General features: G+C 42.5%; 4 protein-coding genes across 8 annotated transcripts; 3 read left to right on the top strand and 1 right to left on the bottom strand.

Moving 5' to 3' along the window:
• Window positions 1-9,359: 9,359 nt before the first annotated feature.
• FAM118A (family with sequence similarity 118 member A) lies at window positions 9,360-17,322 on the top strand. 3 transcript variants are annotated; one of them, XM_050323328.1, is made up of 8 exons: window positions 9,360-9,522; window positions 10,605-10,658; window positions 11,520-11,772; window positions 12,704-12,925; window positions 13,525-13,653; window positions 14,470-14,755; window positions 16,046-16,078; window positions 17,083-17,322. In XM_050323328.1, the coding sequence occupies exons 2-8, from the start codon at window positions 10,612-10,614 to the stop codon at window positions 17,178-17,180; spliced, it is 1,068 nt and encodes a 355-aa protein (XP_050179285.1). In that variant the 5' UTR covers window positions 9,360-9,522; window positions 10,605-10,611; the 3' UTR covers window positions 17,181-17,322. The 3 variants fall into 3 exon arrangements, with proteins under 3 accessions (XP_050179285.1, XP_050179287.1, XP_050179286.1); XM_050323330.1 differs by lacking the exon at window positions 9,360-9,522 and adding an exon at window positions 9,604-9,693; XM_050323329.1 differs by lacking the exon at window positions 9,360-9,522 and adding an exon at window positions 10,384-10,494.
• A 2,209-nt stretch (window positions 17,323-19,531) lies between these two features.
• Window positions 19,532-42,658, bottom strand: SMC1B (structural maintenance of chromosomes 1B). Of its 2 annotated transcripts, XM_050323294.1 has the most exons (25): window positions 42,550-42,658; window positions 40,599-40,791; window positions 39,971-40,079; window positions 39,106-39,309; window positions 38,471-38,709; window positions 37,711-37,969; window positions 37,258-37,398; window positions 35,512-35,594; window positions 34,802-35,009; window positions 33,660-33,845; window positions 33,049-33,228; window positions 32,622-32,768; window positions 31,892-32,029; window positions 31,299-31,415; window positions 29,952-30,058; window positions 29,060-29,201; window positions 28,172-28,317; window positions 26,221-26,374; window positions 24,744-24,842; window positions 23,724-23,880; window positions 22,835-22,989; window positions 21,558-21,709; window positions 21,007-21,076; window positions 19,939-20,049; window positions 19,532-19,712 (listed from the first exon to the last, which is right to left on the bottom strand). In XM_050323294.1, exons 1-25 carry the CDS (start codon window positions 42,656-42,658, stop codon window positions 19,602-19,604), a joined length of 3,717 nt encoding a protein of 1,238 aa, XP_050179251.1. In that variant the 3' UTR covers window positions 19,532-19,601. The 2 variants fall into 2 exon arrangements, with proteins under 2 accessions (XP_050179251.1, XP_050179252.1); XM_050323295.1 differs by lacking the exons at window positions 21,007-21,076; window positions 21,558-21,709.
• A 395-nt stretch (window positions 42,659-43,053) lies between these two features.
• Window positions 43,054-49,863, top strand: RIBC2 (RIB43A domain with coiled-coils 2). The gene is made up of 7 exons (XM_050323327.1): window positions 43,054-43,202; window positions 44,690-44,771; window positions 46,072-46,413; window positions 47,040-47,158; window positions 47,572-47,796; window positions 48,593-48,759; window positions 49,717-49,863. Exons 1-7 carry the CDS (start codon window positions 43,086-43,088, stop codon window positions 49,796-49,798), a joined length of 1,134 nt encoding a protein of 377 aa, XP_050179284.1. The 5' UTR covers window positions 43,054-43,085; the 3' UTR covers window positions 49,799-49,863.
• A 27,166-nt stretch (window positions 49,864-77,029) lies between these two features.
• On the top strand, window positions 77,030-139,136 carry FBLN1 (fibulin 1). Of its 2 annotated transcripts, XM_050323296.1 has the most exons (17): window positions 77,041-77,481; window positions 89,988-90,087; window positions 95,764-95,899; window positions 99,409-99,580; window positions 100,942-101,001; window positions 102,493-102,594; window positions 103,495-103,632; window positions 105,250-105,387; window positions 106,815-106,958; window positions 107,775-107,903; window positions 108,390-108,515; window positions 108,751-108,870; window positions 109,690-109,821; window positions 110,401-110,524; window positions 119,447-119,589; window positions 121,452-121,583; window positions 137,966-139,136. In XM_050323296.1, the coding sequence occupies exons 1-17, from the start codon at window positions 77,397-77,399 to the stop codon at window positions 138,103-138,105; spliced, it is 2,121 nt and encodes a 706-aa protein (XP_050179253.1). In that variant the 5' UTR covers window positions 77,041-77,396; the 3' UTR covers window positions 138,106-139,136. The 2 variants fall into 2 exon arrangements, with proteins under 2 accessions (XP_050179254.1, XP_050179253.1); XM_050323297.1 differs by lacking the exons at window positions 119,447-119,589; window positions 121,452-121,583; window positions 137,966-139,136 and adding an exon at window positions 114,710-115,150 and having other exon boundaries at window positions 77,030-77,481.
• The last annotated feature ends 684 nt before the right edge of the window (window positions 139,137-139,820 follow it).

Genomic DNA, 139,820 nt, shown 5'->3' with positions numbered 1-139,820 from the left:
TGGATGAATGCACTGGTCACCAGGCACTTCATCTTGCATCCTGAGAGCACGACTACGTATGTCTGTCCTTTACTTTTAGCATTAAAATGCACAGTTAAATTAAGGCAACACTCTGAAGTCTTCAGGGAAAAAAGAGAAGGAACAGATGGATGCTACCAGAGGAAGAGGGACTGTTAGAGCTGCAAGCAGATGACTAAATCACTGATTAGGCCCTGGCCTAAGGTTAAGCTCACTTACCAGGACATGAGAGATAAGGACATGAAAAGCTGACGAACATTACAGAGACTGCTGTGAGGAGTGGCTGGACTTCACATGTGGTTAGAGGGGGAGTTGTGTGAGAACTTTCATAGTATAATATAAATATTTCGTTGTGCTCATCCAGTTGCCCAGTTCACACTTCTTTTCCTGCTACTCTTTGCAAGCTGTGATGGACATGCATCAGACCATATCTTTCCTACTCTACAAATACACTTTTGGGCAGAATTACAGTGTCTTGTGTTACAGGAGCTAAGGATCTTTCTCTAAATGGACATTGATAGGAACTATAAAATGATGACTTGGAAACTATCAGGTGCAATCAGGTCTTCAAGTCATCATCATTTTAAATGTACTGCAACAGCCAAATAAAAGAACATTGTTTTGTTTACTTGTTTAGAAGCTTTTACCTCTTAAAAAAGTATTGCTTATGCTAGAACAGATGATAGGAAGGTACAAGGTTGTTGTGGTGTTTATCTGTCTGCCGTTTTAAACAACTTCCCTGTCTGTATTCAGTTCTTACACAGAACTAGATGCATTACAGGACTACAGGAACAACTAATCCACAGGCAGTAACTTAAAAAATATTACTGCAGAACTGGTAGTTCATTCTTAAAATCAGAGAGACCTTTCTCTTGCTCTAGAGTCACAAATTGGCATGTGAACACTCCGTGCTCACGTGTTACTCTGGGACCAGGATATGTATTTTTTTTCAGGCTGAACCATTCAAGCAAATCCAGATGTTCCCTGGAATGTAATGCATCAGCTTCACCAACCTCTCCCTTATGCCAAACAGCACAAGGAACAGTTCCCAACTTCAAACATGTGAGATTTACAGCCTAATTCCAAACACACTAAATGCTACAGGAGTCTTTCTTAAGACAGATGCCTTTAGACCAGTTTCCTCTAATGTCTTTGCTGGCTGAGTGATGAAAGGGTTCCATTTAAATGGGTACCCTATAAAATGGATTGAGTGACTGCATTTAGGATAAACTCAGAAGCACAGGTACAGATTTAGGGTATATTTGGAAGTAAAAATAAACATTTCTTAACAGGATAAGAAATAGTAACAAATTTAACCCAAATTCTGTTTTCAAAATTCCCTCTGAACAATTGAATCCCAATGAAGACTTTGATTTAGGTTCTTCAAATGTCTAATACCACATGATCCTATAATTTTTCAGTCTTCCTCTATTAAAACTATTACTGTTTTGACTGGAGTGACATAATATTTAGGGGAAAAACCCCTAATGCAGAAGTAAAGGAGTGAAAGAAATAGAGCATGATGATTTCACAGGAATCTACTGCAGTGACTCTTTGTACTCTCTTTAGCCTTTCCCGGGGCTCATTTCCCTATTCTGATGGAAGAGCTGCCCTAAGGGCTCACACAGACTGGGCACAATGTAAAGTTGCAGCTCACTTGGTTCTCTTTCCTTGCTCTGCCCCTGTACCAAGGGACACACAGGTACTGGAACCTTTCTCTGCTCAACAACCTTGAGAGTTTCTGCTGACACCTCACTCAGTGTTCACACGTGTGCTGCACACAAATGGCACTTTTATTTATTTACGTGACTGTGTGTATTGCTTTTGCCTCACAGGGTAAATGTAGCCAGGAACAGAAGAGCTATGGAACAGTGGAGATGCAGCAGGAAGGCAGGAGGTTCCATACATCACTAACATTCTCCCCCAGACCTCTAAAAGCTTACCTGCAGACAGGATGTTACACGGGCTTGATTACATAGGCTTTAAATGGTAAATCCAATGCAATACCCTGATGGAAGTAGTCTTAGGTAAATTCACATTCAATTTTACTAAAATAACACTGCACTGACTGAATCCAATCTTAGTAAACTTAATTTCTGTAGCTGACATAGTTTATCTATAGACATGCCTTCAGGTATTAGTCTGAACGTATGAGTATTTAAACATTTATATAACCTTATCTTTCAATTTTTAAATACGGTTTTACATTCTTGCACTGAGATATAAACTCAAAAAAAGACAGCTTTGAAATCTGCTGCACTGTCTTCAACATCTTGTAGTTTGGGGTTGAGTTATTTTGTGTTTTAGGGCTAAGTTTAATATAGGATGGGTCACTTGAAAGGCAGGAGCCAAGAACATCAGGGAATGCTATTCTGTTGTTTGTTATTACACACTTGCTGCTGTTTGGCTGCGTTGTAGCAACATCTGCTGAATGCAAAAACAAACAAACAAAGAAACCCACAAAAAATCCAACCAAACAAAACCCACCCAAGTATAAAGGAGCCAAATGATAATTTCTTTCCAGATAGTAGGAACTACAAATATAAAATAACTGCTGGTGAAATGGGCTCTGGTTTTGTTTTTGTTTGGGTTTTTTTGTTTTTGTTTTTGGTTTTGGTTTTTTTTGGTTGTTTTTGGTTTTTTTTTTTAATAACAAAAAAGCTTTTGGTTTTTTTCCATAAGGGGGGAAAACCCTGGTACAGGTGCCCAGAGAATCTGTGGATTCTGCACCCTTACCCATTCAAAACTTGACCAGACTATAAGCAATCTGACATAGTTCTACTTAGAACAATGGACTAGATGATCTCCAGAAGCCTCTTCCAGCCTAAGTCGTATGTCATTACACTGTTTATATGCTCACATATATACACCAGGAGCCACATGTGTATTGCTTTTGCAATACACAAACTATTCACAAATGCACCCTTATGCAGCTAAAAGTTAACATGGTATGAATAGAATACATAAGCTATACCCTAGAGTTCCCACACATCTAAACTAATACAAAATGCATCTTCCAAGCAATTATTATCACCACACATGATGGGTTTTACCTTTCTCTGAGGTCATCTGACAGAGGCATCAGCTGCAAGGCACCGTGCCAAGCACTGCTTAAAATGTCCTACAATTCATGAAGCACTTGGCACAGGGTTCATCTCTAAAAGGAGTTGTTTCTGCTTGAGTACACCATTCTAGTTTCCAGGAACTGTTAAGATACACCAGGCATTGCCAGTTAAATCGCTTTTGTATATACTGTTGTCCTTATTTGCACTGTGCAACGTTTCAGAGATCCTCCTTTGTGAAAAAAAGAGCTCCTTGTGTCATCTGTCCTGCAATGAGACAGCAACCCTACCTCAGCCTCTGGAATGGCCCTCTATTTGCTTTGGTACCCCTGAATTTGTTCCACACAACAGGAAAAAAAATCTCCAAATCACATTCCTGGAAAAGACTGGTTTGTTTGCTAACTAACTGCTGCACTTTTATACACCTGATTATTAGTATGGAATTCATTAACATAAATAGAATGCAGGATTCCCCTTACATTATTCAAGATTCTTCACCTCAGGATGAAAAAGATATTTGCTTGAAGGCAAATACTTATACTTTTTAATACTTTAAGCCCACATATTTCTCTCTCTTTTTTTTTTTAAATATTCCTTTACTGTGTTTAAAAACTGGGGTATTGCATATGCCTGGCACATTCCCAGCATTATGCACCATTTTCTCATAAATGGAATATTAACGTCATTATTTCCAGAGACTTATCTACATTGATAGAGCACTGAATCATCATAGCTGAACCAGTGTGCATTGTTTCACTTACAGTATCCCTGGGCACTCATCCCACAAGTCCTGGATTCCCGCCTGGAGGAGGGTTTAAAAACCACTTCTGAGCTGAAAGAAGAAACAGATAAGCCAGCAAAATTTTAAAATGCGTTTAGTTAACAAGTTAAAACTCCAGGAGACACTTTTTTTTTTTTTTTTGTTTGTTTGTTTGTTTGTTTTTACGGGTAGTGATCTAGTTTGATTTGGGTAAGTCATACCCTCCATCAGGGTACTGTGGGGCGCCTCAATCTGCTTCCACTGAAGGAGGAGGGCTCCTTTTTGTGGTGTTTGGGATAAAAGAGAGCTGGATAACGGGATATGTCTTGCAGAAGAGGGGTTGAAGCGGAGCACCTTTCTGCATCAAGCAATAACACTCCGGCTACTTTACTGCTACAGCACTAGTACAGCACTACTACAACACTACAGCAGCAGTACAACCCCAGCTTTGGGAACGACCAGAGGCTGCGCTGGTGTACAGGAGAGCAGGTTTGTTAGTTCTGCTCATCAAGAAGTAACTTACTGCAGTCTATTTTCACTTGGTGAATCAGAAACGCTCTCCTAGCGTTCCCTTGCACTGTCAGGTGCAGGGGTAGCTGCTTTCATTCACCATACTCCCCACTCTACAGCCCAGGGTCTGCTGCCCAGGTTCAATGGGAGGGTTACGCTGTCAAGGTGTCCTAGGGGTGATCTCATCTCAATAGCTGTGATTGCAGAAGAGGAAGGAAAACATTTGGTTTAAGTGTCCCAAGGGGAAAAGTGTATTATGGGGGAGGAAGGAAGAGATAAGGGCAATACAGCCTGCAAAAACCTGGGGTGGATTGATTGATTGATTGATTGATTGATTGATAGATAAAACTATGCTGAAGGGAAGGAGAGAGTGATTGCAAATGGGATTTACAGAGCAAACAGACCTGAATTAGGCAATGGAAAGAAAGGGAGGCTGAATTGTGTTGTGCAGGGTAACTAAAATGGGAAGGAATCATGGACTGGGGTGATGGCAGAGGGAAAGAAGAGGGGAGAGCCAGATGGAGTTGTCTGTATGTAAAGAGAGGGAGAGCTCTGTGACCGAGTGAAATAGATGCCTGTGCTGGGCAGTGAGCCTGGACTTACTCTATTCCTTACTACTAGGCTAAAGTATCCACAGGAAGATCAAATGAGAAGCAATTTGGAATGATTCATATAGAAGGCAGGAATGAAAAAGGGGTCAGGGTGTAAAGGATAGAGATGCAAAAATCAGGGCGCAGAAGGGTTTAGCAGCACCCAGTCACTGAGCACTTCAACATTTACAAAGTGATTCCATGGGGTTTATTACAATTATTTACTCAGGTAAATGGTTTACCAGGGCCACACAGCATAATGGCTTATTCTTGGTTTCTCACCTTGGCTGAGCAGTTGATGGTTCTGATTCTTCCCACCTGCACCAGAGCTCCTGTGGGATCAGGGAGTGCTTCACAGCTCCCCTGGTCTGGTCAAGGGACATCAGGAGCTTCTGAGGATGAGGGGGGTGAGAGTGTGTGTGTGTTTGTGCATGCACCCCCACACCATCACAAGTATCTGTGTATTTAGAGCAGGTTAGCTTTTCTCCTCTCTCTATTATCAGTTCTTTTCTTCACTTGGGTGACAAAGGTCCTTGAATTGCTTCTAAAGTCTCCTGCCCTGAAAACACAGAATGGAATTTTGTCTGTATTTCTTGCACAAATGTTACACTCCCAACAGTGTTAGAAGAATGCTATGGCTGCAAATTCAAGTAGAGAGCTGTGTTTGTAAGGTTGTTAAATACAGAAGAAGTAGCCATTGGAAGATAAAAGCCCACCAAGCAGGAAAAAAACCAACCTTATTATTTAATGCCACATCTGATCCGTTCTGACAGGACAAGTAACACCTCTACTTTTGTCCCTCATTTACACAGATTTTATTTATGAAAATATTTTGGCAAGCATCTGATATTTGACAACCAAGACAGACCTTTTTGCCATTTCACTGACAAGGTCTTAAAATAATAGTCCCAAGGTGAATTTCTCTGACCTAGTTATGTTTTTTAACAGCAGCAACTTACTCAGGCAAAATTTGAGTATTCGCAGTTCCCAGTCTGCCTTTCTCTCTGCCCATTCTTTACAGTAATATGCTTGGTTTAAATCCATTCCTTCCAATCTCTGGAATGCTTTGTGCTTTGTTTCCTTTTACCTTTTCTCTCTCTTTTTTTTTTTTTTTAATTATTTTTCTTTAAGCTGTCTTCTCTTTGGTTTTGTTTTGCTCCTTTTATCCATTACAGTTCTCTGCAATGGTTTTCCTCCCTCTCCCACTGCTGCACATGTTGCTGTCCAGAACAGATAAGGACCTTCTGACAGAGATCCTTTGTTGGCCTTTTTTTTTTTTTTTTTTGGTCAGAAAAGTGCAAAATACAACCTCTTTAATCAAAGGACATTCCAGCCAGTTACACTCCTTAGTTCTTCAAAGCAAACTCATAGACTTTGTTATAAACAAGTTCAAACCAAAGTCAAGGTCAGAAAGATGGCAGTTAACAGAGCTCATTTCCCCCATCATTTACCCTTTTTCACATGTACTGAAATGCTCACACTTTTAGTGTTGCTAAAGAAGGCAGGTTTGAGAGAGGTAGGTGCAGGGGAAGGCAGCAGTGCCTGTCATTATGCTCTGTTAGGTAACATTTGACTGTGCAGAGACCTTGTTGCTGTCTGTCTCTGAAGATGTGCTCGTCACTTGGCAGCTCTAAAAATACATCTGCAGTTACATCCAGAATTATTTTACAGATCCTGTCACTCTGCAGGACACACAGACAGTGCTGGAAGTCAAAACTTCTCTTTTAAAATTAATCTCTACATTCAATCAGTGGTGAACTCTAAGTGAACTGACTCTGGCTTTTGAAACATACTTTGAATTTCTGATACTATCTTCTTTATTCCAAGTATTTTATAAACTCTTCTGTTTACCAAGATGCCAAACTAGTAAGATCCAGTCAGCTCTGAGGTAGAAAAGAGTAATCCCCTCACAGGGAATAACCAGCAGTTCCATTGTGCAAGGAATTTTATCTCAATCAACAGGGGCAGGTTGGCTTCCTGCTATGGAAAAAATTAAGACATGAGTTAGTTGGTGTCTTTAAGATACTTTTCAGCAAGCTCAGTAAACTTTCATGACAAGTTTTACTTGTTTTCTTTCAAACCAGCAGGTTCTGGCATAAGGTGAACTAGGATTTACCTTCTCGTAACTTCTCAGAGAGCAAGATGCCAAAAGCAAATCAAGCATTACATCTCAGTGCATGGAACCACAGCTGAACAATCAGATGCATTGCCTCTCCCAGCCAAAACCCACCAGCTGCACTTCTTAGCCTGATTACATCCTTTCAAGTAATAGCTCCAAAGTCTGCAACAAAGCCCCAGACAAGCAACTGAATTAATGTGTTGTTTGGTACACTTGGATAAACACACAGATTTACTACGAGAAACAGGGATTCATTCTCTCTGAATCAAGTGGTAAGCTGCTGCAGGTATTTTTTGAAGTGTGTGTCTCACCTCTCAGACATCCTTGATTGCCTTTCTTTGTTGCTTCTTGAAAGAAACTCCTTTCTATTTCAAAGTTCACAGGTTTCAGCTCACTCCAAAATCCTCTTCTCACTGTGACTTCTGCTCCTGAATTTTCTGTCATTTTTCTCTTAATGGTGTTGGCCCGTCACTGTCATATTTAATTGTTCACATTTCAGAATACTACCATGGTAATAGATAATGTCACCTCTTGTGCATTTGGAACAGTATTTAAGCCTCCTTTTGATTGTATTTTATTTGGTTACTTTTGTAATGTGTTTAATTGGAAAGTATTGATATTCTTTGTCCTCAGTGACTTTCCCAACTCTTTGCAAGGAAATCCAGAGCTTATGTAAGATGTTACTGTTGGAGTTTTAAAATAATAGGTTAAGGATATAAAAGGAGAAAAACTTACAGGAAAAGATAATAACATTTCTCAGATTAATTGATTCAGACTGAAAAATGGAAACGCTTTCAAAAGCTATTCTTCACAGAAATGTCCTCTCACATTATTTTTAAAATGAACATGAACCAAAGAAGAATATCAGGCATTGTAAATCTACAGGATGGGCCTGACCTTGAGACTCAAGCTCAGGTAAATATTTAGCAAGTCTTTTAACTGCTATCTACAGCTGACAAAATATTCTAAGACACTCAACAAATTCTTTAGCAATACATTCCAATGTTATTACAGTGCAGTGTCAAATAGCATTCCAAGCTGGATTTCATACACTGCTGCTGAGGTTTAGGGAGAAGAATATCACCTGGTTCTTTTAAAACACAATCTTGCCTTTCAGGTTTATTGAACTCTCAATGCTAAAATTCCTTATTGTCTGACTGGCAGCAGGGAGGGGTGAAAGGCAAAGAGCCAGAGGCTCTGCAGAGCTTCCTCAGCTCAATCACACCTCAGTTTTCAGGTGAGATTGGTTGCATTCTTCCTTCTCCCTTCCTGTTCTCCCTGATCCTACCCCCTACCTTCCTTATCACTAGGAATATGATTCTCCACATATTTGCTAAGCCTTCCTAGGGGCTGCAGGACAGTAATACAGGGAAAATGACAAGGTGAGGAGTGATGTTTAGGAAATATTACAGACAGTTCACAAGGACACAGTGTTCTTACACTGATTAAAGTTGGTGGTTTCGGTGTGGTTTAGCCAAAACACTGGATATGGAGTAAAAACTGGCTATCCTTATCAGAGTTCTCCCTAAAACTATATAGATATCCATCCACACTGCCATTTAATGAACAAACCAGAATAGTCAGGTCTGTCAGCATGCAAAACCTGTGAGCCCCAACTGTACCTGAAAACAATGGAAGTGGCTGACTAGAGAAACAAAGGAAACTTTCTAATGACTGTGTTTGGGGAGTTTATGCCAAGAAGTGCTTCAGGTCTTTAAAAGTCTGTGAAATGGTACTATGAGTACAATTACAGAACCACAGAATGGTTTCATTTGGAAGAGACCTTAAAAATTACCTCGTTTCCCCCCTGCCACGGGCAGGGACACCTTCCACTGGCCCAGGGTGCTCAGAGCCCCATCCAACCTGGCCTTGAACACTTCCAGGAATGGGGCAGCCACAGCTTCTCTGGGCACCCTGTGCCAGGGCCCCCCCCTCCTCACAGGGAAGAATTTCTTCCATATATAGCTCTGAAAACTCCAATTTCCACATTAAAACCGAGAATGACGCCTTTCCAACACAAGTTTTGCAACTGGAATTTGGGGGTACAGGTCTGGAACAGCCTCCTTTGGCACAATTCCAGCCTTTTACCCCTCCGACCGCCAGGATCTCACGTGCAGAGCTGCAAAAAGGGAGCCGGGCTGTTCACCAAACGCCAGAACAAACCACACCGGGGGTTAACCGGGAGCTTCAGGCTTTGGCTTTAAGAGATTAGAAGCCAAAAAAAAAAGAAGAGAGGGAGAGGGGCGGAGGCTGCGGCTGTGGGCGGTGGGATGCGCCGAGCCGAGCCCGCGGTGAGCGGTGCCGGCCCGTCCCTGTCCGGTGCCCGTGCCCAGGTGACCCGTGCCCAGGTGACCCGTGCCCAGGTGACCCGTGCCGTGTCACCCGCTGTCCCCGCCTCACAGCATCGCGCCCCAGGATGCCGCGGCCGCCGCCGGCCCCGCCTCGCCGCTAGAGCTGCGGAAGGTAACACTGCCGCCTCCTCCTGCTCCTTCTTCCTTCTAGATTCAGCTTTGCTTTCCTCTCACCACGGTCCTTCTCATCCCTGAGACTCCGCGTTTCCGTGGCACCGACCCCGCTAATCTGCGGGATCCCTTTCTCCTGTCGCTGAGCCCGGACTGTGTCGCAGCCCCGCGGGTCTGTGTTTTTGCCTGGAAGGGTAGTTAAGGGGTTTTAAGTATTTTCCGGGACCCGTGGCCGTTCCCATCCCCGTTCCCGGGGCTCAGATGTGTCTGTGTCCCCCCGCCCACCCACGGGCGGCGGGTTTGGGGCCGGTTTTAACTAAACCCTGTAAGCAAACCCTGCCTTTCGGAGCTGCCGGAACTCGCCGGCATTGCGGCTGTTTCCCGGGCGGCGGGCAAGGCTCGGAATCCCTCCGGGTCATTCCCGCGAGCGGAGGAGCGGCTGTCCTGCCCAGCCTCCTGCTCCTGGCGTGGCTTTTCCCGGCGGAAAGCGGCGGGCGGGTCCGGCGCATCCCTTTGCCCGCGGCTGCCTTTGGGTTGGAGCGTTTGCGGCGGTTTTCAGACATGAAACTGCCTGGAAACACTCATCCCGTTAGACCTTTGATTTCGTAGATAGATCCTTAAATAAAACTTTAGTGCCCTGAGCAGCAAAACAAGCGAAATTAGAAGGTGTGTGGATGTCCCCGCCGTGTGTTTGGAGCGAGGAGCCGGCTCCCATCCCGGCTGTCCGGCGTTCCCGCATCACTGCGTCTCCCCCCGTGCCGCCAGGGAACCCTGTGGAGGAGCAGCTGTCCCCGCCTTTGGGCAGTCCCGGGGGATGTTCCAGAGCAGTTCCCGGTGCTCCCACTGCGGGGAGATTTGGCCCCTTCTCACTTGCAGCTCTTTAGCAGTGAGGGGTGGGGGATCGTTGCTCCCAAGTCCTTGCACAGCTCCTGCTTCCAGGAACCAACTCCGGGGGCTAAAAGGAAAGAGCGAGGTCTGAAATGTTGGTATTGACAGCAGCCTCTGGTGAGGTGATGCTTTATTGAATTTGGGAAGTTGCTACTGTAATTAATAAAGCTTTTTTTTTTTTTTTTTCTTGTTCAGGGCTGAGATGGATTCACCAGAACGAGCCACAATTAGAAGTGAGCAGAAATCCAGGTAACTTGTGTTGGAAAAGTTATATTTATGTCTGTGTGTGTATATACACAAGTAGATATATTTATATAAGTGTCTCTATGACAATCTGAAACCACAGGGGACATAAACTACTGAATATTGGATACAAGAACATCGTGCATGAAAACTTGAAATGATTCCAGTAACTAGTTTCTCCATTGACCAAATGCTTCATGCTCAGTTAAGCTGTTTGTGAGGAATAAATAATAAACTTCCTGAGAGGAAACAATTTGGGCTGAATGTAGCAGGCAGGGGTGGGGCTCATCAGACACATTTTCTTTGTAGGCAGGAGCTGGCAACCCTGTCTACATTTATTAACTGCTTTGCCTGAGGCCATTTCAAGTTAAACACTATAGTCTGAGTTAGTTTCAGGTGATTGTGAAACAAGAGGTGTTAAACATCCATGTTACCAGGAATTGAAAGATCTGTAAAGGTAGTTGGAAAATCAGGGGTATTTTGAGGTTCTGTGTTGCTGAAATCCCTGTTTGTACAGAAGGGATTTTGCTGTATGGTTTAAAAGCATTTTCACTGCTCTGCTGAGTAATCAAGAAAGACTTTCCTGACAGTTCCTTGTACTGCTTTGTGTAGGGAGTGTGGACATAGCACAGATTCAGCTCTGAGAGGGATGTGTGGGTAGTAGTATCTGAGCAGTGGGTTGGATGGACCCTTGGTCTGAACGAGCATGACTGCTGTGTGCACATATCCTACACTGAGCACAAATGAGAATGAAGATGCTGCTTCTGCCCAGGAAAAGAACAAAAAATTGTTTCTTTGAAACATTACGCCTTCAGGATGGGCAGAAAACGCACTGTGACCAAGGAATTTTTGTTTTCTATTTTCCAGAAAATTCCTCAAAAGCCTAGTCCGAAAGCAGCCGCGGGAGCTGCTGGTGGTGATCGGGACAGGGGTGAGCGCCGCGGTGGCCCCAGGAATCCCGGCCCTGTGCTCCTGGAGGAGCTGCATCGAGGCCGTGCTGGGAGCAGCCGAGCAACTGGAGGTGCTGCACCCTGGGGATGTGGCGGAATTCCGCAAGAAGGTCACCAAAGAGAGAGACCTGCTCGTGGTTGCCCATGATCTCATCAGGAAGATGTCCCCAGTGAGTGTCTTTGTGACCTCTGCTTGTTTCTGAAACTACTTCATGCTTCTATTCTGTTACCAACAAAAACCTATTTTCAAAACTTGACATTTTTTTCTGGTGAAAATGGCCATTTTGTGGGTAATCATATAAACACCCTGTATGTTTTGGAGAGCCTCAAACATCCCTGGGTTTTAGTATGAGTCAGCTTTCATCAGAATTAATGCCAGCAGGAGTCCTGACTGTTAAATATTCACTGTGATTCACTTCTAGGAAATGAAAGGGGAATTTGCAGCTCTATGAAAAAACCTAGGGAGACCCTGAAAATACAGGTAGGCCCTGACCCTACTGATGGCCTTGGCCACACAGAGTGCATCACTTCCTTAAGGGCAGTCCATACATGCCCAGGTTCTCAACCATCCACTGAGTTTCCAGAGGTTTTCAGACTCTGTTAAGCCCTTTGCCAAGTCTTCCTTTTAGCTGAAATATTCAGGGTGACAGACATAGCCCCAAGTGAAAGCTGTGGGGAGTGTTTTGCAACACGTGGGGAGCCTCTCTACAGGCCCAGTGTGATGATTACCCCCACTTTTCAGGAAGTCTGTGTGTGTTTGTGGTATATTTAATCATTAATGACAGTTTTCTCAGCCAGGAAGGAAAAAACATTAAAAAAGAAAATGCCACCTTCAGTAGTATAGCCCAGACTCTGAATCCAGGGAATAGTAATTTTAGTGCTGTTTTCTTGGACCTGTATTACAAGCTCTCCTGAGAAACCAAGCCTATTGTTTGGAGATGCATTGAGTGGAGGCAACACCAGAAAATAAATTGGGATTTGTTTTGGATTGGTTTTGCTTGGTGTGCTCTATGCTGTGGCATTAAGTATCCAGGTGAAGCGGGTTCCTGTGGGAGGCCAGGATCATGGAGCTGATGAAGTGTTGCTCTGCTCTCTCCTCAGCGTACAGGGGACACGAAGCCCAACTTCTTCCAGGACTGCCTGATGGAGGTGTTTGATAATTTGGAGCAGCACATCCAGAACCCTGTGGTCCTGCAGTCCATCCTGAGGCTCATGGAGAGAGGCACAATGGTTTTGACCACAAACTATGATAATTTGCTCGAGATATTTGGTCAGCAACAGGGCAAACCTATGGAATCTTTAGACCTTAAAGATAAGGATAAGGTATGATGAGAGCAGTAAAATTAGTAGATTTAATATAAGACAAGGCAGCTCAAAAGCTTCATTGAAAGATGTTTTCCTGTTTAGAGAGTGTCAAGACTAAAACTTGTTAATTGGCAGAGCATGTCTATGAGCTGCAGCAGATGCCCAGACATTTCCTTTACATGCCTCTTTATTCTGAGTAATCTGGTAACAGTTACCAAGGAGAATTTCAGTGACATGTTTATTGACCAGTTCCCCCATTCACTGTGAAAAACCCACAGATTTATTTAACTTCTGTGAAGTCACTGTTAAAATCCCAAGTAGGATTTCACCTGGCTGGTAGGTATTCACTGTTCATACCTTTACTGGCAGTGCTGCTGGAATTTGCTGCTTGGTTGAATGCTCGTTTAGCCCCAAAAGGCAGAGACAGCTCCACTATCAGCCATCACCTCTTTGTTATGATTTCAAGTGAGCTGTGTAATTAGCAATTACAATCTCTTGCTGCAGGGAAGTGCAAAAGGAGTTGTTTCTGCTTTAAGCGTTTCATAAGTCAATCCAGCTGTTTAGTTTTCCAGGATCCTGGTGACTGGGGTACGTTATAACTGCGTGATTTGCTTTAGGTTCTTCAGTGGGCAAGAGGCCACGTAAAATATGGAGTTCTTCATATCCACGGCTTATACACAGATCCCTGTGGAATGGTGCTCGATCCCTCAGGATATAAGGATGTTACTCAAGATCCTGAAGTCATGGTTTGTGTGATCTTTAAATTTTTTACCGTGTTTTGCCAAACTGTTTTAATGTGATCACTGCAGACATGTTACCCAAGACTGGGGCTGTGTGGCGTCATATAAATGAAATACTTGGGGCCCAGAGAAATGATTGAGAATTATTCAGAAAGGCAGCTGTGTTGCCAGGGCAGTGCCCTCATACACTCCTGCTAAATCACAGTCAAACCCCTCAGCTGGATGTCTCAGTTGGAGTTCTTTGTATTTGTCTTAGGAAAGAACAAGAGCCCCAAAATACTGGACATCAGGACAAGGATTCATCACCATATGAATGCTTGGATTCATGATTTAGGGGCTGTGCTGTTACCAGCTCTGAATCCTGACTGTCTGTTACCAGCTCTGGACTGAATGTTGTATCTTAGCTGGTTTAAGAACTCAAACATTTGGTCAAGAATATTAATTCTCCTTATTTACAGACTGACCTAACAGGAGCCCAGTATTCCGTCATCACAATTCTTTCCATTTAAATTCGCTTGCTGGCAACACTTACATGTCTGTTTAAACTTCATAGAATGGCTTGGGTTGGAAGGGACCTTAGAGGTCACCTAGTTCCAACCCCCATGTATTTGTGTAACTTTGGGTTTTTTTCTTTTCTATTTTTGTAGAAACAATAGTTACAAAATGTCGGTTTGGCCTGGTCCTAAAACATTTGCTTCTTTCAGCTCCCTAGTAAAGGTTCTGCTCTGCTGCTCCTTTTCAGCCTGGCTTATTTTAGACATCCTGACCTTGGCTTTGCCTGCTGAAGTAAATGTGGCTTTCATTTGTTTCTGCCCCTCACAGGAAGTTCTTCAGAACTTGTACCGAACCAAGTCCTTCCTGTTTTTGGGCTGTGGGGAGACTCTGCGTGACCAGATATTCCAAGCCCTTTTTCTTTACACAGTGAAGAACAAAGTGGATTTAGAACATTACATGTTGGTGCTTAAAGAAAACGAAGACCACTTTTTTAAGCTCCAGGCAGACATGCTGCTGCATGGGATAAAGGTGGTGTCCTATGGGGACTGCTTCCAGCAATTCCCAGAGTACGTCCAGGATCTCACTGCTCAGATCTGCAAGCAGAGGAGTCCAGGTAAGGAAAATCTAGGGAATGTGGCCTCCTCACCAGCACAGGCTGGATTGAGCAGGTGCCCAGCAGTGCCCTGTGTGAGCCCTGCACGAGGTGCTGACCTCGTGTGCAGCTCCTTGGCTCCTGAGGGACGTGCAGGGTTGGAACACGGGGCCAAACTGTGACCAGATCTCTTTTTGGGAATCTGTGGATTTTGGAGGCCTGTGGATTCTTCCAACTCTAATCTTGAATTCTGAATTTGCCTTTTTGTTATCATTTGGTAAAGATGTTCACTTTGCATAATTCTTCAGCGTGAATTATTCCAGCCTATTGAGTGTTATATTATCTGAGATGTGACATGTCAGGAGAAGAGACTGAAGGAACTGAAGGAATTACCTGGTGGGATAAGCTGGTTGAGCCACAGTATCTGGTCAAGCACAGAATGGGAAATTAAATCAGTGCATCCAATAAATATTTGGCTTATCACAGTCAGGGCTAATGGGGAGAAACAACAGCTCTATCAGAGGAAAAAGATTCCTTTCATGTTTTCCAAACCAGGACAGGTCTGCTATGGTTTCTCCAGAGACCCGAGGAAAATAAGTAAATGACCTTGGGAAGAATTAGTATTTGACAGCTCTTTTATTTATCAACTCAGTGAAACTGTTTTGTCAAAAGTTACTCCAAGTGGTGCATAGCAGGAACCTTCCCCTTGCACCCCTCAAAGAAAACTGCAGGTGCCTGCCCAAAGTATATGCTGCTTTTTGTGACCTGATGAATATTCCAGTTAGACTGCATTATGTTTTTCTTTCCATGAAGGCTAGAAAAAAATATTTAGCACAGCAAAGAGGTTTCAGGAAGTTTATCTGCAGTGTGAACAACTAAAAGTAAGTTGGTGTGCAGTTCCAGACTGAACTCAGGCTGCTGGTTTGGTTTTGATGTACTGGTGTTGATGGATGTACTTTCCATAGTCTGAGCAGCACCTAGAGCCTTTTCAGTATGGAGAATCCAATTTATTGCAGAGCAGCCCTTGATATTAAAACAGGGAGGGAGACAGGTTTGCTTAAGCTCTAAATGGAACCAACTGAATATCAGACTATAATGCTACCCTTTTCCTTGGGAATTCCTGATTGGCATCAGACATGTGAGAAGAGGGACCTTACTCTGACTTGAAAGCCTTGTGATCTCACTTACAAGGTCCCTCCCAACCCAAACCATTTGGGGATTCTAAACACAACCTTGCTGTTTTGGGCTGGTGCCTGAGTTAAAAAAGCTTTCTGGATGGTAACCTGTGCTGCTGCTCTCTCACTTCTCTAGATGCTGACCGGGTGGACAGCACAACACTGCTGGGTAAGTAACCTTTTTAATTGTCACAGGAAGTTCCATAATCCTACCAAAGAGAGAAAAATACATCTCTGGTTTCCAAAGTAACTGCATGATTACTGTGCACTGCTCTACTTTACCTCCCAAGGTCTGCTGCATGCTCTCTTCCCCCCCCCCCCGATTTGCTTTCTGCTTATCAGCAGGTAACTGCTGGGCTTCAGCTGTCAATCAAATGATAAATGATAGAAAGGAAAAGCTCCAGGAAATGTATATAAAAAGCTATTAATGCTGACTAGAGTACTCTAAGGTAATACTAATATCCATGAGGTTTTGACTTACTTAGATTTCCAAGCTCCAAAGCCTTCCTTAAGGAGGTCTGGAAGAGTGAATCCCAAGCATATTGTACTGAAGGCGAAGTTTCAGCTAAGCTGTTCAGGTGGCTTTGTGATACTTCACTGAATAAGCTGAGCAATAATACATTGCAGTTTATGGTGTAAAATAGCAAAACTTCCCTTTGAAAGAACACAGAGAGATTCCATTCCTGAGAGCTCTGTGCTGCTGCAGGGACATCAGAAGTGTATGAAAGTAGTACTTCATTACTGTGCAATCACAGAGCACACAAGGTCCCAGACACTTGTGGGCAGGTGTAAAGTCAGAGATTAGGTTTGTAATTCCAACTGGATTTTAGGCTTACCGGTCTTTCAAGTGACTTAATGAATCCCATTTTCAATAAAGTTAAATTAGGCACCAGTAAAGAAGAAACCAGAAACTTGAGCACAATTTATTCCATTTCCTCTTAACATAAAGCTCCTTATAGGTAATTTTATCTCCTGTTCACTTGTAATTTGGAATACAGACCAAGTAAAACAGACTTTCAGCAGGGTTAGTGTTACATATAACTCAGAATCCATAAACAAGAACCTCAGGGGACCAGGACTGTGTTTATCTTTGTATCTGGTGCTTGTAATAAAAATGACACCAAGCACATGTATGTAGCAACAATTTAGGTTTTTTATCTTCTCCCTCCCCAGGAACTTCATGTGTGGACTGTGCTAAAAGGAAGTTGGGAGAAAGTGGCACTGACTCCCCGAAGAGGATCAAGCAGTCAGATACACCCACTAGTGAATGAAAACACCCCAAACACCCACAGCCCACCCTAAAAGCTTTTTAACAGCAGGTGTTCTACATCTGCTGCATGGAAAGTTTTGAGCTGGTAGTTCCATGGTTTTAAGTGGAATAAAACTGTACATATTTAGCCTTTCCTTTCTAAAGCTGTAAATGTGTGATGCATGTGAAGCTGGAGCCACCAGAGTCACTGCCTGGCACTGCCAGGCTGTACCTGCAGGGTCAGACACAAGCAGGTGCAACTTCTCCCAAGCCCTTTGGACCAGACTCTGCCCAGGTGAAGCCACAACTTTGTAATGTGTCAGAGATACCTTTTGGCACAGCAGCCTTTGAAACCAAGGGGTTTCAGTTCCTTTCCCATCAGCTGACGGGGTGGGCTGCTGGAGGCTGGGCTCCAGGGATCTGTCAGCACAAGGCTGCTTCCAGGCTCCAGATCCATAAACCCTGGGGGAACAGAAAGTGGTGTTCCACAGTTATGGAACCCACAGCACAGTGACCCCCTGCTTTTCACTTTCAGCAGGAGATTTGTTTTCCTGAGTCTGGTGAGGCAGGAGGGCTGTACCAGTGCTGTATTCACAGGGACAGCCCTGAGGGCCACAGGGCTCCCTGACCTCTCTGCTCTGGGTTTCTGTGGACATGTTTTAAATGTTACACCCCAGACTGTGCTGCCCCTTGCCTTGGACAGCAGGTGACAGAGTCCTGCTGCACTGGAATGAAGCCCAGTCAGGATCCAGGACTGGATCTGCAGACAATTCCTGGTGTGTACCTTTGCCTTGGGATGAACTCTAAGGGTGAAGGTGGGGCACTGCAGCACCTCTTTGTCTCAGGGACTGGTACTTCTTCCCCACAGACAGAATTATTACTTGAGTGGCTTGGAAAAGCTGATCCCACAGAGGGTTATGTTCAAGGCTGTTTGCAATTCCATTGCCCAGGGCTCTTTTTCTACTTCATTCATAACCTTTTTTTTTAAAATAGGAGTAAGATACTGAAAACTAACCTGTTGACCATTTATTACCCTGTTTTGCTCAAGCTGTGTAATGAATTTTGAAGGACATCTCTGAAGGTGACAGATACTCTTTCAATAAAATATTTAAAGTAAACTGTTCCTGTGTAGCAGCTGTCCCCGTTCTTCAGGCTGTTCCTTTCTTCACTGCATTCTTCTCAACCCCCTGTTCCCAGCAAACGGTTAAACCCCCCCAAACAAACCAGGACCTGTGCAATAGCAGCACCCAGACTGCTGTTGGTCAGACACCTCTGAACACCACTGAGGCTGCTCCTTCATCCACCCCTCACACTGCCAAAGGTCTCTGCACATCTGTCACTGGATTCTCAATGACGGCACAGACGTAAATTCAGGACTCAATTTATTAACAAAGCGTGGCAGTAACACAAGTGTTTGACACATCTGCCTGCAGGAGCAGTGGACACATGGATGTGGTTGGATGTTCCTGTGTGCCCAGCAGGAAGCACAAGCCCAGGGCTCCCAGCACACAACAAGGCAGGTGTGTGTAGGCAGTCTGGGGGACAAAAGGAACCTGCTCTGTGAACATGAGATACAAGTATTATGAACAACCATAAACCATGGGAACCTTCTTAGCACACACAGAGGGGGAACACAGGCCAAATGAAGTGACTCCATCTCTCTCAAACAGTGTTCTGTACCCCAGCTTCATTAACTTTGCTGCTTAGATGAAGCACAGCCAGCAAAATAAACTTGGCTGTACTGAGACAGCTGCATAATAACCAACCAATATACTTCCTTCTAATGCTGCTGCCTCTATAGCATCTGACTCATATTTTTGACTTCTGTGAGGTAAAACATCTCAGAGGTGAAATGTTTCCAGGTTACACCACAGCTCTAGAGATAGAGGATGAGCTTGTGTAAACTTAACTAACATTTGCATAAAGTTGCAGTGGAACACTGAAGTCTTTCTGGGTGTCACAGAAAGATAGCAGGCACATTCCAGTATTTTATTGTTTTAAACCAAGGAAATGATCCTATCTGGAGGCCAACAGATGCAGCTGCAACATAAACGGTCCTGGCTCGGGTAGGGAGCACCTGAGCACCACACTGGTGCTACAGCTGCACACAGGACTTGCCCTAAGAAAGGCAAGAGGCTTATTCTGTGGGATGATGTGCTTATGAACTTGCACTCTTCGTTTTTACAGCCCAAACACCCCAAAACACGGGGAGAGAACTCTATGTACCAGTGTGCACAACATCAGTAACAACCTTGGGCGCTCTCACCCCTTAACCAAACTGCGTGAAGGAGTAACAGCTCCTTCCATTACTGCTTTCCAAAACTGCTTCACTTGGAAAGTGAACATTCCCCTATCAACCTCTAACAGCCACGTTCCAACTCACGTTTGTAAGAGTCAGCTGTGAACACAGTTCCTGCTGCTGTCCCCTGGTTCTGTCCACGTGCTACCCCAAGACAGAGCTGAGTCTGGGCCTCTCTGCTCTGTCCTGCTCTTCCCGCTCCGGGAACTCGGTGAGATCCAGGGTCAGCACTTTGCTGAACATGATGTCATCATGCTGGGAAGGGGGAGATCACACCATGGAACATGTTTCTCTTACTTGAAAAAAGCATTTCCTAACTGTGAGAGACAACATGGAGCCTGAGCTCCCACAGGATGTTCCCTGGAGCCTGTCGCTGCACAGCAGGGCACACCCAGCCACCAAACACTGCAGGTGTCAACCAGCACTTCCACCCCATCCCACGAGCATCACTTAACAAGACCCGGTCCTAATGGATTGTTACCTCTGGACACACTCCAATCAAGGCGTCTGCCTTGCAGAAGAACTCCTCCTTCAGGGAAATAACTATCATTTGGAACTGCTCATGGGCCTGTTCTCTGATGAAACTCGAGACCTTTGGAAAGAAAGCAAATATGTCATCAGTTAGTTCTGGCAGCCTGAAACCATGCTGTGATCAGGGAATGGTGAGGAGAGAACTGAACTGTGAGAGCTGCAGAATTCCATCATGAAATAAGCTGGGTAAAATTAGAAATAAACCACTCTTAAGTCAGATACTTGCCATGGTCTCAAGACAATCCCTCAGATCTGCTGCTTTTTGAAAACACGTAACAAAATCATTCACTCCAATGAATAAAGTTATAGAAAGAGGCCTGTGCCAACGAAAACCAGTTTTACCGAATATAACTACAAAGGAAAGTGGAAATTCCTGAATACATTAAAAAAAAAAAAAAAAAAAGCTGTGTAAAGTTTGTTACTGGCTATAGAATAAGATCTGAAATATCTATTTGTTCACTGCAGACAGCAGTATGTTTCCCAATGATAATGCAAAATAAAGGTACAAACTAAGTTATGAACTGGTGACTGAGTAAGGCAGTGTCCCTCAATATAAATTAAATGCTGCCTAAAGGAAAACCATTTTTGATGAGCCCTCTGCCTGCACAGTTCTATCTACTTGGCATGGAAATAGTTTTTTAATGGAAGAACTGCCTTTAATAAGTTAGAGAATTCACATTCATTTCACAATATAGTTCCACTTATTGCAGATCTGCTTTAATAAACCCTCAAACTGAAAGAATAGAAAGAAATGGACTTCAGTTACACAGCACAGCTCACAACCTTCACCCTCCTCACCTCTCACATTCACAGCTTGGGCACTGATCAAACATGCTTAGATTGAGGAATTTAAACCTCTCCCGTGTCTGGTATCCCACACAACCCTTCAGCCCTAAACCCAATCTAATTTAAACCAAGCTCAGTCAGGGCAGTCAATCTCTGCATCCCAACACCCTGCAGTCCAAGTAGCCCCCCTTCTACAAAAGGTGTCAGATACTGCTGATAAAGAATAACTTACTTTATCAATGTTTGTGTTGTCAAGGGCAGCATCTATCTCATCCAAAATAAAGAAAGGTGCTGGCCTAAAGCTGCAGGAGGCAAGACAGTATTTTGCACTTGGATGCCAAAATGTTAACAAACATTCTAATTACTTACTCCGTAATAAAATTCTGATAGTATTTTGCAATATTATATTAATATTTATAATTTTAATGAAATAATTAGATATTATTTAACACGGAATATTAAATAGTACACAATAAACCAGTTATTAAATAGTACACTATTACTATTAAATACACTATACTATACACTATTAAATAGTACACAATAACCCAGTTAACAGTTCATACTTATCAAAATTCTACATTTAATATATAATATTAAAGTCATGGCAAAGAATAAGGTAAAGAATAAGAGCTTTGGTAACACCTGAATACTCCATTAGCAGATTTTTTAACTTGTTTGTAAATGGAGCACTGTCTCTCTTCCTGTCACTTCCTCATGCAGATCCTTGGAGACTCCCACAGTACTTTTTTCCCTTGGACAATCCCAGGGCAGTACTTTTACCTGTGTATGGCAAACACAAGGGCCAGGGCTGCCACGGTTTTTTCCCCTCCTGACAAACTGTCCATCGGCATGAAACGCTTGCCGGGGGCCACACAGTTGAAGCCAATGCCTTCCAGATAGGGCTCCTCGGGATTCTCGAGGCTCAGGAATGCCTGGAAATACACACATGGCATTGTTAACAGGGACATTTATCAAATTATTAAGATGGGGATGTTTTAGGTTGAAATACTGCCTGAGCTAATGCGGCAGTCAGGGAGTTGGCTTCATTTGTAGGGAACCTGTTCATCCCTCCTGAGAGCAGCGTTACCAAATTCCCAGGGAATATGGTTTGGTTAAGAAACGAGGAGGCTCATTAACAAAACCAGTTTGGAAATGGCATCACATATTTGTTATTTGCAAACTTTCAACTACTGAACAAACTCGATTTTTAGTTTGCAGTTTAAGTAACTGCAATTTTTGTTATTAAAATTTTAGACTTAAAAAGGAGCTTTGTTTCTTTAGCTTGGAAGACAATATACTGGCAAAATTAGACTTTTTTTGTGGAAGGTTAGCTTTACAGAGCCCACCTTTGAGCTGGAGAAAGACCGCTTTTATTAAAGTCTTTCTCCATACTTTGTATCCTGGTTCCCAGGGCCGAAAACTGAAAGTATTATTTTAAAGGAATTATCATTTTTCCAAACCACTAAGAGGTACAATGGGTAAGATCTTTGCTACGTGGTTTGTTTTTCCCATTAATAAAAGAAACAATAAGAGAATACAGTCTCTTCCCCTCTGCCCAGGGGGAGACAGATAAAAGAGAAATTCCCATACTTAACCCTGACTTCAAATATCTCCTCATGGGTCACAGACACAGCAGAAGAAAACCAAACCAATACACAACATGTTGAGGGAAAACACAGAATCTGATGAGTGTGATGTTTTAAAACAGACAAGAATCCAATCCTGAGCCCTTTAAACACTCCACAGGCTATGGAATTTGATGTAACCAAAGCATTTCACATTTGTGTCCTGATAATTTGTAAGTCTGATAAACACAAAGAGTAAAACTACCCCACACTGAGCAGTTCCCAATTTTATTAAGAGATTACCTTTCTCTGTCTAATGTCCAGTGTGCTTTGCCTTGTCATCTCCCTTCTCTGACCCTCAACTCCTGCATCTTTATTATTTGTGCCATTTCCCTCTCCAGGACTGAGACTGTCTTTGCAAAGCCCAAGTGTTACTTTGGTAACAAAGCATCCAGTGAGGCCTCAGGCCAACGCCTTGAGCCCATGACCCACCTGAGCACTGCTGGTCCTGCACAGCTTCTTGTAGATCCTGTCAATGGCTACAGAGGCGTGTTCAAAGCACCTGCTGAACAGCTCATACCTCCTCCTTTTCACCTCTTCAAACTCCTGCTTGCACGTTCTGGCCTCCTTCCTGCTGCTCTCAAAAGCTGAGGAAAGAAGATCACAGAAATTCCTCTGTAAGAAGCCTCTGAGCAAATACACAGAACAAATCTATGCTTGGTACCAAAAGCAGCATCAAGGAAAACATTTACTGCAGAAAAAATGCACATACAGGGAGCATATCATTACCAGGAGTTTCCTCCCTCTGCAGTCTTTCAAATGGAGGCCCCACAACTTGAGAAGTTGTAGTGTATTCCATCTTCTCTACACCACATTCAATTGGAGCCAAGAACAAAATTCTTCTCCTAATTCCTTCTGAAAGCTGGGCAGCCCTAGGCAGCTCCAGCATTGACCTGGTACAGCTCCAGAACCCTTCCTGTGCTCATGTGTGCAATGCTGAGGATACTCATCAGTTTGAAGAAATGCTCGTTTCTGAGTTCTGGACAACATTCACAGTTCCTTCAATTATGTGAGAAAAATTTAAAGAATTTTAAGATTAAAAATCAGTTATTTTCAGAAAGCAAGTGAAAACACTTTATGATGCCATTCAGGCAACAAAGTCTCTTTCCAATCATTCAAACTGTATTTCAACTGCATACTCACGTGTATGTTAAAAAATTGTTTATGAATAATTAAAACATAACTGAGGATAACACTTGAGCACAAAAGAATACCTTAGTATCTGAAAGAGGCAAAGCCAGCCAGGACCAACCCAGGGAAGAGGAATTTCCATTAAGGTGAAAACTGAGTCATGAAAGAGATGCACATGAAGGAGCGTTACCGTCTATGGATTCCTGGAACTTGCCCCGAGCGATCTGGAGTTTCTCCACTGCCCTGAGGTTTGGAGCAGCTGTCTTCATTAGGGTGCTCTCTTTAGATCTGATCTCCTGCTGCATCTGCTTCAGACGAGCCTCGATATCCTTGTCAGATTCCAAGTCCTGAAGAGAAAGGAATCCTGGAGTGATCTAATCGGTTCATAGGCCAAGACATCTCAACACACATGGCAAGCACTTGTGCTTTCTGAGACAATTACCCCACTCATTAATAGCTTTAACTGGAAACAACCAAAAAATGGCACTCAAGAGTCTTAGTTCTCACAACAATCTATGAGGTCCTCAGTATCGTTCCACAAGGCCTTTAAAAACAGAGGGGCAATTCCCTTCCCTCACTTCACAATACAACACAAGGGCAGGATTAGTGCTTCACTACTTGATCTGTAAAAAAACCCTTTGAACACAGGTTCTCAGGGAATTCTTGGAGACAACTCCAGTGATGACAGATCCATCCTTTGCTCTGTACCTGGCCTCTGACGTTTACTTACTTTGCTTAGGATTCAAGAGGAAAAAAAGTTACAAAACCTGCTGAGAAAACATGACCTAATGGGTTGTTAGAGAAGGAAGGATGGGAAGTCCCAGTCTCTGCAAATACCACAGACAGAAGTGGTAACAACCCCCAGCAGCCACCACTGGGTCCTGGAGTTCTGAGCCATGACATACAGTGCTGGAACTTCAAGGCAGAAGGGAAAGCAGGAAGGAAAAACCAAGGTTATATTGACTCTTTCTCAATTCCATGTTTGTGGTTCAGGGAAGCTTTAAGGTAAAGTTTGACCCATCCAGAAATCCCACACAGCAGTGCTACGTGTGACTGCAAAACCGCAGTACACAGACACATGCACTTGAGCTTAGCAGTGTTTCATTTAAAGACAGGGGTGAAGAACAAATAATTTCAACAAGTAAAATATTTGTTACCAAAATTAAAATCAAACACTCCATCTGCAATAATTTCAAAACAAAAAGATCACCTTCAGGTCTTCCCCTAGGCTGCTGTAGTCCACTTGAATTGCCTCTTCCCTCTCATAGATCCCTGATGCCACCTGGGTGCCTTCTGATTCAGTTCCCAGCTGGAAGATGAGGGACATTCCAGTTCAGAAGTACAAGAGTTAATGAAATGGTGTAACAGTTTAATAATTAAGAGGATTTAAAATGAAGAGACAGTGGTAGCATAGTGCAAGGTAAACTTATTGCATAGCTCCTGCCCTGGCCCAAATGGAGTGAACAGTTAAGATCCCATGAGCCCAATTAAAACAGGCACCTGTTAAACGAAGATAAAAACATCTGCTAATCTCAGTCTGAGTCAAGATGAAAGTAGCAGCAATTTGTTTGTAGCATAGTTACAACCATGTGCATACTGTAAATCTGACTGTAAGGATTTACATTCCCCAGATTCAATCCCCTTCCAAGGGAAGGCTCTGAAGGTGTCAGCTGAGGCATTCCTTCTGCTCACTTGGCCTCAGAAAGAGCTTCAGCTCTGTACAGCATAACCAGAGTATCTTCTAGACCCTGCAGCCTGAGTTTTTAACAGCCACCTTCCCTCAAATGAGACCTGTGCTACCTCTCATTGTCAGTCTCTCTCCTGCCACCAAATCCTGTTGGTCTTCTCAGTGAAATTAATGAATCCAAGCTGGTTTTCCTACTGCTCACCTCCTTGGTTTCAGCTCTTCCTTATCCACAAACAGTGAGAGCTGAGCTCCAGCATCCTCTGATCAGGAGCAGTTCTTGTTCTCTCTCTTCACAGACTGCCCACCCCACCTCACTGCATTTTATGGTGCCCTATTCATACCTATCCTCCAGCAAAAATGCTTTTCTAAGGAAGGGGTTCAACAAGACTCCTTCTAAATTCACACACTCCTCAGAAGTCCTTCAAAACTCACAGCTCTTTTCTTTTGGTACAGTGGAGAAAGTTTATTTCTCCTCACCAAATATATGCTGCAAAAAGAGGTTAAGATGGAGACAAATAATGAGAGTCAAACCTCTGAGAGCAGGAATGTTTCTATCTTAGCCTATCCCTGATTTCTGTGAATATCTGCATCTACTCAAGACTAAAGGATGATTTCCTATACAGCATTTATACTATGGATGATTGACCAAATCTGATCTCAATCCATGCATATGCCATATTTATTTGTATTTCTGAACTGCCCCTCTGTGTCCTCTTACACATCTTCACACCAATTTTCTTGTACCTTGGTGATTTTAGATATTTCACAGGAATGTTTCATGCACAAGCAAAAATACTTGCAAACAATATCTCTGCCTACAAAAAGCAACAAAAATCCTTCCCTTGAAGGAATGAGGCCTGACCACATGAAAACAACACATTTGTTTGAATGTTACTATAGGAGACAAACAATCCTGTAAGGAAAGAATAAAGATCTTTAAATTCATGACTGAATAACTGTTCCCCCAGGATATCTATCTTCTGTAAACATTTTTAAGTACCTCTATTTCACTGATGTCATCCAGTGTTCCAAACAGGAGCTTGATTTTCAAGTCCTGCACCTTGCACTCGAGCAGCAGATTATGTCTCTTTAGCCTCTTCTCTTCCAAAGCAGTTTCTAGAGCTGCAGCTTCCCTCTGCAGTTTTGTGGCTTCCCTACATGCACAAAAGGAACACAACAACTCAAGAGCAGAAGCATCACTGCTAAAAACATCCAGAGGAAACCAGCATGATAAACACAGCATGAAAACTGAACAAGCTGAGCATGAGCCAGCAGTGTGCCCAGGTGGCCAAGAAGGCCAATGGCATCCTGGCCTAGATCAAGAACAATGTGGCAGCAGGAGCAGGGCAGTGATCCTTCCCCTGGACTCAGCGCTGGTGAGGCCACACCTGGAGTGCTGTGTCCAGTTCTGGGCCCCTCAGTTCAGGAAGGATTTTTATTGAGGTGCTGGAGCAGGTCCAGAGAAGAGCAACCAGGCTGGCGAAGGGACTGGAGCACAAGTCCTATGAGGAGAGGCTGAGGGAGCTGGGGTTGTTTAGTTTGGAGAAGAGGAGGCTCAGGGGAGACCTCATCACTCTCTACAACTCCCTGAGAGGAGGTTGTGAGCCAGGTGGGGGCCGGTCTCTTTTCCCAGGCACCTCTCAGTAAGACAAGAGGGCATGGTCTTAAGCTCTGCCAGGGGAGGTTTAGGTTAGATATTAGGAAGAAATTGTTTACAGAGAGGGTAATCAGGCATTGGAATGGGCTGCCCAGGGAGGTGGTGGATTCTCTGTCCCTGGAGGTATTTAAGAAGTGACTGGATGTGGCACTCAGTGCCATGGTCTAGTAACTGTGGTGGTAGTAGATCAAGGGTTGGACTTGATGATCTCAGAGGTCCTTTCCAACCCAGCTGATTCTATGATTCTATGAAAACCAGTCTCCAGGCACCACGAGGGCTCCTTCCCCTGTAATCCCATCAAACTCAGGAAAAAGGTGCTGTACTTGTGCCATCCCCTCCATTCTCCCACAGGACTCCAGAGGGAGCCTGAGCTTCAGAGTATTGACAAGCTCACTCTGCAGCATGTTCAAACCCCACCTTCCCTAATTACAACTGTTCTGTTCAGCTCTGCAGAACAGGGAGGGAGATTTGATCCTTCTGATATTCAGTCAGCTGTCTTCTATCACTACTCTCCTTGAAGCACAGTTTGATTCTCTGCAATAAATTCCTCTGATAGCATCAAGTTTCCAGCAGCATAAATAATATCTTACATTGTTAAATGACACACTCTAACATGAATTCCTAGGTATACAGTCCATGAGTTCATAGAAAATTCCCCAAATTTATCTAACCACACTGTGCCAGCAGGAGCTTTAAATCTATCTTAAACTCCTGATTAAGAGACATTAAACACATCAGTAACCAGCAAGCATAACAAAACTGAAGTCTAACTTGTCCCCAAAGCAGCTGATTTAAAACAACAGTAGGACAAAATAGTGAACCTAAAGTTAGTATCACTTTAAGGTATCCAACACATGAAAAATTTGGAGAAAATAACACTAAAATCAGAAAAAAATTCCAATTAATTGAAGCTGCTGTATAACTCAAAATAAACTGTGAAACTGCCAGGGAACTACACACATCCCCAGTCAAATGTAAACTACTACACACTTAGCCCAAGTCACTCCCTGCTGCTCAGAGATCACAGAGAGACCTAACACAAGGTAGATAATAAGATCATTCTTTACGGTTTATGGGATGGCTCCCATGAAATGATCTCCTTCATACCCCCTTTGGGAACCTCACACTGGATTAGAAACACTGTTAAACTGACACCTACTGTAAATGCAAATCACCAAGTCCCTAATAAACCTTTCACAAGAAAATAAAATGAGAAATCCAAACATCTGAGCACCAAATCTGTTCTAAATATTATCACACTGACCATTTTCCCAGCAGTAGAAGTAGGAATTACCTATTAAGAGTCAACATCTTCCTCCTGGACTCTTCAACTTCAGTTTGGCTTTTTGTAACCTGAGATTTATGAGCACTTAATCCTTCCTTACGTTGTTGCTGCTCCTCCACCATTTCATTCACTTTTATTAGAAGCTTTTGTTCATCCTGCAGAAAAATATTCACATTTTTAACGTCCCATCAAAACTCTTGATGTGGAGCCTTATATAGAAAGAAAGACTTATAAATTTAAACCTGTTACATTCAAATGTGTTACAACACAAAACCTGAAAGGCACTGTGGGATTTTCCCCCCCACTTTGTGGCAGTTTTATACACCTGAGTTTTGTTTTTTATTCAATGCACTATTATCCATCTTTTCTCCTTCCCTCTTCTGGGTACCACAAGCATAGTTTATTTAACAAGCACCATCAGCACAACAAGGAATAAAGAACACTGGGAAGGAAGAATCCATACATATTACACTAACTGAAAATCTAAACTGGTTTCACAGAATTATCTTAAATCTATTAGTGCCTGTAAGGTACTTTAAAGATGTAAAGCACCAGAGCTGTTTAGTCTTACTCATAGACTCTTCTACTGAACCTGAGCCACGTGCTGCTGGTTTTACCTGTAGCAGTATGTTGTCTTTTTGTATCGATTAAACACATATAACTGAACACAGTAATACACAATTTAATTCTGAGTAAGCTTATTTTTAATAATTAACGAGTACCCAAATATGGCAGGTTACTCCAAGGTTAAAATGCATCTGCATTTTTTTTAAACAAAGTCAGCACTGAATGAACCCCTTGCAGAATTACTCAGCATCACATTTGCTAAATATTGTAATTCAGTGCATTCTTTCCTCCCAGAAGAGTCCCAGAGCCAGAGACTGATTGCATAGTTACCTCCCGTAGCTTGACAATCTCAGCTTCATCTTTCTTAACTGTCTCCCTCAGCTTGCTGACTGAGTTTGTTAATTTTTGGAGATGATCCCGGTTATACTCTAGCTGAACGTTCAGCCGTGTCTTCTGGTTCTCAAACTCCAGCCTAAGCAAAGCACAGGCCTTCAAACCTACAGTACAGAGCACTTACTTACATTTACTAACTCTGTCAGTTATGACAAGGCACATTTCCCCTCTGACGAGTCAGATTGCATTTTTGTATCCTCAATGTGAGCACAAAAACCTGCAGACGTTTGGGTCATGGATTCCAGCACACCACATCCTGTGGATATACTGGAAGTCACAAGCATACACTGATAATATGGCCACATCAATATGGGAAGTGACACTGGAGTTAATCATCTAGTTCAACATTCTCCTTCATGAAGACACACATCTGTGGTCCTGGGACATGTGGCTAGGAGATCAATACTAGTTGAGGTTGCCTGGGAGAATTCTAAGAGCCTGTTGTCCTTAAGATCCCTGCATCCTACACCCAGCTCTCCTTAAGATTTTGGATACATGAGTGACCCTTCACGCTGCTTTCAAGCTGGGATAGTGCCATTTTTCAATGTGGGTTTTAGAAAACTATTCTTCAATTTATTTTGCTACAGCAGAGCTACCAAAATAGCAAATGTTACCTTCCAAGTTTGTTGCCAGTTGTCACTGACTCTGAACTGTCTCACAGCCCCAAAGCATTGCAGTGTCACTAATCCCTAACTAATCCCTGCAGTGAGAGGGCAACCTTTCACTGTCTCCTGGGCTTTTGTGCTATCTCCTCTGCTGGAGTTTCCCAAGTACCAACGTGCCCAATCTAATCCCAGCCACTGGTCTACACATCAGTGCCAAACAGCACCTTCTCTTGGCAATCTCCTCTTGCTGCCTCACATGCTCCTGTTCGTACACACGGATATTTTCTATACCAATCTCTTCGCAGAATTCCCGGAAAACAGCATCTTCAACCTTTGAATTCAGAGAAATGGAGCACAAAATGTTTAGTCACTCACAGGTGTAAAACATTTGGACAGTCACTTCATGCTGCAGGCTGGGTTTCTGAAGTACTTTAAGAAGCAGCAAACAAGTATTGAGAAGTAATTTGTACGTGAAAGTTTCCAATAACTCTTTCAGTTCAAATGCCAGACACAAGGCATATGATCTGCAAGCTGTAACTCTCATCTAAGTTCTTCCTGAGAGCAGCTGGTCACTCCAAAGACAATTGAAGTAATCACTATGACCAAGTGCCCTGGTTTTGCCTGTTGTTCCCAGCCAGCTGAAGAAGAGAAAGCTGGGCAGGACACTAATCAGATACACCAGGTCTCTGGGTGCAGTTCAGTTCTTAATTTTAATCCTTTCAAGGGGTTCATAAATATTAATTACCATGTTTCAATTATAGCAAAGTCACAGCAAAAACAGTGCCATGGAATATTTCACTTCCTAATTACACACTGGATACTAACAAAAGCCTCAGGTAAAACCAGTTCTAGGATTTTTATGAAAAATTTAAGCAGGCAAATCTTAGGTAGAGTGTGCAAGATGGGACTGAATGAAGAACAGCAACAGGCTATTTGAAAGGAAACCAAATGGGCTGAACAAAATTTTAAGATAACTTTACAGGTCAAAACCTGCTATTGTTTACACTGGGGCTCTTTCAGCCAGGGATACAATACCACTTCCAGTTACAAGTCACACTGCTCTTTGGAAAGTGAGGACCAGCCTCCCTTTTTTAATATTTTTATTTATTTATTTTTTAATTTTCAGAACAAGCAAAAGCAAAGTTCCCCAGATCTGGAATTCTCAGAGCCTAACCATCAATGACAATGCCACTGCTTGCAGATGACAGACATCTGCACTCCCTTATGCCTGTACCACAGGCAGTTTGGGCTCCTTTTTCCATGTAGAATTCCAGTCAGATTAATCCAAGGCTGACTGATGAGAATGGGGGAGAGGCCAGGAACTAAGCTGTATGTCTGTGATACACCTTGAGTAACTGCAGAGCTATGACATATTAACATCCAAGTACTCCTCTGTTCACAGACAGCTTGGTAAGAAAGGTAGAGGATGATTGCTGGAATAACTTAAAAGTCTCGTTGACAAAGTTGTTTATAAAGTTAAAAGTTGTCCAAGTTCTAGAAATCAGCAGGAACATAAGAAGCTTCTGTAGCATAACAGCATAAGCTGTCACAGCTCTGACAGAAGGCATTACCTCATTGATTTTTGTCTGAAATTCTTCTATTTTTGTTTTCCTTTGTGCTATTCCTTCTTTCAGCATATCATGTTGAGACTCAATATTTAGCAGTTCACTTTCCAGTTTTGATTTTTCCTAGATAGAAAGGAAAAATATGGTAATTTTTCTTAACAGGAGGGTCAACTTTCTGTAAATTAAGAAACAGTTCTGTTCCAGATAAGCTGTGTTTTTCAGACCAAAATCTTTATTTTCTTCTCAAATGCCACTTACCCACTATTACTGCCAATTTGTATGGAATGATTAGTTTGAATGAGCAGAAAAGCAAACTAAGTAGCACAAAAATTGCACTTTGATTTGCAGACTTCTGAAGGTTGCTAAATGATATACCAACCTACCAGAAATCCAAATTTAAAAATTAAAACAGAGAAAGGTTCAAGTAAAGTACTTTCTAGGCTTGCTTTTTATATTCGATTAATCCCTCAGTCGAAACTGCTGTATGTAAAACTTGAACTGAATCAACAAAACTACGCAAGGAAGTAGCATTTACATCACTGGTAATTACAGCTTAAAAAATACAATTATTAAAGGTGAGAATGATGAAGAGCTGGCACCATGTAGAGATTAGCGAGGTGTTTCTTCTTGATGAGCTCCAGCTCACTCTGTGAGTACTTGAGCCGTGTCTGCGTTCCCTGGCTCTGCGCACGCAGCTGCTTCAAGTCGGCCTCCTTACGCTTGGTCTTCATCAGGGTCTGGGAAAGGGTTGGGAGCGGAGAAAAGGCATTGGAAACGACAGGTGACCTACTGGAAAATGAGTCACTGCAGATTTGAGCCTCACTGACACAGGCCTCATTCAAGGCTGACAGCACTGGTCATACTCCACAGGAATTTTCTAGCAGATTTCCTCCTCCACAGAAAGCATCTGCTTGCAGATTCCCAAATTCCTACTCCATCCCTCTCATAGAAACAAGCACTAGAGGTATGACACTGTTTTACACTGGCAGGTTTTGGTCCATGCAGATACTCTCATACTGACAGATCCCATCATTCTTCGCTCACTACAAGTCTCCAGGTACTTTGAACAGCAGCTCTTTTTACTGCAGGTAGCTTGGACCAAGAGTGTTGTCCTGGTTCTCCCCCTGTGAACCACTCCATCAGCTAAGCACAAGATGCACAGCTGATTATTATTAACTGGAGGAGGACAAACAGCTACTGTGTCCTGTCTGCATCTTCTACAAGTTTTGAAAGTCACCTCTTCAGAAAATCCCCTTCTTAGAGCTGAATTAAGTCAAACAACTTTTACACCTTCATGACTCTTGCAGTAAGCGCTTTTAAGAGACTTACCTTTAACTCATTAATCAAGCTATCCCTTCTTTCCTTCATTTTATTCATTTCTTTATCATCCCAACATCTAGCTTTAAATCTTAAATCACTGGATCCTCCAGAAATCACTCCAGATTTCAAAAATAGAGTTCCATCAAGAGCCACTGTCTGGAAGGAAAAAATCAAAAAATTAAACCCAAATAGATCTTCACAAAACCAGCCAAAAGACCCCATGAAGCAGTGCCCGAGATGTGGCAGTTAAACAAGCAACAACCACATTTGAATTGGACTTCAATGTTTTTCGTGTTCCAAACCTGCTAACATGAGATACATGAAACCACATGTGTTTCTATGTAATCCTTCATACCATATGTAGAAAGAATTATTTCAGTGGCATCAAACCCATGGCTGCAACGGGAAACACAGGCAGCAAACTCCAGCTCCTCACCTTGAGCCTCACTGGTCCATCAAATGCAATGTGTTTGGCCTCTTTCACTGTCTCACAGATCAGGCTGTTACCACTCACGAACTGAATCACTCTTTTCAGTGGAGGAAATGGTGTTTGCACAACATCCACCAGCATTTTAGCTCCCTTTATCTCCCTCAGCTTCTCGTTGATTGGTTTAACCTGGAAAGCAAAGAAGCAGTGCCAAGAATTCCTCCTGTCACCACAAAGCATGCCCAAATCAGAGAGGTCTGGGGACAGGACGTGCAGGTAACAGAACGACAGCTGAGAGAGGTGCCTGAGGATTAGGGACACACAAGTGTCACTCCTGTGCTCAGAAAGGGACAAGGAGGAGGACAATCAGCAGTTTGCTGATGACACAAAGCAGGGAGGAATGACTGATATGCCAGACCCTCATCCAGAGGGACCTCAGCAGGTTGGAGAAGTGGGCCAACAAGAGCTCCACCACATTCACTTCCCAAGTCCTGTGCCTTAACACTTAAGCCTACTTTTGTTAAGTTTAAATGATCTAGTATCAAGATTTATAAGTGTATTAACTTGCTGATTAGTTTTCTAAACTTCCTGATTAACAGGAGAAAGAGAAATGTACTCACATCAAGGTAATCCAAAGCAAGAAACGTTTCAGGTTCGGCCCGTTCTTGTTTCAGGAACTGAATACAATCTCTTGCTGTTTTTTGAGTGGCAACAACAATAGCAGTCATATATCTGCTGAACACCTTGGTAACAGCAAGCTGGTATTTTTTATGGATAGGATGACACAGGTCAAGCAATCTTCCAAACTGAGAAAATATTAAAATTAAAATATTGAGAAATAATAATATGTTACTTTAGACATGAATAATATTTCTGCACACAAGACATTGAAGCAGTAAGAGGAAAACGTGTTAGACATCTACCAGCTGCACTCTCACAATGGTTGTGCATCAGAAGAACCAGAAATTGAAGCAGTTATCAACCCAACATGCAAAGTATACCTTCTGAGGGGATCTAATTTTTTCTCTAAGGTTGCAGTTATGTATCTCAATGTTTTACTGAGCATCTCTAGCATACAATTCCAGAAGCATAAGAGAGTGACAAAGTTAGCTAAGCATCTGTTTTGGAGAGAAAGAAAGTATCGAACACTAAGTAAGATCTTAAAATGACAATAAGGTCTTAAATAAACAGAACTGGAAAATGGCAGCAAGAGAGGCACTATTCCAGTTTCAACCCAAAAAAGAAGTATCTGCTTATTTTAGTGGCATAAACAGAATAAAACTTGTTTTTCTTGTACTGCACAGTCCAAATAATCATTAAATAACAGCTCCACAGATAAAACTAATTAGCTGCTTGTTGTACATGTTCCCAAAAGATCTTTTGTTCCCTTCCTGTCATTGCAAGCACAGTTGAGCTTTCTCTGAAGGATCGAACCTACTGACACCCACTTTGAACACCATAACCTTTGTACTCATGCAAGAACAGTTTTTCTGCCTGTTGACATGTAGCTACTGGTCTCTTCCTGCAGATCTCATCAAACTTAAACAAATGAAGAGACAATGGGTAAGAGTTGTGATAGGTCTCTCACAGTGTTGTCTCAGGAACAACACATTCAGGTATTTCAAATTTCATCTACTGGAAATTCATGGCCTACCATGATCCACCGGGATCCAGCCTGTCCAATTTACCCCAGCTGCTTCCTCAGTGTAAGGCAGAACTCTTAGCTCTAAAACAAAGCATTGGAATAAAGCCAGACCATTACCACAGAATCTGGGTACAGCCTTTTGAGACTCTCCAGGGTCTCTGCTCTCATCTGCTCCCGCCTGCCCTCGTGGTAATCCATCCTGGCATTCTGCAGCTCCCCAACTATTTTGTTCAGCTCCTCATTCACTTCAGCCATTCTCACTGTTGAGGTCTCAATCTCCTCAGCCAGCACCTCCTCCTGCTGTTTTTTCTCTGCTAATGATTCACTTTGGAGACAGAAGCACAAATCAAAAGCATTAATTCATTTATACACACTTCTGGGATAAATTAAGGTCATTCTGCAGTCACCTCACCTCAAAAGGAGTAAAAACCAGGCAGAAGACAAGACCCAAGATGGAAGAACTGAGCTAATACACAAGGTAAGTATTAATGATTCCTAGAACAGCACAACTACATAACTGCCCTGTTCCCTTGCTAAATTTGTCCACTGATAGCACCATAACCATAGTGACATAATTTGCAAGAAATTAGAAGTAATTATAGAACTGGTTCAAAACTATGGATTAGTCATCATACTTCCTACTTCATTTTGGCAGCTACTTTAATAGCCATATTACTTTAATAAGCTCTTAAGTAGAATTAGTAAGAATTCTAACTCCTATTAAAATTTCAAAGAAAATCATTAGAAATAATTAGAAACCTGCTGTGTTATTTCGACAATGTCTAATACACAAGAAATCAAATGAGCTTTTAATTTTTTACCCATACCTGCATATCTTGGCATATTCTTCCAACTTCTCTATGCGTTTCTTATGCTCCTCTATCTGTTCCACAGTCTGCTTTATGGTTTCCTATGCAATCACAAACAGAACGTGTCCAAAACAAAACAGAAAACCACACCTGATAGCAAGATATAAAGCTCTTAATTCAGAACAGGTACTGAGACAGATCTTTTCCTCCTTACTGGTATTTCACACTGAAGTAACAGTATCTCTTTTGCAATAACAGATGCCAAATTGCACCATGAATAATAAAGAGAAATCATTTTATCAAGGCCATTACTGGATTTTTCATGTTCAGCTACAGCTTAGAGAAAGTCTCTTCATCACAGAGAATCGTGACATAAACACTTAAAAGAACTTTAAATGTAGACTTAGTAAATTATAGGCGTTAAAACAAGAGGTGCTTTTCTTGGCTCTACATCACTAGTTTTTTCCTAAGGACACACAAAGAAGCTGGCATAGAGCTTCCAAACTGACACAAAACACTGTAGTAAGAAAAACCCAAAAACCAACAGTGAAACAAGTATTTTCAGTTAATCCATTTGAAAAAAACATACATTAATTAAGGCAAATGAAAAAAAAAATTACTGTTACCTATGCATTTTACTGAGCTGTAATTTAACTCCTGAAATTCTTGTGACCTTTTAAATAGCTCTAGAGATGGAGAGTCAACCTGTTTGTGCACCTGCTTCAATATCCATGAGATATGGGTAAGAAAATTCTCAAGAATCCCTTACTCATTTCTCAACAATGCAATGGGACTCACCCACTTTTAGAAGCACAGGCAACAGAATTTATTTCACTTCAAGATACCAACTACATTTTCCTGCTACCTAGTACTTCAGAAATAAATAGAAGCACATTCGTATGTACAAGATTGAGGGGTTAGGAACTTGATTGCTCATAGAGTCTCTTCTGACAGATTTTAAGTTTTCTGAACTTAAGGAGTCTCCCCTAAACCTGGACCAAATGCTGAAGAAATGCATGTTGCCTCTGTAAATTCTTAGTCTGTGACAAAACTGCAGGGTTAGCACTTGGAAAGAAAAGCATAAAGGCCAAAACAGGACAAGGTTTCCAGAAAAGCACCACTCATTAGCTGAGCTTCTCCTTCCATCAGAAGGAAACACCAGGCATGGTGACCAAGCCACAGTGGAAAGTATAGGTATTTGTAGATCCAAACATGTAACAATAATGATGGAAGATAGAGAGTAAAAATGACTGCAGTGATTTGTATTCACACCAAACACCTGCCTTGGAAGTGCAAGAAAGGAGTGGACACTGAGGAGATTTTTCCAACTACAACACATTCATACACACAACTGACCTTAAAACCATCTCAGCAAAAAGGCAGCTGTGCTCAAAACACACCTGTGCAGGGTGTGAGCATCACACAGACACAGCAGCTGTGGGACATCTCAGACAGAAGAACTGCACTTCTAAACCCAGGAACTGAGGGCAGTTCACATGTCCTGAGTAACTAAAATATTAAAGCTCAAGTTCTCAAACAAATCACCTGTGTGTGCCCACACAACCAATCTCTGATCAAATTCAGAAGCCATTTTGCTAAACCTTCTGCAACACAAAAACTGAACCGACACTTGCAATGCCTCCCCTCTGCTATGGATTTGGTTATGTCAAAGCACAGAACACATCTCTACAGACAGTTATACCCGAGGGAGGAGCAGGGACATGTTTTTCTCCTTAAAACCTAGTTCTAGTTTGACACAAATACCTCAATTTCCTTTTTCTTCCTCCGATTAAGTTTCAGCCTTTCTTGATCTCCTTTGTCCTCCCAACGGAGTTTCTCCATCTGCTGGGTTAGTGTAGCTACTTTCTTTCTTGCTATTTCCTTCAGCTCTCTGTAACGCTCCAGCTGGACAAAAACAAGTAAATTGTAAATTAACTCCTTGCAAAGTGGGAAGATTCATGTTGTTCTGGCCTCAAGTAGCAATTGCCTACTTTGTCACCCTCTCACCCTGAGACCTTGCTGAATGTTTTCTGTCCTGCCCTCCCACAAGGTACCATGTCTCTACATAAAATTTGCAGTTTTGGTTTCGTTTGAGCCCAAGAACGAAAAGACTACCAGAAATTACAGGTCATCGGTGAAATAATGGTTTCCCTGTGATTTGGGGGGGATAATCGTGGACTTCTCTAGTAAACAGTGCTTGGGGGCCTCCTAGTTCACCTGACTCTCTCCCAGCTCAACACGTGCTGCTCTCTGCATTATCTCCTCTTCAGCTTTCTCCTCAAACGCTCTCCACGCCTTCTCAATATCACTCAGTTCTATCTCTAGCTCTTTTATGTTCTGCTTTTCCTTATCACAGTATTTCTCCTTGTCCCTCAGAGATTTTTTAGACATTTCTACTTTCTTGATTTGGTAGGATGTGTTTTCCTTTGCTTTTATATAGAGGGGTCTCTGCTGAATCAGTGATGCTTCCAGAGTCCTAAAAAACAAAACCAGAAACCAAGCCAAAACAAACAACCCAACCAGCCAGCCACCACAAAACATAGACAGAACAACAAAGCCACACAGCAAAAAGGAGCAAGGGAAAGGGGAGAGAGGGAGGAGAGAAAAGAAGAACCCCCCCCCCCCCAACCACACATGCAAACAATCAGTTTTCAACTGCAACTCTGAGGCTGCACCCAGGGGTTTTCACTGTGGGGATTTGGTTTTATATCCACTGAAAATAGTCGTTTAGGAAGTGAAGCATAACCTTTTAAAATGTAATAGCAGACAGGTATTTATATAATGAAGTTACTGACAACCTGGGCACGTGAGGAAAGCAAAAACCATGTGTAGGTATTATTTTAGTGAACTACAAACTGACTCCCACAGCACTGGGTTCTCACCCATGTGTGCAACAGCAAATGCACACCTGCCAAGCAATTCCCAGCACAGACCATGCTTTAATTCAACTGTCACAGAATCTGATTGCAAAACCTACTTCATTTCTTTTTCCATCTGCTGTAGGTCCCTGTTTAGTACACCAAGTGCTTTTTTCTTGACTTTAAATGAATCTTCTGCTGCAGAAAGAGACTCTTTCTTGATATAAGCCTCCATATTCTTTTCATCCAAACTGGTTTTCAGGAAGTCAATGTTTTTTTCGTTGTGATAAAGCAGAAAAAGCTTCATCTGTATCCTTTCCTCATGCAGTTCCTTGATTAGCATCTGGTAATGCTCTGCCTACCAAGATTAAAATTTCATTTATGGTTCATAAAAATTATTTTCCACCACTATCAGTCTAATTTCAAATTCAAATTGAAATGAGATGATGTACCAGTAGCTGTCATTCCAGCAATGTGCACTAATCATAAAACTCAAACATTTAAATCAATATTTAAATTAATCATACTGGCAAATCTATGCTTTCATTTATTTAGACTTTATTATATGTACTCCTCCACCCTTTTAAATGATACTAAATTATTATACATTATGCCATACTGAAAAAAAAATCCTAGATTAAAAACAACAGAAATGTGTGATTGTTTTTTTTAAAAAAACCCTGTATTTAGGTCCATAAATAAATCTGAAAAAATCTGGTATCTTTACAAGCAAAAAAAGGAACAACTGAGTTACCTCCTCTTTCTCTATCTTTGCTTGTTTCCGTTCTGCTGCAACACTTTTTTTCCTGTTATAATTAAACTGTGCATCCTCTTCTGCTTGCTGCATTTTCTTCTTTTTCTGTTCATATTCTTCAGCCAATTCCCATGAATTACTGATTTGTTCAAAAAGCTGAGTTCTCTCCTTTGGCTTCTTCATTGCGATGGATTCCACTGTTCCCTAAAATAAAATGGCCCCCCAAAAGTAAATAATGTAGCACTGTAGATCCTTCCACTGCCTAAAGAATTCTTTAGGAGCATATAGTACAGCTGGATCTCCAATTGTATCATAAATGTTTCTGTAAGAGGGAAAAAATCAGTTCTTCCTCGGGAGTCTTCCTCAGCAACTGTAAGGAAGACAACTTTGTGCAATGTATTTCATCACAAGGCTAAGGCATTTCTGACCCATGTCATTAAATTCTTGGGAACTAAAAGCCCAGCAGAATTTTCAATCCCTCAATCTGAACCAGAAGATCCTTTACACTTTGATGCATCTTTACTAGGAGAAGTGTTTTAAGATGAATTTTTTTCCTAACATCCCTAGAATTGAACACACCAAGCATTTACAGAGACACATATTTTCTTATATCCTGTGAATAATACAAGCACACAATTTCTTCCAGATCAGCTTCTTTCTGACAAGTGCACTCATGTACACACAAACCTCACTATTTCTATTTTGTAGTCTTGTAGTTCTGGGTCGAGGTCAGGAAAAAATATATTGGTTTGTAGTTAAGGGTAGCTAAGGGTGCCCTTTTTTCTATCAAACAGGTAACTGTGTATCTATGAAATAATAACCTCAGAGGCTTTTATTTTCCTTACAAAGTACCTTGAATGCTCACCTGAAAAATAAGGCAATTCCTGGCCTTGACAAGAATGCCTATTTTTTCAAGCTCGGATATGTAAGCAGACCGGCTGATGGCCTTGTCATTGAAAAGAAATTCAGTACAACTGCCTAAAGGAGGGAAGAAAAAAGAATTACTACTGAAAATGGCTACAACACTGGAAAATAACTAAACCAGTGGACCAATTTAACAGAGCAATTTCCTCAGAGAAGAAAATAGATTTCAATTATTCCTTTATTCCTCTCAATGATTCCAGTTTTCTGTATGGAACTCTAGTTTTACACTTTCAGATGGCACTGAGTTGCTCCAGTGCTCATGCCTGCAACAAGTTGACAGTCCCCATTTCCATCTACAGATCCCAAGGGAACATCTACAGATACACAGAGAGCCAAGAACATACAATAATAACTTGTTGAATTTTTTAACTAACTGGCTCCAGTATGTTTTTTCACTTATACCACTACCAAAATGTGTGTTAATACCGAACTGCTAACCCACCCAGCTCTGAAATGATACTGGGCACCTAAAATTCCAAGTTGAGCATTTCTTGTCTCCATTTATACATCATTTATACATCTGCCTTTATACATCAGGCAACAGACAGGATTGCAGCAGTCTCTACTACCCACCACGGATAACTCTGGAAAATGTCTTCTCTTCCCCATCTTCCTCACAATATACCATCTTCACACTGGCCGTAGAAGAGACCGGTCGCCCAACATGTGCTCCATGAATCAGCTCCCGAACACTTTTAACTCTCAAATTGGAGGTCTTTTCACACATCAGAAAGCTCACAGCATCCATTATGTTGGATTTCCCTTCAAAGAAATTTTTAAAAATTGCTTTGACGTGGCAGAAACGAAAGGAGGAATTTGATTAACAGCTAAAAAAATTATGCAGAATTGCAAAATTCTTTATTAATTCTATTTCTTCTTCTGTATTTTTTTATTCTTTTAGGGTGAAATTCTTCCCTGTGAGGGTGGGGAGGCCCTGGCACAGGTTGCCCAGAGAAGCTGTGGCTGCGCCATCCCTGGAAGTGTCCAAGGCCAGGCTGGACATGGCTTGGAGCAACCTGGATGGTCTTCACGGTACCTCCCAACCCAAAATCACTCTGGGATTCAGTATTTTACTGAGGACAAGCTACTGCAAATAAAGAAATCCATCTCTAAGATGTAACACACCAGCAGCAGAAAATAAGCCTGTCTGTAATAAAAATCATCACAAAACTGATTTTTCATTTATTCAGCTTTACTGAATGTATTTTTTTTCCCCCAGGGTTCTCCAGAGATCATTTCTCCAACTGAGTGAGCCACAACACGCTCCTTCCTTGGCTGTGTCCTTTCTGGAATGCAGTGAGGGAGCCTTGCTGCACGAGTGCTCCATCTACAACTTTCCACTACAACACCAGTCTCCTGAAGAACACAAGCACTATCCCAGATCCATCCACCACAGCATCAGAGCTCTCTGGTCTCAGTCCTTCCACGAAAATTCTCCTAATGGAATCCTCTTTAGAGGTTTTCCCCCTCTAGTCTTGAGCATTTCTGTTGTCAGCTTAATTATTTTCAGTCTTAGACTTTGCTACTTGGGCAACATTTTGACTTATTCTCAAAAATATCAGAAAAGGAGGAATACTAGGAGGAAAATAGATAAATAGATAATAGATAAAAAAAAAAAGGACTCAATTCAGAGATTATATATTCACAGTTTTTCTCCCTGTATTCATCTATAAAATGTACTCACATTTAACTGGAAGAGCACTTGGTAAATTTAGAGACTTCCCAATACAGAACAGTGGGGATAGGATGATAAAGAACATTATAACAATGCTAAATATACGAACTTACATTCATGGTTTTACTTAATCAGGTAAGTGAAGAGACTACAGGATCTAAAAACCTAAATCACAAACTAAATCATAAACAGTCTGGGAAAACTAAGATGAAAAAGCAAAGCCCATCCATGCAGCTCTGTTAGGACAACCCTCACCTCCTATCACATGGAAAATAGAGGATAAAATCCAACTTGTAGAATAGAGCTTTCAGAAGAAGGGAATCACTTTTTAAGAAGTCGCAGCACTTCGGGATAGTAACGTGGAGCTTCACGTACAAAGCCCGGCTCCCGTGGGCCGGACTACAATGCAGGGGCCATATTCCAGAGCTTTTCCAGGGAAAGCACGACAAAATCCACACACTGCAATCGGGGAGCAGGTCCCCAGTGCTACAGTTTACAACTGGGAGGAGTTAATTAACACCCTCTCTGTAAGCTGAGCTATCAGTGGGGTGGCCGAGACAAGGTGCGTTTGCGAACCAGGCCTTGTGCTCGGCCCAGAGAGCATAAAGACAACTCGAAACTACGCTTCCATCACCCCTCCCCGCTCCTGCCCTTCCAGGCTGGAAGGACCTGCACCTTCGGCCAAGGACAGCTGGGCAGGAGCCGCCCAGGCTCCTCTTCGTGCCGCCCTCCTGCAGGCGCACGGGGAGATTTTTGGCAGGTCCGCGAGGCCGAGCGCCCCCAGACTGCGCGCTCAGCGCTGCCAGATCGTGGGGCAGCTGCCCCCGACCCCCTACACACACTACCTGATCCATTGGGCCCGATGATGCAGTTGAACCTCATGAAGGGGCCGATCACCTGCTGCCCGCGCCACGACTTGAAATCCTGCACCACCAGCAGCTTCAGGTAACCCATCCCGGGCCGCCCGGGCGGGAGCTCCCCGCCTCAACACCCCCACAACAGGTGACGGAGGCGACTCCGCGGTTGGCCTGCGGGCACAAGGGAGCCCCGACCAGCTGCTCTTTCCCAACTTTATCCTCCAGCGCGTCCGGCCCACAGTGCCTCGCCTGCCCAGCCCTTCCTGCCCTGCTCTGCCCTGCCCAGCCCCGCCCTCTCAGCCCCGCCCCGCCACGCCCCGCCCTCCCGCCTCGTGCGGGCCGCGCGGGCGGCGCAGCGGTTCCCATGGCGACGGCCCTTGTTGTGTCCCGGCCGTACACGGCCTATCCCGGCCGTACACGGCCTATCCCGGCCGTACACAGCCTATCCCGGCCGTACACGGCCTATCCCGGCCGCTGCGGCTCATCCAGCTCCCGGTGCAGCTCCCGAGCCGGCCATCAGCGCCATGATCGGGCTGGGGCAGCTGCGGGAGCAGCGGGAGGCGGCCGCCGTGCAGCGCCGGCGGGAGCAGGAGTTCCTGCGGCGGAGCCGCATCTTCAACGCGCGGCTCCGCACCATTGGGGTGAGGGCCGGCAGGGAGGCAGGGATGGCGCCGTGGCCCCCCGGCGCTCACAGGGGGTCTGCGCAGAACGGCTCGAGGTGGAGGCGATCCCCCGGGCAGGGCAGGGAGGGAAGGGGCGGCTGTGCCGGTGTGGGCGGGCGAGGAGTGCTCTCCGTCCGTCCCCCTCAGTGCGTCCCCTTGTCCCCCTCGCGCGTGTGTGGGAGGGAACCAGGGAGAAAGAGCCCACGTGCATCTCTTAGAGGCGCTTTTAAAGTTGCCGGTGAAAGCGAGTTAAGGCTCAAGGCACCGCCGAGAGTTGTTTTTGGCAGCTGTCCCAGAGTCACGGAAGGGTTGGGGTTGGAGGGGTTCGTGTCAAGCGAATGCTGCTGGAGTAGCGGGGAGCCAGTAGTGTAAAATAGGTCGTACACTGACCCACCTGTATTGTTGCCAGAAACTACTAATGAACCTGTATTGAATTCCTCTGAGCAGAATTCCCCGTGGTTATACTGAAAGCTTGGCTTCCCCAGGGAGACCTCGGAAGGAGTTGATATTTAATTTAGTGACACCGTTATTCTTGGATAATAGAATCCCTTATGGTTTCCCCCTTGCTTACAAACTCACCTCTTGACCTGATTGCTGTAGTCAGTTGTCCTTTACAGAACTAATCATGTGTATTTTCAGACATGATCTGTCTCTGTCTTCATCTGAATAGTTTTTATCCACGGACTATCAAAATAGGTTTGATTATTTAAGAATTGTCATTGTTTTTGGACACATTTTTTAAAATACATTAAGGGACTTGACACCAAAAGAAAAGAAATCAAATCCATGTTTCTGTCTAATAATTTGCCACCATCTGCCAGCAAATACGACAACTGGTTGTTTTGCCTCAGGTGGAGACAGCTGCTCCCAGTGGATGCTGTGCCCTATGTTATGCTTTGCTAAGGTCCCACGCCCCATGGATGTGGATGTTCTGTGCTGTGTCTTTGGCTCATCATGGATGATACACCTGTAGGGCATTGTGGCAACCCCGTAAATTCCACTCTCTGATAAGACTGTGAGATAACATTCCCTGTTATCTTTTCAATGTAATTCTAGTGAACCATCTGGTTTTTTTTTTCAGATATGAACTATTACAACTTCCAGTCATCTTGACTGTCAAAGTACTTACCTGCTTCATAAATGAAAGCAGAACAGTATAAGTAAAATTACCAGCTGTAATGGGGAAATTCCGTGTAATGCAGCTGAAAATGTTTCTAGCTCTATGGGTCGTGTAAATGTGGTGTTTTCATCTGATCTGGTGCTAGAGCATACCTACCATTATTAAAACAAAGCAAACAAGAATATTGCGGTTCCTGGATTTTGAGTTACCTACATTAGTGATGTGTAATAGGCATTCTGCTGGTAGCGGGTTTATATCTGTCTTGTGCAATTGTGAGTCAACGTAGCTTGACAATCCCTGATTTTAATTTAAAGAGCTGCTCTTTTTTTTTTTTTCATTTTAATAGATTGATAAAGATGCATTGGATGTGCAGGTCAAGGAAAGGAAAATTCAAGAAGCAATTGAAAAAGCACGACATGAAAAATTTGGTATATTCATAAATGCCATGATATTTTTGTGAACAGTTAAATGTCTGCTTCCTGCTTTCTTTGTTCCCTTCATGTGTTCTCTAATTTCAGTCATCCAATTTATGTCCTATTTATGTTCATACGTCTGCATTGGTACAATATGTATTTTCCTTAGTGTGTTAAGATTTATACTGATGTCATTAAACTGGGATACACTGTCTAAGAGGCAGGAATTTTCAGTGTTTTCTCTTAATACCTGTAGACAAATAGCATCATTTAGAGACCTGAGTATACAGGAGCATTTAAAAAAAACCCCAGCCTAATTACTTACCACTGTTCTTTTCAGCATAGCAGTGGCTCATCTGCTTTGATTGCTTTCTTGTAGAGTGAGCCTGTGTCCTGCCTGCCTCTTCTCCCATAGAATATATGGATTCTGTGGAATCCTCTCTAGATCATTGTTGCTGGAAGCATGAGTCAGGGACAGCAGGGCTGTGAGAGGAGCCCTTGCTGAGTCAGAACATGCAGCCATACAGATATTTCATGCTGTGCCCTGCCCTCAGACCCTTCTCTGCTTGCCATGCATCTCTGTGCCATCAGGGGAAAGGGTCCCACAGCCTGAGCTCTCCCTGGGCCTCAAGAGGAGCTAGGATGGAGCTGCCAACAGTTTAACAGCTGCTTGGCATTTTCCTGGCTGGAAAATACACCTGTCAGGCTCTGACTCTTAGGAAACTGCCAGCAGCTATGTGGAGTCTGGCAACAGAGGAAATGATCTTTCTTCCTGAGTTATATTTAAATAGCTAAAATGGCGAGTTTAGGGTGGGGGTTTTGTTGTTTGTTTTTCTTAAAAATGCTGTAATTGATTTAGTGTTAATTAAATAGGCAGGAGCTATGAAGCTGTTAGTGCCAGCCAATTATTTTAGTTCTGTGCTTAAAAAAATGATTGAAACTATGGAAGAGCTATCTATATTCCTTCAATTGGGACCCTGATTTTTGTTTGCTTCTTAATAAGCAACTTAAATATTTCAATTGTAGCTGTAAACTAAGAATAAGTGGGAAGGATCAGTTTACAGTACATTTCATGTGTTCATGTGTTTCACCCAAGGAAACCTCATAGTTCTAGAAGTGTTTATTATTGTGTTTGTTTCATAGGCATATATTTCATTGTAACATGAATAAAATAATTCATACCTCAAAAGGTGAAAGTATTTAATAAGTAAATATTACTAACATTACAGTGTTTGCTGGGTTGGCACTCACAGATCAAATACTCTTTCCTAAGACCTGTAAGATTTGTGTCTTCATTGTGTTTGCTCTTGCCTAGCTAATGACATGAAGAGGAATGACAGGCTGATGTGTCTGCTGGAAGAACAACAGAAAAGGGAAATCAAAGACCAGAATAAGGCTCTCAAGGAATTTCAAAAGAATCAGACGCCAGAAACAAGACGTGAGTTTGACCTGAATGATCCACAGGCCCTCAAGAAGGACAGACCCGCCCGAGTTTCGGACACCGACCCTCGCTGTACCATCTCTGGCATGCAGAAGTTTGCAGGGGAAGACCTAAACTATGAGCAGAGGATGAAGTTCCAAAAGGAGCAGCTAAGAGAGTGGTCTCTTCAGCAGCAGAAAGACTGGAAGAATGCATTAGCCGACCAAAAATTGGCAGGTAACAAAAAAGAGCATGAGGTTTTAATCTCCTTTTTGTGAAAGCATGAGGTCTCCAATGAGAATACAGAATAGCTTCTTGAGTATTTAACTTTTAGAAGTACTGCAGCAGTTTCTACTTTGCAGTAGAAAACAATGAATTAGTACAACTAATGTATTCAGTCTCCCTCTTAGGAAATCTATATTTAATAACATGTGATGATTGTAATATTACCTAGGTTCCATTTCTGGTTTACCCCTCAAACAAGGTATGGGGGCATGCTGAAAACCCAGCTGTGTTTTGTATGCTTACTTCATCAGGCCAAATTGCCCAGTCTGTACTGCTCTGGAGCAGACAAAATAATACTGATTTTTGTTTCCTAGCTTGTCATGAAACATTGTTTTCTGCAGTACTTAGCATACTTTTGCATTTTAACACCTACTTTTAAGACAAGATAGGTTATGTAATAAACTGATTTGTGAGTCACCTGAAATCCCAAGATGGAAAGCTTGGATGGTAGGATTTGGAAATAGTTCTGTAACTCAGCCTGCTCTATCTGTAGCTCCCTGCTGTCCCTTCCCCTGCTTAACTCATATGGCACATCACATCCATGAATACTGACTACATATCATTTTAATCTGATTTAGATGATCTATATGACAAGTATAGGGTTGAAATTGATCGAAAGATTTTGGAGCTCCAACGACAAGAAGAAGAAAGCAGGCGTGCTGTCTGCACAGCCACCAAAGATTTCAACAGAATCCAGGTACATTTACATGGGCTGGGAGGGCTGCTTTGCTGCTTAGACGAAGTGGAGACACAGAAGGAAAACAAGATGTGCAAAAGTACCATGAGTGATGCTTTCACAGAGGTTTCTTAGCAGCTGGCTTCCAAGGTTGTTTCAGCAATTGTGAGATAGATTTTAATCTCTTTGCCAAGTGAACAAAGAAACCAAGGATCAAGTTACCCTCTGATGACATTGTCCCTCCTGGTTCTCACCTTGCTGACTAGTGGGCAGCAACAGCTCCGTGTCTCTGATCAAAGTATTTGTATGGGATGCTTTTGACAACTGTTTGCAGGTTGGACAGAAGTCTGTTATGATGTGTTAATTTTGTTTCATCCCTTAGTTCATATTTTCTCTTGGACAAAACATCGCTTCTTTCCTTCCACTGACTTTAGGCTGCTGAACTAGCTTATAAAAAGGAGTTGGACAAGTCTCAAACACTGAGAGACAACATGGATGAAATTACCTTCCTGCTTCGAGGAGACTTCCTTTCTGAAAACCCTGCCCAAGCGCTCAGTCCCTTGGGTGACCGTGTGCTCGTGGATCGCTGGAAGGGGATGAGCCCGGAGCAGCTGATGGCAATTCGTCACTATCAGAAGGAACAAGTTCAGGAGAACCTGGTATTTAAGCTCACATGCATGTTCTGTTTCCCTGGTTGTAATACTGTTATAGACAAGGTTTGTTGGAGAAAAATGTCATTGTTTGCCCTGCATGTCCCGTTGCCAAACTGTTTTCCATTGACCTGCATTTTACCCAAACTTCAATCAGTCTGAGTGAACACAGTGTCTCTGAAAGGCTGGGAGACGTCTCTGGAATAGAATTACAATAGAAACACTAAATATTGGTAATAGTTTCTCTTCTAAAGGTTTCATGGAAGCAGAAAGTCAAAATGAAGAGATCTGCCCTTCCTATGAAGTCAGGAGTGTCCAGGCCTAGGCACTGGGAAGTAGGAAGCTACTTGGCTTCCTTAGTACAGAGGCTGCATTCATGACAGCTGAGGAAGAGTGTTTGATTTTATCTTTTAATCCCTACAATACCATAGGCTTTACTATGGTCTGTACTGTTATTAAAGCTGAAGATAGGATTGTCCTTTTCCTGGCTCTCCTGTGACCCTATAGTGAACCCACTCATGTTGTTCAGCTGGCAGAAAAGGAGTACAACCAAGGAAGGGGAGTTTTTTGCAGGCCTGGTTTCTTGATTCAGTCCCATGTGATGTCAGGATTAAAAACAGTTGGGTCTCCTCATGTGGTGGTGGCAGCTCAGCTCTTACACCCAGTTACCCACATGATGATGTCTGAGCACTTCTCACCTCAAGAAGTTACGACTCCTGCTAACAAGAATTAAAAAGAGAGACTTCATAAATACAGCTTCATCTTTGAACAAGGAGAGAATGAAGCGTTTTTTCCCCTCCTGCAGAGGATGAAGGAGCAGGAACGGCGGAGGGACGCAGAGTGGGACAGGCAGCGCGTGCAGGCCGCAAGAGCCCAGATCCTGCTGGAGAGGGAGCAGCAACGGCAGCACCGGGAACGGCGCCGGGACCTGGATTTCATGAACGCAGAGCTCTCCCAGGAGCAGAGGGCAAAGTAAGTACCCAGAGCGTTGTTCTTTTCAAATAAAGCCCTTTCCCATTATTAACACAACAGCTCGGCTTTCTTACTTGTCTTGTTTGTAGCTTTCTTAATGCACCTGTCACAAGTTCATGCTTTTAAAAAAAACAGTTCATCTGAAGTGTGCTTTTCAGTATTATTTAAACAATCTTCAGAGAGTAGGTTTGGAGTGTTACTTACAGGAATGAATTAGGAGCTGGAATTCTAAAAATATTCCATTAACAACAGACTGTTTATATGGATAGCAAAATAGAGAGTGAGTACAGTTAGCTATGCAGAAAACTATTTTATCAGGTGTAAACCAGTATGTGCTTCTTTATCATAATTTACTGAAACAAAAAAGGATGGGTATCAGAAGAACTGCCAGTTTCTGGTAGCTCAGGGTTAAGCTATCATGACACAAAGTGAGCATTTCTATTTCATGTGACAGACCTTGATGATTCTTTAACTAGCCACTGCATGTGTCTCCCTGGGCAGCTCTTGTGTCTGCTCTAATGGCAAAGGAGGCAGGTAATAAGTTCAGGAGAAGAAAATCAAACCCAGGTGATTTGGTATTCTTCTAGTCCTTTTGTTTCCTCTCTTTTCTTTTTTTTTTTGCTTATACATACAGAAATTTTGCAAATTAATTTCTAATACATGATGCTTTCTTACTGTGAAAGCAAAACTTTGGAATTGCGTTAATTTATTTTATTTATTTTTTTTTTTTTACTGTGAGATTTTTGGAGGGTTATCTCAGGATGAAAAACCCAAGTTTGGTGTTTTGAGATGTGGCATACATTTTGGAGAAAAAGTGGTAGTTATATTTTATTCCATTTCTAATGAGCATTTATGGGTGCTAATGCATTACATTTTCTTCAGGTTTCTCAGGCTACGTCTGCAGAGTAATGAGAACACATTTACTAACTGCTTTTTTAAACATATTCTTTCTTGTAGGAACATCTACCTTAAAGAAGAAGCGTATTCCAATGTCCCAACAGCCCAGTATTACGCCCAGTTTAACACAACCACCCGCTGACCTTCTGGATAAATCAACCTGAATTACACAGAAGTATGTAGACATTAAAATTTCTAAGTGAGCAATCCCATGTTTTACTATGTTTATCTGTTCCCTACCCTGTCCAAACACTGCACTCAAACTAAAGGACAGTCTGCTAGGCCACATAGGAAAACATAAATAATCTTTACACATGACTGTTGCTCTGTAAGTACTGATAGATTCAGTAGTAGGTTGTTTGACTCTTGTGTCTCAGGCTTATCTGTAATATTTAAATTATTCGTGTCTTTCTGAAAGAAATGACAATTTCAAATACAGTGCTGCCTTATTCAAACGTGGGCAGAGGGGAATGCTGGCTGCCACAGATCACAAGTGATGCACACTTAGCAGGTTCTAGAAAGATGGCCTGAGCAGGAAACTTTGGGTTGGGGTTGGTTTTGGTTTTTTTCTGGTTTGGATTTTCTTAAAGCAAAAAAACCCAGCCAGACACAAAGGTGAGCAGAGGAAGAAGTGGCCAAGTTGGTCAGAGGAGTTGCTTTTGTTTCGTGAATAGTGGGAATAAGAAGGGAAGATTTTGACAGGCATCAAGATGATTATAGCTCTGAGGCACGGCACTGAAAGGGAAGGGGGTGAGAGTCAGTGGGGAAAGTATGGGGGAAAGTGTTCCTACAGACCCCCTCACTCACTCAGTGACACTGGAAAAATGGGCATGGGAGACATGGAAAGAAACTTCCCAAGAAGTGTCTTGGGACAGAATGACCCTGAGCAAAAAGATATGTCCAATTTTTGCACATTGATACAGTTGAACTTAATTGCAGATAGAAGCTTAAACAGGAAAGCAGAATGGCTGGAGTACGGAAACTGAGGAAAAGTTGGAAGATGAAGTGCATGGAGCAGGGATCACACTGGCACTGTTAATGATGAGCCAGAATACAAAGAAGCAAGAAGGGCTGATATTCAAGGGATTCTAATGTATAACATTTGAGTTCCATTTATTTGTCAGACTGGGATTCACACGTGGCCAAATGTCTTTGGGGTATTACCAAAAACTGCCAACCCCAGAGGGCAGGTACATGTCTTAGAACAGACAGGCCATCAGATGGGGTGGGAGGATAAACCAGTGTGCTTTCTACAGCAGTTCTCACGTCATTTAAGTTGGGTTTGATCTGTGTTGAATATCTCACACTCTGACCTTTTTTAACTGAACTTTTAGTTTCCTGACAGAAAAAAATTAATAAAGCAAGTGCTGAAAAGTTTGTGGAGTTGTCTTGGTTTGTCCAGCTCGTGTGAGGAGATGCTTGCAGACTTTCCATCAGCTCTACAGTTTAACTAAATAATGCTGGACCTAGTCAGGTGTTGTTTGAGCTTTCTTCAGGAAGGGCTGTGTGATTAAAGCCTTTCTGTGTTACCTAACTGCTTGCTTAAAAACACTTTATATGAAGTTGGAGAAGGATAGATTTCTCAGTTGCACTAGGAGTAAGCCTTTAGATAGAAAATCAAACAAGACTGACAATTCAATAATTGGATGGGATCAGGCATCGTGGAATTTTCTAGAAAACTTTCAGCTTCATCAATCACATTTTACAAGAACAATCCTGCTCCATTCTACCTGTTGTTTCAAAATACAAAACCTGAAATTTATTTTGGATCAATAGTTTGGGAAAAGGTATGTATTTAAAGTTTAAAAAAGAAGTTACAGTGGTTGACCTGAGTCCACCATTGTACTTTTTCTTGAGACTTTTTACTCTTATATTTTTACTCTCTCCATCCTAACTCTGGAGCAAAGGTGTGACCCGAGGAGGTTTTCATGGCAATCAGTGTTTTGTGGTATGTTTGTGGTCATTTGCTTCTTGTTAATCTTTTTGTGAAAATGTTTTAAGAGGGCGAATAGATGCTCCCCTTATTTTTAGAAGTTTTTTTAGACTTTTGTCACATTACCATTTAATTTTCCCTTTTTTCAGGCTTAATTTGTCTATTTAATTCTCATTAAAAGCTGTCACAGGTTTCTCAGTCCTTGTTACCAATTTCTGTATTTCTGAAAATTTGACCATATAACCTTTTTGAGATGAGGAGAAGATTGTGTCATAATGATATTTTCTGGTTTATTCCATATTTTCAAAGTGAATATGGATATTTCTGTATAACCCTAACAGTGGTTTTCATGGTCATTGTTTAGCAACGAGGGGCATTTTCTTAGAACTCTATGTCGTAACTCAGACATCTTCAGGTTTGTCAGCTAGTTCAGGGCTCCCTAAATATATATCATATTAGGGTTTGGGGTTTTTTGATTGGTTGGTTTCTCATTTGTTTTGTTTTGTGGGTTTTTTGTTTGTGGTTTTACCAGTTAATTAAATTTTAAAGAATAAAAGTTTAAAGAATAATAACTTTGCTGTTTTATTTGCTACTTTACAAGAAGAGAAGGCTGAGTTCCTAAGTTGTGATAATGCAATGCCAACTCTGACTTCTAGAACTCGGGCCTAGTAAGTTGTGCAGATGTTGGTGAGCTTTGAATCAGCAATGAATAAGAAAGGTTCAGCTCTTCTGTTCAAAAACCAGAAATTACTGCAATTAAACCTCGCAGTAGCTACTGAAAAGCAGCTTTTAAGTGAAATTTAATACTTCTCTTAAATTTGTTTGCACAGGGCAAGAAAGATGTTTAAAGTATCTCAACCAAACATGCTGAGAAACAAAGCAATTTTTCAGTTAAAAAAACAACAGAACATCATAAATCCAAAAGGAGTAAACAGACCTGATAAAATAATTTCTTGGTGTTATTCTGGCTCAGACTTGACCCTTCACTATATTTTTTTATCTGTTGACCTAAGTAAGCCTGTGAATTAAAGTAATCAGAATTAAGCCTTTTATATTACTGAGTTTTATATTTGGTTGAGTAGGTGACATTTTATTTGTGTTATCACAAGTCATTAAATTCTATACAAACCATATAGATTCTGAAGTTGGAAAAAAATGGGGAATGGGGAAAAATCAGTTCCTGAATGAATAAACTGCATTTTACTAATATTTCCTGTGTTTTCTGCTGCAAGGCCAAAGTTAAGTTTTATTTGCAGCTATTAGTGAAATGTTCTTAGTATTTTCTTTTTATGTAATGTTACTGTAGTAATACTAAGAAACAAATGAAAGCACTTAATGAAGGAAGCCAGGGCAATCCTGGTTTTCCTACTGGAATTGTGTCCTTTATTTGCTTCACATGCACCTCCACACTTATTTCCTGAGGATCCTGTGTTTGTTCCCAGCCCTGTAATGCAAAACAACTGTACTTCACATTCTCAAAGCACAGAAGTATTCCGTGTGAATTAGGGGGAATTGTCCTGTGAAGTCTCTTCCAGTGAATTCTTTGTGTGATTTCTGTCATTCCTTGTTGCAATTATTAATGAAGTGCTTTTCAGATGCCAGCACCTGGGACCAGGGAAAATTGGCTCTCTAGCAGACTTTCTACTCAGTTAAAGGCTGAGGATGTAGTTAGAGTATGAGGAGTACTTCAGGTGATCATTTAATCAGGATAGATACTGCTTTTTGGAAGAAGAGTTTAATCTAAAGAAGAGTTGTTTTAAAGGTTGGCTATCTTTAGCTAACTTCATTGAATAGGTTATTAAACACATATACAGATCTGTGCCCATTTGTGTGTGAATCTTTGAATACTTTCTTAGGACTTCAGCATACTTGCTGGTGGTTTAAAGCCTTTCCCCAGTATGCTGTCCTTTTTGAGATTTACTGGAGCTGGGAAATGAGGGCATTGCAGTCAGACTGGTCCTTGCTGGTGATGCTCTAGCCCAGAAAGGCAGTGCTGCTGAGCAGAATGACACTGAACTCTCACCCTGAGAAATCTGATTCCTGTGGCTTCTTAGCAGCGATCCTGATCCTTCACAGAAGGAACCACAAAAATCCTGCCCACAAGAAAATAAACAGCAGCCTCTAGATGTCATGGTGGAAATTGCACAATTGCAGCTCTGGCAGCAAAACCCACTCAAACCCCAAAACCAATAGTTCCTTCTCTCTACCCTCACAAAACAGGAGATTAGGGTGAGGTTTTTTTTTCTTTTTTAATAATAATACATGGTCTAATCTAGTGATGCCATTTTGCAGTAAGAGAGTGCACAAAAGAGTGGAAATATCGAGGATCCAGATCCACCACTGTCATAGCACCTTGGACAAAACAGTGTTCCACTGTGTGCTCTGGCTTTCTGAACAGAATATATTGCAGTGGTGGCTCAAGGACATTGAAAAAGAATAAAAAATGAAAATTAGTTAGCTCTGAGCTTTATTAAATGTTCTATGATCTTTCTCCGTCAATACAATTTAAGAGCTAATTCATGCTACTCCCGTGTTTGAAAATGCTAGGGAGGAAGTGAGGATTGAAAAACAGTGCATATACAGGAAAAATTGGCAAAAGGAAACAGCCAGCTACATAACGATTTTAAAGACACGACATTTCATTGCTAACATTAAAAGATTAGTTGCTGTTTTAATGCTGTCACTGGCAATTAAGTGATGAGATTTAAACACAGGTGTCATGAAAATTGGTGAGGAGACTTGGAATCAATGACACTGCTGAGGAATGAGGATGAGTGAGGAAAGCAGTTTAATACTGTAATATCTGAGAAAGCTCAGTCCAAAGGAACTGTGCAGACACATAATAACTGGAGTTTGCTGAGCAGCAAATGGGTAAAATAATCAGTCTCCAGCAAACCTTTTAGCTGGAAAATGCCTTTTGTCTTATCACATGCGCAAGGATCCACTGCCATTCCCTGGGTTCAGGCTCCTGCTGGGATAACAGTCAGTCTGGAGCAATGACAATTTTGAGCTGAGAATTCTTGGGAGGTTCAGGTCTCCTTGTATGTGTAGTTACCCGAATCCAGCTCAGAAATCTGAGTACTAAGTCTAGACTAGGATAGCTGGAATTACAGTGGATGGATTTTTAGCCTCTCCCTGTACATGTGAGCCTGTAATGTGTAAGGATAGGTGCATATACATACACAGAACTGAAAGGGCAGTTTTCAAAGCCATCTCTTCAGTTCCTGCTGGCTTCAAAAATAGAAGAAGGATAAAATCCAGGTTTTGTGGAAGGATGACCAGCACCAGAGTTCATTCTGACAGAGATCATAAGCTTATTTCTACAAAGAAAGTGTTTTTCCCTGAAAGCTGAAATGACTGAAGAATGAGAAGATTCTGCCAAGGCCAGCCAAGTGTTATCCAGCTGGTGTGGAGCTGGGAAATAGCTTATTGCTCTGCTGAGCTGCACTAAGGCACGGCCTAAAGGCTCTTGGATTTTCTCTTTTGGAGACCTTAGTGGGATGTGTAACAATTCCTACAAAACCGAGGGCACGAGTCACGTGTGGCACAAGCAGGGGAGCTCTGGTGGTGTGTTAACACAGGACACTGAGGGACTTTGTCCTCTTACAGTCTGGGTAATTTTGTGTGACACTGAACAGAAAAATTGGAGTATCTTCCTGCATGATTATACTCAAGACAAAGGTTATGTAGAGATGGAAGAGTCACAGGCCACCAAATGGGCATGTACGTCAAGTTAAATTCCAGGCTGAACTAAATTAAGCACAAAAAGTGAGTGGTATAGAAAAAGAGAGGATCTCACAGCAATGTTCTCCTGACTAGCAGTTTGTTTACCTCTCTTCCTGATAAAACTCAGATTTTTAATTATGTACCTTGAGAAAGAAAAGGATTTTGCATCTTCACTGAAGACAAAAGCCCTTACTGTCTAGAATACAGCATCAGTTTTAAATTTAGCCTGTATATAAATAAGCCACAGAACTGTGAAATAATTCAGTTTATGAGGAAATGCATCAGAGTGGAGCAGAAAAAAGCCCTCTTTTTAGACATAAGTAAGGCTGAGTAGATTTTAAAGAAATAGTAAGCATTTTTCTCTTCTGGAAATGCAACTTGTGCTAAAGAAAATACATTTTGCACTCCTGTCAGATAAAACCCATGTGCCCCAAAGTTAATCATTATAGTTTAACGTACCAAAGGCTTGGGGGAAAAGAAAAGGCTCAGCCTCCTCCTTCAGGGCCTTCCTAAGTGCTAGAAAACTGTTTTGTTGTCATATTTCAGTACAAAAGACCCATTTATTAGAAAAAGTTAATGAACAATAAAGGAGGATCAAGGTTGGCCAGCACGGTGAATAACTTACTTCTATTTATTCTAGCTTTATTTGTCAGTAAGATGAACTGTTAGAGACACCTGTATAACAATTTTTATTTGTTAATCCCTGTTCAGGGATTCCATGTGTTTCTGTGAAGGGAAAACAGGAATGCAAGAGGGGCAGTATGGGCACTATGCTGTGCAAGTCCTATTTTCTTAGGAAACAAGTCCCAGGGATCTATGGACACAGTGTAAATATCAAACCTTCCTCAGCCCAGCTCTCTGAGAACACCAGACACATTAGGAAGTGCTTTTTTATAATAGGAGCACACAGAACACTTGGCTGATAAAGTCCATGAACAGCCTGATAATACCTTAAACCCAGTGAAAGACACTGGCTGCTGTAAATCATTATGGTACCTATCAGATAGAAATTGTAGCCACCGAGAAACAGAGCTCAGACAAGTAGAGACAGATGGGGGGAAGCTCAGAGCCAGTTTGTCACAGCCCCAAACCCCAAACCAATTAAGAAATTACGTAACGTAACACGATCCAATACCTTACGCTTGGCTTTGATTGTCCAAAAATTCTAAAGTAGAGGAGGAAAAAGTTCTAAAGAGAGGGGCATTTTGGAGATGAAAAAGGAAAAAAAAAAAAAAAAAAGAAAGAAAAGTTTGAATCTCAGAAAAAATGAGTTTGTGCAATAGTTCAGAACACTGGAGACCGTGATTGCGTCTCCCTGGTCTGCCACACGTCACATCTGACCACAAGAGCATTCCTTAAGCTTTCTCCACTTCAATTTCTAGTCTGCAAAATGAAATAATTCAGTAGCAGATAATGATATAAACAAATACTTAGGTTTAGATCTATTTTTTGGGCTTACTTGAAATTTGAAGAGACTGTTTCACAGCACTGCAGGCAAATGATAAAGTTAAAAAAATTACATCAAATTATAGAGACTGATAAAGCAGAAGAACTGACAGAACAATATATAATAAATACACTAAAGATTTATGTCACTAGACCGAGATTTAAAAATACATAAGATAATAAGGTACAATGTACTCCAAGTTCTACTGGATGGGATATTCTGATAGATTGACAGATCTGGATTGGATCCCTGGGCTGATCCAATAGGTTGTGCATATTCTTATATTTTCCTGTAAGGAGCAATTTTTCAGTGCTAGCTCTGTTTTTCCTTTTTCTGCAGTGCATAGAGGAAAACAGAATTATGGGGCCCACCTTCTGCATGGTTTGTTTGACCTCTCTGCAAAGAGAAGAGGTGTATCCATTAGGAAATGTCAATCCCTAGGCATGTACATCCTGGGAACAGGCAATGGAGATCACCTTTTTCACAAGTTAGATGGTGTCCAGGTTTTTTTAAGTCAACAGGAAAGTCGTCTAATTCTCCAGCAGTGATGTCATGAGCTTGTAGCCCAAATGGTGTTCTCATTGCTGGCAGGGAACATTAAACAAAGAATGTATGGTTTTCAAATGCTGCTCCAATCCAGCAAAAAGCATTCACGCAAACAAAAGCTGTTGTTTTGTCTAGAAACTGTTGTTTATCTTTAGAATGGAGCCATGTTAATAGTTTTAATATGCTAAAACATGAGGTCCTAGAGACACAGAATAATCAAATTCTGTCCATCTGCCTAAACAGCCCTGTCATCCTGTGATCCCAATGGGGACTGTGTGCAAGGGAGAGAGGAGATTCGGATGCTGAAGCCTCAGGCCCTGAGCAAACTGAGCACAAATTAGATACCATAGAAGTCTTTTTTTATTCTTCCTTTCCATGGTCTCTCAGTATTAGCTGTATTTTGTTGAGTATCTAGAGAAAATATTAGTAAAATACATACAGTAGCCATCATGCTGCATCAATACACAACTTCACTGGTCCCATTAAACTGATGTAGCTTTTTCTTTTTTTTCTGGAGTCTTGAAGGAGTTGTACATGGAAGAGACATTGTGAGTTTTGGTTCAAAGTGGTTAATGTCCCCATTCAGAAGCACTAAAGTCAATAGTGGGAACTCGGTGCTTTTGGTGTCCTCTGTTCTCTTCTAAGTGCTTATAATTTTATCAAAGGATATGTTGGTATTGAGTGTGAATATACAGAATTATCTTCATGTTCATGTTACAGAAAATAAACAGAGACTGGAACTTCCAGCTGAGAATCATCTCCCTAACAGTGGATAAGAGTACACAAGCAGATAGGAAGTAGAATGAACAGGGCCTTCCTGTGATGATTTGCTTGACTGCCAACATGAATTTTCAGGTTTAGCTTTTCTGGTTTCACCTAAACATTTATATTTCATTATAGAACAGTGTATAGGGCCATTTTTGGATGGAGTTGCCTTTTAGTACTTGGGATGGAAGTCATTCCCTTGAGGATGACAGAGCACTGTAACAGGTTGCCCAGAGCAGCCGAGTCTCAATTTTTGGAGATAATTCAAAGTTCATCTGGGCTATTTGGATAACTGTGTAATTAGCAGGGCAAGTGAGACATTCTAAGCAATTTCTGAAATAATGTATGAGCAAAATAGATTGTTAGTTTCCATAGGTTGGTTTTTCATTGCTTTCATTTGTTCTTCCATGTTATTAAATTAGTCTCAAAAGGTCTTGGACAGAGAAAAGAGAAAGGAAAAACTTAAAATAACAAAAAGGAGAAGAAAAAAAAACAGAAAATGAAAGAAAAAAAGCAAAGGGGAAAGAATGTTAAATGAGTACTGTAATAAAAGTAATGCAGTCCACTGAGAACAAAAAACTCTGATGGACTAAAATTTCTTCTCTGCAAAACCATGAAGTTTTAATCCCTTCTGGGAAGAGCGTAGGGTTCCAAAACTTAGCAGTGTTTTCAAAATTTACTCAGTAGAGTTTTTCTGGACAGAATTAATTATTCTACCTTCATAATGAATACACCCATATAAAGTATGAAGTGTAGGTTTTCCAAGGAAATTCTGGGAAATTACACTCTCTTGGTAGTTGCAGGGGACCAGAACCACTATCTCTCTATCATTTCAATAGGAAAAAGCACTCCAAGATGCATAAATAGTACCAAAAGGCTGCAATTGAAGCAGTCCTGTGGGACAGAGAAGGACAGGTACCACTGGGAGACAGGGAAGGTATTTTTTGTCCTCTGCTGCTGTGAGACATTGCTTTCTCCCAGCTGAGGTAGAATATTCCAGGTTATTTCAAATTAAGGAATTTTCTTACTCAGTGACAGACTTGAAATCCAGTTGCTTGGTTTCAGTTGTTGCAGCAGTGGATCACACCCAGAAATGTATATTTGCCCATGTGACATTGCAGCTCACAGGCTCCCCCGTGAGCTTAGGAAATAATAAACGTCACTGTGGCATGATACAAAATCTCTCTGTCACCTGTCAGCTCTTCCTCGTGGAGCTGAAGCTGGGCACCCTCTGCAGTGTACCTTCTGTTTCTGAGGAGCTCTGGGGCAACTGGGCATGATCATTTGTAGTTTGCTGGGCCAGGTACTAATTTAGCACTGGTATCTTTTGGAAAATGTGCAAAAGAAGAGGGAAGGATGTTGGCTTCGTAGGTCTGTCTCAAGTTTGGAGTCTTAAGAAGTTCTAACTGCTAATTTTGCTTTGCTCAGGGCTGAGAAATGTGCATGTTCTTTCTCTCACCTGCTGCCTGGCATGTAATAACTCATTGCCATCTGATTCAGGAGTGCCCTGAGATCAGTTAAGGCCATTCTATATCCAAGAGCCTTTTGTCACAAACCTAAATGGAAGTTAATAATGTTTTGCACATTTATATGTCTATTGAATTTGGGCCAGGCTGTGAAAACAATGTACAAGAGACAGAAGTGTGAAAGCACTAGGAAAATAAACAGCAATTTCATTTAGTTTTAAAAAGTATTTTAGACAATCTAACTTCCTTTTTGCCCCTGTTTATTTTCTTTTAGCCTTTAAAGTTTGCCCTAGAAGACTTTTTATCTACAAAGATTATGCCAGTTCAACTAGAAATCACTCAGCAGTTCAATGTAACAGGAAGCTGCAGGGATGCAGTTGGAGTAACACGGAGCAGTAATCGGCTGCAGGCAGAAAATTTCAACATGCTGAGGTAAAAACTCGTCAGCAGATTTGATATATTGTCCCCTGACAGTGGCTCCCTAGGGTGGAATATGACCTAAGAGCATCCCACTGGGAAGCCTTTGCCTTCCATTGGTCGGGAGGGGCAGTTTTTCTGCTGGGCTCACAACACTCCTTATCTGATGCTGAGGTGCAACGTTTGTACTCCCAGTGTTTGGGTAGAGAAAGGAGGGATTTCTGATGGGATTCTTCACTTAGAGAAGTTTCGTCTGAAGTCGATTCTTCTGTTTTGGGAAGTTCTTTCATCCCAGTGGTGTGATGCTCTGGAGAGGCAGGGAGATTGAATTTCAAACGCACACTGGAGATAAGCCCCCCTTATCAGGGACACCCAGTCTTCCTAGCACAGCAGTTTAGTGGCAGCCTAACCATCAGTGCAGCATTGGAGCTCAGGCTTTGTGCTCACAGGAGTGTTGGAAGCAAAGGGTTGCTTTTCACCAGCCTGGTACCTCTGAGTATGAAATGTTATGGGGTACTGAATATCTACCTGCTGTGCAGTAAGCTGGGTGGGGAGCAGACACTGGCTATTTGGATGATTTGAAAGAAGTTGAATAGATGTTAGGTGTTGGTAATATCTTAGACAAGGATGTATTTGTGCTAAAGATGGGTTTTTGTTTGAAATGCCCTGCAAGGAAATCAAACCTATAACTCAATGCAGTCTCAAGTGATTACAGTTAAAAAGCAAACAAACAAACAAGAAATAAACCCACACTTTCCCCTCCCTGCAATAGTGTTCAATTATAGCTATTATTATTGTAACCACTAAAGCCCAAGAAGTCCTTCACTCGTACACAGCTTTTATTGCCAAAGCCCCAACAACGGCCCCTGAAATATTCTGATTTTCGTGGTGTTGCTGTAACTGCCTTGCGTCCTATGGATGCTGCAATTGGAACATGCTCCTTGCTGTCTCCAGAAGTTTTCCCAGCAGTATTTTCCAAGTGTTTGTGATGTTTACCATATGGTTTGCAACTTCAGTGCTGGCCAAGCCCTGGCTGTTACCAACAGACATGAACAGCACATCTCCAGAAACTCACGTTCCTTGGTCCTGGTGTCTTGCATCAGTTCCCTTTGGCAAAAAATCTGCACTACACTCCTGGTCATTAAAGGAGCAGAAATTGGAATACAGTGTCCTGTCCACACCAAGCTGCTGCCCACACCCCACACCCAGGGCACTGCTCTGTGTCTGCCCTGCCAGCACTGTTTGCCCTTGTACGGCCCTGGGATTTACTCTACAGCTCCTTTGAGGAAAGGCTCATTATTGATCAAAGAAAGAAAAAGTGGAAATACTCAGGAAGAGGGGGTAAGCAGCTCAGCTGCTATTACAGGCAAGACATCCTATTTCTGTGAACACTGCCCTCCTTCTGCCAGCCTATCCTCCATCTGTGTTCACTTCTCTGCCCTAAAGTTTAATCAGGAATATTTTGGCACATGTGTGCTTTTGACCTCTAAAAGGAATTCTGTTCCCCATTGTGTCCTATATGGTGGAGGTTTAAATATATTTAGGTGCTAATTCATGTTGAATTCAGAAAGAATTAAATACCTTTACAAGTATAGCCAGTCTTAATATAAATACTAATCAGAAATGTATCAAATGTAATGATCCAGAAAATATTTTTTTACTCATCTTTGATTTTGAGGGAGCTTTCACAGATGGGCCTAGGGGACTAGTTGTCCTCCAGACAGTAGAAAAAGAATATTTATTAGTTTAGCTTGAAAAAGGATCTGTAGTTAATACGGTTGTTTTTACATCAAATTCCATCACAGGGAAGGAAAATATTCACAGTTAGTGTTTCATGCAGAATTTAGTTATAAATTCATAATAAAGATTAAAAGGAGTGGAAACCCAACTAAACTATGGACTAAGCAGGGTAAGTGTAACCAGTCATGTGCAAAGTTCAGCAGTGGTCTGTGCTAGTATCCCTTCTCTTCAACTCATAAATAACCTGGAAGCAGAGGTGAACACTCAGATTAAAAGTTTGTGGAAGATAGTAAGTTATTGAGGGTAGAAAGGAGAAGAGAAGAAAATGAAGAGTTTATAGACCTGAGTGTCCAGGCAATAAAATGGCAGCTGAAATTCAGAGTAAATAGATGTGAAGTCACCCACATGGTGAGAACAACTCTGGAGTCACATAAAACTGAACCAGCTGTTCCCACTCAAGAGCAGGATTCTGAGGTTATGATCTTTAGTTTCATAAAACATTGATTCATTGCTTAGTGACAGTCATAAAACCAAATCAACTGTTAGGCACTTTCAGGATTGAAAACAAAACAGAGAACACCACTATGGCACTGTGTACATTTATAGCTGAACCATGTGTTTGAATGCAAGCTCTGATCCCTTGATCTCAATAAGGAGTGTATTAAAACTGGAAAATACTCAGAGAAGGTAACAAAGGTGTGGAGGTTCTGTGGAAGGGGTGGATTTCGAGGCTAAACATTTTTAACTCAGAAAGGAGTGATTTAGAGGGCTGATGACAGATCCACAGAATCCTGGCTTTCCTGGGGACAGCTGATGCACATCAGCTGTTCACTGTCTGTTCCCACACAGAAACCCAGGGCCATCAAATGGGGCTGGCTGAGCTGCCTCCAGATCAAAGGCAGTGTGGTGGTTCTTCATGCAGAGCAGGAGCCTCACGGAACTGCTCACCAAGAGGCACTGCAGATACTCATATTTTATGGGCATTTTAGGGGAATGTGGACAAGCACTTGGAAAAGAAATCCACTCAAGATTACTAAGCAGAAAAACTCCATTAAGCTCAGGAAACTGCATGACGTGAATATAACTGGAGACTGAGGGACTTTGGATGGAAAAGTCTGGTTTTTCTCTGTTGCTCTTTGCTGGGCATCCACTTATGGAACTGTGAAGAAAAGATATCAGGCTAAATGGCCCTCTGGTTTGAATCCCTGTTCCTAAGAATTGCAAATAAAGCACTTCTTTTTTAAAAATGATGAAGCCTGAAATCACCCAGCCAGAGACTGCTGGGTATGTGGTGCTCTGTGTTATGAGGCTACTTAAATATCCAAGTAAGTATTCAGAGCTGATATTTTCATAAAATTTTAAGAGACTCTGGCTTCCAAATGTGACTGAATTGCAGTCTGGTTTAAACATTTCATTGTATTTGTTGTCTTTGAAAACTGGGGCATTAAAAAAACATACAGACAATATCAGTGAGTCATGATCCCAGTGAAAGTTATGCTGACTTTTGCACCTTAATTAGGGATGTATCTCTTCCCTTATTCTTTAAGGTTATTAAGCTGCCATAAATACTTTCAGTACAGAATGAGTAGAAACTCATGCTTCTCTTTTAAAAGCCTAACATGAGTTAAAAACAGAGTTCAAAACCAAGCTGCTGTAAATCATGATTTTTCAGGAAACAGGACTGTTCCATGACTGCCTTCTGTTGTTCATTCAAGTAGAACAGTGTTCTCTGCATTTGCTGAGTCACAAAGGCTCCTGTAACACTCCAGAATGGGAAAGCCTTTAGAATGGCTTTTTCTGAAAAATAAACTGGGGTTTGTTTTTTTTTTTCCAGCTAAGACTCAGCAAAAAATTAGGTGTTTCCTTAAGGTATATATCTCTTAAAACCCCAAACTACTCAGTTCAAGATCTGGAAGAATATTGCTGTCCAAGATTGTATTAATGCTTTCAAATATTTCATCTGAGAATTGGTGGATGAATGGACATTCCCAAAGCATATGCATTAGATTAACAGTCAGTCCACCACAGCCACAATGCACCACCTTTTCTTTAATGGATTCCAGGGATTTAAGAAAAGTATATTTTACATTATTAACTTCAGCTTAGCGCTATTAACAGCAACTAATCCTCTTTCTTGTTCAACTTCATGAGGTTTATGCAAGTTTAGGATTTTGAAAATAATATTGTTATATTAGCATGAAACTACTAATGAAGGGATAAGCAGTGAAATCACTCTTCCCTGTCTATCCAGAGTCCATCATTTACATGCCTTCTCAGCTCACAGTTAAGTGGACTCTGAATTCACCTTAAAACTCCTGCTGACTGATTATAATGTTTATATATTTTAATATATTTTATATATATACATATTTACATGTATATATTGTATCTAGCAATCCAGTACAAGATTTCTGATAAAACTAGGAATTTTCTTCCTACATTAAGGCTTTTGCTGGTATTGTTTTTTGCTTGCAGTGTACATTGACCCACCCAATAATAATCTTCTGTAAAGTTACCAAATCCCTTTAGTTCTTACTGTCAGATTATTTTGCAATGAAGCAGTATCAGGTAGTGGAAAACAGCCTAGTTCTTGATCTGCCCACTTAGTAAATAATAAGGTGAAAATATCAAAATTTTTGAGTTGGAATTAGGGTATTTCTGAAGTTTGGAGTGAAGAAGGGAAAACTCCCTAATAATTTTGCTCCCAACATCAGTGCATCCAAGACTCAGTTCTAAAAAGACAAGCAGTGTAGATCCTAATTTTGTTACTTCAATTTTTCCCCTCCTCTAGCTCTGATAAATAATGCTGGTAGCCACTGTGCTGGATGGCATTTAGAATTTTTTTTTAACATGTGAGTTCAGTCCTCAGATAGTGCCTCAATTTTGGGCCTCCATTCATTCTTGTGAACAAATGCCCTCGTTCCGTTCAGAGCACTGCTCAGGTACTTCAGAGTTACACTTGTGCTTAAATTCTAGATTGGTTTCCTAAAATAACAGATGCCACCCTTGACACAACCAAACCATTCCTGTCTTGCCAGCAGATGATACGTGTTTGGATTCAGGCAAATTGCCAAAAAAGCTCCACTGTATTATCTTTCTCATATTGTTTAAAAATTGCCCTTAATACATCAGAGGGTCTGGGCAAATCTGTTTGAAATTTAGATTCTAAAGTGGTTGCAAATGGCTGGTTTAGGAGCAGTGACAGTTTCACTCTAGAGGAGAAGTTGCATTGCCTTGTCTTGTGCAGCCCCACAGGCAGGTTGGAGACCGTGCTTTTCCCCATTTCACATACCTTGTTAAGCCTCCTGAGCTCCTCTGTTTGTTCCTTTATATGAACCCAGTACAGCAACCAGGGATTAAATGCACAGAAGAACTACAGAAGTGTTTTAAAACAGCACAAAGATGACTCCATGTTATAATTCAGGTGCAGCTGCCAGTGTAAAATTTACATTGATTTTCTTTTAAGTAAAAAACTCAGTTTTTGTTGAAATTAGATGTTAAATTCCATCTCCCCTTCCTCTGAGAGGCTTCCAGAGGGATACACCTTCCTCAATGCCCAGGGATTGCCTGGCTCCCACAATACATCCCAGCACATCCAAGACTATCAGGACAGGAGGTCAGTCTCTAGTGTCACATATCAGAATAGTTACAATGAGCTGTGGAACCAGCGACAAAAAGGGATCTTGAAAGAGAAAATGGGATCTCATTATTTAAAACTTTTATTTTCAGAACTGGAGTATCCCAACTGCACAGTTCCAATGAGGATCTTAATATTCACAAGACCGTGAGATTAAGACTAAAAAGAACTAAACCATTAATAAATGCCATCCTAAAGTACTAACTATACAGTTATTTAGTATATGTGCACATACCAACTGCCTACTAGTTTTATTTGAAGGACAGAGTATGTCTAAAGTCATCTCCACAACAAAAAATGTTTCACATAACTGGGATTGGGTCCTGTTTCCCATGAAATAAGGAGAATTTTCCATGGACCTCAATGGACCCAGTTATTACATAGTCACAATGCAAAGCCAATGGAAGAAAACCCCCAGTGTTTTTGTGTCTTCCTCCCAATTAGCACCAGTGTTAATGACTAGTGGAACACAGGGCCGTGGATAAGAGAGCTCACAAAATTCTGTCAGGCCAGAATTTACATCTGCCATTACAGTGTTACATTGGAGTGGAGGGGAAAAGCCTTATAAATATGAAGTAAACATTTCTAATGGAGCACTAGGTGGGAATCTCTTACTCAGTTAAATAATTAGCAGACAATGAGCCCTATCAGGCAATTCCAACCAGTTGAAACATGGCAGGAATTGTTAGTTGACCTCAGTGGTCTCTGGGCTGAGCCTGTGTGTAAAGGTGCAGAACTGCCTTGATTCTTTGTAATTTGATGTTGTTTTTTTTTTAAGACTAGATTTTCAATCAAGTCTGGCCTGTCTTAACCCTATGGGCAGGAAGTGTTCCTGTTGGTTCATTCAGTGCAGCTGTAATGTTCTCAGCTCGATCCTTCGACCCTTGAAATCCACGGCAAAATTCCTGCTGATCCCAGCAGCAAACCCAAATCTACACCATAACTAACCACTGTTCCCTATACTCCTCCCTCCCTCTCAAAATACCGTATTTCTTACAGAAAATGAATGTTAAAATGTTCTATAACTAATGATCTGCTGAAAGACATTCAACTCTCTCAATTTAAATTTCATTTTTAAACATCAGGTGTTAAGAAACAAAAGACTTTGATTGATGTGTTCCTTTTTTGATCTGTGCCTGTGTCAAATCCCTGGCTAGAAAGGAGATATTTACTTGGTATGTTGCAAACACTGAGAGCATTTAGAAAGACCTGTATTAATGGAATTTTCCTGCTTAAATGTATCCTCTGTGCTTTGCTGGGTTCTAGTTAGAGCTTATTATCATACAACTGAAATGAAACAGCCCAGTGAACCAGGCTGTTGTCAGATCCCACAGGCTGAATTGTAACTTCAGGCATCTCTGTGTAAATCTCTCTGCCAACCTGTTCCCAATTAGTGACATCTGGGACCAGATTTTCTTTTATTTGAAGCAGAGGCTTTGAGAAGTTTTTACTCTGGAAGAAGAAAAAAAAAATAGGCATAAAAAAAGGAGACAGGAAATGTAATAACAGAAAGAACTTTAAGTCCAAGTCCTATATGTGATTTTACAAGCAGTGTCAAATACTTTTAAGTATTATAGCTCAGAGTAGTGCTTTATACCGTGATGTGTTAAAGGTCTGACTTTACAGGGATTGGTATTTCTCCAAGTTTCAACACTTTAAAAGACTTTTTATTTTTCTCTTTCTTTGATAAAGAGCTGAACTAGAATATCTTTGAAGACACATTCATAAACTTCCTATCCTACATATAGAAATGTGTGGGATACTGCAGCTCCTTCTTTTCCAAGGGTTGGCAAATCCCTTCTGTTGTAAATTGGCACGGTTTTGATGAAATGAGTGGAGCCATGAGGATTTACACGGTTGAGAATCTTGACATATATTTATGTTTCCTTTGGCTTTCTGTTTTTCTTCATGCCATGGATGACTTTTTAGACTCTGTATCTGTTCAGTCTTTCCCTGAAATTATGACTGGACTGCAGGAGTGTAGAGGCAAAACCATCCAACTTGCTGCAGTGTACAAATGGTCTCTTAAACAAGAATTCTTCGTTTTGAGAGACATTGAACCTTAATGTCCCATGAATTTCAGCTGGAACTGGGGATTTGTTGATCCAAGAACCAGGCCAGCAGAAAAATGTATGCATATATACATAAATACACAAACAAGCAAAGAAGCACATGCTCAAACTTGGCATTTTTGTGGTGTTTCACAACTAATTATGGGTACTTTTCATATGTATTAGGGGGCAAAAGAGAAGGTGGTTGTGTTTGTCCCAGAAAATACATACCCTGTTCTTGGGATAAATAGAAGTGCCTAAACAATTCAATGTCTAAATATAATTATACATGCTCTAGTGACAGCTCCAGTCCCACATTGCAAAGGAAATGGGGAAAAACATCAATGCCTTTGACTTTCATTTGAGTCCTCTGAAGTAGAGAGGAGCCCTGTGGAAATGCCTCCAAATAAAATACAACCTGGGTGGTACACGGGAATGCCAAAGCCAAAATTAGTACAAACTCAGTAAAAAGAGAGCCAGAAAAACTCACATTGCCTGAGTATTTTCTCATATTCTAAACAAATAAGAAATATATATAAATTCTGAGGAGTGTCCCCTGGGACAGATAGAGACAGAAGTCATTGTGTGTGCATTCTGGTTCTCCAGTGTGCTCATAATGCAGAGCTTGAAATTGCTGCAGGCTGATGTAAATGTTGTCTGTTCGTAAGAAAGAGATTGTAAACAAAACTTTAAACACAACAAAGCAACCCTAAAGTGACTCTATTAGTCGGTGTGTCACAAAAGCTGAGAGTACCCCTGGAATATGGTGGGTCCACGGCAGCCAAAGCAACCACCAAAACAGCTGTAAAGGGGAAAAAAGAGACAACCCCCCCAAAGAACAGCAAGGATGAAATTAATAAAACAACAGTCTGAGGTGGAGAAAAAGTACAAATTACATTTTTTTCTTTGGTTGTCTCTTAAATGGAAGCTTCATAGATGGCTGTTCATAGACAGGACAGTTTTCTCTAGGTTCTACCTTAAAAAAAAGTATTTTAGGGAGAGGTATTTTGACATTCCTCTGTCATCCTATGTCTGGATGTAAGGGCCATATAGGACATAATGATGAGGCAAAACATCAGGAAATGCTGTGAATATTGCCAATAAGCTGGAAAAACCCCATGCCTAAAGCAGTATAAAGGCTGACAAAATCCTCCTGGGAAGTGCTTTTTTGACCTTGCCATCCTGCTGGGTTAACAGCGAGGACCTTATAAAATCACATACACAATTAAGTCTAATTTCTCTTCTGGTTGTGCTCTTAAGAGCAAACTTGCCCTTCCAGCAGGAAAGATCCCATCTCAAAAGATCTTCCATCTCAAAAGCCCTCATTTTGGTGGGAAGCTGTTGGCAACTTTGAGAACTGAAAACTCGAGTGTTTGAACTGCTATCTAAGGCAAACATTAAGTATATTGTTTAAGAAGGAGCCAGGGAATGTGAGGAGAACAGATGAAAGGAGTTCTTCAGGCTATTTTGTAGACCATTACTACAGTTATTAGTTGCTGTTTATATGAAGGCCATATCTGGGGGTCTGGTTTTCCAAATGGCACTCCACAGTGGCAGATCCTCCAGGAGTGAACAGGTGATGTCCCTGCAACCAAATACAGGAATGGTTCCACCCCATGGAGCCAGGGATGGAGCAGACATTCAGCTAAAACACAGAGAGCAGTCCTGGTGATGTGACAATGTGTTTGCCTGTAGTCTACTGAAAGTGCCTAGGAGCCCCTGGTGGTCTAGTGGTAAAGGCGCGGCGCTATCACCGCCGAGACCCGGGTTCGATTCCCGGGCAGGGCCACTCCCGGGCAGGTGGGGCTCGTTAGCCCTTAAAGGCAACCCACCTACGTCCTAAGGACCTCGCTGCCACTGTCCAAGCTTGCTTGGCCCCGGCAGATGAACCTTAGGATTAAAGGGTGGGCTCAGTTCCGCGCACACTGTGTCTCACCTAAAAAATCCAATGCGCAGGCTGGAAGGTGGAAAGACCTTCCCCAGATCTTCGCTCGCGAAGACTGGCCATTATTATTATTACTGAAAGTGCCTACCCCTGGGGCTTCACCCATGAAGAAGACGAATATGGGATCCACTTTCCTGAGATGCAAACACACTCCTGTGTCTGTTCTCTGTGAGTGAGGAAAAATCCAATGCCATGACAGCTCTTTAAAAACAACAGTCAATGCCTCCTTCACAGAAGAAATAAACTCAGAGTATAAAGGGAGAAGTTTCTTTTTTCTTTGGAAAATCTAAGGTTTAGACCAATGAAAGCAATGCTGACAATACTGTTCAGGTCCTCTTCCCCAGTACTGAGTTGGAGAGAAATCTGGTGGTGAAAACTTCAGGGGCTCCAGCATGAATTTTGCTACTAGGAACAGAACAGCAAACCAGAAGAGAATTTAGGGACATTTCTGGTAAGGCTGGCTTTTCTAAAAAAGGAAACAGCTCACTGTGACAGGCAGTGGAGTGAAAGGGACCTCGAATTCTGGGAGCTGTCAGAAAATACAGGAGGAGACATGAGCAGCATGTGTGTGAAAAAGATTCCTTTGACCCATGATGGAATCTGGCAGATGCTGGCTTGAGACATCGTAGTGCAAGACTACAGTTCCCAACATATATTTTGGAAAATGAAAAGAACCAGTGAGCTTTTCTGTTTAGGATGCTTTATGTAACCCAGTTCAGTAAAGAATTTAAGGGCATATATAAATTAAGGTGTGTGAGTAATCCCAGTGAAGTTAATAAGACTTTTACAAACTGATGAAGTGTTTGGCTATATTGAAATCAGGCTACATACCATCCCATGGGAGCAAGTCCTACAGCACTCCAACAGAAATATTACCAGTTTCTTCAGTGGCAGCTCCTTGCAAAGTTAAAGCTATTCTTAGCTTTGCTGCTTCAGAGCAAACAGTCCCATTTCTGCCACGTAGGACCAGAATAACAGGACTTGAATGTCTACTGTGAGACCTTCCATGATTCCAAAGAAAAGCAGCTACAAAGACTTAGCAACTAATATTTCACCAAATGTTGTATATTTTAGGGTATTTATAGTGAAATATTGAACCTGGAGGCAAAACATTTCATCAGCGTTCATTTAAGAAACATGAGTTTCTGAAACCGATAATGATTTGTTTAATTTGTGTAAAAGCAGAACTATCAGAAAGATGGGAGTCTGCATAGGTGCCTTCATTTATAAAATGAGAAGATTTGTTTTACTCCAGGGTAAAAGTTTGGGGATAATTTATGATGCTAGCTTTGTCTTAAGGATTTGGCAAATTCTCAAGAATAACAGCCTCGGTGATTGTGCAGGGTCGGTTCAAGTTGTGAACAGTCTGGGTTGTGGTCTCAGCAAAGGCAGGCCCGTTTCTGAGGCACTCTGGATTTCCCTCGTAGGGAAGAGTTAACAGCAGTTTTGGCCCACTGAAGTCAGTGGGAGCCTTGCCAGTGATTTCCGTAGAGCCAGGACTTCACTCGTCTTTAGCAGAGTTATTAAATACACAATATTGCCTAAACTGAGGGAAAAAGTGAAAGCTACAAAGACACTTCTTCAACTCATGTTAATGATGCTGCAAATGCTTTTTATGTGAGCTATCTGCTGGAGGAGAGTCAAGACACAATTTCTATTACTCCAAATACACCTAGTGAGAGAATCCTGTTTTCTGACTTGTAGTGCCACTATTACTGACATGCACAAGTTAGATCTTCATAATGACTGGCCTGTGTGTTTGTGGAACATTTCAGGAGTAGAGTACAAATTATGGAGTAACTACCAAAGCAAATATCTCTATCTGCTATTCAGCTGGAAAGGTGCCTGTCTGTGCATTTCTGAGTTTAGAGGAAATACGGGAGCTATTCTGAACACTAATATTACTGTGACATAGGCTGTATAGGATACTCCTTTGGAACAGGGGAAATGGAAGTTAAGCTAAAATTGGCCTAAGTGACTTCATACCACATTCATGGGAAGTTAATGGCTCAGGGTTGCTAATCTCTAACAGCTCACTCTTATGTACCTTCTTGAATTTCATGGAGCTCAAAACATTTTACAAATCAGGGGAGTACAGGGCTCGTTGGTTTGAGTTCCTTTAGCTGGAACCTAAACTCTGTTGCTTCCTCTGCTTCCAGAGCTCAGCCAGGAGCTAAGAAAGGAGTTCCAGAGTAGTCCCTGACAGACAGAAAGCTCAATTTTATCTGAAATTTTGAGTATACTGCAGCTCTTCTCCAAGGACTCGGAGGCAGCCTCCCTATCCACCCAGGCTGTGGCTAATGATGGAATATATACAAATGAACCTGGCTGCCCTGAGACCTGGAAACCACAGGGCACATGGAGCATGGAGCAACTTAACCCACTGCCTTCATTTAATAGGGCTAATCTATTTATTTTCCCTTTTGCAGCTCTCCAAAGATATTCTAATCCAGTTAAGAGCCAGTGCCCACCAACTATATCATATGCCACATATCAACCAGTTTCTGTGTAACTGTGCCAGAAAATATTTTTCTTTTGAACAGTTTGCTACACTGCATAACTTTTAAATGAATGTTTATTACCCTCTCATAGCCAGTGCTCAGAATTGTGTCAGCATTGTGTAAATGCAAGCCCCACTCCCTGTAAATGGTATTATTAACATGTGTTTGTAGAATCAGGCCACCAAGGATGATCTTGGGTTCCTGGGACAGAGATATTACAGCCCAAGGCAGTAAAATCTGAAAGATGTGGTACATGAGTAGATAAAGTTTGGGAACCTCTGTTAGAGAAACTGAGGCTGAGGAAAAGAAACAGAGGCTGGCTGTGGAGCTGGGGGAGAGGGAGCAAACCCAGTACACATGAATTTGTTGTAACCAAGGAAGTGGCCAAGTACCCAGTATTCCATACGATTTTTACGTAAACCAGAGTATAAATAAGTTGAAGATTAAAGACCTCTCTCTCTTCTCTTTCGGCGAAGTTCAGGAGCAGTGAGTCCTTGCGTTAGTCTCACTTATCTAAAGCTGAGGCCTGCAGCGACCACTGGCCTGCCACGTGGGGGTTCGGAGAGTGCTGGCTGCGTCTGCCAATCCAGCTTTTCTAAGGGATGTGGTGAGATCTGTTTTGTTAGTTATTAGTATAGTTCTTGAGTTTGATCGGGTATACCTGTTTAGTGTCCCTTTTATTCCCTTTCATGCCCTTTTTCCCCTTTCCCTATCCCTTCGGGGGGGTGGATCCCCTTTTACTGTGTATATAGCATCTTAACTGTATATAACTATAATTTACGTAAATATATATATATATTTATATAAGCAACTTGACTTTAGGTTCTTTAATTAATTTCTATAGGTTTTTTTTTCCTTTGCCCTAAGGAAAGAAGGAAGGGAGAGAAAGGCTGCTGTCGTGAGTTTTAAGCATTTAACAGAAAACCAACTCCAAACTATCACAAGGGCTTTATCAGTGGTCATATTCTCTCCATGTCTGCTTACATTATACTGCGTTACAATCACAGTTTCTGCTGGTAAGATAAAATTTTTCTGGCAGGCTGGGACTGTTTGCAGATGGGTGGGATGGCTTCTTGCTTTATTAGAACTTCAGAAAAAGATAGGTAAAATATTACAGAAAACTCATAACACAGTACAGAATCAGCACTGAAGGAAGTAGATCTTCAGTGCTCAGGAGGAAGCACAGAAAACTGTGTGCTGGTTTTAAGCTGGCAGGTACCACTGTCTTATATTCACCTGTATGTTTTCTGGTGCCCAAAAATCATTTGTTCACATACTTGGATATTATTTTTGCTTGACAGGGATGAAGCTTAGATTTACCGAGGTTATCAGGAGGGGAAGTGGCCTTTTCCCACAATAGCCAGTTACTTTATTGATGGCTTTTCCTTTATAATGAGATTTGATTTTTGTTTGAACATTGAAAATAACCCTTGGTGCAGATGCTGATTGCCAAACTTAGGAGCCACCCTTTGAGAGACTGCAGCTAAAATCACCACTGATCCCTGCTGCTGTGGGGTTTGTGGGGGCCCCAGGCAGAGCCTAAGGCAGATGCCACTGTCCCCTCCACCCCATGTGTGCACGGCTCACACTGCTCTGCAGCTTAGCCAAAGGATCCCAGCCTGCCTAGGGCTCAGGTCCTTGCCTACTGACACAGCAGAGGAGCTCTACCCTGCAGGGACATGAGGAAGTCTAGAAGGGGAAAGGATATTTATGGGGAGGGGGACATCTGAGAGACTGGGAGGATGCATCTCCAGAAGGAGAGGCAGGAAATGCCCCATGAATGTCAGATTGAGTTATTCCTGAATTCTACAAGTAATGCCACAAGGGAAATGACATGGATCATCAAAGCATTCCTTTATGCCCCAATAAACTCCTCCTTGTCTTAGAAGCAGATCCTATCCATATTAATAGAAAACCAGTGTGTGTTCTGAGTGTCCAGGATAGCTTTATATATTTTCCTTAATCAGACAGGAAAGGAAAGAAAACATAGGCAACATTTAAAAAATTGATACAAACTCCAAAAGGGGCAAAAACTCAACATGCATAGAAGCAATGTTGTTGAAAAGGACTCAGGGTTATGAGTCCCTGTCTGGAATATTTAACTGATCTATGGAAAGGGGAAAAAATGTTCAGAAATTAATCTGGCAGTGCAAGGAGTGCTCTATAAAATAAGCCAAGCCTCTTCTGGCAGTCTTTAGGCATCTGAGACGCAGAGCCCAGGTAGGTTCCCTGGTTTGGATACAAGCCTCTGAGTTGCTTCCTGTCTGGCATAAGTGGCTTGGACTATTGGCCTCCAGTTTCAAAAGTAACCAAAGATTGCTGTGAATCCATCTCTGAAAACTCTGATAAGGTGTTTTTTTTTTTTATTGTAAAAGATGTGTTCTAGTTTAATCAGAAAACCCGCTGAAACTGTTCAGAAGGGCAGGCAAGATAGTCAGAAATGTTCCCCTAAACCTTAAAAATCCATTTCCAAGATTAAGATGCTAAAACCTGAAAGATTTCCTAAACTTTCAATATTTAAAGTTGTTGCCATGTGTCTTTTGGCCTGAGGTTCTATTCTAGTTCAGAGAAGATTCAGTTAGTGTTTTCTCCAGGAATGAAGCCGAATGTCAGTGGTCCCATGCACATCCTGGAGTTTGGAGCTGAGCTGAGTGGTCATTTGTACTCCAATAGCCGTGGATTTGCCTACTGTAAGGTTTGGGGTCCTGTATTTACAGTGGGAGATAGTAAGATCCACATGGATCTTTTTAATCCTTGCGTATCTGTAGCCATCAGTGATGGATTCTTCCTGTTAAGGTGGAAAGAGACCTTTTTATGCATCTTTAGTGCAGCACATTTCCATTACAGGAGCCAGTATGTAGCTTCATTTTTTGCCATCTGGCCCAAGGAGTTTCCCTTTAGGAACTACAGTTAGATTTCATTTCTAGGTGAAACCATTTTCCTCCTTGCAGAATTCTTCCTGAAAACAGGTAAGCCAGAGCAATTTCATTTCCCTCTCTTTTGCTCAGCTTGGATGAGTGGAAGAAAAAAAAATCAAGATTTGGGAGCTGCAGTAAAGCAGAGGAGCTGGGAGGCACACCAGCTGGGACTACAGGGCAGCTTTGTCCCTGAGACAGAGGTTAATGTCCTTATATAGGCTTAATCAGGCCATCTAAAGAATTCCTAAGTAGCCAAATGAGAGCTGTGAACCTGGTGCCATAGATGGCTAGGTTTGATGGAGAAATTCTAAATTCCTTGTCAGTCTACTTGTGTGTATCTACTCTCAACAAGACCCTTGGAAATGACTTGCACAATGATTTGTTATGCTGTCATTGCTCATTAATCTGAGCTTCTGCAAATGATTTTTATTCTTCTGAAGTAGAAATAAAATCCTCATTAAAGAATTTGTTTGTTTTAAAAGCTACACAAAAGGATTACAGGGCCCTTGCAAACAGATATAAGAAAAAATGTGGTTATGCAAAACATTCCCTCTCATAAGCCCTTGCTTTCCATTGACTCCCAGGACCTCTGGGCTGAGCCTGAAGTGCATTGCATGGCTCAGCTCACTACAAAGCCTGGGGTCAGTAATTGGAATCACATGGACTCGAGGCCTCTCCATCTGACTGTAGGTGAGAGTGCCAATTTATACTGGAAATGTGTATTAATATTGTGCAAAAAACCCACCCTGAACCAAGGAAAAACCTACTGTCAGATCTGCAGATGACCAGTCATGATGTCTTCTAGAAATACTTCTTAAATAGTTACTTGAATTTGCCTCATTTCTGGTAAACAGCTTGTGGTGGTAAACTAAACAGGAACAAGGAATTCTGACTCTGGAGTAAGAATGCCCACACATGGTGTTAATCAGGGGAACTCCATGTGTGGGCAGGCTATTATGTGTGACTTTACACTGGTTTAGGCACACTGGTGAACTTCTTTCCACCCACCTTTAATCAATTAGGAGAGGTTTTAAAGTGAAGTGAAATAACACAATGTTGAACTGAGTTTCTGTGGAGGGGACTCCTCCAGTTCAGTTAGGCTGGTACAAATTTTAGGCAAGGTGTAATCTTTGTTAGGTGCCTCTTGCAGCAGCCTGATATGGCAAAAACAGGAGCTTGGTTTGGGATGAAACACTGGCAAGGTCCCACTTGTAACTGATGTAAGATCCTTGTAAACTGAGTTAAGGCACGGTAGATCCATGAAACCAGTTGGCAAAGGATATTTTGGATGATAAAGTTTTATAAGAACTCATGGGGAGACAGGATAAATACCTGGAGCAGAAATCTGCTGAGGGTTACTAAGTGCACAGAAAGCACATTTCACTGAGGAAATGCTCCAAACTCAGAGTGACTGGGAGAGTAGTTGGGAAAATTATCATGTGTTTTCCTTGTTCGTGCTCTTCCTTGGTGACCACTTAGGATGGTGGCTGAAGCCAGGATATTGGGATAGTCTGACCCTTGGCTGTATCTGTGTTCTTGGGTTAGAAAAGCACAAATAACCTGGGGTAGAACCAAACACACACATTCAACTGCTGCCTCAAATACTTTTTCCATATGGACATTTTGAGGAGAGATACTCAAAAGTTGCATTGTTGAGTAGTTACAAGAGGAACAGCCCAATCAGGGTCCATGTGGCACAACCTCCAAGTAAACAGACTCTGACTTCCAGCTCTTTGTCTGAGTAAAACCGAGGGCAAAGTATAGAGGGGTGATGAACTCTCTTGTTTGGTTCCATCCACATTTGCCTGCAAATATTATATCCCCATTATCTTCAAGATCTCAGCAACAGCATTGCCAGCTGGGTACTTCAACCACTATCAGTGTTTGCGTTCCTGTTTAAATAAGACAGAGAGGTTAAAAAAAAAAAAAAAAAAGAAGAAGAAAAAAGAAGGGAGGGGAGAGAGACAAAGCAGAGCAGACTGTCTCATTTGGGTTGAAATTCTCATCTTGACTTCTTAAGAAGAGGGGGAGGGAAGAAGGGATTTTTGGTTTCCCCACTGAATTTCATTGAAAGATTCTAGAACCTCTCTCCTTTTTAAAATCCTGTTTTATTGACAAAAGCTGTGTTGGGGTAAAATCCACGGCAAGACCAGGAAGGGAGGGGGAGGGGGATTGAAAATCTCCCCTCCAGAGGTTAAACCTCTGCTAGGTGGTTGCTTTTGTTTTGTTTTGCTGTGCTTTGCCTTTGTTTGTGGCTCTCTCCTACTTGGCACCGAGAGAAGTCGCTGCACTTCTCTTCCACAGAATCAGTCACGCCGGCCGAGGTTCCCGCTGAGGATCTGTAAAGTTTTCCGAGCTCCAGGGAGTCGCTCTCAGAGCGTGTGGGGGCGGCGGGGCATCAGCAGCAACAGGGTCCGCGCTGCGGTGGCCGCTCTGTCCCGCCGAGCACTTGTAATTAACCGGGCAGGCGGTGAATTAAATCTTTGTCAAGCCCACCGAGCGGGGGGTTCCTGCAGACTCTTCTCCAGCCGGTCTCGGGCGGCCGGGATAACATCGGCAGCGGAGGCGAGCGAGAAGGGGGAGCCCGCTGGACGCCGCGGGAGAGCCAAGCCCCCGCTCGGAGCGAGTGCGGGGAGCTGCGGGCGGCGATGGGCGAGCTGTGCGGGGCCCGGCCGCTGCTGCGGCTGCTGCTGCTGCTGCTCCCGGCAATGCTGCCGCCGCTCCGGGCACAAGGTGAGTGCGGGAGCCGAGCCCAGTCGTGCCCGGGCTGGCTGCGCCGGCTGCGGGATGGCGGGGCTGGGGCGGCGGGGCTGCCCCCGCCGTGTCCTTCATCCCCGTGTCCCCGGAGGTCCCGGGCAGGCTTTAAAGTGCCGCTGCCACGTCCAAGTGAGCAGAAAGGCGTGGCGAGCACCGGCCCCGTCGGTGCCGCTGCCCCGGGCAGGCTCGGAACGGGGCTCCGCCGGGACGGGCTGTGCCGCGGGGCCGGGTGGGTCGGTCCGCCCGCCGGGATCCAGCCCGGGCTCCAGCGGCTGGAGCAGCCCGGAGGGTGTCCCTGCAATCGCGACATGTCGCGGTGGTGCCGCACGGTGCCCCCGGGCAGCCGGAGCGCCCGGAGGTGGCCCCGCGGTGATGGGTCCGGAGGTGCGAGCTCTGCTCTGCTCGGGGCTCAGCTACCCCCCAGAACACGGGGCACCGGCGGTTAGCTGGGACCCCGGCGGAGCGCGGGGAATCGTGGAGCAAAGGGTGCGGGCTTTTTGGAGAGCAAATGTGGAACACCTATGAACGGTGTGGTTGCTTTTGAAAGCAGAGCTCTGGATCCGGGCCGTGACTCCCTTCTCTTACTGCACGCTTTGCTCCCGATCTCTTAGTGCTGTCTGTAAAGAGGATATGAACCTACCTGATTTAATTCAGTGTAGCAATCCCATACAAATCTTAATTTGTAGGACATGACAAAGAAAGTACTTATCCTACGGTGATAATGAATTTGTCACACACAACAGGTAAGTGGCTTTTCCATTCGAGTAACCCCAAGGGGTCCATTCAGTGTTGAGGTTTGCTCCAGGCAAATGCTTAGAAACACGTGGTCTGTGGCCTGGCCCTCATAATGGCAGACAAGAGCCAGGAAGTAAATTATTTGTCACTTTTGCAGTGTTTTCAGTCATAGATTTTCAGATAGCAGAGCACTTGTCACAATTACCCTTGTATTTTATAAAGAGATGGTAGCCACTCCTTTTAAAGAGGGAGGGACAGAATAAAGATGGTTAGAAGAGCAGCATTTACCTCTAGAATCCCAAAATAGCTCCTACTTTCCCTCAGACAACAGAGTACATCAGCAAAACTGTGGCTTTGCTGCTCACAGTGTGCAGACACAGTCATTTTTAGCATTCAACATTATTGTAAAACATTGAAAAAATTCACTTTGTAATCTCTGTAACCTTATTTACTGGACAGCTTTTTAGAAAACTGAGAAGTAATTAGATATATAAGTTTAGGTGTTCAGAGTTTGCTTTAACACAAAGTGTAGCCAAATTTGGCAGTAAAAGGTATGTCAGGTTTTTATTCCCAAATACTCTAATTTCACTGAGAATTTCTACATCCTTAGAACTTACCAGTACACTGGATAGTAGTACTGAAGAAGATGAATTACATCATCATGGCCAGTCAGTGTATTAATAGTTCATCCTCTAACTCTGCCTTTGGCATGTCTTGGTACTACAAGCACAGACAGTTTTAACTCACTAAACATCTGGAAACATGTCTATTCAGGGGGAGCTTATAGTTGTAATAAAAAAAATGTTCCACTGACTTTGTGGAATGAGTTTTATTTTAAGATTATGATTTTTACATGTGCTTTTGTAACAGTAAATTTGTAAGAAGTATATGGGTGGAGGTAGGACACATAAAAGGCTAAATCTGTGCTTTCTTGCCTTCTGTCATAGATAGACCTCTCCCAAAATCACATACTACCAGTTCTAAAATATGAGTGCTAACTCTAAGTTAGTTTTTAATTGAGTTTTGCTTTAATGGTCCATTTTCAGACATGACATTTTATTGCAATTGGAGAAGAGCAAAATGTTAAGCTCTTGTTTTTCATCTGTGTAATTGAAAGCAGACACTTTAGTGAAATCCAAGAGAAACCCCCATAAACCAGCTTATCAAGTTACTTCAGTATATTTATACTGCTCTGTCGGATTTCAGGCTTTATCTGATAGCAGAGCAATGCATTTTTAAGGTTTGTTTTGTTTTGTTGCACTTTAGCCCATTCTGCAAGTTTCTTATCAACTTCACATGTGTTTTCAAACAAACTTGTGTTAAGACCAACTTGTTCCACGATATTTCTATTAACATTTTCTGAAATGAAAGATGGGCTTTAGCCCTCTGGAGCTTGACAGAAATAGAGTTACCTGGGACCATGAAAGACTTGAGTTTGGTTTTGAGAGTTCTAAAGAAGTAGCTGGTAAAATGAATTCAGTAAGCAGAGAATCTTGGCTTACCAGATGTAGTAATATAACTGTAGAGAATGAAAGGGGATGAGACAGAGAAGGTCAAGAAAGAGAGAGCTGAAATCCAAATAAAACAACAGGCAAGAATTTTAATGGTAGCACAGAGTGGGTTAGTGTGAAAGAGATAAATGAACAAAAGCTTTTGTAAAAATGCAGCAGAAAGTGAGGATTGATAGTGACATGGAGCAAAGGAAATGAATAAAGTTAGGAAAGAGCAAAGTAAGCAGGTTATTTTAGCCAGAACAGGCAAAAGCTGCTGTAAAGCACTCAGGAAATGTCAGGCATGTGTATTTATGTCTAGATTCGATGGAAGGAGGAAGCCAGGAGTGGGATTTCAATAGCTAAGTCATCACACATAATTAAACTGGGAGGGTGGATAACATTAAGATAAGATGTAAAAGTGGAGGCAGAAGACTGAGAAGATTGGAGGGTGAAAAAGAACAGAAAGAATGTCCACTAAGAAGTCCACAAAGGAGTTGTCAGAAGCAAGAGGGAAAACAGAGGAAGAAGTCACAAAAAGCATAAAGGAGAGAAAGGATCAGTACAGATCAGTGAAGAGCCCTAGGAGAATGTCAATAATTACTGGCCATAATATTTTGTGAGTAAAAATGAGCTTAGAAATGCTCAGAATAATGTCAGGTCCCTGGGGAAGGAGTAGTCCCTACAACAGTAATATAGTGGGTGATTTACAGTGACAGGGTGTGTGCAGTGAGGGACAACTGTGACAGTCCCCTACCTCTTCATCAGACTTGGGCAGGACTCTTGTCCTGCTGAAACCATCTTTGGTGAGACATGGGGACAGTGCAGTACGAGTTGTGTTGAAAATCTTCTCTGATCAACAGGACACAACAGTTCTAAAGCATCTCCCAGGCTGGTGCTCTCCTGAATATACCACAGATCTTTGACTCAGGCAGTTCGTGAAGCTTCTTGCCATCACTTTTTAAAACAAGTAACATTTCTTTTTTCCTCAGCACTCAGGAGTACTTTGGCTCTGCTCTGTACCTACTATAACCTACTTTAGACTTCAAAGAGTTGAGAATTGGCTGCTGGATCTTAAGAAGAAAGTAAATTTCTAGATTCTCAGGGATTGGCATTCATTTTCAGGTAATCAGATTAATGGAAGATTTTCGTTCAAAGAAAGCTGATGAAGCTTTGGCTGCTTAGCACACAGGCAGAGGATGTACATTGATTTCTGGGCTATAGTAACACCACAGACATCCTGTGCTGTAATAATAATAATAATAATGGCCCGTCTTCGCGAGCGAAGATCCGGGGAAGGTCTTTCCACCTTCCAGCCTGCGCATTGGATTTTTTAGGTGAGACACAGTGTGCGCGGAACTGAGCCCACCCTTTAATCCTAAGGTTCATCTGCCGGGGCCAAGCAAGCTTGGACGGTGGCAGCGAGGTCCTTAGGACGTAGGTGGGTTGCCTTTAAGGGCTAACGAGCCCCACCTGCCCGGGAGTGGCCCTGCCCGGGAATCGAACCCGGGTCTCGGCGGTGACAGCGCCGCGCCTTTACCACTAGACCACCAGGGACAAAGGTGCAAATATGTTACCACTAAAGGGTTTGGTTTTGAGTCCTGTCAAAATCAGGATTGAGACCTTAAACTTAGTAATAAAGAAAGCAATACCTAAAAAGATCTTTTGTATCAATGCTGAAGCAAGTGTATAGACATAGACATTGGTATATTCCGGCTTTGTAGGCGTTTCCAAGGATTTACTGAGCACTGAGAGGATATGCTGTGCAAATGCTACATCCATTGAAAGTGCTGCAATCTTCCAGCTTTGCTCTTGTCAGGGACTGAATTTCAGGTACTGAGGACTTCAAATATCAACACCTAGGCAGAGAACCTGGGAGAACTAGATATCCACACTCAGTACAGATAACTGTAATGAGGAAAATCTCCTGTAAGAGTTCTAGTGATGTTTTCTCCAAAGGAAACCTTCCCCAAAGCATTGCTACATAATCATATGCAAAAAAAGGGATCTTTATTTTCTCCCTGCTCTGTAAAGTCTGTGGTTCCTTCCATACTTGAACCTCGACCCCTTGTGCTATAAATTTTATCCCATCTGCTTAGTGTTTCCAGACTATTCTTCAAACATAGCAGTGGTAGAATATCAGAATCTTTCATCATTGTCTCTCTTCTTTTTTATATTCCCCAATAAGCATGCTGCCTACAGAGTAGATCCATTTCACCCTAGCAGTATGTAAAAGCATAGTTATTCTTGCTAATTTTCTGGTCAGATGAAAACAGAGAAATCCCAGTGTGAAAATATTTTTCCTGTAACCCTTTCACATGAGAAAATACAGGAGTGCTTGAGCATGTATGTTTGATATTCTGCGACATGCTGCTCTCTCATATTTTCATTCTTATTTCAGCTTTAATTTGAATATATACATATACTTGGACTCAATCCAAAGCTCTGTAAGGTCTATCCAAAGACTGTTGTTTACTGCAGAACATTTTGGATCATGAGCCTGATACAAATAAACAGGACTGGCAATAGATTAAGTGTAACACCTTATATAAAACTTTCTAATCACACTTCTTTTTTTTTTTTTTCCCTCTAAGATTTGAAATGCAAAATCAAAAGAAGATTAAAATTTGTTCTTAAATGAGAAAGCCTGAAGTGGCACTTTTTCTATCAACACCCTGTGAAGTAATTTCATTATTTGCATGATATTCTCATACAGGGAGGGGTGAAGGATAAAGTTTAGGATGTGCTTGTCACAGAAGAGCAGTTGTTCTTCCAATCATGAATCTTTATTTTACATCCTTCCATGTCATCTTGGTGAGTCTGGGTTCTTTAGGCCAGCTATGTCCTCTGGAGCTGTGAATGCACCCTCTGTTTCTGTGTTCTTGTGGGTATGTAAAGCCTGGGACAGCCCTGACATGCACTGAGCTGTTTACACAGCGGTGACTCAGTGCACTCCAATTCTCTCAATATTTTTATATCCTCTAGAAATCTTCAGAACAGTCTTCATTCTTCTAGTCTTAATATCTTTTGGTCTTTGGCCTCCTCCTGGAAGCCCAAAAAATAACCTATCCAGAAGGGTGGAAAAAGTGGAAATGAATTTGTTCCTAGCAAGGACATCAGGTGAAGCAGCGGTTTTCAGGTGCACAGCAGGCTGGATGTAAGAGCCTGGGTATAAGAGGTAGTGGGAATAGAAGGAACTGGAATGGGCTTTTGGAGCGGACAGGGAGGCAATATATTATTAAAAATTTTCTGTCATTGCTGAATGCACAAAGTGTTGAGGAACAAGGACACATTGCCTAGACAGGTTTGGGAGTCAGCCTCACGTGATATTGTTTTGAACAACTAAATAGAATTGCCTACAACTGACTTGATTTTATCACTTCTGCCGGAAAGTAGTGGGACAAGATAACCTTTTGTGGGCTTGTACATCCCTATCCTTTGTGACATTTTGAGATATATATATATATATATGATGCCTTATTCCTGCAATAGATGGAGCTGTCCTTTGTAATTTGTAGTAGCCAGTTAACAACTTTTTTGGAAGATTTTTTTATTAGACCTGAGACAAAATAAAAAAACCCACAGAAAACCACTTGCTTTCCCTGCTAGAGAACATGAGGGGTGTTGCAGCATATCTTTGCCTCCCTCAGGCTTGACCTTAGCACCAGCCAGAGCAGCAACCTCATCACCAGCTATTGCCATGGAAGATTTTAAGTACTTCTTTTATAAACTGCAAACAGATATCTCATAAAATGAGGTTTGGCTGTATCTGAAAAATCCCCCTAATTGTGTGATGGCCACTGCTGGTGCTACCAGAGCCACATTCCCCATAAATGAGTGTTCTCCAGACCTAAGAAAATTTCCAGTAAAATGTTGGCTGTTTTCAAACCCACCACAAAACACTAACTTAGCAGGCATTTCCTTCAGGGTGCTGCTGCTTTACTTGCTGTGCTAACTGGGTTTCTTCAGTGATTTCAGCTGTCCTGAAATATTCACCCTGGGACTGATTCTGAAAGGAAAGGTTCAAACCCTTTAAGGGTATTTGGAGATGATATCCTATTTCTTAGCAGCACACAAATTGAGTGATTGTCTATCAGTCCATAAAGCTCCAAAATGACCTCCTCACTCGGAAGAGAGAAGCCCTTTGTCATAGGCCCTCTCTGAGGGCAAACAGTAGACTAGAGCAGTAGAGGAGAGGGACAGCTGGTGAGAAACACAGCCTTGCATCCTACAACATATCCACTGGAGACAGCAGCCTGTGCTGCTGTGGGTGTCAGGGGAGAGGCATCCTGGCTCCAAGCTTTATGCATTTGTTGTGAAGTTCAAGCTGTTGCAGTTTTTAACCTGTAGAGATCAATGGAGTGGAAGGACTAAGAACATTTTACTGTCCAAAGGACATTGGTGCCACAGCTCAGCTGTGCCTGCTCCTCATACCCCAGCAGTGCTTTGGCACATTTGGTGAACAGCCTTGAGGTGAACCAGCAAGTCTCTGCAGAAAAAGAAGGGCTGCTATTCACTTTATTTCTTTCCCTGCATACAAAATGGAAGAGGGGCATCTTCATTCCAACTCCAGTCCCAAGAGATCCAACACATACTCTAATCATCTCACATGAACAATGGTAATGTTTTCCTGCATTACTCCTTTACTTCCAATTCAAACTATTTATTTCAGGGAATCCTGATGCCAGATTTTCTGTTTTACGTCTTTGTCTTTCATTGTTTCAGGTCTCCTTCACCCTTTTCCTTACTCTATGTGCCTAATCCCTGGGTTTACAGACAAGATCAAGATGCAGCAAAGCTGGATTTATCATGTCAGTCTATTAGCAGTTGGATCTTTGAAGTCAGCTGGCTTTCCTCTTGTCTAAACACATCTCTGGGTCTATGTGATGCCTTAAGTGGCCAGCCAGAGTGTGTTTGCATTGCCAGAGACAGCATTTCCACAGCTTGTTGTAAGAACAGCCAGAAAATCAAGACTACAAATCTCAGCTGCCAGCACTTGACTGCTATGCCTGCTACAAAAGCTGCTGGCTTGTCCATCCAGTATTAGCCATGTGTCATTGTTCAAGAAATGATTGATTTGGTGCAGCAGATCAGGCCAAGATGACTTTGCCCTGAACCTCGAGCAAAGTGGAGCCTTGGTCAAAGGGATGTGCAGTTGCTGTGGTTTTGTGAGAGTACAGATGTAAAGGGAGGCTGGAAGACAAAGAATGTGACTGTGAATATTATGGATGACCAGTTTGTCGTTTTGACAAATCCTGTAAGTAGGCTTGGGCTTTTTTCATCTGGCAGTTAGATAGATGAGCATCACTAGTGAGAGAGTTTTCATGACAGGACAGGAAAGGTGTTGTCAAAAAGGTACACAGGGAATGTTGCAAGTGATTTTGTTACTGGAAACCTAAACCAATACATATGTGTTGTAATCACGAGTTCCAAAAGTTCTGGCTGACCTACTGTTAGTGAAATGTGCTGGAGTAGTGCTGAGCTCTCACAGAGTCCATCTGCTGCCTGGATCCTCGTATGCTGAGGAGTGAGAATCACGTTCTGTTTCCTCACATCCCACTGTGCTGAGCCTCTGACAGAGGGAACTGAGCAAAGGACAAGCTCTGAACCACATCCTACAAACTTCATCGATTAATGTGCTTAAAAGACTGAAACCACCTTAATAAGGAGGTAGGACTTTGATCCCTTGACCTGGACTCAGTTCCAAACCTGTACCCAACCACAGCTGGTTATGGGGGCTGGGAAGCTGATGGGTGTGAGGGTCACATCAGTGACTGCCCTGAAGAACTGGCAAACTTTGCTGGCACTACTTTGGAAACCCATCTAGGCCCATGTGTAGCTCTGGTTTGGTACCAGCTTCAGATAGATAACTGCTCCATGGATCAGCACTGAGTAATGAACAGCTATCCAATCCTGGACTGTGCATAGACGTTTCCATCAGAGGCAACTGTACAGAATAGCTGCTACTGTAGATTGTTACCTAAAAAATCTGTCCCTTTTTCATCTAACTGGAATGCTATTGCCATGAAGTTTATCCAGTCCTTTTTACTTCTGCTTATTTTTTGCACAATTCCCAGAAGCAATTCAGGGTTTCTCATTCCAGGAATCATGCTTTTGGGTAACATTCTTAAGCTTATCTTCCTTTTGCAGAAAATATTCACTGCAGCAGCTGAATAAGCAATTATTACATCATAAAAGTCTAAGGTTATGCAGATATTAACCACATTTCTTGCTTTGAACTCCCACACAGTATGGCAATCCTGTCAAGATTAGCAATCTACCTTTTTTTAAAGCAACCATATGCTCGTACGCATTGTGCCTGTGTGCATAGTTCAGAGCCAGCCCATGGATGCATCATGCACACAAAACGTTTGAACAGTTTTGACCTTAATTGTATCTTATCTGGTAGCTTTTCTTCATGACAGCTTTTGTAAAATTAGAGAGCTGAGTTTCAGCTGTGTTTCTGCTGTTCTCTTCCCGAGACTCCAGAAATCTCCCTGGGAATCCAACACAGACTGCCACATTCCCATCAGGACAGGCGTCCTCGCTGTCACCGCACAACACAGCTCGAGTTCTTTTGGATACCCTGCTGCACATGTTTAGGTAAAGGGACAAAGTGGTCATAAAGCTGTGTTGGATTTTATCCAAAATAAACTTGGGTTTTCTCAACTAGTCCTTTAGCATGCAAAATGAGTGTATCTAGAAAAGGAAGTCACCGTGCTACCATCTAAGCAGAGCTCTGGGTTAGTATGTTTTTCTGTCTTGTGAAACCAGAAAGCTGAACAAGTGCTTCTCAAATTTACAAAATGGACCAGCCAGTGTATTCCTGAATGTCACAACTTCCCCTTCCAAATAAAGGGGCACATTGCAGTTGAGCACAGAGTGTGTCACCAGCCTTTCCCTGAAGGGCGTTCTCTCTCAGATGCCTGGGAGTTCTCAGGCTGATTTGCATGAAATATTGTGCACTTGGCAGAATCCTTGAAGGAGCACCGGGTTCAGAAGAGCAGACTGGTCATGCCTGCTCCAGCTGTGAGGGGTGCCACGAGCCATCAGCTGCTCTGAGACACAGGGTCACAGCCAGAGCAAAAACAACCATTCTTTTCTGTTCAGAAAGTGAGATTCTTCGAGATGTAATCAGAGCAGTTCTGCCATCTGCCTCCCAGTGCACCATCCCCTGCACACCATGAAGGAGCAGTCTGTAGCCCCCTGTGCTGTTGGTTCCCTGAAGAGGGTGTCAGGAGGCACAGGTGGCCTCAGAATGAACTGCTTGCCCAAAGGTTTCCAACTGGGAGTGACATGAATATGCGTGTGTGTGCAGTTGAGTCCACACTCCTGGAAAAATACAACTAGGAGAGGATAAGGGGCCTGTTCCTAAATACTCATTAACAACCCTGAATGCCCAGGTGGTCAGAATCACTTCTGGTTCACACACTTTCTGAGATTGGAAAGGGTAAGGATTTGCCCACAAATTACAATTTTTAGAGCAACTGCAAAGCCAAGAGAAAATGTTTTTCACTGTTTAATTGCTATGTTATAGAAGAATGGACTTGAGGGTGGAGTCCTTTTTTACTGCTTGTTTTTCACTTCACTCTATTCTCAGGAGATTTTTGGCAGGACCTTTGGAGGATATGAATTGTGATGTCACCAAAACAATGAGCCTGGACCACAGTTCTCCTTCAGCAAACTCTCCATGATCCTGCTTTGTCTGGATGCACTCTTACAGACATACTTGCTTAGCTTGGCCTGCTTTGAATTCTTGAGTTATTTCGTTGGAGTAGAGGTGTGTTGCCAGAGCTTGGAGAGAAGAACTGGTGTCCAGAGCCAGGGATTGTCCTTCTGGGGAGGAACTTGGCCAAAAACCATTTTTTACAAAGCCCTTCAAAAACCTGCAGCCAGCTCTGCACTTGAGTTAAATGTGTATCATTTTTCAACACAGTTAAGATTGATTGCAGACAGCAGCACTAAAAACATGGTTACTTGCAACCCATTGTATGAAATTTGATGCATATGATGTTTGTCAGCCAGAGAGCTCCGGACAGGGTCCCTATTCCCAGAGAAGAGCTCAGACACAAATGCATGGCTTTCACCACAGGCAGATGGTTATTTACTAGACTGATTTTCTCTGTAGCATTGTAAACTGCATTTAGCTTTCAGACACTGGCATGGATTCTGGACACATGGAGGGATTCAGGAGAAATACTGCTTTGACTTAGTAATGACAGAATTTTGACTGTTACGTTGGATATGTAAGTAAGAGTAGAAGGGTGACCTGGGTCACAGAGTGCAGAACTCTGTTATAAACTAACACTTAATGTAATTCCATTTCATTATTTTCTTACTAAAATGTTTGTTTTTCTGGATCCCATTATCCAGATTGTTTACTGTTGTAATATTTGTTGACCCACATCCTTTCACAGGTTGGTCTGTTTCTCCCAGTTTCTCCTCATATAACAGGGCTTTGATTCCCCTGGCCCTCCTCCTAATCTTTCTTTACTCATTTTCCATTTTGATGTAATCTTTCTTAAAGCCAGAATTCTGTGCAGGACTCCAGAGCTTTACACTGTACAATTGACTGTACAAAAGAGTACCTACCTCAAGATGACTGATGCATCTTAAAATCTCATTTAACTTTTTCCTTTGTACTTTGAATTCTAGGATTATAATCACTAGTTGGGAATACAAGTTGTTCCCTGCAAAAAAACCCTGAGTTATCTTTTCTACTTGCTTTCAACTACTTTTTCCTTCCCCACATCTGAACATTTGCCAGTTGAGCAAATTCTGATGTGTGTCAAACTTACTGTGATCATGAACGGTTTAATTATTTCCACTTATTTTGATAACTGAAACTATTTAGGAGGTGAGTATGTGGACAGATGGGAGAGGATTGGAGCCCCCACACATCAGGAGCACCTGGGAACAATGGCTTTGTAACTGGTGTAGGGAGAGCCAGAGGAGACAGGTGCTTGTCCTTAGGAGGCTCTGCAGGAAGTCATTTGTGAGGATGGATAGTCTTGACTATAATGTGGCTGCCTGCTGAAATGTGCTCACTTTACATGTGCTTGGACCAGAGCTAAGGATGAGACAATCCCGGGAGGCCTGGGAATGACCTGGTGTGCACTCCCTGTTCTGCCACCAGCTTGATGGGTAATGTGGGCAAGGATCTCAAACTCCCTGATAGGGAGCTGGGGGAGGTCGGGCTCTGCTCCCAGGGAACAAGGGACAGGAAGAGAGGAACTGGCCTCAAGCCTCTACCAGGTGACATCAGGTTGGACATCAGGAGGTATTCCTTGTTGGAAAGGATGGTCAGGCACTGGCAGGGGCTGCCCAGGGAGGTTTGGAGTCTCCACCCCTGGAGGTGTCCAAGGAAGATCTTCTCTCTTGTCCTTGAGGTCAGGGAGGCCTTTGTTCTCTCCTGTTCTTCAGGAACTTCTCTGGTTCCCCGTGAGCTCTCAGGTAATCGTGCGTGGCCTGGCGGTGTCATCCCTCAGCACTCCTGGGAGCAACCTGGCAGGGCCATCAGCCAAAAACCTTATGAAACACAGAGAAACCATTAGAAAGCTGTCCCTTTGAGTAATCACAGGGGTTTTTTACACACATTGTGTATTTGTTACACAAGGAGCTATTCGGTGTTCAGACTACAAAATAATTAATAGGAAAATGTGACTCCTGGTTTATTCCAAGTTCTGATACACCTGCTGTGCAGTGAACTTTTGCACTTGGAATATGAAGCAAACCTGTAGTGCTTGTCAGTTCATTAACAGTATTCAGTTTTATTAAATTAAAGACTCGCAAAAATACACTCTACAGAAATAATTGTCTTCAATGTGCTTTTCCCCTTAGGTTCAGGTTTGGTGTAAGTTGGTAACTGGATTAATTTTTCTGTCATATGTTAAGTGATTAAAATACCATATACTTTTTGTCCCTTCTCTACAATACTTTGGCATTTACAGGCATATTTTTGTGTAAAACAGATTACTTGGGTAATAACCTCAGGAAAAACTAGTTTCACAAATTTACTTTTAATGAGATTCAGCTGTCTCTGATATCACTGATTTATCCTGTATTCTTCAGGATTTTAAAAGGTTGCTTATTGCTACTGCCCCATTTGATAGTAGTTGGGCTTATTGCAAGGTGCTGCCAGGAGCTTGGTTTGGCCATGGCTGCCTTGGGTCTGGGTGCCCTGTTCTTGCTTGGGGGAGTTTTAACAGGCAGATGCAAAGTTTTATTAAATAGACTGTTGTGGCTTTTTTTCTGCAGAGCTGTCAGTGGAAGAATGCTGTGACAAGGGTGTAGAATGGGCAAACAAAAACAGAACGTGTGCTTCTCTGCCACTGATATCCGAGTCCAGAGAATGCAGGTACGTAGTTGTGTGTTATATATATTCAGATACAGTTTCCATTTTCCTGTTTCCATGTTTCAGTTCCATCTGAAAACAGACAGCACTCTATGTAACAGCATGTTCTCTTGACAATCCTTCCTGTGTTCCTTTTCAAATGGGGCACATTTCAATGGGGTCATCAGTTCACAGTGGGTTCACACTGAAAGGGGAAATTTAGGTTGAATATTGGGAAAAAATTCTCCCCTGTGAGGTTGGGGAGGCCCTCGCACAGGTTGCCCAGACAAGCTTTGGCTGCCCCATCCCTGCAAGTGTCCAAGGCCAGGCTGGACGGGGCTTGGAGCAACATGGGCTAGTGGAAGGTGTCCCTGCCCATGGCAGGGGTGGAATGAAGCTTGAATTCCCTTCCAACTTAAACCATTCTAGGATTCTATGAAATGTGTTTGACTATAGAAAATAGTACCTTTTAGTTAATAAACAGATTTCTTATTTCTGTTGATAATTGATAGGATACTAATTCGGTAATCTACCAAACGAAGTAGTGAAGTTAAATGTTAAAATCACCTGCACAGTAAGATTTTGGTTCTACTGCATCTCTCACAGGGTTGTGTCATTCTTATTTTTTATATCAATGATAGTTTGTGTTATTTTTGCTGTTGCATGCACTTGTTACACTTAACTAGTGGAGCTTACAATCTGTGATTGGTGGTTGGAGGGGCAGCTTCCCAGAGAACTTTGTATTTTAAATGCTTTTCTTTCCCCCCCCCCGTTCAAGTGGATTGCAAAGTGATTTAACATTGGTAATTGTAGAAGTGTTGGATTGATCTTTATTACGGAAAGAATTTGTCTTCCAGGCAAGTCTGTCCATGTTTTCTGGCTTCTGCATTTACACTGGCATTGAGAGCAGTCTTTTACGCAGAAGAATTGACAGATAGGACTAAAGTGCCAATTTAGGAAATACTTGAAGGGTTATAAGATTTGCAGACAAAACAGAGGTAGGAAAAACAGGAAACCAAGTTTATTGAACAATCTGGGAGCAAGAATCTTGATGACTTAATGATCATTTGATTAATGTGAGTTGTCATTCTGCTGTAAATTTATTCTTCTAAAGATTTTCATTTTAGAGACTCTCTAAGACTTCATAGGAACTGAAAAAAAGCTTACTAAATGCTTCTTCTAGCTTCTGTACTTAACTGAGGTGTAATTAAGAAAATTATAATAGTAAAATAAAAGGCACATATTCTGTGGTAGATATGAACAATTATTGATAACACCTGAAGCTGATAAATGTGGTTCAGTTGCATTTATCCATGGCTGCACAAGAAAAAAACATGGCTCCTCCCAAAGCTGGGCTTCACTCTAAAAAGGAGTAAGTTAAATTGGCACCTTGGGGTAATTTCTTTAATGACAATACTATTTTACTCCAGTTATGATTGCAAGCTGGCACAGCTGTGAGAGGTACAGAAAAATCACTTTAGGATGCCATTTTCACCCTGTGATGGCATTTCAGACACAAAAGTAAGGGCCAAATTCTACTCCTAATTGCTGGTGTGACTGGAGCCAGAGAGAGCCCCAAGGGAGCACAATTCCCTCAGCAATTTATTCCTGCTGCACAGAGATAGGAACAAACCCAGTTCCTTGTGTTTGCTGAGGTCTGGGCTGGTGCCAGTGTGTCTATTTAGACACCTGCAGCAGTGGGAGCTGCTGGGGGCATGTGTCAGAATTTATGTGGTTGTTTAAACCTCAGCTGGGATCCCTTGACCTCCAGTGCAGCTCAGTGTTGACCATCTGGCTCTGAGGGCTCTAGAAAAGTGTGGTGCAAATCCAGGGGGGAGTTACTCATCCTGTGTGTCTCAGCTCAGTTTGCGAGGCTCAGAGCTGAATGTGAGGGGAAAGCGCATTGGGAAGGGAGCAGGTTTGATACAGTTCATGTAGTATGAGGGATTTGGTGCAGTTACTGTGCCAGGGCTGTGCTAACAGGACAGATCAGATGTGAGTGCCTTCCCTGACATGCTTCACAAGAATTTACCTGCTGGTTTTGAGTCATGTGCTTACAACTGTCATAACTTAGCGGTGTCTCAGATTCAGTCCTTCCCTCAAAGCAAGCCCTGTGCTTGCCAGCTGTCCTATTGAGTTAGAATTGCACCACCCTGACCTTTTCCCAACCATTTAAAACACATCCATAGCAATCATAAAATTCCAGACTGGTTTGGGTTGGGAGGGATCTTAAAGCCCATCAAGTTCCCCCTGTGCCATGGGCAAGGACCCCTTCCACCAGCCCAGGTTCCTCCAAGCCCTGTCCAACCTGGCCTTGGACACTTCCAGGGATGGGGCAGCCACAGCTTCTTTGGGGGACCTGTGCCAGGGCCTCCCCACCCTCATTGGGGAGAATTCCTTCCACAGTGAAGGAAGGAAGGCTTTCCTCTCAAGCACCATTATTCTGGAATCTGCTGTGTGCCCCAGAAACGAGGTAACAGGTCTGGGTTCCAGCATCTCTTTAGGATCCTTTCCCCCAAAGCCTCTTGTGGTTCCTGAGGGACTTGCCAGCTGTGTGAGTGTCCCTTGTTGAGTGTGGTGCAGTTCAAACTGCAGGTATGATCACTGTCCTGTCCTGCACGAGGTGAACCAACCTGTCTGAAGTGCACGTGAGCTCTGAGATCCATCTGGTCCCTGTTTGACCATGGTGTTCAAGCTGAAACAAGGCTCTGGGTTCAAAACTCTGCAATCTCCTACTGCGGTTTCTTGCCCCAGGTATGAATTCCTCTCTTGGTGCTCTCACTCTGGACAATGACAGTGTTTATCTCTGTGTCTCTGTGACTCAGTAAATACCAGTGTGGAGTTTTCATGAGCAACGTCCTGGCTGTCAGAGCAGCAGCTCTTTGCCCATTCATTCATTTCCTCATGGCGTGGTTAAACTCACAGCAGCTGGAAAGAGCTGCCATTTCATTCTGGAACTCAACCTGCCCAATAAATCTTCTTCCTTTCAAACTGAAGAGTTTCCCCTGCCCAGAGCTCTTAGCAAGTGAACTTGATTCCCATGCCAGAAACAGCATATCTCCATATGGGAATTGCATGCCTTTGACACTGCGTAAAGTCCTCTTGGAGTTACACAGGGAATAACATTATTTATAATTAGTGTTGCAGGAATGCAGACTGAGGAATGTAAGGGTGGAAGACCTGGCTTGTTTTTGCAAAATCATTATTTTCAATTTTAATAGTTTGTTCAAGACCTTCCAGTCTGCACATGAATAGCACTGACGTAGCTTGAAGTAAGTAGGAGGCAGGCAGGGGTTAATGAAATTAGGCTGTTTTCAGAGCAAAGTAAAATTTTAATGCTTTTATGGGAAAAAAAAAAAAAAAGGAAAGAAAAAAATAGGTGATTCTGAAATCTGTAATGGTTTAGGAGTGCATCCTCCGGGAAGGAGGATAATAAATGTGAAAAGATTGTGGAGGTAAATGGGCATGTAGATTTTCACCTGGAAATTAACTCCATGAAAATCAGTAACATTGGTTAAATTTTAATTAAAAGTAAAATGAGACTATGAAACATGATTTCTTAACTTGATTTTTAATCAAATTATCTAGAGATAAAATAATTTTAATTTTAGATCAACACCTGAAACAGAGAATAAGGATTTTTTTTGTGTGAGTGATGTATGTTCACTAGTGAGCCATGAATAAAACTCATCTTTCAGAGATGCATGATTTTACCTGAAATATCCTGAGTGAGTGTCAGCTATGAGGCCTCATGCTCCTGGAGATTCAATATTTAGTGTTTTAAGATTTCAGCCATATTGTGAATACCTGTTTATTTTCAGGGAAGTTCTGTTGCATGTTTTAACTCAGGCAGATAAGGAAAAGGCAGCCTTTTGCTTTTTTGAATATTAAGAATAATTTAAAAAACCCCAAATTCACAGGAAAGTGCTGCTCTACTTTCTCTGTTTTTAAAGGCCAATATTGTAAGCCACCCAATGAAGTGTGATTTTATTGTTGTTGTTCTGAGAATGAACAAATGGTATTTTATTCTATTATTCAATCGATGCTTAATTCCTTATTACAGTTGGGGTGGGCCACATGACTTAGGAATACAGCTGTGGGAAACATTGTAAGAAACTTTCTTGTTTTGGTTGAAATTGCCAATTTGTCAGGGATTTCAAAGAGATGGCTTGTGTTTGAAAACAGAGAGGCACCCTGGGAATCAAGCAGATCTCCCGAAAGGCTGTTGTTTGTTTGTTTGCTTGTCCCGGGCTAACATATCTCCTGAGCACAACCTGCAGGGCTAAGGGAGCTGGAAAGTCTCAGTTCCCACACTCTTGGGCCTGCAGTTCAGGTTTTAGAGGCTTCCAAAACCCTGACAGTCAGACCACCCCAGAGCTGGGCAGGGAATGGAAATTCTGCTTCAGAGGGAATTTCAGCAACAAAAAAGCTACATATTCTTCCAAACTGGAACCAAATCAAATATCAAAACGTTCAAATATCCTGCCAGATAAGGTTACTGTCCTGGGCCTGACTTCTTGCTGTGACTTTAGAGTCTATTTATGAATGATTTGTTCATTAATTGATCCTGGGTTTTGTTCCTATGCATCGAAATCTCAGAGCTGTTTTTGTCCAAGTGAGAACTGCACTGTCAGACCATTACTAATCATGGAATTGTGGAATCACAGAATGGCTTGGGTTGGAAAGGACCTGTGTGCAATCCAATAAATAGTAATTGGGAATCTTGGGGAGTGTAGCTTGACAACCTCACCCCTGTGCAGAGATGCATAATCTGAGTTCAAATAACTAGAGCTGAGGGGGAAAAAAAAGGGTGAATGGAATGCTCTTACCAACAAAGAGAATGTGTTCAGTGTTGATGGTCTGTAAGATGTATAAGATGGATATAATAATGCATTTGTAGGGGTTTTCTCTTACAGAGTTCTGACAGGTCATGCCTTTTAGGTGCCCCTGCTGTACTAGAAATAGAATCCATAAACTTGAAAATTTTGAATACCTACCAACTCAGGTAACATTTATTCTTAAAGAATTCAGGTTACCACAAAACACATGGATATGTTTATATCCTTGTATGTGTAATCTGATTTGTTAATCTTTATTTTTTTTCTCTGTTTCCCAGTGTCTGTAACAGAAGGTGGCATGTTCACCCACAAAGCTACCTAACAAAGCAGAGTTACCCATAAAAACAGAGTGGAGGGAGATCTTCACTGGGCTCTGCATTCAGGGGGCAGTAGCAATAGGATTGGAGGAGTTTAAAGCTTCCTCGTGCAGATTTTTTTCCTACAGGAAGGAGTTTCCAATTTATTCACTGACACTGAGATAAAATGGAGTGGCTTCATGAGCAGTGGAACTAACAAAGCTTAGTTTCCCCGCACACTTTTATCCTGTCTCCTCTCCACATCTCCCTGCCCTGTAATGCTCTGCTTTCCCTTGTCTTTCTTTGACCCTTTCTTGCAATACACTGTTTTTCCCTGGGACTTCCCTTGGCATCTTCATTTCTCCCCGTTATCTCCAGTTGTTCCCCAGAGCAATGCTCTGATCTTCGTTCCACACGCTGTACCTGTTGGTGCCAGAGAATATCTTCATGATGTGACTGTGTTCCCACAGGAACTGTAACTGGTTCAGGTGCTGATTGTCAGATTGCAGTGCCTGTTGCTGACCCCTGTGTGCCATTTCTCTCCCCTTGCTCCCACCGTGTCCCAGCATGAGCCAGGAGCAGTGCTGCCGCAGCCAGCTGGAGAAGCAGTCCTGTTCCGACGGGGTGGAATTTGCCAACGTGCGCGAGGAGTGTGACTCGCATGCTGCTGAAAATTCCACTTGTGAGGCCCAGTACTTCAAGGTGAGGCATCAGAGCCGCTCCTGTTCATCTTCCAGAAGTGGTGTTGACTGTGTGAAGGGTTGGCCCTGAAGGTCAGCAGACTTTGCTGCACATGAACAGTTTTTCCCCACCTGCACCTCGTGTCTCTGCTAAGGCTGTTCACTCTGTACCTGTCTCTGGGAAGCAGCTCCCCGTCTCTGGGAAGCAGCTCCCCATCTCTGGGAAGCAGGCTGTCACGTGGCATTTTAGCAGAGGCACAGGGTAGAGTGCAAAGGGGTGGAAAGTCTCGAATGGGTAATTGGCCAGGAAACCACTTGTGCATGAAAAGAAGACATCAGTGCTGCAGGGAGGGGTGGGTGAGAAGCTCAGCTGCCTTTCAGACTTCAGCTTTCATTAGAGCTTCATGGCCCAAGGTCACACTCGGTGGTTTTCAGTGCTGGTGGTCCAGAGAGGTAGGACTGCACTTAATCCTTTCAGGGTACTTGTAATTCCAGCTTGTGTAAGTGCCCTAAGTGAACATGACTTTGATGTACAACTGGATGGAGACATCCACCAGCCTGTGATATCAGCATGTGACATCAGAATAAAAATGCCTGTCCTTGTGGCATCTTCAGTTAATCTGTGCCCTACCCTCTGCCTTTATTACTGTCTTTGTCTCTCATTGCTTGAAAGGGAGCATAGTTACACCTCTCTGCAGAGTGTGTTTGGAAGAAAGTTCCACAGGTAGGACCAGGACTTTGCCCATGACCCAGTCGTGAACAGCTCTGGTCCTATTATGGGCTTCTTTCAGTGGTGTTGAAAATAGATGAGACTGATTTTAGTTCATCCTACTGCTCAAAGATGCTGCATGGTTCATTCAGCTAAAATAAAACCCTTCAATATAGAAGATGGTAGGCAGTGGCTCAGCACAGCTGTCACGTGACCGATGTCCTTCCCTGCAGCACACGGTGCAGGAGGGCTGGTGGGAACCCTGGTTGCGCTGGGCTGACCCCAAAATATTCCTCAGCATTGTCTGAGGGCATGGTCATTGCCATTACAGCTTGCTGATATTTAAACACCACAGATGACTGCGGGGTAATGCCTCGAGCCCACATTCTGTGCTTGTTTAATTTAGTGGTATAAACATGGTCAGAGTTAATGAACCTTTGTGAGCGAAGTTCTGCCCTCCCACTCTCTAACAGGAATATCCTACACTTAACAGCTTCCCTGAGGTGGCTGTAAGAGCAACTTTCAAGGTAACCCTTTGATCCATGGTGGACATAGATGAGTTATGATCTAATATCAGTGAACAATTCATCATTTTTTCTGTTAAATATGTTTTGAATGTGATGACCTTGAGACACACAATGTCTGGCTCTTGTGCCCTGATGTGGTAAACAAGCTTTTTACATTCACACCAAGCCTGTCTCTCATGGGCTTGAATCTCATTTGGCCTGAGTTGGTCCATTTTTATTTAGCTTAGGCCGCATAGAAAATCTTTTGGATCTTCTTTGTCTCCTTCAAGGAAGCAGGAAGAATGATTTAGTGATTCAATTAGTAGGATTAATCGCAGCACTTTGCAGCAAATCAGGCAGCTAATCTTTCCTTTGAGTCCAAAACTTGGGATTGGAAAGAAGATAAAAAGACCATATTTTGAAAGCACTTGCCTCAGCTTTTACAGTAAAGGTGGCAGGCAGAGGTAATGCTGGGCAGGATTTTCTCTCTGCTTGTTTGGAAGCAGAGCTTTTCTGACTTTGGAAAAGAAAAAGGGATGCAAAATGAATCATTAATCTTTAAAATCTTCATCAAATGACAAGGATCAATTTCCAGATTTGTTGCTGGTACAGGAGATGTAGAAATGATTTTACGGAAGTTCCCACCACAACAGCCCTGCAGAAAGAAGTGAAGCTTCTAGAAATTTGACCACCTTTAAAATTTGTCTTAAGTACTTTTCAAAGACCGAGATACATCCTTATCTTGCAAGTTTTGTCAAGGAAACTTCAGTTGTGTAAATTAGGTGAGCACAAAAATTTTATTGCTTTGGACTGTTGAACATATTTTTAGTTTTTGTTCAGCTCTTCAAAAGTGCTGAAAAATTCTGCTGAGTTATTTGTGCTTTTCCAGTCTGTTTCTCGTAGCATCTCCCAGTTATATTGTCTGGATTTCAGCAAGGGAGAGACCTCTTGTGGACAGATCCCAAAGGCAGAGTTAGCACAGGATTCACCCTTCAGAGCTGCTGACTTATGTGGGAACATAAATAATAAGAACTTTAACAAATCAAGAACTAAAGTTATTGTCATTATCAAGCTGCTAAACCAAGATGCCTCATGCACAGTTAGAATAAATATAGGCTGGAACAAATGGTGCAGGGCACACAATCAGTTAATTGAAGATACAGTTTCTTGCAGATGTTGCAAGACTCAGCAAGTTCTATATTCCAAGTTTCACATCAACTGGACACTGAGGTCTTTCAAGTGGTGGTTCAACCTGAAAGAAATAAAGGCTATTCAGCGCTTCAAGAATGGCAAGATTAATGATCACTCCTTAAAAACATCCAGAGAAAGTCTGTAACTCCCAGTTTGAACCTCGTGTGACAAGACTAAGAAGCAGACTGAGTCAATTCATATGCCTGACAGCAGAAACCAGTGAGGATATCTAGAAATATGTAATACCAAAATTTGGCAAGGCATCAGCTGTATTCAATAGCTTAAATAAGATTTGGTTATTAAAAATGTGCAAGCTTAAGTCAAATAATCAATCTTCAACTCACTTTTCATTTTTGTCTTTTAATTTATGCTGGTGAAAATTGAAAAATCTAACAAAATTATAGTCATATGTTACAAACCTTGAGAAGGACGCCTCAGGGAATTGCTTGACGTGTTAGAATAAATATTGAGCAATGTTGCAATTCTTGGAAGAGATCATCCAGTATTTATTTCTAAAGGCATCCAGAAAAGCCAGAAAAGTTGGAATAATCCCAGACATAATAGTGATAAAACTGGAGCATCTGCCACTGGATGGAAGTAGTTGGAGAACCAAGTAACAGAAGTGGGTGGTGAGGAGCCATCCCACCAAACAAACATCTGCTCTGTTTAATGGTGCAGGTTATTTTCTTCAAAATAGAGTCTGGAAGAACAAAATTAATAATAAAAACTTAATTCTGCTTTCACGTGACAGTAGCAATTGGCAGACACCAGTTGCAGAGAACTTTTGCTGCTTTCTAACAGCAAGGAAAAAACCAGAATAAATCAGCAGTATCTCCTCAACTAGAAATCAAAGGAAACCTCCATGGGATTAACTTGTCCTGTGCTCACTCCCGTGGTGTATTCCCGGGAATACCCACGGGGTGTATTCCAAGGCTGTAGTTCAGCACCTCTGGAAGAAGAATACCATGTATTATTGCTGGAAGCCATGGCAGGACTGTGATGCTACTAATTAACGTTTGACTGTGCTTTTCAGAGCGAAATAGCTTCTCTATATGACCTGGTAACACTAACCTTGGTCAGGGCTATCATTTGACTTGGTTAATATGTTTTATTTTCTTTTAACAGACGTGTTGTTACTGTTGTTTGCTGGGAAAGGCCGCCCAAGTTCAAGGACAGAGTTGTGATCCCAACTCGAAGATGGGATACCAGTGTGGAATTGTCTTCAGATCTTGCTGTGGGAAAGGCCCAGAAGGCATTGATCTGTCCATCAGCGATGATGCTCCTAAAAAACAGCAAGGTATTTTATTGCAGGCTTTAAAAGAGGGAGGCACAAAATGATGCAGAGTGCAAGGAGTATTTGTACTTTAAATAATTTCTGTTGGAATTCTTCTAACTTGACATCTCATCTGAGTAATTTAATGATTCATATTTTGGAGCTCATTTTTTTGGCTAGTGAAAGCTGAAATGCTGTTGTTGGAAGTAAGAGGCTAAAAGAGCTGCAAAGTGGTTACTTAGTTCCTGGTGTCAGAACTTAAATGTAAGATAGCTTATTTTGGCAACTAATGATCTTGTCTTGGAAGCTGAGTATAAGCTATCAATTTTTAACAGCATCTCACCCACTGAGAAATGCTTGAGTGCTGGTGGATCCCTTGTCCTCAGACCACTCTGCTAATGACAAAAATTTGCATATTCAGTGTAGCTTGATGATGTGAGAAATACGTCAACATCTGAAAATGCTGCAGAATTGGGAGCATGGCTGTGAGTATTTCCCTGCTCACCCTTGTGGGCACGTGGCACACGCAGCAGCCATTGGTAGTGTGGTTATTGTGGCACTGCTGTGCCCACAAGCAGGGCAGGACAATGTCCTCATCATGCAACTAAGGAACAAGATGTCAAATAACCCTGTTGGCAATAAAAATTGCCTGTAGGAAGGCAGAACAAACCACTCAAACAGACACGTTGTTAGTCACAAAGGCTTCATTTTGTAGGGCAGCTTTTTGGACAAGCATCTTGAGTTTGTTGTGCCATTGGAGGAAGTCCATGAACATTCCTTTGGGCAAGCTATGGGTTCAGGCAGTGGGTGTGTTCAGCCCTTTGATGTCCTCCATGTGGACAGAACAAACTCTGCATGTGGCACAAGTATCACTGATCAAAACTCTCCAGGTTAAGGAATATAAGTATATTTGAAAGAATGCCATAAGTAGGTGCCCAGAAGTTGGGTGTGGAGTTCTTTTTGGAATGAAGTCTAAATAAATAACTGAGGTTAATCTGATTTTCATTAAATCTGTGAGTACCCCAAGCTACTATAAAGTCAGTGGAAGCCAAGCATGCCTCAACAACATGTCTTATGAAAATGAGGTTAAGCTCTGGTTCAAAGCCTGATGTAAAGAACCTGCATTTGAGAATCTCAGTCCATATGTAATCTACGATCACAGCATGAATTTCAGATGGAATCAGTCAGATGGAAAATACCCCATGGCCATGTGCATTTGAATGTCAAATTTAAGTATGAAATACCTGTAAAATACGTAAATAATGCTCTTTAATTTTGTCCTGGTTTATCCAAAACCCTGGTCTGAGTCCCATCCCAAGAACACAACATTTTACCTTGAGAATAAAAGTGCTTTCTCCTCTAATGCCTATCTCTTCTCTTTTTAGTTGAGATTTCAAAGGAGGAATTAGACCAGGAAGATCCTTATCTGCATGATGGCTGCAGAGGTAAGTCAGGTGACTAGTCCTGTTAGCTAGCTCCCTTGTGACTGCCTTCAATGAAAGTGAAGCCAGCTTAGATCTAGAGATTAACCAAAACCCTTTGCCTAAGCTAGTTAGGGTAAAAATAACAGAAGGAAGAGCCTTTCCAAGAAATAGTGGTCCATTCTGTGATACCTGAATAGTTCCTAAATACAAGGAAGGCATTGTTTCCCACAGTGGAGTTCATCTTACACCACTGAAGTTGAGACTATACATTTAACTTTTATTTAACTTCTAGTGGGTAATACCTCAGAGGTGTCAGTCACCCTTGAACCTGTGGAGTCCTCTGGGTTCTTCAGGACATGGGATCCCGTATTAAATATGAGCATTTTTTGTTCTTCTCCTGGGATGATCAGGGTGTTTGAATATGAAATGAAACTTGTTTCCTTTTGAGATGCATCACCTAAAAGAAAGCAAGAAAAAGTGGCTACTGTCCTCATTAATCCTGCTATCTGCCTCCCGGGAAGAATGTGTATTTGGGATATTGTTCTGCTAAGCATTCTGATTTATTGCTTGTCACATGTGATTTACATGTCTATAAACTTAAAGCAGCAGTGATTCACTATTTTCTGCCAGCATTTCAGAACTCAGTAATGTATTTAGGATAAAATCAATTTAATAGACTCATATTCCAGTTGAGAGATGATTTACTGTGCTCCGTCTTCTACAGCTGTTACACTGGAGAGAGTGGAAATGTCTCCATTAGCAAAGGAGAGCTAACACTGCCTCTCCTGCTTGTCTCCAGCTGCTAATTACAGGAGATGACATAGAAAAATGTGTTACATATTTTCCTAGCATTATTTCTTCGTGTAAGCAGTTGTTGTATTTGTCAGTTAATCAGCTGCCTGCAAGAGATGGATTGCTATGGCTAATTGCAAATCAGGAGTTCTGCCTACAGCCTATTTGCTGTGGTGGATTAATGGCCCTGTCCTCATTAGAAATAGCTACAGAAATTACAGAAATTATTGTATAAAAAGTATTTATAAAGTAGTATAGTTGTATTTGCTCACATGGATTGTGCCCATCTCAAACCTCTTGTTTAATGCCTGTCCAGCCATTCTGAAAAACACTTTTGTTTTTTTTTTGTTTTTTTTTTTTTTTAAGTTCTGTACTGAGAATATTTTACTCTTACCAGCTGGCAGTACATAACCTTTTCACTATTTTGAGAATATTAAACACTTTTAATATTAATTTATCTTTAAACAAGATCAGAAAAAGGAAGATTTTTTAATGATGAGCCAAATTTTTGTAAATTTGTTCTCTTTCTGTCTGCAAGAATAACCCTTCTTGTATTATTTTGTAAAGCTTTCAGAGCTTAGTCCTTTCCTTCTTTTGTATATATGTGTTCAGTTAACTGCTTTTTTAAACAAGTCATCAAGCATCCTATAAATTAATGGTTTGTTCCAGTTGCTATGAAGAGCCTGCTCATTACATAAGACTGTTTCAAATACCCATTAGGTGGTGGGCCCTGCTCTCAGCAGTGCAGAGACACAGGATCCAGTTACGTGTGCTCCTGCTTCGTTGGTTATCAGCTTCAACCAGACGGTATCACCTGTGAAGGTAACACATAAAATCAGTGCCTTGGGTATCAGCATTCCTTTTATAAAAGGGCAAGAATAGACCAAAACATATCTAGACAGAAGAAATCAGAATATGCCAGCTGGGGAAAGAGGTGAGATCATAAAAAGGTGGTTTGGAGTGTTGAAGTGAGAACTGTTGGAAATTGAAGTTAAGAAAGAATCAGTAGAAAAGGTGGAGGATTTAGATTGGGAAGAGGCAGATCTTGAATTTATTGTTGTGGATAAAAGCAAAATAAAATACCTGTTCTCTGTTGTAGAAGACGATAGTAATTGATGAGTCCTGCACAGCTGTTCTAGGAGGAAAAGTGTTATTCATCAGGAGAGCTTTTTTCTGTCACTGACTGAAAATAGAGTCTAAGTAGCTCATATACAAACTTCAGAATATAAAGTAGATACTGCTGATTGGTCAGATTAACACTGAAATAGCACTAAATATAAAAAGGAAGAACTTTTATATTTGCTCCACATGGATGTCACCTTTATGCATTCAAAGATAAAAAATGCACAAAAGAACTGTCCATCAGTAGCTGGAAAGTAGAAAGTTGGAACTTGTGGCTCGGGGAGTGCCTCAGCCATAGGCTGGAGGCAGAGCAAGGGAAGGATTTCTGACAGTTTACCTCATTCCTATGGGCACTATAACCAAACCACAGAGTCATTCAGTTTGGAAAACACCCTTAAGATCATTGAGTCCAACATTACCCAAACACTGGCACCTCCACCAGCAGACCATGGATGCACAGCCCACCTGTAACACCCTCAGACATGGCTGGAGACATCATCTGCGCCACACTCGAGCACATGATGTTGCCTTTGACCTCATCCCTTCTTATGCTTCTTATTTATTCTCTTTTATTGTTTCAAATCACTTTACCTGCTCCAGACATTAATGAGTGCATCACTGGAACACACAGCTGTGGGCTTGGCCAAACCTGTGTCAATACGTTGGGATCTTTCCGCTGCCAGCGGGACACCAGCTGTGGGACCGGCTATGAACTGACAGATGACAGTCGTTGCAAAGGTATGTCCCGTGCAAGGAGACTGGAATCCTCCAAACAAAAGGGGCTAAAAGCACTGGTCTTGACTAGCCATGTTTGACCACAAGAGTAACAGTCTTTTTTACTGAAACAGTGGCTGATTTCCAGGTGTGTCTGGCTCAAAGGATGCTGTTCCATGCATCCATAAGTTCACCTGACATGCCGCCTTTACAGAGAGAAATCAGCAGCAAACTGCATTTGATGTGGAATTGGTTTTTACTATGAGAAAGTCTGTCCCCCCTGAGCTTAGAACGGTTTGTAAATAAACTAATTTCATTCCACTGAGTAAAATAACTCAACCAAAATCCCGAGTAAAGTTTTACTGTAGGAACTGATCAGTAATGAAAAATAGACTGAGTAAAAAAGCTGATGAATGAATTCCAACTGCAAAACCTGCAGAACATCAGGCAATGTTTTGTAAAGTATTGTGGTCTGACTGGGATCCCTTTGAAGCAACATTGCTCTGATTTGAGTGACATCAGATTTAGGCCAACAAATAGCTTACTGGCAGGTATTGATAGTCTTTTCTGATAGAAAAAAAGGAGTACAGATAGTAAATCCTGCATGCCATTAATCTTAGAAAGTTCTTATCTGCATAAGATACGTTAATAATGTTAATTGTTAATGTTATGTTAATAAAGGTAAAAATATAAAGTGAATAATTTTCACGTATGGTGTTTAAATGCCAAGCAACATGACTGAGACCTCCTGCATGCAGAACCCTGCTGAACCCAGTTCAGTATTAACCCATCCTACACTTAAAATGGGCTCCACAGTCATTAACCAAGTCTCACAAAGCTCGAGGCTAAGCAGTTTCATCTACTCTTGTGTCACCTGCATGCCTGGGAAAGCCGAGGCATCCAGTGGCCAGAGAGCTTCTGCATATTAATAGCTTTAGGAGATCTCATTCCATTGCCTGGTGGCAAATATGAAATTTTAGTTGCTTTTATGTGGACAGGGCTGCATTTGTGAATGAAGCCACATTAGCCCTTGTCTGTTTTACCTGCTTCATCTGAACCGTAATTTATTCACAGATATTTGTTGTCTATTCTGAACTGGAAGGGAATATTAAAGTTAGCAGAAATCATGTTTATGTGCATATTAAAGCACAATGATGTAAGGATACTGCAAACCTTAATATGGTTGAGAATGAAGGCAAATAAATTCACTTACAAAGAAATGAACAATGTCTGCATTGGATCTAAGGTTAGAATTAAAATTGCACTTTGATAATTAAATCTTACTGACTTCAAAGCTGAGCACAGTGCTGGATCCAGGCTGAACGCTGCTGAACGTGATGCTTCAGGTGCTCTGCAGGAGTTTGGATCATTTAGTTGTGAGAACTAACCTTGTAAAGCATAATATGCACCGACACACCCTTAGATATAAAAATAATAGGAAAATAATAAAATCCCCTTAAGTTATTCCCCTGAGATCCTGGTTGAGGCAGCAGGTCAGATTGCTCCTGGTCACTGCAGTGCATTGCAGGCAGGGATGCTGAGCAATTAGTCTGTCGGGTGTTTTTAACTATGTGTTGTTTGAACTGTGATGGAAATCCCTTGCCACACCCCTGCTAACAGTTTTTTTTTGTGACGTACCAGATATTGACGAGTGTGAGACTGGTACTCATAACTGCCCCCCCGATTTTATCTGTCAGAATACTCCAGGATCCTTCCGTTGCCGCCCCAAGCTACAGTGCATGAGTGGCTTTATACAAGATGCGCTCGGCAACTGTATCGGTAAGGCTGTTTCTGGGCTCAGGGAGCACCCAGGTGCTGCCTGGGAGATAAGTTGTTCTTTCAACGCATGAGTTCTGAGCTTCTCAAGCCATTCTTCATCTGTGCTTTGCTCTGCTCTGGGGTTTTTCTGCTCCTTTCAAGGCAGGCTTGGTCTTACAGGGAAGATTTACAGATGAAATAAAAGACTTAAATAGCAGATTGCTGTTTTTAATGAGATCGGGTTATCTAAGGCACTTAGCTGCATTTGAACACTTTCCTTGAGTCTTTGGGTATTTTATCTGAAACAAAATTTATGATGTATTTTATCTGCTTCTATCCAAAAGGTTTTAGCTGAAGTTTATACAGTATAAAAGCTGTAATTATGACATCCTCTGTTACACTCTTTCTCTGCATGGCTTTATGGGTACGTAGGTCTTTCCAGACCTGTCCCCTGTTACAGCCTATCAAGAACCTTACTGTGTATGAGAATGATGGGCCAGTTATGGAGAGTTTAATTTAAAGACTGATGACAGTCTGTTAGGTTAATACCTTGTTTCCAAGACTCCCTAAAACAGTATTATAACCTTTATATAAATACTTAAGAATTACTGGTTTCCAGTAGACTCTAAATGGTATTGTCTAATGTGTCCTAAAAATCTACCAGTTATTCCCTGGAGTAGTATTTTCAAGTCTCAACTTACCTTTGGATTCCCCCATCGGCGCGGCAGGTCTTGGACTTGTGGAACTGGCTGAGCTGCAGCAGCTGCCAAGTGGAGCTCACTGTCAACCCCTCATTGTCCTGACCATATCATACGCTGTAGAGTGAAATCTGACACTGAAAACAGAATTGCAGCCTTTAAAATGAGGGGGGCCAGTGCCTGTGCACAGCGAGCCCTTTGAGGACACGTGCCTGCCACAGGCAGCCCCGGGTCAGCAGCAGCTCGGGGTTAACTTGCTGTCACAGATGTCAGCAAAGCCACAGCAGTTTGTAGCAGTTATGGCCCCCAAGAGGCATTCCCTCAAAATATTTACCAAAACAATTTCACAGGTGAATTTTACACACTGGGAATCAAATGCTGCCCTGTGCGGCATTGAGGGGATTTTGTTGTTGGATTTGTGACTGATCTTTGTGTAGAAGCCGAGAGCTGAATCAGAACGCACAGACTGAAGCAGAACAGGTTAAACTGGTGAGCTGAATTGTTGATCAGCTCTTTGGAAGCTTAGGGGAGGCTTTCAAACAAATACAAGTGCTATACCCTATTTTCACTGCTTTTCAGTGGGGTCTGTGCTTCTCACCCCTCCCCAGTCTTTGCTCTGGCAGCGTTGCATTGGGGAAGCTGAAGGGCATGAATAATTGTGTTCTGCCATGGGCAGATCTTGTCTGCAGGGTTACATGGGATGTAAACTTCTGAAGGGTTACATAATGAAAGCATCTTGTGCTCTTGTAGATATCAATGAGTGCCTGAGCACCAACACGCCGTGCCCAGCTGGGCAGATCTGTATTAACACCGATGGCTCCTTCACCTGCCAGCGAATCTCACCCAGCTGTGGCCGAGGGTATCATCTCAACGAAGATGGAACAAGATGTGTAGGTGAGGAACAGTTTGTAAGAAAAAGCAGTTTTAAGGAAACAACTTGCATCTGTCATTTATCTTTACCAGTTTCTTTTGCTCAAACTCCTCTCATTCCCACAGTCAATTCTTGATCCTGTTCTGTCCCTCATGGCGGTCCCAACAAGTGAAGAATGACAAGCATCCACTCTGTCCTTCATATAACTCATGGAACCCTATATTCTGAGGAGAGGAGAAATGATAATCTCCCCCTAAAAGGGCATTGTCTGTGACTGTGTGAGTGTATTGGAACAATACTGTGTGGTCCCCAATCTCTTGTGCAGAGGGATAGGGATAACACAAGGCCCACTTCATGCCCCACAGAAACCATTTGAATAATGTTGAAAGACATATATGGCTTTGGCTGGCTTTCAACTGAGGTGGCTTTTGCAAAGAGAGGTATTTTTGCATGTGTTTTCAGTTTTTGTAAATGGCTTATCAAAGCCCTACCTGTGGCCTATGACATCTTACACTAGATGAAGATCTGATCCGTGAGTACTGAGTATGCATAACAAAACAATTTTGCACCTGATTTCCTCCAAAGGTTGCCTGACTTCCTGATCTTTTCTCTCCCAAGTCCATCAACATTAAGGACACCTGACAGATAACCTGCCTTGATATGACCAGTTTGTGTTGGTGACTCTGATCTTGTAGAAGCTCAGAGTCTGATAAAATCTTGCTTTCTGATTCAAAACTCTCCATAAGTACTCGGGGACACAGAAGTGCATTGACACATGGCTCTTCTCTCCACTTGCATGCTCAGAAGTGTATGTTGAGTCACTCCTCTGTCTGTTTTAGATGTGGATGAGTGCTCATCCCCCAACCAGCCCTGTGGGGAGGGGCACGTGTGTATCAATGCCCCGGGCAATTACCGCTGCGAGTGCAAGGCTGGCTACACCTTTGATGTCATCAGTAGGACCTGCATTGGTGAGTTAAATACCTGCAGCCAAGGCACTTCAACACTGAGCCTGTGTGAGGAATGTTAGTGCTCTCTGTGTAACCTCTGTCACCTGAATGTAAAATTCACTACTGTATTATTTGGATAAATCTAATACCATATTAGAGACCTGCTGAGACTTCAAAGGAAGCTGTATGAGTATTGTCAACATGTTATTTGTCATCCCATTAAAAGTTAAGATTGTGAGAGTGTGTGCAATTGTTTTCTGTGATATTTTATATGCACCTACAGCAAAACATTTCTTTGGAAGATCAAAGCAGCTCTCTTCTGTATAGATCTAATCCAGTTATGCACTGGGGTGTTTCTAAATGAGCATTTTAAGGACTTCTTCCCTCTCTAGTATGGAATTTAAATCTGGAAAATAAAAATCAAACTTCTGTGACCACGTTCTTGCCCAGACTGCTGTTTCAGTGAAGCCAGCTGCTCCACAGAGCTCTCTGTGCTTGTTATTGCAGATATCAACGAGTGCAGACGCTACCCAGGCCGCCTCTGCGCTCACAAGTGTGAGAACACTCCTGGCTCCTACTACTGCACTTGCACCATGGGATTCAAACTTTCAGCTGATGGGAGATCATGTGAAGGTACGGCTGTCAGTGCTTTGGCTGTGTGGTGTGAGAAACAACTCGTTGCTCTTTAGCTCTTTCTGTTTGATTTTTAACTTGCAAGGCCACTGGAATGGTGTGAGAAATCAACCTACTGCAGTCTCTTGCTGTTATGATTTCATAAAAAGAATTGCCTTCCAAAGTTTTGTTTTAGTCCAGTGTTAGGAGTGCAGCAAGAAATTTGGGGTTCAGGTGTCTTAACTTTGCGTTTCAGATTTAAACGAGTGTGAGAGCAACCCCTGTAGCCAAGAGTGTGCCAACGTGTACGGCTCCTACCAGTGCTACTGCCGCCGTGGCTTCCAGCTCAGCGACATTGATGGCATCTCCTGTGAAGGTGAGGGTTGGGCAGCATTTCTTACTGCCACCATCACAAACAGGAGCAACTCCATGCAATTGTTTCACTTTAATATTTGATTCTCTCTTGTATTTTCTTATGAAACTGTGTTTAGTGAGGGTCTCCCTCCCATGCCCTTGTCTAGAAACATCTCTGTGCTTCTGTGGTGTTTTGCTGTTTACACGAATTGGAGCTTGAAATATTTTTGTAACTTGACAGAAACTTATTTTTTCCCAGGAACTAGCAGGATTTCTAGTCTTCAGGAAGTGAAGATATGAATATGTTACATACATAAATATATAACATTACTAAGTAGTATTTTATAATATCCTCTTTTTGGGGCTCATTCTGAATTAATGTGTGAGTAGGTTCTCCTCAAATACAAGGAGGATGTGGGTGTGACCTCATGGACAAGATCCTGAATTTGGACTTAGGCTTACAGGATTTGCTGGACAGTTACACCTTGGGCAGAACACCTAATTTTGATTTCCTTTTTTGTAAAAACAAGGATAAAACTATTCCTCTGCTTCCCTTTTGTATAGCACTGTGACACACATCACTGTAAAGTGCTTGCTCTTGTCCAATACTTTGTCCCTTGGACCCTCATATTGCTTTTAATTTTCTTCAGACCTCCATTTATTCCTGCAAGTCTTTGCTATTTAGACTTTACTGACTAGAGCCACACCTATCTGATGATCTGCTCTGCCCAGCATTAGAACCATCAAACTATGTTTGAAGCTCTCAGCAGGAGCCCCGTCCACGTGCACTGAGTTGGATGCCATGAACACACAGGAAACCAGTGGTGTTTTCTCCTTGCAGACATTGATGAGTGTGCTTTGCCCACCGGGGGGCACATCTGTTCCTTCCGATGCATCAACATTCCTGGGAGCTTCCAGTGCACTTGTCCCTCCTCTGGCTACAGGCTGGCACCCAATGCACGCAACTGCCAAGGTGAGCTCAGGGGCTGCAGGGACACCTCGCTGCACTGTGGACTTCTGAACAGTTCCAGCGAGTTTCTGTGCTTAAAAAATGTCTTTCCTACAACAATACAGGGAAAGCAATAAATGACAGCTTGAAATCTGAAGAAACAAGTCTTTTATATACAGGAAATATACAGGAAATTTCCATTATAAAGTACAGAATTCCATAAAGAATACTTTTTATAATGTTACTAAATAATGATAAAAATCTGAAGATGAAGATTCAGACTGTGAACTGGTATGAGTTAGTTTAGCTGCTAAAAGGAAATATCCTGCTGTAAACACGTCAGCAGATGTTTAGGTCTTGTCCACTTAGTGGCACTGCTGCTCTTCTTTTTCCTCTTCTTGGTTGTTGGGTTAATTTTCTTCTTTTTTGTTGTTGCTGCCCTCCCCTTCCAGTCCTGCACCAGTGTTTAATTGCAGCCCATGTTCTGTAGGACCTGACAGAGCACTATGATTGTCTGGCACCTGCCAGGAGAGGAAGGGCCTGTGTCTGACTCCCTCTGTCTGACCCCCAGTGTCTCACCCACTGCCCTGTTTCCCTTGGCAGACATCGATGAGTGTGTTGCAGAAAGCCACAACTGCTCTTTCAACGAGACCTGCTTTAACATCCAGGGCGGCTTTCGCTGCCTGTCCTTGGAGTGCCCAGAGAATTACCGCAAGTCAGGAGACACGTAAGTGCCTTCCTTACCTTCTTCACCTTCTCTGTCAAGGGCAAGCACTTTTTTGGTGCCATGATCTCCTTTATGTCCCACCACTGCTGACTGAACATAGAACAGTTCCCAGCAAACACGTGTTGTGTTGGCAGGCCTACCCTGTGTAGTGCACACACAGGTCTGGTCTGCTTCTCATGCTCCTGTTCCAGTCTAAGAAAAGGACACCCACACGTCAGTGCTTTGCACTGTCATGTACTCTAGAGCCACAAGCAGATACTCTCTCTCTGGCTCCCTTGCAGGCAGCCTGTTAGGAGGGTTACCTCCAGCTTCAAAATCCTTGACACCTCCCCCTAGACCAAGTTGCTCAAGGCCTTATTCAACCTGGCTCTGAACACTGCCAGGGTTGGGGCATCTAATTTTGTAAAATAGTGGGTTCATTTGTATCCTAATTTAAAAAAAAAAAATCGTATGCAATGGGCCACTAGGCAGAATTAGCAGATTTCTGCTGCTGTGGACATCCCTGAGTTGCAGAGCTCAGTTTATAAAATACACATGGTGCACATATGTTCTGTCTTCTCTCTCACCTGTATTGGACTTTCATGGCTATTTGATCTGTATGGGATCTTTTGGGGAAGCCACAGAATGTCTGAATTGTTTTTCTGTGTCTGGGTTGTTGGACTCTGTAATGGCTTACTCTGCCTAACTCAGACCTGCTCACAGGGCAAGATCCTGCTGATGTGCTGGGGCTATAATTAGGCCATGAATCAGACACAAATCCTGCAGCTGCTCAGTGAAGTTCTAATTATTTTAATTCCTTGAGTTATTATCTTGTTGGATTTATTAGGTTTTTTCCTCTCAACATCTACAGACAGATACTAAATTTACTGTTGAAAACATGTTTGCATAAGGGAAAGAGAATATGAGTTCATTATCTTTATTGGAGAAGTCAGAGGGTTTAGCAGGCAGTGGGTGCCCTCAGACTTAGCCAGGATACAACAACATGTAGGAATCAGGGTTTGTGGAGTGGGTTACCTGGTGCCCAGTGGGGAGGAGTTTTATGAGAGCTCTTTAGCACCCTTTTTTACATCCAAACTATTGTACATCTCCTTGACTGATTTAGTTTTAGCATACATAACCCAGCATGGTTATATATATGATATATAGCTAGATGTCTTTATTACCTTCTACATGATGACATTAAATTGCTTTTTCACTCACTCTTGTGCCATATTCCAAAATCAAAATAGCTGGCTACTCATAACGTCACATCTAGTACAGTTACCATTTTCCTCTCCCTTTCATTCAAAACACATTCAAGTTTCACCAGCTTGGCACATCATAAGAGAGACAACATATTCTCGACTCGCTTTCATCAAGTTGGCACCTCAGGAGATTTTTTTTTTTACCCTGTTCCCCATTATTTTCTTTAGCAGGTCTCAGTCCTGTAAATCCAAGTTTCCTTCATTTTATTTTTCCTTAAAATCCTTGTGTACAGGCAAGAGCCCTCAGTGATTCAGAAGCTTCTTTACCCCATACCTTCAAAGCAGAGGTTTTGCATGGTGTCTGTTCAGTGGGGATGGCCATCAGGAGAGATAATTCCAGGATTGTCCCACGCTACAGGCTGAACGCTCAGTATGCTGCTTAGACACTGAGCTCCAGGAGGAAACTGCCTGTGTAACCTTCCCCAGAGACAGCAAAACGCCTGGCACAGTCTGATCCTTAATGGTAACAATTTAATTGAAGGCCTTATCTCTTTTACCTAAATTCTACTTTTTGTTTTTTCGTGGATCAGCCTATAGGCTTGGTATTTTTCCAAGGATAGTTAAGATCTACTGCTCCTCACAATAGGACTTAACTTGCTGCATTGCCTTGCCAAACAGTTTTTGTTTTCAAATTGCATAACAATTAAATTCTCTTTATGTGGCACTGAAGTCTAACATTTGTAATATTTAAGCCAAGAAAAATAGTAGAAAATATAAAGAAGAGTTTATGGCAACGTGTCAGAAATGTGTGCTGGGCTGAGCCAAATTGGGAAATATTTGTGTATTCTAGACATATCTGTGTATTATTAAAGCTGCCTGGTGCTTCTCATTACTAGGACCTGTCTTTACCTCCTTAAAATTTTGCCAAAATGTAACCAATGACTGAAATTTTATCAGCCAGGTGTCTGACTCTGGCTCAAGTTTTGGCCAATTACAGCCAAAGCAGCTCACTCATTTCCAAGAACAAGTGTAGGAAGAAACACTTTGGTTTGTGTGTTTTAAGACATCTTGGTGATTTTTGTTTTTCTTTTAACAGTCTGGAGTAGAAATCTGACATTCCTTAGGAGATTGCTTTTGAACTTTTTGTCATCCTTACCAAAACCCTGTGAAACCTCTGAAACTGCAGACTTTCTAAAATTGCAGCCTTTTTTTCATAAAACATACGAAATGAGGACCTTAATGGGTAAACCTAATCCACTCCTGTATGCCAAGAAAGGCTCAGACCTACCTGGAATATTTCTGAGAGTTGTTTATTTAACTTCTGCTTCAAGTCCTTGGATGATAAGGATTTCGTAGCCTCTGTAGCAATCTATCTGCCTCAGAGCAATTCAATTCTCCCTATCAGTAGAGAGGTGTTTTTCTTTTAGCAACAAACAATTATCTTCTGCCTTGGCAGACCTGAGCTCTTTCAGGCAGTCTGAATCGTGCAGGTCCAACTCCCCAGACTGCCTGAGCCACAGCAGAGGAGCCCAGTTTCCCCCATAATGTCAGTGTTGGTGGTTCTGTGATTCTGTGCCAACAGGTTGTTGCATTCCCCTGTCATCTGATTTCCTGCTGCCCACTGAGGGGAAGCATTAAAATGAGGGCTGGAGAGTACACTGGAGTTGAAATGCTCTTTGCTTCTCGCCTTTGCGGTGCATGACCCCAGAATGAACCCTGGTTCTCCAAAGCAATAATATTTGCTATCTCTCCTTTGTGGTTATTTGATGGAACAATTAGTGCACATTAACTCAGCCTATAGTCAGTGTGTAGTGTGCACTACCAAGGCACGAGATAAAAGATGGTGAGTTTTGAATAATTCTAGCTCCTGGCCACAGGCACATCTATCTTCACAAGGAGCTTTCTGAATTAGCAGAATGTCCTTTCTTGAGTCTTCGAGCCTTGGTTTTCTGTTCTCTTAAAAAATTCTGGCCATTATTATAAAATGTGTTTTATAAAATAATAAGGCAGAGCATCTTTATGAGTGTGTAAATGCTCATAAGCATGTCTGTGCTTCCAAGAAGTGGTACTTGAAGAAAACATTTCCAGCTGAGGAATTAACCGTCTTGACTTGCTTCATGATTTCAGCAAAACCAAGCCATTCTCCTTAGTAGAGTTATTAATGACATTTCAGAAAAGAATGCAGAACTCTCTATACCTGAAAATATTTCAGGAGTATCCACACCTAATTAGCTGGCCATCCTGTGAGGACTTGTGCATGCTCTTTACACACATCAATAAAATTAAGAATGCATTTAGATCTTCAAAGAATTGCTTTGTACTTTCATTTGCAAGTGGTATTAAAAGAAAACAGGCAGCACATTAATTGAAGAACTGAGGGTGCTTTTAACTACTCTTTTTGAAAGTGCTGATTTTGCATATAATGAGAAGTTCCTGGAATTCAGGTCACCCTGCACTGGCAACAAAGAGGGGCTTGCTTATGAGCCACAGACTGATTCTCCTGATAGGGGCTCAATTTCATATGCCAAAATAAAATAAATTAAATGGGCACTCAGATTTACGTGAGGTAAAAAGAAGCCAACCAGGCTTTACTGTTGGAGCATTTCTTGGTAAAGAAACACATTGTTTAGGTTCCAAAACCTCAACCTATCGAGTAAATATTGCTTGGAGTGGAGAGACTCTTGCACACAGTTTAGTTGATTTGTAGTTTGTTAACAAGACAACCTTGGAGCTAAATGTGCCCCCTGATCATCCCCAGTCAGGATCCAGCTGAGATTATCACGTCCACCTCTGCAACACTCTGACAATGGCAGCGCCTCTCCCAGGGCAGTCAAGCCCATTCCTGTGTGATAAATATCCCTTTGCAGTAGGAATGAGGTGCCAGGCTGAAGAATGGATGCAGCCAGGGCCCCTTGTCCCACCCCAGTGCCCTCCTCTCCTCTCCCGCTCGCTACACGTGCGCTAATCTTCCTCTTGTCTTGTGTTCTCACTTGTCTTGCAGTCGCTGTGAGCGCTTGCCTTGTAATGAGAATAAGGAGTGCCAGAGCCTGCCCCTGAGAATAACCTACTATCACCTCTCTTTTCCTACCAACATCCAAGTACCCACCGACATTTTCCGCATGGGCCCTTCCAATGCTGTCCCTGGGGATAAAATTCGGCTGTCCATCATCAGCGGGAACCAGGAGGGGTTTTTCACCACAAAAAAAGTGAACAACCACAGTGGCCTTGTGGTCATGCAGCGTCAAATCACAGAGCCCAGAGACCTTCATCTGACAATCCAAATGCAACTTTCCCGCCATGGAACTGTCAACACATTTATTGCCAAACTTTCTATCTTTGTCTCTGCACAGCTTTGATCACTGAATTACTGTCATCACTGGCTACTCTTCCTCTTCTAAGAGTAGCTTTTTTGCCGCAAATTTTAATAAAGTTCTAGTTCATCCATTGCACGCTGCACTTGCATTTTATTTGCCATCATCAATTCCAGTTCTTCACTTTCCCCTATAACTGAACATGTCAGTTCGGGGAGATTCTTCTGTGTGATCTACATCATTATACAAAGCAGAAACTGGAGTCTAAGAGCTTATTACCTGGATGTTCTGAGGACTGAAAACTATTGATTCACTTCACACAGTAGTGGAGTTTGTCTCATCTGATGATGAACAGCTGCATATGTTTAGGTCTGAATTTCCCAAACAAAATAGGTACATAGTTTGAGCTGTCTCAACTGAGTCATCTTTAGAGAATTTCATCACTTAAGGGGCAAATACTCTGCATTTTCTGAACATCTGTTAAAAGGTCATAACGTGAGCCCTTAGGACCCCAGAGGTGCCCACTGTGAAAGTGTGGAGCCAGATTCTGAGGCAGTGCTTTGTTACAGCCCTTGAGCTTGTGCTGATTCTCACCAGGTACAGATCCCAGTTCGAACTTTTAAGGGTGCTACAAAAGAGAATGTCCTCTGAACAAGATTTATTTCAGAGATCTTTCATCTTGTTTTCTGTGGAATTTCCACTGAATGGAAGAACTACTGACAGGAGAACAGCAGTGAACTCACTGACAGCATTCAGCTGACAACAGAGCTCCTTTCTCTCTCACAGCTGTATCCTGAAATCCCTGTCTACAGGAACATTTTCAAAAGATTTTTCTCATAACACTTTTGTCTCTCCAACTTCCATATCAAACCTGATAAATTTTGAATAGTGAAGACTTTACCCACTACCATCATCAAACCAAACCTTAGGAGCCCTGAAAGGTCAGCCAGAATTCCAGCATCCAAATCTTTCTTCCTTTACTTTGACTTTCTTCCTTTACTTCTACGCAGTCAAGAACATGTAGACAATACAGCTGGAATTTCTTTGGAATTCTGTTGTTTCTGAGCAAAGGAAGAGGATTCATTTTACTCTCTGGTCCTTGTGTTGATTAACAGTAAAAGCTTAATCCCAGAGGTGTGATCCAAAAATGAGTGTTTTACACCACCCTGGGCTCTCGGTCCTGGCACACAGGGAGAACACTCAGTCCTCCACGAGCAGGGAATAATCCAGGTGACTGCACATACAGAAAAAATACTTCACTCTGTAAATCCTGACAGCACAGGGTACAAGGGGGAGACGGAGAATTTTCTGAAGGAAGATCCCAAGCCTTAACCACCTGAGCACAAGGAATTACTCCATGAGTGTGGGCTCTGGGGCTCATCACCAGCCAGGACCTGGATCCGGGCATGACCACAGCACTGTGCCAGAGCATTACATATTCCCTGAGGCACAGTCTATCCCAGCTGGCTGGCAGGAGCTCCAGTCTCATGAGGAATGCTGATGTTTAATAAGCCTGTTGACACACACTTCCAAAGCTGCCACAAGTTGCCAGTGGGGCTGGAGTCCCAGGTTGAAATACTGAAAGCACAGGCCTGTGCTGCCTGAGCTAGTGGGGTTTATTACCACCACAGAAGATGCTTGTATGTAGATGCCCTCTGGCTACCAGTTCATTATGAGGCCATAATTAAGTAGGATAAAGATTCAAAAATAAACTTCATTTTTGCAAGCATTAATATATATTTCTTTGGCAGGAAAGGGAGGGAGAGAGAATTTGGCCCTCAATATTGCAAAATGCTGCCATATTAATTGCATTCAGCAGGGAATTCAAGAACAGGGAGCTCACATCCTACTGTGTTAGATGCTGTAATGCTGCAGTGTCACTGGGACTTCCAGGAACGCATATGGAATTATGTAGGGCCGTTTATGCGCTTATGTCCTTTCCAGACAAAAATGAAATCACAGCTCCTGGTCCAAAGAACTTACTGATTGAATCCAACAGAGAATATGAAAAGGACTGATATCAGGACCCAAGTAGAAAAAAAAATTGTACTCAGGAAATAATCAGAGCAACTGAGTTGTTTCTTAACTTTGTTCTCTTTTAAATGAAAAAGATGTAGAGGAAGGAGCAGTTCCAAAGCTGCAATTTGTGTTAGAGGGTGAAAAAGGTTTGGATAAAAAAAGTTCTCAGCATGTAGGAAGAAACTTTTGTCAGTCACAAGTCCCACTGCAGAATATAAACAAAAAGGAAAACCTCAGCTACCAGAAGATCAAATACAAAGATGATGTGCAAGAATAAAATTACAAAGTATTTTGAGATCAGAGCACATCATTAATAGCAAATATCAGGAAGGAGCAAAGACAGACCAATGCTGAATTCCTCAAACACTCCCACCACAATGGGTTTTGCATTATTTTTTCTATTATCTAAACACAGCTATGGAAATTTGGGATGCTCTGTGTATTCTAACAGTATTGCATTAGTAATAAGATCCCAAAATAAGTTATGCAAGCTATTATTAGTTATTACAGTTATTATTAGTTATTATTTATGTGTTGTAGAAAAAGAGAAAAACTTTTAAAGAACTTTTCTGTAATTTGTGAACACATTATTGGAATTAGAACTAGTGGGACTTTGCTGTTGTGAGCCCAGCTCAGCAGAATCCTGAGGAAAAATGCAGTGGGTTTATATGTAAATGTTTACTAAACTCTCCATACACAGGAAGAAGAAGGGGAGAGAGAGAAACAAACATGAATGGTGTTTATTTTGCATCAATTTTATTTGTTACATGTTTTGAAATAGACTATTTTACACTGGACCTCGACTGTGTCATTTAGCTGATTCTTATTTCACAGTCATGAGGATCAGCCAGCTGGAAGTTTCTTCTTAATTGGCAGCTGAGGTTTAAAACAAGGGAATTGCATATATTGTTGTAGGTCAGAGTGTTATGTCTGGATATCTCAAATTTTTTTTTTTTCTGAAATGGTCAGCATGAGGCATTTCAGCAGAAAGGCCTATCCTGTTCCCTGGGGGGGTGTCCAGGAACTGACAAAATTTTGTACCCAGGTAAAGGTGGGAAGTAGAAGGTCTCTTCTGGCCTGGATCTCCTGGCCAGTCTCAAAACACCAACTACAGGGTGTGAACCCCAGACTCAGCTGGTGTTTATTAACCCAGCTCTGTTGCCTCCCTGTGGACTGTGCAGTTCACATCTGTTGAAGCACAACATTGATATTGATTCCTGTTTTCTCTTTATTTTAGCTTCATACAGTATGAGTGTGTTAGGCTTTGTTTTCTTTGATGAGCAAATGTGGGGAGCACGGAATAAAGACTTACTGATGTATTGACTGTTAATAGAGCCATAAAGTCCCTCTGAACATCTAAAAAAGATGGTTTGTAGGTGTGGATTTAGGTAGCACATTTTGAAAAGAGCAAGAACCATTTGTTTCTAGAGATATCTGACAAAGTAAAGCTTCCATTTTTGTTTCCCTTTTACTCTGTGAATTTGTCTCCCTTTTAATCTTTTAATTCCCCCCCTCTGACATTGCAGTCTTTTCTTTTTTCCACTTAGAAATATGAAGAAATGGGCAGGTCAAAGTTGAGATCATTTGTGGGGCTTAGTCACATTTTAAGTCCCAGCACAGCCCTTTCATCTCTCATGAGCACAGAGTGGGCATTGTGTGAAGTTCTTGAACTGTAAGTGACTTTAAATTCACTCTGGTGGACAAGGGTGAGAAGAAGTCATTTAACTTTTAATAGACTTTCAAGGCCGAATGAGCAGCTGGTTGAGCTGGAATATGAAATGACCCTTACCATTTCCCCAAACTCAGAATTCAATCTTTGAGGTTTCATATAACGTGGTTAATTTTTTCCTCCCCTGGTTTCCATTCCTCTCTGTTTTCTCTGTTCGGATGGAAAGGGGAGGGTGTGAAAAAAAGATTTGAGAGAGGCTTTTCTGGCCCTTGCTGCACTGAAAGTCATGGAAGAAAGTTGGCCCTTCACATATATCCTGCCAGATTCCTAGAGTGGAAACAATTGTTACTGCTTTATATGACTGAGTGAAAAATGCTTGTGCAAAGTAAGTGCAGCTCCACTGGAATCGGTGAGACCAGGCCATCTGAGGGCCTGGGCCTCATTGTTTGGTCCTGTTTGTCCTTGGAAAGACACTTTACATGGCATCTTCTGCACTCCAGTTCTCCCAGTTTCACATGCCTGGCTTGAAGAGCTGGGTGTGAGGAGGGAGTTTTGGCTGCAACTCAGAGCCAAGCCAAGTTTTTCAGTGGTCCTGAAGTTCTGAGGAGCTGCATTTATCTGAGTTTTCAGAGTGTAGAGTGAACATTTATATCAGTCACAGTTTCTGGCTCCTTAGACTGCATATCACAAAGCACTCAATTTTCAGGATATATATGCATCTCTTTTTGGTTTGTCCCAGTGTCAGGCTTGAGAAGACAGACACCATCCGCTGCATCAAGTCCTGCCGACCAAACGATGTCAACTGTGTGCTGGATCCAGTCCACACCATTTCCCACACTGTCATTTCACTGCCCACCTTTAGGGAATTTACAAGACCTGAAGGTAAGTGGGTTTGTTCCTTCTTACATTTATTGGACTACATTGTATAAAACCTCCACTAGAAAGCCTTGCCTAAAGCCAGACTGGCTACCTGTGCAGTGAGATGTTTGCAAAGCTCCAAATTACAGTGTAGTGTTCATTTAATTAAGACCTTCTATAGCCAGGAGTTTTAATTTTATGGGGGAAAGAAAGTAATTCTGAGCTCTAACTCCTACTGCTTCCCAGGCTAAGGAAATACTGACTCTGAATTGCCTTGTACCACATTTACTCACACAATGCCATGTGCCCCGTGACTTTTTTCTTCCCTTGTTTGCAGATTCTGCCACAGGAGAAAGGTATTCAATATGTTCCTCTCATCTGTCTGTGAGCTGTTTTTTGCTATTGACAGGTGGCTTGTTCCGAGAATAAAGCCCTTACCTACATGCAAACATTAATCACAAAATTCATCACATTGAACGTGATTGGATGATTTTTGGACCTGGGAACAAAGTGTTGTTTGTCAACATACAGAGTAAAGGAAGGGAAATTCCAAAGACTGGACAGAAAGTTTTAAAGATAAGATGTTCAAAAAGCCTCCAAGTGAGTGGCTGCCCCCTGCAGCACCTGCGAGTTTCCAAACCCTGCAGTTTCATAAGGATCACACTCACTTTTCTTAGTTCACATATAAACTTACAGATGGAGAACCAGTTTTTGTTCCTTGGCATTTGTGCAGGTGTTCTGGTCAGTGGGGGCTGTGTACATCCCCAGAGGGGGATGAGTGCTGCAGCCCTGCTGCTCTGCAGGGCCAGCCCCTCACTGAGTGCTACAGGCACAGAGAGAAGGGCATGGAGGAAAGGAAAACTGTTTTGGAGGGGTTTCTAAAGGTCCTAAACCTCTGTTTCTGATGCAGCCAGAGACTCAGCCTTGCTGTCTTAGGAAGTTGTCCTAATGAAAACCAAAACTGATTCTTCCCCTCTACATCAGGCAGGAGTGGGGAAGGAGACGTCCCAGTCCTTGTCCATAGAGGAACAATTTAAGCACCAATCCCTTGGCCATGTAGAGCTCCTGTAGGTTGTGTCAGGCCTGTTTCAGGCCTTGGCTGGCCCTGCTTCCCAGGGAATCAGGGAATGCTCCACGGCCACTTCTGCTCCCATACCCACCCCTTCAGCTTCACCAGATGTACTGGCAGCAGAGCAAAGGGTTTGGCCAGGATGCTTCCCAAACTGTTCCCTCACTAGTCCAGCCTCATGGTTTAATAAAAAGAGATGAGACCCAGCAATCTGAGAGCACTACCAAAGCCCAGGAGACATAAACTGGAATTCAGTGCATGGCCTTGGATGAGTTCTTACAGCCTCAAAGTTTAGTTTCATCTTCTCCAGAGTGGGGAGAGTAATGAGAGTAATAATACTTACCTCCCTCACAAGGGACTTAAAAATAGTCTGCCTTTTATTTTTAAACCTAAACCCCTCCTCCAGTACTCCAAAGGACTCTAAATTCTAATGGCAGTACTTTGCCTGAGGGAATCAGAGTGATCTGTTTGGCTCCCTCCACTGCCCACCCTTCGGGTCCTCCATGTTGTCCTCTTGGGGTACATGCTGCAAGTCAGACTGGTTTCTAAGAGTGCTCTTTCTGGACTCTTAACAGTAAGAGTGTTTTGGCTTCAGGGCTTCTTGGATGGTGCAGGAGGATAAAATAAATCCATCCAAACCCTGCCTTCCCCCAGATCTTCTTTCTTTCCATTTTAAAGGACAAACTGGGAGTGGTGAGGGGAGGGGATGTCCTCCACCAGCTTTGAGGACAAGTCATTTTGGATCAAATTCTGTCAGATTCTTCAGTGGTGTTTTCAAATGCTTCTCAGGACACTCTGTGATACTGTTTATTTGCAGAGATTATTTTCCTTCGTGCCATCACACCTACGTATCCGGCCAACCAGGCAGATATCATATTTGACATTACAGAGGGAAATTTAAGAGATTCCTTTGACATCATCAAGCGTTACATGGATGGTATGACAGTGGGTGAGTAGAGTACATTCTGCTTGCTTTCTTCTCTCAACAACGGTATAGGACAAGGTCAAAGAAATTAACTCAAGTAATTAATCCCCACCTTGATTTTCAAGCCTATATTGATACAATATTCTCCAGCCCAGTATGTGTCAGTTGAACTTATATCACAGGTAATTTTTTAATCAAAATACCAGAGGCATAAACTTTAATTTGAGAAGTATTTTAACTTTTTTCAGAACTGGTTCTAATTACAAATGCAAATTGCTTAGTTTTAAAATGATGAGGTTTGCCCATTATAATCAAACCAAATATAAAATAAGTAGTATGTCAGCAAAGAGGCTGTAAATTTAATTAACTGTTCTTTCTTGTTGAAACAGCATTGCACCAATTTTTTTTGATATTGATCAAACTTTTAAAGCAGGACTGAGTCACTGAAATTGTTACCTGTTCTAATATTTAATGACAGGCTGGTTTGGTTTTAAATAAATCCTTCTGTTGAGGGTAACGGGGACCTGTCAAATACTTTGGCTTAGAAGAAACTTCAGAATGGAAGAGCCAGATTTGATTTACAGTCCCAGCCAGGCAGGGAGGGGCTGTGGCAGGAGTGGACCTGCGTGTCCAGGTCATGCCCTCACAGAGCAGGAGGGGCTGTGACTCAGCTCGAGGTCGTGTTCTCCGGGGGTTCCTCTCCCTGCAGAGCCCTTTGGGGGGTGTGATGCAGATTGCAGGCAGCATGGGATGGCTGTGGGGTGTCTGGGCTGCACTCACACCTGTACACAGACATACCCAGTGCATGGACCAACAGCAGCAGCTGCAAACACTGTGAGAGTGCAGGGCAGGAGCAGGGCCCAGCTGCTGTGCTGCTCTGCCAGGCTGAGCAGGGGCAGGGGAGCGGGCCAGGATTCTCATGCCAGGGACTAAAAAGTGGTGCTTGATTTCTCTTTATTAATGTTTATTTATGAAAATAAAGGACCACTGTTCCCAGTGAACATTTGTGCTTCGGGATGGGACTGTGCAGGTTCTGCTCAGGTTCATACATGTGCTGCTGGGCTTTCCAGCACAACTTGTCTGGAGGAAAAGCAAAACCACTGCCATACAGATGGTTTGTGAAGAAGCCCTTTTTACTGTGGTCTGAAGGTGGCACTGGTGCATTTCAGAAGCAGGGTAGCCCAGAATCAGCTCTGCAAAGGTTTTATGAGCTGTAGATAAAAATCCCAAGTCATTAGGTTTATATTTCTTTCTTTATCAAACAGAAGTATATGTGAGTGCTGAGAAAGGGAGAGTCTGTTAAAGCAGGATGATAAGATTACAGATTTCAGGTACTGGGGCAATTCTTTAGCAGAGTATAAATGTTATCAGATCCCACAGGAGTTCCAGTAGTTTGCTTTTCGTGCTGTGTGCTTCTTTCTGTCTGAAATAAGAAAGAAAGATGTGTTTGGAAAGTCAACTGGCCAAGGTATTCGCCTGAGGGAAACATTTCCATTCTGAAGTACAGGACTGTGTGTCAATGGTATTTTACTCGGTAAACTGGATATTTGCCTCACAACGTAAGGAGAGAAGGATATTCTTATACACCAATTTGAGAGGATATGATACATGCCCAACTACATTCCCAGCTCTGCAAAAGAATTGGGCAACTCTCTTCACCTCAGTTCCCCCGTGTGCAACATGGAGATGATAAAACATGCCTACTACTGTCTTAATTAATTCTCGTGTGCAAGAGTCTTAATTAATTCCTCTATGTAAAAGTACTTTGAGATTAATGGATGGAAGCTGCAAAGAAAACTGCCTTCAGCAGAATTGGAAAAGGAAAAACAAAACAAACCCCCAGCTGATATTACCTGGAGGGGCAGAGGTTCAGGACAGCATGTTGGATGTGTAAAATTAGGATTGCAAATAATTCTGCCAGCAGCAGTTCTGCTGTTCTCATCATAATACCATTTTTTCTTGTTATTAATAATCAGAATGTTAAGTATTCCCATAAAAAGTGCTGGGAAGTTTTCAAGACAAATAAATAAGATGGGATCCTAGTCCATGGGAGTTCACAAAGTGAGTCCCTCTTGTAAAGAAAGGCAAGGCTTTGTGTAAGGGTGGAAGAACACAAAGGGTGTATGATATCAGAAAGCTTTATTGGTTATCCCACTGTTACAGGAACACAGGGACTGTGGGGATGTAACACAGGAACTCAGCAGAGCAAATGCCCATCTAGCCCAGTACCAGACAGGATTACAGGAATCTCTCTGCAATTGCAATGTTCCAACTCGCTGCAATCAGCATTTCATACACTTCTGGGAGAGCACACCTGGCTCATCTTGCTGGATGACCACATGTGCCTCTGGAATCCCTGTAGCCTATTTTTTAATTTTTTTTTCCCCTGCCTGTTTTCTAGTGTCTTTTTGCTGCCTTTATAGGAAAGAATACATTTATTCTGTTAGTAAATCATAGGTGCATGGGTAAAAGGAACAATAAGCGTATTTCGTTCTGCTGTAATATTTCAGGAGAAACGACCAAAGTATCTAAGCTATTTTATCTGCTAATGCAAGTTAGATCGCCAGATATCTTTTTCTACAAGACTGATTTCCTCTACAAGAGAAAAGGTAGAAAACTTCTACAGGAGATTCATCTCTCAAAGAGAGATGAAATTCATAAGGGTATATGGAAAAAAGCAGTAAAAAATTACTAGTATTGCTGAAAGAGCTGAGTGTAATAAACCTTGACTGGAGCTAATTAATGGATTCAAAGAAAGAAGGGAACACCAGGAAAAGAGGGGGAGAAAGGAGAGGCCAATGAAGATTCTCTTGCAGGAAGGCCTTACTTAGTAACACAGTGTTTTGCTAAGCTTTCACAAACCAGGAGAGAGATGATGTCCTAAGAAGGACCTGGATCTAACCTGTGTTTGTGTGAATGGAAAGCAAGAAGATGCTCTCAAAAGTGTAACGATAAAAAAGTGAAAAGGTACAGTTCTTTCAGGAAAGGTTTAAAGAGTGGGAGAAGCTGTTAGAGGTGAAGTTACAGGAGGAAAGTGAGGGCTGCAACACTGACAGAGGATTGTGGGCTGAAGAGAGTCAGGTCACCAGCTTTAGGCATTATCCCTTTAATCTGAAACTGAGACATCCAAGGACGTGTTAGTGAAGCTGAGAAATCCATGAGATTGGATGGACAGTGGCTGATCAGGCTGGTTTGTGCTTTGTTGATGGAGAGAGAGCAGCTGGGGTTGTAGGAGGAGATGAGTGTGAGGGAGCAGGTTGTGAGGAAGGAAGAAGAAGAAAATAGAAACAGAGGAAGAGCTGCCCCAGGGAATGTTAGAAAAAGAAAGAACAGAGTCTCCCAAAGGAGATGTAGGAGGAGCACTTCCAAAGGCAGGAGAAGGAAGAGACAAGGAGAGTATTGCAAAGTCAAGGAAAGAAAACATATCAAATGGGAATCAATGATCAGCAGTATCTGACATGGAGGAGCTAAAAGAAGTAAGAACAGACTCCAAAACCAGCTCTGCTGCCATACAGAAAGGGTCTTCCAGTGGAAGAGGAGGAATGAAAGACAGACTGCTGGAGTAGCAGCACATAGACCTCATGCAAGCTGGTGAAAAAGAATTGTGGAAAAAGTTACTTCCAATATTTCCACCCTATTGTTTAAAAGGGATGGTTCAGGAAGTGCTGTAGACTCTCTGTTGCTGGTGTGGTTACAGGCCAAGGTGGCAATGAGTCCAAAGGATACTGGTAACAACTTCACCTACCAGCATGGGTGGAAGAAAAACAGAAGTACAGAATTATCCAGCTTTAGGGGTTTTTCAAAGCTTTTATAGACTTTTCACTGCATTCCTCCTTTAACCAGCTGTCAGTGAAAAATGAAGAATGCATTTTCAACCTGTACAAAAATGTCCTATCAGTGCCTAAGGTGTTATCAGATGCTATAAAACACTTTCCCCTTCAGCTATGCATTCATTTCCTTATAACAGTAATCCCACTTTGTCATCTGGCAAACTTCAGGAAGGTTTCAAAATTTCATAATTCAGCTAAAAGGAACTTCGATAGGCTGAAGTCTTCCACATTGCATTTGGTAATAACCTGAGATATATATTCTTGCCTATGCAGCAGAATGGTGCTGTTCTGGAAAACACCCGGAGCCAACACAGCCATAAAATGTCACCCATAGAGGTTTGCAGGGGGGTTGTGCTGCTCCTTGAATACACTGATACCTACACTGATTTGTACTACTGCTCTCCCTTGGTATCTGCAAGCATTTCATTGCAGTCTCTGTCCTGAGTTTGCAGCCTCTTTTACACGGGTGACAGTTCATGATGTCACCTTTGAATTGTCACAGAAAGTGCCTCAACTACTGATAGCAGAGCTCTGTGCTTATCCACAGTCTGATTTCTGTGGTGATATCATGATTGTTTAGTGTGTTCCAGAGGCTGGGAAGAGACTTGTAAAGAATGGCCAAGAAGGTAAACAAAACTAGATACCATAGGAAAGTGTGCTTGTGAGATCCATACTGGCTGGGGGGCAGGAGAAGGAGACAGGGACTTTGTTTGCCTCTCCGAAACCTGTCCTCAGCACAGGGGGAGTAGTTCTGTATCTCAAAATTATTTTGGTCATTTGCAGAGTGGCAAAATCCTTTCACAAGTTGTATGGTCTGACATTAAATTCCATTACTGGACTGCAGAATATTTGGTTCTGAGCTTTATCTCTGGATCCACTCACCGGGAAGTACCTTCACATTGCCCTCTGCTTGAGTCTCCTCTGCTGCTCCAGACTGTACCTTTGGGCCAGAGGCTGGCTGGCTCCTGCTATGCTTGTGTTAGGGTGTTTAGCACAAGGACATTCCTGGGCTGATCTGAGCTTCCTGGCACAGCTGTGACACTGCAAGTAGCAGTTCATCTACAGCTGAACTTCTGTGAGGCCAGGGAGGTGCAGTCAGAGCCAGGGCACCCAGGAGAGCTCTGCTGTTTGCAGGGCAAGGAGAGATAATGCACATTAACTCCTGTGTGGATACACCTGCCAGGAAACAAGCAGCAATAGGAACCTTTTGCCATGACTGTAGTGCTAGTAGCATGAAATGACAGGGGTGTTTGGCTGCACAAAACCAGCCCTGGCCAGGCATTCCCAGCGAGTTCACAGAGCAGGACGTAATTCAGCGGGGTTTTCCACAGTCTCTTGCAGCCACACATTAAAAAAGACACAGTCAGTCCCTTTAGTATCTTTTTCCTGGTTTCATCTCTAGACTTACCCCTTTCACAGAGGACCCCCTCAGCAAAGAATATTCTGCGAGTTTTTCTCTCTGCCAGGTTGCCCTGTAGAAATGAGTAGCTGTGCATTTGAGATGAGGGTGCCCAGAAGCCATTTGATAAACAGGATCCTGGATTTATTGCCTAAACCTGCCCTTTTGGGATGCTGCTGAGTGCACTGTTCAGTAGTCAAATCTGTCAACACCCTCCCTCCCATCCAGAAAAATATCAGACTGGAGAGCTCTTCTGGGGGCAAATGAGCACCTTGAGCAGGAGGTGGATTTTCATTTCGTGTCTGAGAAATGCTGAGGGTGCTTTTCTGGTGAGAATGAGCCTTGTGCTTGAGTGGAACAACCTTCCTAATGCCAAATTTCACTCCAGCCGTATTGTGCTGTGTGCCATAATGTGGCACATTGCCAAAAAACGCTTAGGCTCGCAATAATTAATTGCCCAGATGTCAGGGATCCGAGCTTGGCTGCCTTGGAATAATGCAGCTATGGGACAGGCAGGGTGAGCACAGCCATTCTCACTGAATGGAGACATTGCATGTCCGTGATGATGCAAATGATGGACACTAAACCCTCTGTAAATAAGATATTGGGAATAAAGCATCAGGAGGCTGAACTATGTGATTTTGCACATTTTGGACATTGATCCTTGACGTTTTTCTACCTGTTTTTGTAATATGTAAGACTCCTCTACTTCATAAAGCATGTCACGTTCTCAAAGGTGGAACAGGAAAGATTAAAAAATATATGGTGGAAACTATTTTTTAATGAGGCTACTTCAAGTACAGTTATTGCATTTTAGGAATGAGTGATTTCGCAGCATTGTCAACATTAAAACCCATTGCAAGATTTGGCTGGAAGGCAAACCAGGGATCTAAAAGCACTTCAGCTTTGCCAAACCAAGATAAGGGCACATCTCTCTGAAGTTATTTGGTATCCTTAATAAAGATCATAGTATTTGTAAACTAGCCAAACCTCAGTAAAATCAAAGGTTGTTTTTAATTCTTTCATAATATTGAGTCTCCATATGATGCAACATGACAGATAATAGCTTTGAAAATATTTATCATTTGTTTCTGGCCAAAAAATGTATTAATACCATGAGGCCTCTTTATGGCCTCTTTATTTGATGCATTTCAGCAATCAGAGCTTTCTAGAGAAGCCCAAGTGTTAATGAAATTAAACTTCATTGAGTGGTTGAAGGATAGCATTTATAATAAATTGAATCCCAAATTTCGGATCTGTTGAATAAGGCAGAAAGATCCTTTCTTTCATGCTGAAATGTAGTTACTGTACTGTAATTTCATTTTTTCTTTGGAATTGAAGCAAAAGGCAAAAAGAGAAGCAGATTCAGTTTTAGCTAAACTTAAACTAAGACTGGTACCCTGGGTGGAAATTTCCAAGGCTGGGAGTACCTGGAGAGCTTTAGACACAATTGTTTAAACAGTCACTAAAGCAGAGCTGTGCCTTTCCATGGCTGATAAGTGGTTCCTGTGGTCACAGATTCCCTGAGCTGGGGGGGATCTGAGCCAGAGGTGGTGGCTGTGGTCACACCCATGGCCTGCCTGGCTACATTGTGTTTGTGAGGGGTGTCTTCCACACCCCTGATCCTCCCTGACACTCCTCAGGGAAGGATCCAGTACAGCAGGAGCTGCACTGTTGGGCAGTGGTTACTGAACTGCTCCAGGGACACACACACATACACATACATATATATATATATGTTTATCTATAATTTTTCTCTCCCAAGGTAACATGCCCCTGCAGTCAGCACTGAGTTGGCCCAGGTTATCAGGAGTCCTATTCATGCCACTGGTGCCACACTCCCTGTGACTGTGTCCCAGTCACTATCCCCCCTCTGTTCCCAGCAGGACACACTGGGATTCTGGTCGGTGTTCAGGAGCCTTGCTGGTGCTCAAAAGGGAAATCCCCTTCTGTCCAGGCCTGAGCAAACACTGCAGCCCCTGCCCTGTGCTCAGCATTAGGTCTTGTAGGGCAAGCTACGGTTGGGGTTCTTTTCTTTCAGGTGTTAATCAAAGGGAAGGGGGCAGGATATAGCTGGACCACTACTTTTGATCAGCCTAAAGCAACAGGGAAATTACCCTGAGTGTCATATAGTTTATAAAAGTGAATTTTATGTGCCCAAAGTGACTTCTGAAGCATTTTCTAAGCACTTGGTTGCTCAACAGTTGAAAAATAGATCTTTTCTGTAGGAATTTGAATAAAGATCTGGGAGGGCCGTGTTTTTGAAAATGTTGTCCCCAAAACACTTCAGCAAAGACATGTATAGCCAGCCACATTCCTGTGGAGCAGCTCTCCATCAGCATGGAAACCTTGTTAACATCCAACTCCGACTTGATCCTCCAAATCTTTTGTTTTGTGAAGTGTTCACCATCAAACTTGAATGAAAGTCTAATTCACAATGTTATGAGGGCAATATACTTCAAAGCAAGAGGAAATCTATTTCAGTACTTGTGTTTTGATTAATGAGTTTTCTGAATCCTTTCACCATAGTTATGTTTGTCAGGTGTGGCAGCTCAAGGATTAATGATATCTTCAGAGCTATTTTTCTGTATATGATTTGAAGCCTGCAGTGATGATTACCAAGAAATATTTCATTTTCCAAGGAGCAGCCACTTATTAATAAAACAGATTATATCAGAAACTACAGAGCACCACATAGCAGGAGCCACATTGTTATTGTCACAAATAATTGAGAGAAATATAGATAGCTTTCACACACACACAGAAAGAGAAAATGAAAAAGACTATTCAGCTTTTGCGAGATGGAGGAATCTCAAGTGTACATAACTTTCTGAAGTCAGCAGACAGACATCTGGTGGTCTGGGGAATGCCTGCAGTTTGACAGCTAGATTGTGCCTTCAGGCACAGTCATGAACTGGAGAGGAGTGGAGGAGCATAATGCCTGAGAGGCTGCCTATGGAGGCAGGGATGGGGCAGGAGGCGGGGTGGCAAAAGCCAGAGAGAAAGCTGAAATGTTCAGTGCTTTCTTTGCCTCACTCTTTACTGACAGGACTGGCCTTCAGGAGTCCTGGGGGTTCTCAGAGCAACAGGAAGGTTTGAGGGAAGAAATGCTTGTTCTCAGTGGAGGAGGTTGAAGTTAGGGAATATTTAAACTACCTGGACATGGCCAAGTCTGTGGGAGCTGGTGGAGTGCCCCCAAAATGCTGAGGGAACTGGCTGATGCTGTTGTGAGGGACTCTCATCTTCAAAAGATTGTGGTGATCAGAAGTTCCCATGGAAAAAGGCAAATGTCACTGCAATCTTCAGGGAGGCCAAGGAGGATCTAGGGAAGCACAGGCTGGTCAGCCTCCCCTCAGTCCCTGGAAGGAGATGGAGCAAAACCACCCAGAAACCGTTTCCAAACATCATAAGGACAAGGAGGTGACTGGGAACCTTCAGCAAGGATTTATGAAGGGGGAATCACGCCTGGCCTACCTGACAGCCTTCTGCAAGGAGATGGCTGGATTAGTGGGTGAGAAGAGAAGAGTGGATGTTGCTTATCTTGACTTTAGTGAGGCTTCCGACACCACCTCTCTTAATACCCTCACAAGCAACCCGAGGAAATGTAGACTGGATAAGGGGACAGTGGGGTAGGTTGGAAATGGAAAAAGGCTGAGCTCCAGGGTCACAGGGTTATGATCAGCAGCACAGCTCACAGCCAGTCACCAGTGCTGCGTCCCAAGTGTCCATACTGGGGCCAGTTTCTTCATCACTGGCCTGGATGATGGGCCAGAGGGACCTGGACAGGGTTGCAGGGGAACCAGACATGGTGAGTGGCACCACAGCTGTGCTGCCATCCAGGGGCACTGCTACAGGCTGGAGACAGGGGCTGACAGGAACCTCAGGAAGTTCAGCAAAGGCAGTTTTCACTCTTCCAGGTGCAGCAGGACAGTCCCCAATGGGCTGTGTTTGAAGCAGTGTATTTTCAAGGGAAGGATCCAGCAAGCAGTTATCTGAGAGCTCATTCACGTCCCTCCTCCCCTGGCATGGGGTAGGGCAGCAAGTACTCCAGTAAATATGTTGGCAGAGCAGTTTAAGCACTGCAAATCATTACTTTGGCAAAAACTTTTGGAATAAAGAGCAGCCTTTGGGAAAGGAATTTAATTAAACTGTAATGGGTGCAGAGCCCCAAAGGTTTTTACAGAAAAAAAATTGCTAAAATAGCCTAAAATATGTATTTTCTGTTTGTGACCAGGGCATGAATTATTTTTCAACCTTATTGATGAAGTTTGTGTATTTGTAATGACTACTGAATAAGAAATAACTTTTTTCCTTACAAATCTTAACATGACTTGAGTTGAGGTCTACAGAGCCAAAAATAAATTTGGCTATGTAGTTTTGGCTCCACAGTATACATATGTATTTACATGCTGTAGACTGAGATAGCCTGGTGTTCCAGCCTCACCTGCAACTCCTTGTCTGTGGTTTGATCCAAAGAAGCATTTATTCATGGCTGGGTTTGTGCCTCTTGCTCATTTCTGGAATGATCCTATCAACATTGCCTTTTAAAATAGCCCCCAACATTGCCTTGTAAAATAGATCGTTTCCCTAGTCCTGAATTTCCTAATTGTCTGAACATCTCTTTTGAAACTATGACTGGGCTCTTAATTAGCACTGATGCAGCTGAGATGTTTATTCTTAATTTTGTAAATCTTGGCCAGCAGTATAAAGCAAGAGGCCTTGAGGAGAAAAGAAAACTTGAAGTTATAGTTCAGGATCTTGCATTAACATGAGGAGATCAGTATTCTTGTTTTGCTTAAGGGAAACTCATAGACATGCTTTTCCCCTTCAGCAAGTTCACCACACATTACCACCAGTGCGCCAGTGTTTTGGGATGTTTTTCTTTGACAGCCATGCCATGGCTGTAGGTTCCAGGAGGCTGAGGTGACAACTGGTTTTGTGATTCCCACAGGTCCATTTGCTTAGACAAGGGTAGTTACTCCTGTGATGTGGCACTTCAGACTATTCATCTCTGACAAGGCTGTAAAAAGGATCAGAGTGGTTTTTGTGGGGAAACGGAGATCCAGGAATGGCCAAATGCAGGACTTAAGAACATAGGCTGAGATTATTTGGAATTTAATATAAAGCCCAATAAATTCCCTGAGTTTCAGCTGAGTTTATGCTCCAACTCCACAGCTCTCACCACATTCTCTGGTACTCAAATTTTTCCAAATGAATCATTTCACGTTCCAAGTATCCATTTAAAGCACAAGGAAAATAGCTGGAGGAAAAATTATAAGGTGTTCTTTCGAGTCACTGAAGTCTCTCTCTTGTAGATGTCACTAGCAGCTCGTCCCAAAAGCTCCATCTGAAAACAGACAGCATCTCTCTTACCATGTAACAGCACATTCTCTTGACAATCCTTCCAGTGCTCCTTTTCAGAAGGGGCACATTTCAGTGGGGTCACGAGTTCACAGTGGGTTCAAACTGAAAGAGGGGAAAATTAGGTTGGATATTTGGAAGAAATTCTGCCCTGTGAGGCCCTGGCACAGGGTGTCCAGAGAAGCTGTGGCTGCCCCATCCCTGGAAGTGTCCAAGGCCAGGTTGGACAGGGCTTGGAGCAACCTGGGGTAGAGGAAGGTGTCCCTGCCCATGGCAGGGGATGAGTTGAGATGAGCTTTAAGGTCCCTTCCAACCCAGACTATTCTGGATTCTGGGATTCTATTTAATGATGGATTTCAGCTTCTGCTTACAATCTGATCTGGAAGACTCATAGCCCAAGGATTAGGAAATTTAAGGGAAAAACTGATTTACTTGGGCTGTTATGCTTCTCATGTGGGATTTTATCTATTTAATGACGACAAGGCATTCCTATTATTGCTACCAAAAGGCCATGTGGCATGCCAGCATGGGCAAGCTGTGCCTGCTGCAGCCCTGATCAGCACATGATGACCAAAATAAAACCATATCCTATAACCTCATGGGGGGAACGATGGGAAAGGGGCAAGAGGAAAAGAGTTCTTGTCCTTGTTACTGAACATAGAGCTTGAAATGTGGTTGAGGGAATCGATCCCATTTTTGATAACAGTGTTTACTGTATTTTTCTGAGCATAGCCCATGGGTTATTTGGAAGAATAACTTTTGATTTGGCAGTAATTGGGATTGTTTTTATATACACAGATACATATAACTGCATAGGCAGGTAAGGCAAAAGGAGTTCAGTGCAGCAGGTCCTCTCTTCCAGGCCCTGGCAGCCCTTGATTCCTCACATGCTCCAGTGACACTTCTCTGATTGATTTTTTTGGGAATCCTTAAAAGTTCGGGTTCTCTGAGGCTCTCTTTTCGAAGAATGGGTGCAACTTATGTCTGTTCTGTGCTCTTAATGATGATACAGATTTAAATATTTGACTGGACTCTTAGAATCAGTCCCTGTGGAAAACCCTGTGAGCTTCAGCTCTGGAACAGAAAATGTAACCAAGGTGAACCAGCCTTTTCTTGTGGCAGTGTGAAAATCAGTGCTTTGGTTCTGCTTTGCTTTCTGCAAACTATAGAGGTCCCTGTTGGAGGAACTTTCTCTAGAGAAAATGCCAATGCAGTGTTCAGCCAGGAGTGTGAGGAACACCACGAGCCAGGTCCCCTGAGAGTGTAACTGCAGCAGTTTTGTGGTTAGCAGTGAAAAAAAGGAAGAAAGTTGTTTGGTTTAAAAAAAAAAAAAAAAAAAAAACCACAACAAAAAAACCCACCAAAACATTTCAGAGTTTTGCAAGTGCTTCAGCATACTGGGCAGTGAGCTTAGCACAGAAGTCAGAACTAGGAGCCTGGATTTCTGGAGGTAAAATGTAAATTCATGGTAAGGTAGGGTCTTGTACCCCAGAACAGGTTAAGGTGGTAACACAACAGCAGTGCCTCCCCTCAGCTGGAGATGGAGCTCCACAGCAAATCAGCTGCCTCATGCAGAAGTACAAGCAGAAACCAGACACAGAGGTGAACTGCCTGAGGGTCTCACATATTTCAAAGCAGAGAAATGTAATGATATCTTAAAGAGGCATAGACAAGCCAAGGAATACCTGTGGCATTTAGAGAACAAGTTTGGTGAGGAGCAGCTGAGGGAGCTGGGGGGGCTCAGCCTGGAGAAAAGGAGGCTCGGGGGGACCTTCTGGTTCTGCAACTCCCTGACAGGAGGTGGGAGCCGGGGGGAGGTCGGGCTCTGCTCCCAGGGAACAAGGGACAGTAGGAGAAGAACTGACCTCAAGTGGCACCAGGGGAGATTTAGATTGGATATTAGGAAAAATTCCTTCACTAAAAGCATTGGAAAGTAAGTATTATATATTATTTAGGTTATTGTCCTCGCTACACAGGGTGACATACTTTTGCCTTATACAAAACTAAAATATGAAACATGATAGAAGAAACAGGACAAGAGAACAGCTCAGTGTATTAATTACAGAGCTTTAGAAGTTATGGGCCATGGTCAGACTATCACTGTGACATCCAAAAACTTGCCTCTCACTCCAAGGCTGTTTGCTTACACAGATCAGCAGGTGGAAAGGATGGCCACAGATCCTGTTTACAATATGGGCAAAGTGTGCAGGAAAAAATAAGTCTTATCATTGCTTTCTAAAGAGGTCAACAAACCATGAAGATAGCCAAGCAGATTTGGGATGCGTAATGACATCTCTGGTCCATTAACAAAACAGCAAATCCAAACACAGGTGAGCTGATGGAAGGCCTTTTCCTGGCCTGTGACATGGGGCATTCTCTGCAGATTGAGCCTGTGCTTGGGTCACAGGTTACGAACCAAAAAGAAGGAGCAGCACCAGCAGCACATCAACAAGGCACCAGCAATTGCTGCCACAGATGTGCCTGTAGGTGCTCAAGGATGCCCAACACATGGGATTCAGCAGCAGTGGGAACCTCCATGTTCGTTTATTATCAGTGATTCTCCCTGTCCAAATATTGACACATTTTCTCCTGTGGGTTTTGGGTTTGTTTTTTTTGTTGTTGTTGTTGGTTTATTGGTTTTTGTTTGTTTGTTTTTTGGTGCAAAATGCTTACCTAGCTGAAAGTAATTTTCTTGGGAAGAGATTGGGGTGAACTTCCTTAAATAAACTCACCCCATTTGCCAACTCTAGAGCCTGAAGTTTTGGTCCCCAAGAGGACCAAGTGTTGCTATGTGAGAAGCCTCTGTTTTCAGGTCATTTACTGAGCAGCACCATTGTGCTCCTGACATCTTACAGGGAGCAACTCACAGGACAGTGGACACTGCTGCATTCATCCAGGACTGATTCCCAATCTGCAGTTATCCCCATGTCAAATCTGAGTGGCTCAATCCAGCTACTTTGGATTTAGACTGGTAAAAAAGATACCAAAAAGCAGCAACTTAATTTCTGCATTTCCTGACTTTTCAGTGCATCTAAAAATTGTAACCTTCCTGTTATTGTAAGGTATGTTTTTATACTTAATATTCAGCTATAAATTGTGACAGATGCCAGACCACCAATCTGGACCCACCAGTCTGCCAAAAGGGAGAGTGAAACAGCATGTTGATGCAAATAGTCTCCTAAATCCATGGTGCTTGAAAACACCCAGAATTATTACATGTGGCTCCTTCAGATGTGTCCTGGGCTAAATACTTTTGGATATTGACTTATTTCATTGAGCCATGTGTGTGAATTATAGGGACCGTGCCTGGATCTCAAGCTTTTTCTCTGGATTTCTGTTTGGCACTGCTGGCCTTGTTTGGGTCTGGCAGAGCTGTCCCTCCCTTGTACCTCCCGTGAAAGGCATGAGACAGCAGAGAATCACACACAGGCAGCACCAAATGGCAGCAACACCTTCTGGAAGGTGACCTTACACAGCATTTCTGAGGCAAGTCCTGGGAGCACTGTGACAGGATCACTGGGAATTGGATAAGCATGTAGCCCGATTTCAGGCTCCGAGTAGCTTTGCTGTTGCACAGTTCCCACTCGCATTTGTCCTTGAGTTTGGTGGAGACAAATACTCAGGTTTCCAATTTTAGCACTTGTCACAAAACAAAAATGTGAAGCTCTCGAGGAGTGAATCTGCCAAGAGCTGCAAACCTCTCATGCTTTTGTCCAGTAGAACATTTCAAGGTTTTCCCCTAACTCCTTTTTTTTCCTTCTGCCCATTCCAAATGACTGCATCCTTACACACCTGCTGTAGCACAAACCCACCTGCTGGATCATCCTGTTCATTTAATGGGAGAGGACTGAAACAGTTCCTGCAGGGTGGTCATTTCAGGACCATTTAGGACAGGACATTGGCACAACAAGCTGGAGTTTTTGTTTGTTTTTTTTATTTTATTTTATTTAATGTTGTAGTAGTGTTGTGTTTCTGTCCATTTGCTCTGTTTCAGCTTCAGCAGAGCTGTAAACATGCATGGCATTCACTTCCTAACCATTTTATAGGCTTGATTTTGAAACTGGGTGGAAAGGCACTGCCACACAGATGGCAGGGCTTGCCCATCACTCCCTTTTTTCCTGCCTGTTAGCAGGATGCAGCCAAACAGGATGGAGACAGTTACTAATGGCTTTGGATGCAGTGATGTGTGAAGGGATGCCATAGCACAGCAGAAAAGACACCACTGGCAATCTCTCCTCCAGACCAGAGTAGACTCTACTAGAGCAGGGCAAGAGAGTGTAGAATGCTGTAAAACCATTGCTAAATGGAACCAGGAGCCTTTGCTCTCAGGGCTTGATGATGACAGCAGGAGCTGCTCCCAGGGTGGGTTCCAGCCTGCCAGCACTGAGTGATCCCAACGCCGTGTGTTTCCGTGGTTGTCAGTCAGAGCAGGGCCTGCAATAATGGGATGGGTTGTTAGCAAAATGCTTTCAATGTGACCCTAAAGGGAGGGCAATTTTAGCAAGGTTTTTCTGTTTCAATACATCATCTGCCAAGCCCAGTCATTTTTATAAGGTGCAGGAGAGTAGCCAAGAAAGTTAAAAAAAACCCCAAACATATAAATATATATAAATGTATGTACATATAAATTGTAGGGGGAAGGATGCTTAAAAAGTGTATTCATCAAATATGGCAAGGAAAGTGACTGTGGTGAAAAGTTTGCAATTTCCCTGCATGCTGAAGATATTAGTTAGTGTTTGAACAGGGCAAAGCTGTAATGTCATCCCTGCCTTAGCAAAAGGTGCTGACAACCTGCATAAGCAAATGTTCCTGTCTCCCATCAGATCTCAGGCCAGTGTGCTCATAGGGAATGGCTGCAGGAGCTCGGCTGGGACTCTGGGATGGCACTGGTGTGCTGCCTGCCTGTGAAACATGACCCCCAGCACACAAGGCTGGAGGAGAACCTTCTTCATTACACTCTGTCTTTCCTTCTGAACCAAAGGACCTGTCAGCTCAGTCTGCTATCTGAGGAGGGGCTCCCAGTGCCTGCTGCCCTTGGCTTCCTGTGGTCCGGACATTTGGGTAAATCCTTCCAGCTGGGAGCAGCTGGGAGCTGCCTGCTCTGTAATACCAGGCCTAGGGAATGAATGTGAAGTGAGAACATGTTTAGGACCTGACCTGGAGCCTTTGGAGTCAACGGCAGAGCTTGTGTTGACTTCCTTGTGTAGGTCTGTAGCTGTAACCCTGTCCTGTTCAGCCACATCATGTCAAGGTACTGATAACACCTTGTGGCCCAAATGTGCCTCCCCAAGGTCCTGTCCCACACTCTGCCCAGAGTCCAGGAGCGTGATTTCAGCTTCAGTCCCTGCCTGGAGGGTGCTGGAAAGGGGCTGCTCTCCAGAATGATTTCTGCTGTCCCAAATGAAATGAAGTTTTCAACACAGACCCAGGAGTGGTATGCCATCCCCAGGTGTGCTTGTGGACACCTTGGGGCAGTGTGCGTGCTGGTTTATCCAGGGAAATCTCCTGTGGGAAAGCAGTGTCGCAGCCTGCTTATTGAATTTATGTCTCTGAATAAAAGGTAAAAAAAATATTGCTAATTTCAGAATATATAGGGGGTTTTCTGCCCTTAGCAGCATTTTAGTGCTAATTCTATATCCTCTCCAAGGTATTTCAATATGAAAGTTGTATTTTATTCTCATTTTGCCAGCTTTATTGCAAGACCCAATATATAAAATGCCATTCCCTGGGCTGCGCTGAACAGAAAGGGCAGCGTAGCTCATCCAGACCTGGCTGATTCTCCTGTTAATCCCACCAACCTATTCCTGTCCCCACAGGTGTAGTTCGCCAGGTGAGGCCCATTGTTGGACCCTTCCATGCCATCCTGAAGCTGGAGATGAACTACGTGATGGGGGGGGTGGTGTCCCACCGGAACATCGTCAACGTCCACATCTTCGTGTCCGAGTACTGGTTCTGAGGGGGGCTTCAGCCTGCAGCATTACCACAAGCTATTATGTCATATACTTGTTTGTAAAACCCAATAGTGTTCTTTGTTTGTTTTGTTTTTAAATATTTGGTTTATAGTTTAAGACAAATAGCGAGCTATTATGTTGGTTAGACATAGGGTGGAGCGGATTAAGTGAGCCTGATGTAGTTTGTCTGTATAAATAAGTAGTGTGTAAAAATGCTCGGCTGCCTAGTGAAATTTGAAACTTTTCTAAATGTTTAGGCAGATCTCAACTATTGCTCCTTGGCCAGATAATCTGAGTGACTGAGGCTGTGGAACAAAAGAGATGTCAGAGTTCATTGGGATGAATATATGCTATCTCTGGATGGAAGCAGTTGGGTAAGGATTAATAATTTCACCTCAATATTACCTACCTTAAGGGATTCATATTGTCAGAGAGTGCTAAATACTTGGGTTTGGGCCCCCATAGGATAACTCTGAACAGGCTCTTAGAATTGCTAATAATTCCTGAAAAGTTCAGCCTGGATATTTAAGAAGTGCCATTCAGCTGCAGGTACAAGATGAAGTGCAAAAGGAATTAGAAATAGTAGGAAACGAACAAGCTATTGCACATATTAAAAAAAAAAAACCCTCCCTTTTTTTGTACTTATTATTTGATTGTAAGATTATGTTTGATTCTGATTAAACAAGCACCTCTCTTTGAAATTACTCTGTCACAAGGATAAGGCATATTACTTGAATTCCAGTGTCACCTGTATTCAGCAATACATGGGAAACTCTCACCTGTCTGGTATAAAGCTCCATGCCTTTATAAAATTGGTAAGAAAATTAGCATGTTGAACTGTACATTTCCTATGTACCAAACCAAGGCATATGTAATAATATAATGAAAATCTCACAAATAAATGAATGTTTAATGTATTTTCTGGGCATCAAAATAACGTATGTTTTTTTATTACAGAACGGAAAAGAAATAGCTCCATGTTTCAGTTTGTTATGTTTGTTAAGATATGAGGAAATAAAGAAAGTCAGATGGGAAATACTCTGAAGTATGCCATGGTTTCTGCTTCCCAGGGAAATTGTGTGATACAGCTCCCGTAAGCAAATCCATTCTATACACATTCCCCACTCACACCAGTCCTCCTCAGTCATTACTGGCATGGCACAGGTTGCCCAGAGCAGCTGTGGCTGCCCCATCCTTGGAAGTGTCCAAGGCCAGGTTGGACGAGGCTTGGAGCACCCTGGGCTAGTGGAAGGTGTCCCTGCCCATGGCAGGGGGTGGAATGGGATGAGCTGGAAGGTCAGTGTGATCCTGCTCCCTTTTTAAATAAGGACTTGTATCTTTGGTCTGTTTGTGTAGATGTTTTGATGCAGGAAATAGCAGGTGCCAGCTGTGGCAGCAAACAGGAGCGTGGGCTCTGAGGGACAGGTCTGTGAGTGACCTCACAGTGTTTCAGCAGCTTGGATTTAGTATTCCAGAAAAGGCCTTTACAGGGATGCTGACACATGACTTTTCTGTATTCTGTGGTGGTGTTAATTCACATTGCATAGGAAAATTGTGGCTGCTGCTTCCCTTTTGCCTTTTAGTACATTTGACACCCAGAGCTCAAGGAGCAATGAGAAAGCTCTCAGGGACAGGGTGGGATTGCTGGGCTGGCCTGTGCAGGGCCAGGAGCTGGACTTCAGGGATCCCCGTGGGTCCCTTCCAGCTCAGAATGTTCTAT

Source organism: Myiozetetes cayanensis, unplaced genomic scaffold (assembly GCF_022539395.1).
Source record: "Myiozetetes cayanensis isolate MyiCay16 unplaced genomic scaffold, myiCay2020 scf3, whole genome shotgun sequence".
In the NCBI taxonomy this organism is placed as follows: Eukaryota; Metazoa; Chordata; class Aves; order Passeriformes; family Tyrannidae; genus Myiozetetes; species Myiozetetes cayanensis.
This window is presented reverse-complemented; position numbering and strand designations above follow the sequence as displayed.

What these genes read in the sequence shown, in the direction of transcription:
- RIBC2 (XM_050323327.1), top strand. Translation starts at nt 43,086, where the DNA reads ATGATCGGGCTGGGGCAGCTGCGGGAGCAGCGGGAGGCGGCCGCCGTG. An exon ending in AGCACGACATGAAAAATTTG is followed by an intron (nt 44,772 to 46,071) that starts GTATATTCATAA and finishes GCTCTTGCCTAG; the next exon opens with CTAATGACATGAAGAGGAAT. An exon ending in TCCCAGGAGCAGAGGGCAAA is followed by an intron (nt 48,760 to 49,716) that starts GTAAGTACCCAG and finishes TCTTTCTTGTAG; the next exon opens with GAACATCTACCTTAAAGAAG.
- FAM118A (XM_050323328.1), top strand. Translation starts at nt 10,612, where the DNA reads ATGGATTCACCAGAACGAGCCACAATTAGAAGTGAGCAGAAATCCAG. An exon ending in CTCAAGATCCTGAAGTCATG is followed by an intron (nt 13,654 to 14,469) that starts GTTTGTGTGATC and finishes TGCCCCTCACAG; the next exon opens with GAAGTTCTTCAGAACTTGTA. An exon ending in GGACAGCACAACACTGCTGG is followed by an intron (nt 16,079 to 17,082) that starts GTAAGTAACCTT and finishes CTCCCTCCCCAG; the next exon opens with GAACTTCATGTGTGGACTGT.
- FBLN1 (XM_050323296.1), top strand. Translation starts at nt 77,397, where the DNA reads ATGGGCGAGCTGTGCGGGGCCCGGCCGCTGCTGCGGCTGCTGCTGCTG. An exon ending in TCTGCATGATGGCTGCAGAG is followed by an intron (nt 101,002 to 102,492) that starts GTAAGTCAGGTG and finishes AATACCCATTAG; the next exon opens with GTGGTGGGCCCTGCTCTCAG. An exon ending in AGATGACAGTCGTTGCAAAG is followed by an intron (nt 103,633 to 105,249) that starts GTATGTCCCGTG and finishes GTGACGTACCAG; the next exon opens with ATATTGACGAGTGTGAGACT.
- SMC1B (XM_050323294.1), bottom strand. Translation starts at nt 42,658, where the DNA reads ATGGGTTACCTGAAGCTGCTGGTGGTGCAGGATTTCAAGTCGTGGCGC. An exon ending in CAGATGGAAAAAGAAATGAA is followed by an intron (nt 37,970 to 38,470) that starts GTAGGTTTTGCA and finishes TTTGTTTTTTAG; the next exon opens with GACTCTGGAAGCATCACTGA. An exon ending in GGCTGTACCCAGATTCTGTG is followed by an intron (nt 33,846 to 34,801) that starts GTAATGGTCTGG and finishes ATATTTTCTCAG; the next exon opens with TTTGGAAGATTGCTTGACCT.